Below are 144179 nucleotides of genomic sequence, written 5' to 3' on the forward strand. Positions count from 1 at the left end.
ACAGAAGTTTACTTTCTCAGTTCCGCAAGCCTGAAGTCAAGGTATCTGCAAGGCTGGCTTCTGTAGGCTGTGAGGGAGAAACGGTCCATCTGTCGATGAGCTCTGGAGGACTGGCTCGTTGTCAGTGGCTTTGACTTCACGAAGCATCCCTCAGTGTTGGCCTCTGCTGTCACAGCCTCGTGGTACTTTCCCCTCTGTGAATCCACATCCTTCCAGGTCCCTTTTCCGGGATAGAGTCTTATGTAGCCCATGCAGGTCGAAAACTTGCTATGTATCTGAGAGTAACTTTGCATTCTTGATCCTCCTGCCTCTCTCTCCCAGGTGTTGTGCTGGGGAAACTCCTTCAGCCAATGGCCTTTGAGATGCTGGACCAGAGTTGAGTGAGCCCGCCCCCTCTCTCCTAGCTCCTGGTTTCTGTTCCCCTTTCGTGCAAAGGACTGTGATCTCTGAGTCCCCCTTAATAAAGAACCCTTTACCACACTCAGTTCTGAGCTAATGTGGGACTACTTCATTTGTGTGCTCCTACAGTGTTGGGGTGACACACATGTGCCACCCAGCCTACTACCTCCTTTTTTGCTTTTGCTTTTGCAACAGGATCTGGCTTCATGGCTGAGGTCAGGCTTAAAGCACCAATCTCCTGTCTCCAATGACTGGGTGCTAGGATCACAGGTAGGCACCACTATGCCCGGCTCGTGTTCCTTTTCCAGTTTCGCCAGTAATGGCTGCCACTCAGGGACTGTGAAGGGGGTGAAAGGGTCCTTCTTGACCCTCCTGAACCACCACCTCAGTCGCTACAACCACTGGCCCTCCCCTCTGAAGCCCCTGTGTGCTCTTGGCTCTGCTTCAACTTTGCAAAGTCAGCCTCATTCTTCTGGCACGTTCCCTTTGATTAAATTTTCTCTTGGTGGCCTACTAAGCTCAGTATAATTACAACTTCTAACCCAGCTGACTCTTAAGAACCCTTGACATGTCCGTGTGTTCAGAGTGCATCAAAACTGGGGAGCTGGGACAGCAGCTCTCTTGCTGTAGCCTGTGGGACTCAGAACCTGGGGTCCTGTGTTACTGTGGATTATAGGGATGAGTCCTTTCCTGCCTCCTCTAACTCAAATAACCGGATTCCACAATAGCAGAGACTGTGACGGACAGGCGAGGAGTAAGGCTGTCAATCCAGCATGCTCTGCTTCCCTGGGCCTGGAAACGGAGGAAGCGTCTTCTCTGGTGGTAGCGGTGGTGACATTTGGTTACCTATATTTTGAGCATTCCAATCTTTTCCCCCACAATTGCAATGTTTAAAAAGCCACGCTGGAAATACATTTAGACATGGTCCTGCTTAGCTTGAGTGCAGTGACAGGGGAATCTATGCAGGTGATGATCCAGGCAGCTCCCAAGGTTGATGTTTGGAAAGTTCATTTTCTTCACACTGCAAAAGCTATTTTGTTTTCTAAAATTGCATCCAGGGCGCTCACTTAGGATCCAGTTGCTTCATACACTGGAACACCCCCCTCCAACAAAACTGCTTTGCTATAAGCCCCTCCTTCCACAACCCTACCCATCAGAACAAAGGAGAGAGACCGAGAGACAGAGAGACAGAGAGACAAGAGGCCATTTCTTAACTTCTGCTAGGTCGCTTAACAAACATGATGTCCCCATCTGAACCCCTGGGATCTGTGACTATGTTACTTTGCCCAGTTGGAAAAGGGACTGAAGCAACAGATGGGCAGATGGAGTTAAGTCTGGATTAGCCAAAACTTCACTGGCAGGAATCTACAAGGGTGTGAAACACCGGGGAGAGCTGTATGCTATAAACATGGAGTGATGGCTGCACCGAACAGAAGATTTTAAAGTGGGCAGGACAGATGGAAACAGGGACGTTGTTCCTCATCCCAACCTTGCTTATAGATGCCCCAGTGGGACTTGGAGTAAAAGGGACGAGTCCTAAGCAGGTTCATGGACAATGTTTAAGCCCCAGCCTGGGCTCATGGGGATTCTGTGGGTCCGTTAGTCAAGGGCCCCTCCAGGTAGAGCCTCCATCACAGGCCTGAGTCTGTCTTCTTCTAGAACCATGTGCTGAGTCTCTCCCCCTCCCCCACTCACTGTTCTGAGCTTGTTCCCCCTCCCCAGGATGAGGGGGTTTCTCTGGTGGTCCCTGGGTTTTAAGAGGGGTCACAGCACAGATGTAGGCATGGGCTAGAGAAAGGTTATAGGTGACACTCCAAGGACACATCTCAAATGTCAAGGTGCCACCAACTGGGGATCCCCTGGAGATTTTTGACTATTAAAATGCAGATTGTGGGTGTGCATTGGTGCTTCCGGTGCTGCGGGGAGGGCCCGCGAGGACTGTCAGGTTGCTTCGTCATGTAATCCCGCATCTCCCCATTGCCCGGAGCGGCCATCTCCGCGAGCATGCATGCATCATAATACATATGATGACATTGAAAATAAAGAGGTTGCAGATCTAGGATGTGGTTGTGGAGTTCTTAGCATCGGGGCTGCGGTGTTAGGAGCAGGGCTGGGTTGGATTTGACACAGACGAAGATGCACTGGAAATATTTACTCGGAACGTGGAAGAGTTTGAGTTAACAAACGTGGGTATGATTCAGTGTGATGTGTGCTCGTTATGTAACAGAATCTCCAAATTATTTGATACCGTAATTATGAATCCTCCCTTTGGAACCAAAAATAATAAAGCTACAGATATGGCTTTTCTGAGGACTGCTTTGGGAATGGCAAGAGCAGCAGTATATTCTTTACTCAAATCCTCAACTAGAGAACACGTTCAAAAGAAAAGCTGCAGAATGGAAAGTCAGAAAGTCATTAGTGCAGAGCTTCGGTATGACCTGCCAGCATTATACAACTCTCATAAAAAGAAATCAGTGGACCTAATTTGCTTTTCTTTAAAAGCTTCAGAAGACAAAAAGCAGCTTAAAATCTAAGATGAATAAAAACAATGCTTACTAAAAAAACAAAAACAAAACAAAAACAAACAAAAAAACCACAAACGCAGCTTGTGGTCCAGCTGATCTAGAGCAGTGGTGAGATTTCTTTCTTTTTTCATCTTAGACAGAGTCTCAGGTAGCCCAGGCTGGCTGAGCTCTCCATGTAGCCAAGGCCAGGCCTTGAATTCCTGGTCTTCCTGCTTCTATCTCCCAAGTACTGGGGTTCTAGGCTGCCACAGTTGGGGGCTCTGCATTTCTAACAAGCGAGCTCAGGAAGCTTCTGCTGCTGCTGCAGGCAGAGTCAGCTGGGCACAGAGCCCTATGGCACTGTACTTAAGGACAGGGGGGTTCATGCTTTAGAGCACTGCTTCAGGCCACACATGGCTGTGTATGCATTCTAGTGAGACAGGGGCTGGCAGCTCTCCGGGTTCAAGGCTGGCCTGGTGTACAGAAGTTCTGGAGCAGTCAGGGCTACACAAAGAAACCTTGTCGAGAGAGAGAGAGAGAGAGAGAGAGAGAGAGAGAGAGAGAGAGAGGGAGGGAGGGAGGGAGGGAGGGAGGGAGGGAGGGAGGGAGGGAGGGAGGGAGAGGCTTCTCTTCCAGAAAACCTAGGTTCAATTCCCCACTCACATCGGCAACTCTGCCTCCCCAGGTATGTACATGATGCATAGACACACGCACAGTAATACACACATACACACACACACACACACACACACACACAATTTAAAACCCAGGCACTCAGGCAGAGGCAGGAAAAATGTGAGTTCAAGACCAGTCTTGGCAACTTAGTGGGACTATAGCTCAAAAATAAAAACAAGCCACTTGTCCTTAGAGGCCCATCCTATGCTCAGCTGTGCCCACTTTTCTGCTGAGCACCTGTTTTTCTCCAAACCCCCTCATGTTTAAACGTATACTAAAAAAGAGGTAAATAAAATCTCTACCTCTGTTTCATTAAAACAAACAAACACTGAAGAGTTGGCTCAACAGTTAAGAGCACTGGCTGCTCTTGCAAAAGACCCAGGTCCTATTCCCAGCTCCCATATGGCAGCTTACAACTGTCTGTAACTCCAGTTCCAGGGGATCCAACACCCTCTTCTGCTCTCCAAGGGCACCAGGCACACACATGGTGTACACAAACAGGCAGGAAAAACATTCATACACATAAAAGAATAAGAATAACTACAGTCGGCCTGGAGACGCACATTTGTGATCTCTACACTCGGGTGGAGGGAGGAGGCTCAGGTCAGTCATGGTGCCGCATGGACAGCCTTTTTTTGTTGTTTATTTTGTTTTTGTTTTTTTTTTATTTATTTATTATGGATACAATATTCTGTCAGTGTGTGTGCCTGCAGGCCAGAAGAGGGCACCAGACCCCATTACAGATGGTTGTGAGCCACCATGTGGTTGCCTGGAATTGAACTCAGGACCTTTGGAAGAGCAGGCAATGCTCTTAACCTCTGAGCCATCTCTCCAGCCCCTTGTTTTTGTTTTTTTGAGACACGGTTTCTTTGTGCAACAGTCCTGGTATACACTTTGTAGATCAGGTTGGCCTTGTAATCATGGATCTACCTGTCTCTGCCTCCCAAGTGCGGGGATTAAAGGCTTGCACCACCACTGCCCGGCAGTGCACATACATCTTAATCCCATTTAGGAGACAGAGACAGGTGGATCTCTATGAGTTCCAGGCCAGCCTGGTCTACATAGTGAGTTCTAGGGCAGCCAGAGCTACCTAATGAGACCCTGTCTCAAAAAAGAAAAAGAAGAATTAAGATAACAGATAGCTCAGTGCTTATTGTACAAGCCCAGGGAAACCTGAGTTTGATCCCCGGAACCCACAATGGAAGGAGACAACAGACTTCTGACAGGTGTCCTCTGACCTCCACATGGCAAGTGCATGGTCACATCACACAGTAATAATTTGCCCAGGGCCTAGAACTCAGTATGACTTGGCTGGCTTCAAACTCAAAAGAGATCTGCCTGCATCTGCCTTCAAAGTGTTGGGATTAAGAGTGTAGCCCATACTGATTTACACAGTGAGTACCAGGTCAGCCAGAGCTGCATAGTGAGGCCTTGTCCCCACCACACAAAATAATAGTAATAAATTGATTGATTTTTTTTGATGTAGGAGTGTTTCTATCTATCTGCTGTTTCATTGGTTAATTAATAAAGAAACTGCTTGGTCTGATAGGTTAGAACATAGGTGGGTGGAGTAGACAGAACAGGATGCTGGGAGTGAGGCAGATGCCTCGGGCAATTGCCCTGCCTCTCCTCTCTGGGACAGATGCCATGGAGCCAGCCACCAGGTCAGACATGCTGAATCTTTCCCAGTAAGACACCGCTTCATGGTGCTACACAGATTATTAGAAATGGGTTAATCAAGATATGAGAATTAGACAATAAGAGGCTGGAACTAATGAGCCAGGCAGTGTTTAAATGAATACAGTTTGTGTGTTATTATTTCGGGGCATAAACTAGCCAGGCAGCTGGGAGCTGGGCGGCAGGAACACAGCCCCACCGCTCCGCTGCTCCTGCTACAATTTTTATTTATCATTGTGGGGTGGGTAAATGTGGCACAGACTGCATATGGAGGACAACTTTGTGGAGGTTCCACCTTTACATAGGCAACGCAGCAAATGTTCTTACCCATCGGTAAAAGCTGACACATAAATAAAATAATCTTTAATTTAAAAATATAGAAATAAGTCAGGCAGTGGTAGCTTTAATCCCAGGACTTGGGAAGTAGAGGCAGGCAGATCTCTGAGTTTGGGGCCAGCCTGGTCTCCAGAGCAAGTGCTAGGACAGCCACGGAAGGCTACAAAGAGAAATCCTGTCTCAAAAAAAAATGAATAAATGAATAAAAGGGGTTGAGAAGCACTTGCTTAGCCTATGCAGGCCCCTGAGCTCCCCTGTACTGAAGCAAAACAAACGGCAAACCTAGCAAGACCTGCTGTTCATCGGGAATGAAAGCCGGCTCCTCCGTCACCACCAACCAGTCTGTAATGAAAGCCTTTGGCCTCAGTTGTCACCAGGGCACTGAGGGAATGTGTAACCTAATATTATTGTGTGTGAATGAATGGCTCAGACCTAGGAAGGTAGAAAGACTCGGCCTCTCTCCTTTCTCAGGTGACATGAGTGCCTGGGTCCATCTGGGTGGACCCGGGTCACTCAGCAGAGCCACTTGGCCCTCTGAACTGTCAGGCACATGGCTATGTTTTCATCTACTGGATTATGAGAGCCAGGCCTGCCAGCCGGATCACAACAGCCACAGCTCTTAGGTTTCTGACTTCTTTTTCCTTTTGTACATTTTTAGCTCCAGCATTTAGAAAGCAAGCCAGCTAAACACAATGGGATCCAGACTGAGGTTATATTGAAACCGGACTCTATGCAGACCATGCTATTAACGGCTCTTGATGTGATCTCACCTGCAGAGACCAGATGCAGAAGTGGTTCTGGGGCACGGCAGCTTCTGTTACTGTCTTTGCTCTCTAAGACCAAGGACTCCAGTTCCACTCAAGGCAGAATATTAGTGCCAGCCAACTGGTTCTTGGGATCAATAAACACGGCTATTTAATCTGAGGGATCATTGTACTTGAACCTCTTCTCCCTCTAAAACATGCATCTATAATATTCTATGTACTATCTAGAGCTCCTAGTGGATCCGCGGATAAAACGAGGCCCTGTGTTTGATCCCCAGTATAGGAAAGGGAGAAGGAAGGGAAGAGGAGAGGGGGAAGGAGAAAAGAAAGGGACTGACCCTTGGCCTTGCAGCACTGCTGGTCATGAACTGACTGGAAAAGACGGTTCTCCAGCACCACGGGCGTCCATGGGAATGCTGGTGCTTCTGTTTGCTTCTGGGAGTCTCGAGAAGAACAAGGAATGAGGAATTTCTGAGAAATTCACAACATTTAGCTAAGAAAACCTAAATATTATCCAGGTGTGGTGGCTCATGACTATCACTCATGAGGTTGAGGCAGGAGGATTGCTTTGAGGTGGAGGCTAGTGTGAACCCTTGTCTCAGCGAAAACACTTAGGTTCTTGGTGAAGGACACAGACTCTGAAAACATGGTATTGAACAAAAAGAACTGGTCACAAGAGAAGATGGGGAATGTGAGTCCCTTTACTCGAGGATCAGGCCGGCAGCCAGGTAAACTGGGCTGAGGGAGACTAGAAAATTAGTTCCCTCTGGCCACAGCGGGTTATGTAAGAAGAGAGTGTGAGGGGGTTGGTAACTCAATTCTTTCTCTCTCTCTCTCTCTCTCTCTCTCTCTCTCTCTCTCTCTCTCCCTCCCTACTTCCCTCCCTCCATCTCCACTCACACCTGCTTCTTCTCCTTTGGAAATACAGTCTCATGTAGTCCTTGAGTTCCCAATGTAGGGTGGGGGCGGGGGACTTGAACTTCTGATTCTTCTGTCTTTCTTTCAGTGCTGGGATTAGAAGCCTGTGCCGCCACCACTCCCCTATGTGTTGTTGGGATTAAACCTAGAACTTCACGCAGGCTAGATGAGCATTCTACCAACCGAGCTACATCCCTGTGCCTATTTTATTATTACTATTTCAGTTGTCTGTGTTGAGACAGGGTTTTTCTGTCTAGCCCTAGTTGTCAAATATATCAATATACAGGATTTGGGGGAGAGAATAGAAAGAAGGGGAAAAGAGACCTGAACTTGAGGACCTTTGTCCCCTTGCTACGCCACAATTTCAACTATGTTATGACACAGTTATTCAGTCATTAAATCAGAAGCCCAGTACCATGCCATTGGACTTCCTAGCCTCCACAACTATGAGAAATTGATATAGAGCAATAGATATTTATTCGGTCTGAGGTATTCCTCTTGGGATCAGTAAGTTCCTTATGGGGAATCCTTGAAATTCTGCAGTATGCCGCTTCTCCTCCCATTGGGCCCCTCTCATTGGCAGCCGCCAATTCTTGTTCAGGCCCTGTGAACGGATTAAAGGAAAGCCTCGGGGCTTCTGCGCTCTCTTTTGTGAGTATTAAACACGCTAACTGTTCACTCTACTGACCCAGGCAAGATCCTTTGTCCTCGGCTTCAGCTTCTCAGGGGAGTGAGGAAGAAGAAAAGGAGGAAAGGATGGAGTTGAGGACGCTCAGAGCATCTATCTGCCTCAGGGGCTGAACCTTCCCAAGGTCGGTCACCTCTCCAAGTATTCCCGGGAAACACAGGCTGCCTTCCGTAGTACCCTCTACATCATCGCAACATATGCCTGACTTAACCTGGATTACGGTCGGGTGCCGAGAGAAGCTGCTTTCAGTCAAGCGTGGACTGAAACAGGACAGTGGTCCCCTGAGATCCTGTTGCCTAGTGACATCCTCCGTATCTCGGTTAGTGCGAGTGCAATATGCGATGTCCGTGCAACGATGAAATCGCCCACGGACAGGTTTCTCGGAACTCGGCCCCGTCGCTAAGCAACGCGTGACTACTTCTGCAGAAGTTTATGTCTCCAGTCTTCTGTGCCTGTTATGTTCCCTAACACAGTAAGTGTTGCTTATAGCTCTCCAGATGTTCCCAGGCACTGCGCTCTCTCATCTAGGGACACCTGTTCCCGAGATGTGCCTGTCCACGTGGCACAAGAAGTCCCCTGAGAGCTACTGCGACATGCACTGGGCTGGTGTTTCTGTTACCTCTCGCTTCTACGCTGCCCTGCGGGACACAAGAGCCCTTGGTAGCCAAGCCGGCTTTGGCAGCTGTGGCCAACAGACCAGTGACTGCAGGCCTACCTACCAAGACCCCACTCCGTCTCCAGGACGCTAGGAAGAATCGGGTCTGGAGACCAGGGAGGCACAGTCAGCTCTTCACTTACACTCCAGGTCACATGGGGGGGTCGGTGGGCTCTGTGGTGTGAAATGTTTCCCACAGGCTCATGGGTGTTTCCCACAGGCTCATGGGTGTTTCCCACAGGCTCATGGGCTAGTGCTTGGCCCCCGCTGGTGGTGCTGGGGTATGGAAGCTTTGGGATGTGGAGCCTCAACGGGAGGAGGGGGAGCAGGTCCAAGAAAGGAGGGCTTGGGGGTTAACAAACTAGCTCCACTTTCTGCCTACCCTCTGTATCTAAATGGGGGGGGCCTCAAGCTCTGGATGCCAGGCCTCCCCCACCAGGGGGAAGGTGTCCCCTCAAACTGTAAACCCTCTAAAAGCGCCTCCTCTCTTCTTTCTTGTCAGACATTTGGTGACAGAAATGAGACAGGTAATTAACATAGTGGATTCCTGAAGTCTGATAGAGCTGCCACCGACAGCGGAGCTGGGCTCAGAGCAGCAATGTCTACAGTAGAGGTTCTCACCCGTCCTAATGCCGGGACCCTTAAATACAGTTCATGTTGTAGGGACCGCGAACCATAACATTATTTTCATTGCTACTTCGCAACTGTAATTTTGCTATTCTTATGAATCGCAGTGGGAATATGTTTGGAGATGAGGCTTGTCGAAAAGGTCACAACCCACAGGGCTGAGAAACCCATTGGTCAAGAGGAAGAAGCCTTTGCCTTAGTATTGCTTGGCCTAAGGGAGTCTGGGAATCAGTGATATTCTGGAAATCGTTACTGGGATCTTCCTTCCCCTGGCAGTCAGTCTATGCAGGGATTTTTTTTTTTTTTTTCTTTTTTGAGACAGGGTTTCAAATTTCCCTGGCTGTCCTGGAACTAGCTCTTGTAGACCAGGCTGGCCATGAACTCACAGAGATCCGCCTGCCTCTGCCTCCTGAGTGCTGGGATTAAAGGCGTGCGCCACCACTGCCTGGCTACTCTAGTGAGTTATGTGCTCTTGAGGCAAGAGTGATAAGTATCCCAGGCTGGCCCTGAATTGGATATATAACCAAGGATAGCCTTGAATTTCTGGTCCTTGTGTCTCGACCTCCTGAGCACGGGCTCTGCGGATGTTTGCCACCACATCTGGTTTATTCTCTTCTGGGAACTGAATCCGGGGCTTTGTGCAAATCGGGTAAACACTATGAACTGAGCCACATCCCAGGCCCTATTCAGCATCTTTTAAAAACAATTTGCAAATACCTTCCTGTATTCTATCCTTGGGGAAAATGAGCTACAAAACAAGTCATTAATTTCCCAAAGTGAACACATTTTTAAAAGCCGGGAAAATGAAAACTTGCCGTAGGAGAAGAAGAAGAAAACATCCAAGAGGCTAGAAACAGACAATGGAAGAGATGGGAGCAGCTACTGAACGTGTGTGTTCCCAGGAGCTTACTGGCTGAAACATTACTGAAGGTGGAGGCCTCTCCACCCCCACTGGGAACACAGCCTACTGAGAGAAGACATAAATCAATCCTGGCTGGAGCTAAAAACAACTTGGACATGCTGAGGAGATCAAACTCTGATCCAAAGGAACAAAGGAAACAGAGCGCTCTCCGTAGAGTCTCTTTTTGAATAGATAGCCTTCTAAAACGCAGCCTGGCTTTGCCGAAGGTCAGGAGCGCTTCTGGCTGGAGCTCAGGGGCCTACCGTCCCTCGCAAGCCACTCAGAACAGCTCCAAAGACCTCAAGTCACCCTGTCCAGAAGAACAGTGAGGTCCATTACAGGTTGAATGGCCCACGGCAAGCGGATCTCCTCCCCCCCGCCCAGCAGACTGGGGTCTTTCTGCCCCTCTTGTTCCTGTGCTTTAATGAGAAGGGTTCTCCCACCCGGCACAACACTGCAACTCTCTACAGCGTGTTAACCACACCGCAGGACACTAACTACCTGTAAAGCAATCACGTGAGTCACTTCACTGTAAAACTAAGGCTTGAGGTAAATCTAGGGGCTCGTTTCCTGTGTGTGCTTAGTTGGCGTGATGGTTTGTTTTTGAGTCAGGGTCTCATGTAGCTGAGGCTGCCTCTGAATGCCTGATCCTCTTGCCTCCATTTTCCAAGTACTTGGATGATAGGCACACACTACCATACTCACCCATATGTAAATCTGGATAAGAAAGACTGGACAGCACAAGGCCAAGTGGAAGAATGAGTTGCTGCGCCACCTGGGGCAGTAACGCGGGGCAGCTAGCAGTACTACATACATGCGCATGCGTGCGAAGTTGCTAGCATGCAGGTGGCTCTGTCGGGGGTTCTCCAATTGCCACCATCAGCCTTACGTGGCTGTTGCTTTAGTCTTGGCCTCCACTTATAGACAAGGTGGCCCAGAATCACTCGTTCGTTTAGTGTTCACCAACCTCTTCTTTGTTCACAGTTCACAGGTTCGGATCCAGGTTCCCTGTACCCGCTGCTCCTACCCCGACTTCCTCCTTCCCCTCTAGGGTCACACCAGCCCCTCCCCATCCTCCGAAGCGCCTCCACTGCTGCCTAAATATGTCTTCCCACCCTTCTATGAACCAAGTGCATTGGAAATCACTCTACCGAGCTGGCAGAGACACAGGCTGGAGATAACTACAAGGAGACTTTGGGCTGATATTTTGCTTGTGCTAAACAAATAAATCTTGCCTGAAGATCTGAGTGCAGAGCTAGGCACACTAGTTAGCCATAAAGGTCAGACAATGGTGGCACACACTTTTTAATCCCAGCACTGAGGAGAGACAGAGGCAGCCGGATCTCTGTGAGCTCCAGGCCATCCTGGGCTACCCGAGATTGGACCAGTCTAAAAGAGAAACAGAGTCCAGTGGTTGCGGCTCCTACTTTCAATCCCAGCACTTGGGAGGTGGAGATGGGAAGTGATAGTCTGGACAGAGAGTGGAGTAGAAGGCAGGAGGAGACAGAGAGATTCAGTCTGAGGACTTGTAGAGACAGGATCGCCTCTTCGGCCTGAGGACTTGTAGAGACAGGATCGCCTCTTCAGTCTAAGGATTTTGTAGCAGTAAGAGCTAGCGGCTGGCTGCTCTGCTTCTCTGATCGCTCATTTTTCACCCCCTAATATCTGACCAAGGCCAACTAGAAATGGCACTATAAGGCTTAGGCTTCTCGAGGCCCCTCTGCTCTGTCGGTCTTCCTCTCGGGGCTCCTGCTGTATATACATGTCTCCTCACCTCTTATAAAAGTCTTTCTCCAACTGCTAAAAAGAAAAGAAGGGCCGGGCGGTGGTGGCGCACGCCTTTAATCCCAGTACTCGGGAGGCAGAGGCAGGCGGATCTCTGTGAGTTCGAGACCAGCCTGATCTACAAGAGCTAGCTCCAGGACAGGCTCTAAAGCTACAGAGAAACCCTGTCTCGAAAAACCAAAAAAAAAAAGAAAAGAAGAACTGCCTTCTCTGCCACCATGGTGCCCATGAAAAAAAAATGTAGCGAAGGGGGGGCAAAAAAAAGAAGCAGGTTTTGAAGTTTACCCTTGATTGTACCCACCACGGAGAAGATGCAATCTTGGATGCTGCCAATTTCGAGCAGATCCTCTGGGACAGAGCTATGAGCTGCGTTACTTCCAGATTTAACCAGGATGAAGAGGAAGAAGACCAGGATTAAGACACATTGGTCTGGAATGTTTGTATTAATTCATAAATAAATAAATAAGGAATAAAAAAAGAAAAAAAAAGGAGGAGGAGGAGGAGGAAGAGGAAGAAGACGGTAGCAATGGTAGAGCATCCACAATCAAATGGACCTGAAGTCCTACCTCCAACTTCCGCTACCTCCTGCATCTTCTGAAAAGCAGGCAGTAGCAAATGGGCCACACAGTCACCATGTAAGAAGCCTGCACTTTCTCCAGAAAAGTCTGAGAGCGATTATCTGAAAACATCCTACAATTATCAGACAGTTGACTTAATAGAATGATATGTATATACATAATAGCATTCTGTGTCTGAAGTAGGATATATATAGATATACATATATCTAACATATCTACATATATGTATACCTATATATTATGTATATATACTATACTATATAGATAGATAGACATACATATATACAGAATCATTTAACATAGAAGGTGAATGTTGATAAAAGGCCAGAGTTAAAACTAAAGAGAAGGGGCTGGCAGACAGCTCAGTGCTTAAGACCACATACTTCTCTTGCAGAGAACCTGAGTTCAGTTTCTAACACCCATGCCAGGTGGCTCGCAGCCAGGGAGATGTGACAGTTCTAGTCTCCTCAGGCACCTGTGCATACATGCACAGACCATACACAGACAGACACATATACACACATAATGAAAATGAAAACACATAATGAAAATCGTCTTTAAAATACAACTGAAGAAGAGCCGCACAATGCAAGGCTGAATCAAAGTCCCAGTGGCTAGCAATCGGAGGGGCATTTCAAAGGAGGAATTATTTCTGGGTCAACTCAACTGCCGCCTCTAAAATAACCTCAGCAGTTGGCACGAGCAAGTGCTCAAAGCAGTGTACATGTCTTATCAAAGACACCTTCCCTTGAAGCACTGCAGGAAGCGAATACTCAAGAGAATCGTGCCCAGGAACTTCCTGGTGGCCAGACGGGTCTAGATGAGCTACCCGTCAGTTAAGGCGGCCCACCAGGAAGTGGCTCAGAGTTTTACCTTGAATGGAAAAGATAAAGTCGGCCAGAGAGGTGAGATACAGGTTTAGTCTCGGTGGATTCTCAAACCTGGAGCCCACCTGGGGAACCAGCTAAGGACTCCACTGGCCAGAATCTCACAAGGAACCTGCCTGCAGGGGCGCTTGCTGGGCTTGTGCCCTTGCTGGGTTGAATCATGCCTTCCTTCCTCAGGTACTTACAAATGTGGCCTGATCTGGACAAGGGTCTTTGAAGATGTAATCAAATTAAAATGAAGTCATACTTAATTGGGGTAGGCCCTGACCTAATAAGATGGAAGGTCCTGTTTTTGGACAGGGTCTCAAGCATCCCGGGTTGGCTTATTACATAGCTGAGGGTGACCTTGAACTTCTGCCAGGCAAGCACAGTACCATCTGAGCTATATTCCCACACACTACTATGTTTGGGTCTTTTTGGCTCTCACTCTTTAGCTTTGACTGGCGGGGAACTCACTATATAGCCCCCCAATCCCGGAAATCTTCCCATCTCCAGCTTCTTAGCTAAGTGTTAGAAATGCAAGAGAAAGCCACCACACTGGCTGACTGGGGGCCTCATATGAAGAGAAATGGAATCAGATGGGGGACAGAAAGGGACTCCGAGGTGGGCAGAGGTGATGGTGGAGGCAAAGGCTTGGATTTGCTCTCCTGCATGCAATAAAGGAAGGGAGGGTGGGACGAAAAGAAAAACCGGGTGGTGGTGGCGCACGCCTTTAATCCCAGAACTCGGGAGGCAGGGGCAGGCGGATCTCCAAGTTCTAGGACAGCCTGGTCTACAAAGTGAGTTCCAGGACAGCCTGGTCAACACTGACCTTTTCAAACTCTTCCTTGAAAAACCAAAACAAAAGGTGGGGTGGGGAGGAGCAGAAGCTAACTTTAATGAACAGTAATGAATAAATACTTCAAAAGAGGAAGTGGTTAGCCCGTCCCTCGGTTCCTGTGATCTGTAACTGGTTTTTCCCCTTTGTTTTTCTGCTTCTTACCATGCTCGCTCACAATGCAGTCTTGCGATAGTTAATTCAATCAGCTGTGACTACCAGTTAGCTCTGCCTAACCCTCAGCCACTCTATCCGAAACTTAACAAACCAACATGTATGTGTTAGTCCTGGGTAAATAAGAGAAAGAAAAGGCGGGGACCCAGACCTTAGATAGCTGCAGCCCTAACGAGGAAAGGAATAAAGTGTAGGAAATAATAACAGAATGCAAATACAGGCAAGAGGAAGACCCCCCCGAAGGAAGAGGAGAAGCTGGTACTGGGCCCCAGAAAGGGCAGTGTGTGATGTCACGTGTGTGGAGGGCAGAGGACAGCCAGCAGGAACCGAGTTTCTCCTTCCACTATGCAGGTCCTTAGGCAGAGAACTCAGATTGCTAGGGTGGGTGGCAAGTCCCCCTTTACCTGCTGAGGCATCATCTGGACACCACTGTCTTCTATTGGCTGAGTAGGAGACCAGAGCCATCTCCAGAAAGCAGGCTCTACTGTGCCCACAATCAAATCCCTACAGTGGGACACCAGATTCCTAATTCTTAAAAAAAAAAAAAAAAAGGAAAGTTTCCTAAGGTTTGTGTATATGCTCTGATTATACCAAAGTTAGTTAAATTCTACACTAGTTTCCTAAATAAAGCTAAATATTGCACTGTGACAGAACCAAGCAACTCCATTCCAGATATGTTCCAAAAGAACAGCAAGCAGAGATTCAACAAGATTTATAATTTATAATATTTGTGTCATTGACTACTAGAGCATTATTCATGTAACAAAAAGGTGACAACAGGGCCCGTAACCAGCAACTGAACAGAGAGACAAACGGTGGCAGAACTAGGCCTGGAGAGATGGATCTGTGGCTAAGAGCACTGGCTGCCCAGGAACCGGGGTTGAGAACCTCCATGGCTGCTCAACTGCATGAAAGTCTAGTTCCAGAGGATATGACGCCCTCTTCTGGCCACCATAGGTAATGCAAGCAGATGGTGCACAGACATACACGCAGGCAAAACACCCATACACACACACACAAAATAAAAATAAATAAATATTTTCCAATAATGTGATATATCTATACAACTAAACAGTACCCACCCATTAAATAAATGCAGCCCTGATATGGGCCACAGTGTGAACCCTGAAAACACCGCGTTAGGTGAAATAAGCCAATGCAAGAGTATACGTATTGTAGGACTAGATTAATATTAAATAAGGTGAACGGGCAAACTCATAGAGAAGTTACCAGAGAGGGATCATCAGAGGAAAAGAAGAATTCTCAAGGGACCTGGAAGTAGGGAGGGTAACAGAAAACATGTAAGAGGAAAGCGGAAGGTGGGACGAACTGGGGAAGAAAGGGAACTGTGTGGATGGAGAGGAGAACACAGAAGAAGAGAATGATGATCTGCATGTATGAAGATGCCATGAGGAAGCCCATCACTTTGAATGCTAACCTAAAAAAAACCATAACAATAATAATCCAGTTATCAGGGCAGGGGCTGGGGTCGAGGAACGAGAAATTACTGCTTGCTCATGGCTGCTGTCTGATTTTTTTTTTCCTGGAGAGCCTACAAAGAAATAATTTCACCTAAGTCTACCATGACGGGCAAATACATTTATTAGGGCTACCTGCGGGAGCGTGGTACTCTGGACGACTGTCTCACGGAGGGTCTCAGCCCCAGCCCACGCTCATCAACTGTCTATGGTTGAATACCTCGGGGAGCCGAGGGAGAGGCCTCCTCCTTCCATAGTGTGACGGCAGCTGCTCAGACTCCCACGCATGTCTGTGGTGGACTGAGTTACACAACAACATCCACTAAAAAATTCTGGAAATAATGTTGAGGTGGCAGGTGCTGTTCATGCAACCAAATGGTTAAAATGGTGAATTCTGTGTTATAGATTTGGTTACCAAAACAACAAAACCCTACGGAGTGTCTCTGAAAACTTACGAGGGCTTGCTGTGTGAGCGGTGGGCTCTGTGTATATAGGACCTTCGGTTCAGAGCAATGAACCTCATCTACACAAAGACTTACGTGACAGGACCCACGGTAGCAGCGTTACCCCTGCAGAGTGGAGCCAGACTGGACTGTGGATAAAATAAAAGCATGTTCCAAATCAGACGTGATGGTGCACATCTGTAATTCCAGCACCTGGGAGGAAGAGATAGGAGGAGCAAACTCATAGCCGCACAGCAAGTCCACGGCCAGCCTGGGCTCCAGGAGACTCTGTCTCTAAAACATCAAATATGTTCTACTCCTCATGGCCACCAAAGGCTGGGGTAGAGCTAGCAGCAGAAACAAGAGCAGTGTTTTCCGGAAGACCACTGCTGGCTGTGGGGAGCACTAATGGGATTGTGAGGGGAGGACCTTGAGCTCAATGCTAGCAGAGGGGACATCGAGAACACTCCAGAGATGTGGCTAGTGCAAGCACATGGGGGAAGAGCGGAATAGGCATCTACGTGTGCGGACGGTGGCAGAACCCTGGGAGGGAAGCAGCTGGGAAGGGAAGAGGGGACAGACCCACAGGACTATTGCCCAGCTATATCTGGGCAGAACAATAAGTTCCCAAAGCAGCTTTGAGAATGGTTAGCCAGGTGTCTGAGTGAAGAAGAGAGGAGCCACCTGCCTGGGCTCCTGAAGAGCCACCAGGAAGGCCAGGCTTCGCCTGAAGGGAAGGAGTCCCATTGTTCTTGTGGGTGGCTCCACTGCCCTGCTACTGGATGGATGCCCTGCCACTAAGGCTGGGGCCAGTGACTTGGTTCTTCCTGTGTACTCCCGGAAGCTGATGGCTTCAAGGGCACAGAGGTGGGAATGAGCCATGGCTGTGAAGATGAAAAGAGAAGGCTGTGATGGTTGTCTATTTTCTTAGGTTAGGAGAGGTTGAAGGGGTGGAAAGAATTTGTGGGAACAGGGGAAGACTAAAGTCAGAGGTGAAAGGAAAGGGGACCGATGGAACAGCAGATGGGAGAGGCAGCCAAGGCGATGCAGAGACCAACAAGGGTTCCGAGAGTGCGCGGGACAGGGTGGGAGAAAGTAGAGATGGGAGATGCTCTCCTTCTTGTGGCTAAGAAACAGTGACGTCATGGAACGCGGCAGAGAGACTGTGGCAGTTCGAATGCAATTGGCCCCCTTAAGGGGAAGCACAGAAAAGAGCTTTGATGAAATAGATATGACTTGCTGGAGGGAGTGTGTCACAGGGGTGGGAGGGCGGGGCTGTGAGGTCTCCTGTGCTCAACACACACCCAGTTCATTTCACTCTCTGTTGTCTGCGGATCAAGATGTAGGACTCTCAGCTCCTTCTCCGCTTCATGTCTGCCTGCGTGCCACCACGTCGCACCACGATGATCATGGACTGAATCTCTGGAATGTAAGTCATCTCAATGAAATGTTTTTCCTGTTTAAGAGATGCCATGATCATGGTATCTCTTCACAGCAACTGAAATCCTAAGACAGAGTCTGGGACTCCGAATTTCTAAAATATAGAATGCATTCCTTTTAACCAAAGACCTGTCTTTGGAATGGTCAAACACAGGGTTTGGGGGCTGGTACAGAAATGGTAAGTGGGCCAGGGGGATAGCTCAGGGAGCGACGGCACTTGCCGCCAAGCCAGTTGACCTGAGTTCATTAGCAGGATGGTGGGGCGAAGGGATTTGAGCTTAACACACATGGCGGAAGGAGAGAGCTACTCCCAAAAGTTTTTCTCTGACTGCCACATCACATGGGCACCATGTACACACGCATGCACACACAGCACATAAGTGAGGGGTAGGGACCTCCCCGGAGAGATTCTGCAGGCCATGCATGCTAAATAGAGAAGAAAGGTGGAAGGCCAATAGGAACACTGGAATACTGATACAGTCCTGCGGCCCCACAGGCCAAACACGACCAGGGCCTGTGACTGGTCTGTCAGACTAAGCACCCTGATGATCAATCAGTGATATCTGCCAAAGGCAAAGGAAGAAGAAGGAAGACAAGGTCATGGTCTTTCAACCCCGTGAGACATATTCAGAGAGATTCTAAACTGGAAAGATTAGAGGGAGAGTCCCAGGTGACTGTGACATCCAATGGACCTCTGTGGATGACGCTACTGCCTGCAACCAGATGTCCCATCATTAAGGATGCCTGGAGCCAGTAAGATAGCTCAGTAGATAAAGGCACTTGCTGTCAAGCTCGATGATCTGAGTTCAAATCTCAGGACCACCTGGGGCGGAAGGAGAAAACTGACACCTGCAAGTTGTCCCCTGACCTCCGTCTATGTACAACAGCCTGTATACATCCACACATTCACAGAAATAAATAAGTAAATGCAATGCCTAGGTAGAAAAAAAAGGAGGCCTAGATAGACGGATGGATGGGCTGTTTGGATCGTCAGTAGCAAGGATGCTCAAGACTCTGATAGCAATGGCACAAAGAGGGTGGGAGACTCAGTGCAGTACCAAATGCAGCATATGAGAAGGGTCACCTCAGAATCAGCAGACCACCCAGTTCTGTCGGCAGTGGACACGCGCAAGAGCTGGGTGCTGACCGGCTGGCTTCTCTAAGAGCTTTCCTGGAAAAAGCAAGGCAAACAGAAAGACAGACAGAGAAAAAGAGAAGAAAAGCATGACAGACACCACACATCAAGGGTCCAACCCTAACTTTGCCAGCCATGTCTGATTGGGGGGATCAGCACTGAGGACAAGCCAAGTCTCCATCCCCCCCCATCTTATAAGATGGTTCTGACGAGACAGGCACACCACTTCAAATGCTTTACGCTCCAGTTCCCAGGTTATCCACTGTGGTGAACTCTGGGTATGGAATGCTCAGGCTTCACAAGGTCCTGCAACATGTTTCCAGTAAACAGGTCATCTGTCTATGGGGTGGGTTTGGAATTAGCTACTAACTAGAGACAGCAATGCATTGAGAGTTTGGACTTTGGTACAGCACACAGCATCCCTGCCATCTGGCCAGCCTCCTCTGGATCTCCTCAGACAGGGGGACGGAATCTGCAGGACGCTCAGCTCTCCTGTGTTTCCTTTTCCTTCTTTTCTGAGACAGGGTCTCAACCATGCAGCTCTGGTGGAACCAGAATTGCTCTGCAGGCCAAGGTGCCCTGAACTTACAGATATCCGCCTGTCATTGCCTCCTGTCTCCTGAGTGCTGGCATTAAAAGCTTGTGCCACCACAAAGCTCGGCTTATTATTACTGTTGTTGTTATATTATTATTACTAGGTCTCACATCACCCAAGATGCCCTTAAAGTTTCTATGCAGTTTCCAACAATGACCTTGGATTTCTGATCTTTCTGCCCCACCTGCTGGAGGCTGGGATAAAGGTTTTCTCCCCCAGGCCTGATACAGTGTTGGGATGGAAACCAGAGCTTTGTGCAAGCTAGGCCAGCATCTATCAAGCAGGCGACACCCCCAGCCCTGTGTTCTCTTTCTGGATATAAGTATATTTGGTTTCTTGCCACTAAAACCGATTTCTCTTCAGAGCATGTGTGTCCTGTAGCAACAAGGACGTGGGGACCTTCAGGAGCTACAGATGAACATCCTCCCCCAGACAGTGCTGTGTCATTCCAGACAAGTCCCCAAATCTGCATTTCTATAAAATGTCCCGAAACAGGGCCAGGAGACTGGTAAGGACAGTCACAGGCAGAGGTGGAAAGCAGAGGGCTCCCTCTGTGAGGGAGGAAGGGAGTTGTTCCAGTTTTAGCTCAAGTGGATCCCAGAAAAATCCATGTTGTCAAAGCCGCAAACGAGGGAGATGACTTGCTTCCAAAAGCGAAGTGGGACACGCGCAAGAGCTGGGTGCTGACCAGAGAATGGCACTGGCTTTTCAGACCCTCAGACCTGTGGCCTGTCTTGGGTCACCGTTTGTGAAGTGTGACATGGAGCTGGGTGGTGGCACACTCCTGTAATCCCAGCCCCTGACTGGTAAAAGCAGAGGATCCTCACTGAAAGCCAGTTTGGGCAGCTGGAGATGAAATAACCCTAATCCAGTTTCAAAAGAGTAATAACAAATCTACAGCATGCCTTGGGTGGCCTCTACACTGACGGCTGTGTTGCTGGTCACTGTGGCCTGGATCCACACGGGGCCTCAGGGCTGACATCCCCTGCTCTAGCCATGAACGGCTGAGAAATCGGCCCCAGAAGCAAAACCCAACAGCTGTGGTTTTGTGAATAAATAGAATTCTTGCTACACAAGGGACAAGAAAAAATAGTCTTCTACAGTGGTAGGGGTGGGGCAAAGAAAGCCAATTAACCAAAGGTTTTAGAGGGGCAGAATGCGTTCCTGAAGAACATGTAGAGATCCTCACAAGGGCATCATGCCCTTAGCTCAATGAGGCCAGGCAGGCCAGAGGTAGAGTCCCCTTTTCCAATGCCAAGGGGAGCTGGTATCCTTCCAAAAGGGCCTACCTCTGGCCCAGACCCTCGGCAGGTGCCTTGTTCTGGCCTTTACATTGCAAACCTCCCCTCTGCTGAAGCACCCAGAGCCTGGGAAAAGCAGAAAGCCCCGGGCACAGGAGGAAGTGGCAGGAGTTCTCATTCACACTAGGATTGGGAGCACGGGTGAGCAGGCCTGCAGGCGATGAGTCACTGTGAGCTGTCAGTGCTATTCTGAGACCTGCCAAGGACACGGATGCTCTTGTCAGCACCCTGGCACCCTGTGCTGTTTGTCTCCTTCCCAGGCTGGCTCCAGAAGACAGCATTGTTAAGAACAAGGGACCTGAACAGGTTGAGCCCATAGACAAAAACATTTAATTATTCTGCTTCTGTTTCCTGGAGACCAGGAACCTGCCACTGGGAGCCACCTCCTTCTGGTTCAAACCGAGGCAGCTTGTTAAAGTCAATTCAGGGCAGGGCAGGGCAGACCTGGTAGAATTTACCAGATGAATCACCTGGCTATTTATTTTACTAAGGGCCGAAGAAGTATTTAAGTTCTAGATTCCCTAAGGAAACATCCGAGTGGGCCCCCATGCTCTCCAGACTGCAGCACTTGGGTGCCTGCTCAGCCTCGCCAGCTCCATGCAGCCCAAGGGAACTTTAACCCACAGGAGTCCTAGGGAGCCAAGTGCCACAGAGACCATCTCAACTTGGGTTACTGGAGTTTAAATAAGAACCTACACTCTGAGCCGGCCATGGTGGTGCATGGCTGATCCCAGCACTTGGGAGGTAGAGGCAGGTGGATCTCTGTGAGTTCGAGGCCAGCCTGGTCTACAGAGCGAGTTCCAGGACAGCCAGGGCTACACAGAGAAACCAAAACCAGAAGATCCTCCACTCTGTACTAAATTGCAGGAGACTCCAGAGGAGGAAATCAGCAGGCCTCTGTCCTCACACTTCCTTGTGTTGTGGACTTCTGGGGACAGGTATTGGCAGGCAGTGTGCTCTGTGTCCTGTTAGCAAGCACAACCTAGGAGGAAGCAAGATTACAGAGATCGGGAGACGCCTGCAAGGAGACATGTAACCACCCTAAATATATACTAAGTCGGTGGGACAGGAATCACCCGGCTGGCTGGGAGTGAGGCAGGACTCACTTGGAGAACAAGCATGTCTCCACAAGGAAAGAGGGAGGACCAGCCCCGGCTTTTGGTTTGTTCTGTTCTGTTTTTCCTACAAAGATGCAAGCCTGGGTAGGCAGGCAGGATGTGCACAGCGGGTACCTTAAGTGCTCCAGCAGATGGAGAGAATCACCTGAAAACCCACAGCAGGCCACAGTGACCATCGGATTGGATCAGAGCTTCAGAAGGTCAGAAGACAGGGTCTGGGGTGACTGGCAACAGTGCTCACGCCTAGCACACATAAAAGCCCTGGGTTCAACCCCAGCATCCAACGGGACCAGGATAGAAATACACTTAATAACACTTGCTGCTTTTCTAAAAGACCTGGGTTTGGATGCTCTAACCCCAGCTCCAAGGCCTCTGACACCTTCCTCCAGCCTCTTTATAAACAGACACCTATCCCCGCGCTGAGTCAGGGAAAGGCGGTCTTCCCTAGCAGCCACAAGAACATACTTCCTGTACACTAAGATCTGCAGATGCTCAAATCCCTTAACAGAACAGTCAAGTGGTACCAGGTTGGTGGTACAGGCCAGTCACCCAGCACTTGGGAAACCAACGCAGGAACATCTTACATTGTCTATCACCTTGGTGCCAGAGAGAGGCCTCGCCTCAAAAAAAAATTTTTTTTGATACAGTCTACATATAGTCTCCCATTTATTTAGCTTTTTTGTTTGTTTGTTTGGTTTCGGTTTTTCAAGACAGGGCTTCTCTGTGTAGCCCTGGCTGTCCTGGAACTCACTCTGTAGACGAGGCTGGCCTCAAACTCACAGATATCCTCCTGCCTCTGGCTCCCAAGTGCTGGGATTAAATGCATGCACCACCACTGCCTGGTTCATTTATTATACTTAAATTCTTTTAGAATATTTTATCTTGGGAGTTAGATAGATGGCTCAGGGGTTAGGAGCACAGCTGCTCTTGCAGAAGAATGCGGTTCAATTCCCAGCATCTACATGGAAGCTAACTCCAGGTGCAGGGGATATAACGCCCTCGTCTAGACTCCGCTAAGCACGAGTCGCAGACATGCTGCACAGACATACATGAAGGTAAAGCATCCATACACATAAAATTAAAATAAATCTAAAAGAATTTTAAGATTTTATTTTGAATTATGTGTGTGCGTGTCTGTGCATGTGGCTATGAGCATGTTGGAGCAGGTGCCCTCAGGGACCAGAAGAGAACATCAAATCCCCTGGGACTGGAGCTCCGGGAGTTGTAGCTGCCTGGTGTGTGTGCTAGGAACTGGACTCAGGTCCACAGGAGGAGCAGCAGCCTCAGAATTGCTGAGCCACCTCTGCAGTTCCTCTCTCCTGTGTTCTAAACCATCACTGCATCCTTCGTACCCAGTACAATGTGTCTTGACAGTCGTTAAACTCTATGAATTAAAAACAAAGACAAGACAAAAAGGTACTAGTTCAGCACAGATACACTCTTTAATATTTATTTGTGTGGGTGTGTGCTTACACCAGGAGCAGAGGGAAAGCCACGTTTGAGGCCCCCTTCTACTATTCGGGCCCTTGGGATCAAATTTAGGTTGTCATGGTTGTCAACAAATACTTTTACCACTGAGCCATCTTACCGGTCCCTACAGATGCTAATATTTTAAACCCAGTGTAGACCCACAATTCAGAGGGCCAACTCCAAGTATGCATACACATATACATTTAATATGCATATATAGCTATAGATCATGTAGCATTGGTCCCGAGAATAAGAGTCTCCTTGCTGTATCCCACGCTGATAACATGACCTTGGAGATACGGCTGATGTTTGCCGTCCCAGTTCGAGTGACTGTTAGCTACAAATGTAAGCTCTGGACATGCACAAGGTGTTCTTAGACCAGCCCTCTGCTAAGAAGTGACCAGCTCTGGGAAGGTTGGCTTCTTCCTAGTCAATGAGGCCACAAATAACCAAGCATCAACAATAAAAAAAATATATAGAAAACAAAAAATATTGGTTGAATCTGTGCTAAACAGATACCAAATGCAGAACATAACAGCCCTGAAGTAGTGTAAGGGAAAGAGGCCAGTCACAAAAGACCTACGTGCTGTAGAACTCCATTTATATGACATGTCAGAAGAGGCAAACCCATAGACAGACTGTCAAACAGTACTCATCAGGAGCAGAGAAGAGGGAAGGATGGAGGGTGACCACTGAGGTGATAAGGTTCTCTTTTGAGGGAATAACGTAAAATTAAATAGTAGTCCAAAACTATACAGAGAAACCCTGTCTCAAAAACAACAACAACAACAACAACAAATTAAACAGTAGTGATGGTCCATGCAGCTCTGTGAATAAGCTTAAGAAAAAAGTTGCTACTATAGAGTTCACAGTGTGTGAATTACACAAACACAGCTCAGACGTCCATCCAATGATGGCTGGATAAATGTACAATAAAAATGAAGTAATACATTCCTCATCATAGATGAGTGATTTTTGTTATTGCTGCTGTTTTGAGGCCAGACATAAAATGCGCTACTTGATCTGAGGGTTTAAGGAAACATGAAAATGGGCATGGTGGCTCATGCCTTTAGTGCTCGGGAGGCGGAGGCAGGCTGATCTCTGAATCTGAAGCCAGTCTGTCTGCATAGAAAATCCCAGGCCAGTCAGGGCTACACAGGAGGCCTTGGTGGTGCTGGAGCAATGGCTTAGCAATTCAGAGCACTTACTACTCTAGCAACTCTCTCACACACACAATAAAAACAAGTTACAGAAAAGAAAAAAACTAAACAGTTTGCTAAAGAGCTGCCCCCCATTGCTGGGGCCCTTAATGGGAATTTAAAAATGCTTCCCAGAGCCAATGTAGAGCTGGTGCACAACGGATGCTTGGCAGGTGCGGAGTTCCAGGTTCAGCGCATACGAACACGCACACTGATGAAGATGCGGTCCTGACTTTCTAACGGTGCGCAGTCCCGGGTTCAGTGCATACAAGCATGCACACGGATGAAGATGTGGTCCTGACTTTCTAATGGTGCGCAGTCCCGGGTTCGGTGCATACGAGCACGCACACGGAAGAAGATGCGGTCCTGACTCTCTAACGGTGCCAGTCCCAGGTTCGGTGCATACGAGCACGCACACGGATGAAGATGTGGTCCTGACTCTCTAACGGTGCCAGTCCCGGGTTCAGTGCATACGAGCACGCACACGGAAGAAGATGCGGTCCTGACTTTCTAACGGTGTGCAGTTCCGGGTTCGGTGCATACGAGCACGCACACGGATGAAGATGCGGTCCTGACTCTCTAACGGTGCGCAGTCCCGGGTTCGGCACGAGCACGCACACGGATGAAGATGTGGTCCTGACTCTAACGGTGCGCAGTCCCGGGTTTGGTGCATAGGAGCACGCACACGGATGAAGATGCGGTCCTGACTCTCTAACGGTGTGAATGGGCAAGCACGAGACTGAAAGCAGAGGCCAACACAGAAGGTGAGGAAACTCTGTCTAGGATTTTCCTGGACAAGCGGAAACTGGGTTGGGAAAGAAAAAGCGAAGGGAGCAGGCACTTCAGATCCAAAGAGCTGGTACTGCCCGACCTGGTCACAGGGCAGGAGCGAGGGGAACAGTTTCCAGCCTTCCAATTTAACAAGAGAAAATACAGCCAGTGCTGTCATACATGCTGGTAGCCCCAACGCTTGGGAGGAGAGAGGAGTCAGAGTTCGAGGCTAGCTTGGGCTATATAAGAAATACTGTCCAAAACAAGCAAAATACAACAGCTCACACAGGGGATTTAAGAGCAGGAAGAAGTTGGGCCATTTTCACTCAACAGGACAATGAGTGTTCTTACAGTTAAAGCTATCCAACAACAGGGCCAGGCGGTGGTGGCGCACGCCTTTAATCCCAGGACTTGGAGGCAGAGGCAGGCGGATCTCTGTGAGTTCGAGACCAGCCTGGTTTACACAGCAAGTTCCAGGACAGCTAGAGCTGTTATACAGAGAAACTCTATTTAAAAAATGAAAACAAACAAACAAACAAAACAAGCTATCCAACAACAGAATGGGTTTCCAGGGGAGGAAACAATTTCTAAGCACAGGTACAGTGTCCCACTAGCAAAATGAGAAGGAGACAGGCACAGCAATTCATGTCTGTGATCTCAGCTGTCAGGAAACTGAGGCAGGAGGATTGGGAGCTTGAAGGCAGTCTGGGCTGACCATAAGAACCTGTAGGGAACATCACAAAAAAGGAGACGGAGAAATGGCGTGGTGGGCAAACCTGACAACCCTGCAACCCACCACGTGGGGGCATGTGCTTATCTAAACCCAAACACTCCTAAAGTGATACGGGAGGCAGACACAGGAAAACAGCTAGCCTGGAGGGCCCGGTGCTTCGGAAACAAGGGAACGACAGCTTCAACAGGGTGGAAGGAAAGAAGAGACTCCGGAAAACTGCTCTGACTTCACAGGGACACTACAGCACGTGGACTCCCGTACCTGTACATGCACACAGACACACGCAAATTTGTTAAGTAGAGGCTTTTTGCTTTTTTTTTTTTTTTCTGACGAAGGACCTAGGAGTGGTAGCACATGCTCTGAATGCCAGCACGTGAGAGGCAGAGGCTGTGAGCTCTGTGAGTTCAAAGTCAGTCTGGTCTACACAGTGAGTTCCAGACCAGCCAGGGCTACACAGTGAGAGCCTATCAAGATAAAACACAAAGGTTAAAAATGAAGGACTCACCCCAAGAAACTGTAGACTAAGTTCCCTTTAGCCCTGAAGTCCCTGACTGTAAACTGGAATGCGGGGTGTGGACAGAAGGCACAGTTAGTGAGAAATAATGAAGCCCAAGTAAGCGACCCTCCGTTTAAAATCAGCGCACCATACACAGCAGGATGCTTGAAGCGGCAGAGGAGAGAGGATGGTCCAGGGGTCCTTACCACCACCTCAACCAGATGCGTGCTGACTTAAAGGCTGAAAGGGGAGGAGTGCACCTAGTGTCTGAGCAGGAGGTGGCGATCTCCTAGGAGAACCGGAGAGGAGGGTGGGAGGGGACTGAAGGATGGAGCAGGAGCAGAACTGACCTAAAGTAATGATGACACACGGAACATGTCTGGTGTCGGCCCCACTGCAGCGATCTGTCTCCCCCTGTGGAGTCCAGAGGCACAGCAGGGTCTGCATCAGGGACAGAACTTCAATTGGGCAAGTGGAAAGAGAGATGAAAACATAAACCATAGTACAGAAGCCCCTGTAACAATCAGAACTACAGTCTTCCCCCCCTACAGCCAGCTGTTCCCAGTCTCCACAGAGTCAGTAGGCAGATACGCGGAGTGGGGGGGGGGGGGGAGGGCTGGCATTCCTAGGGCCACTCCTGCCATCCCACCTCAGCCTGAGGCTCTTTCAATGGCCTCTAATTGACCATAGACTGAGCTCTGTCTCAGCTCAAAGGGCTCTTCCGTTGCAGTCATGACACCGGTGCTTCTCAAAGTTCTACCGAATACAAGGCAGCACAGGCGACCCCTCCGAGGGCTGCTCACAGAAACCACCTCTCCTCTGAACCCAAGCAGTATCAGCCATGGTTACTAGGTAAACGGCCGGGAAAGGTCCTGGGCCACGTGCACTTTGCAGGGTAGCTTCCCCTCCCAGCCCTGTGCTCCTGGCTCGGGGGCGCTGGGCTTTCTTTAGACTTCCAGCCATGTCACAGTGGCTGCTCCCTGGCGGAAGAAACTGCAAGACTTAGGTTCTTGAGACTGAATAAAATGAGGTCAGGAAAACAAACAAAACACACACAGACACACACACACACACAGACACACACACAGAGACACACCCACACAGACATACACAGACACACACACACAGACCCCACCTAGGATTATGGGCCTCTGATGCCACTCTCTGGGGCTCGGACAAACAGCTGCCATACAAATCAAAGGCCTTTGAAGTCTTGGGTGAAAGATTTTCCCTAAGTACAATTATCCCATTAAACCCAGCATTCCTGTGGAAGACGGCAGCCCTTATCAGCCTCTCTCTAATGCTGGGAGTCGAGATGAAAACTTTCTTGGGCCACACAGACAAAAGGAATTACTAAACAGTTTCAAACAATCTCGCTACTTTTTGTCTGAAAGGGCACAAAGGGTGGGGGAAGGCCCTTTCACTTAAAAATGTTATTATTAATTTCTTTCTTTGTGAGTGTGTGAGGTCAGCTCTCTTTCCACCAGCAAGTCCTTGGGATGAAACAGCCCATGGGGCTTGGTGGCCAGTGTCCGACTTTACCCACTGAGCCACCTCACTGGCCTCATGGCATCTCCTTTAAACTGGGGCAATGACAAGCAGTTGAGGGCCGGCTAACGATATTTGAGAAGCAAGAACTTCATCCCAAGTTAATGAAACATTCATAGGGAGAAAGGTAACTGAGCAGGAAGCAGGACAGTCAGACCTGGGTAAGCCGCGCACAGGAAGTAATCCCACCTTCACCGACTATCCCGCCCTGCAGCACAGAGGAGGGGGCGATTTCAGTGGGTGCCAACATTCTTCTCAAACAGAAAAATCTGGAAGGACAGTGAAGAAGTACTTCTTAAAGAAGCTAACGGACAGGCGGGTGATGGTGGCGCAGGCCTTTAGTCCCAGCACTCAGGAGGCAGAGGCAGGCAGATCTCTGTGAGTTCGAGGCCAGCCTGGTTCACAGACTGAGTTCCAGGGCAGCCAGGGCGACATAGAGAAAGCCTGTGTTGAAAATGAGAGAGGGTGGGGAGGAGGAGGGAGAAGCAGCAAAAGGGCTAGGGAGATGCCTCAGCGGGTCAAAGGCTTCCTAAGCAAAACTGAGGACCTGGTTCAGGTTCTAGAATTCATATAAAAAAAGGCAGCACCTTTTTTTTTTTTTTTTTTTTTTTTTTTTGGTATGCGGCTGTGACCCCAGCCCTGCGGGTGGGGAAAGAGACTCATAGATCTCAGGGGCTTGCTGGACTGCTGCCAGTCTAGCCAAAATGGTAGGCTCCAGGCTCAGCGAGAGACTTGTGTCAGAACATAAGGTGACGGGGCTGGAGAGACGGCTCTGCAATCGAAAGCACTGCCTGGTCCTGCAGAGGATCAGGTTCCATGCTCAGCACCAACATGGTGGCTCACAACTGCCTACACCTCCAGTTCCGGGGATCTAACACCCTCTTCTGGCCTCCCTGCACACCAGGCACACACATGGTATAAAGACATGCTTGTGGGCAGAATACTCATACACAAACAATTTTAAATAATAAGGTGAAGAACAACAGAGGAAGACACTGGACATCGAACTCTGGGCTCCACATGTATGCACAGGTTAACTGCTCTTGCAAACACATACACACACACACACACAAACACACAACACACACACACCAAACTAATAGCAGAAAACTATTGCAGAGTGGGGCTAGGATCTGGCAAAGCCATACACCCCCAGGGTGGGACCCGGCCAGCTCTGCGAAGTCCTGAGACCCAGAGGCAGGGGCTACAGGAGTCTTCACAAAAAGCCTCCCAATTGCCAGCTCCAGTTGAGACCCTGGCCTGGGGAAAGATGGGTGCACTGTACAACCACACCTTAGAAGGGAGCCTAGGACAAGAGTCAGCTGGAGGGAAGGCCAGATGGAAAACGCTGGGTGTTGGGCTCCCTCCTGTCACTCTGTAACCCTAGACAACAGTCGTCTTCGCTGGGTTCTCAACTGTGGGCCTGTGGTGCAGATCCAACAGTAAATGAGACAGAGATATGGGAGCACTGCAGTGACACGCTGCTTTCATTCGTTAGTGAATAAAGAAGCTGCTTGGGCCGATGACAGGGCAGAACAGAGCTGGATGGAAAAACCAAACTGAATGCTGGGAGTCAGAGAGAAGCCATGGAGCCGCAGCAGGAGACAGACGCCAGACGCAGGACGGAACTTTGCTAATAGACCACAGACACGTGGCGATACACAGATTAACAGAAATGGGTTAATTTAAGATGAAAGAGATAGCCAATAAGAAGCTAGACCCAACAGGCCAAGCAGTGATTTAATTAGTACAGTTTCCGTGTGGTTATTTCAAGTCTGGGTGGCTGGGAACGAACTAGTAACCTCAGTCAATGGGAAAGCAAGTTTTTAAAAACTTCACGTGTATGAGTGTTTTGTCTGTTTCTTAAGGTTTCTACTGCTATGATAAAACACCGTGACTAAAAGCGTTTATTTAGCGTACATGTCCCATGTCTATCATAAAGGGAAGTCAGGGCAGGAACTGAAGCAGAGACCATGGAGGACAGCAACCTCCTGGCTTGCTCAGCCTACTTTCTTATATAATCTAGTACCACCTGCCCATAGATATCTGCCTCCATCATATTGTCTGTATATATGATATGGGCGATAGACAGATAAATAGATAGAAATTATAGACGGGAAATCTGACGGAGGCATTTTCTCAATTAAGATTCCATCTTCCGCCGGGCGGTGGTGGCGCACGCCTTTAATCCCAGCACTCGGGAGGCAGAGGCAGACGGATCTCTGTGAGTTCGAGGCCAGCCTGGTCTACAAGAGCTAGTTCCAGGACAGGCTCTTAAAAAGCTGCAGAGAAACCCTGTCTCGAAAAAACAAAAAAAAACAAAAAAAACAAAAAAAAACAAAAAAAAAAAAAGAAAAAAAAAGAAAAAAAGATTCCATCTTCCCAAATGTCTAGGTTTGTGCAAAGTTGACAAAAACCAATCAACACAATTTACATGTATGCGCACCATTTGTGTGCCTGGTGTCCATGGAGGCCAGAAGGGAATGCTGGATTCCCTGGAACTACTTCTGTATAGGTTCTTGCTTCTAAAATGCCATTAGTAACATGTAACTAAAGATAAATGCTAGGCATTATTAGTCCATATATTCCCAGCTAAGGCTTTGTGCCACCTATGTCTACACCAACACTGGTATTACACATCTGATCTGATTTAAGATACATGTTGAAACAAGCAATTCGCCAGAAATGCTCCAGGCAATAAAGAAGGGCAAGGGGGAGGGTGGTAAATAAGATAGTATCTGAAAGTTCAAAAGCAGCTGTGTGGAAAGGTGAATCGGGAAGTTAGCAAGCCAGCTAGATGGCTGCCTTATCTTTGGACACGTTACCCACACTCACTGTTTAACTGGGGAGATGACAAGAAACAACCAGAAGATACAATCAGGCAGTAAAGCCAGCAGGCCTGGCTAAGGGTGCCTAAGATAAGGGTCTGGAAGGCTCCAGCAGGGAAGACTCATCACCATAGGGTGACCAGGAGGCAGAGAAGACAAAGCCTGAAAGGCTGGAGAAAAGCGGCAACCTAGAAAATAACAGGCAGCAAAGAGGCTGCCTGAGCACCACTGCAGCCAAAACCGTCTCCCTGCTGCCGAGTCAGGCACCAACGCGGCTGCATGACCCCATGCAGCCAAAACCGTCTCCCCGCTGCCGAGTAACCTGAGAGCTGGGGATGGCACCTGCTTTAGCCAGAGAGCCTGATGGCATCGGCGGCTACTGCAGGAGAGCTCTCGTGAGCAGGGCCAGTCTGCAAGGTTCAGAAACCATGGCCTGCTCTGCCCACCCTCCATTCTTATTTTCCTTCCGACTTTTCCAACCAGAGCAACATTATCTAGCACCAACCACACCAGGGTCTCACCTTAGAAGAAAAGGCCACAACAGCCTAAGGGCCTCAGACACCAAGTAGCCGGAGTGAGATGGGTCTGACCGAGGAAGCAGCAGAGGCCGTGGGAGGCTCACATGAGGTTCTTAGACTAAATGGTGCTGGAGGAGCTTCAAGGCAAATGAAGATTGAAAGATACATCAGACGGAGAACAAATTAGGACAAGCAGGAGCGAGTGTGCATGGCCACCCTAACGAGCTGTAAACTAACCAGATCAATTCTACAGCAGGCTCTCTGAGAACAGAGCCAGTAAACTAGATGAGCCCTCTACAACAGGCTCAGTCTTTACCGAGATTTTAAAGTTAGCAAGGTTCTAAGGATGAGCCTGTACGACCGCCCTGCAACAAAACTGTGTGGGTTTTTTTTTTTTTTTTTTTTTACTGTTTTGGGTTTTTGTTGTTGTTTCTCGAGACAGGGTTTCTCTGTAGCATTGGAGCCTGTCCTGGAACTAGCTCTTGTAGACCAGGCTGGCCTCGAACTCACAGAGACCACCTGCCTCTGCCTCCCGAGTGCTGGGATTAAAGGAGTGCACCACCACCGCCAGGCTTGTTTTGTTTTTTACATGTATTTTGATCTAAAGAGAGTAGATGTCTTTCATATTCTCATATGGATTTATGCCCTACACATTGTGAAAACAATGTGCTGGGCGGTGGTGGCACGCTCCTTTAACCCCAGCACTTGGGTGGCAGAGGCAGGTGGATCTCTTATGAGTTCGAGGCCAGCCTGGTCTGAAGGAGTTCCAGGACAGCCAAAGCCACACAGAGAGATCCTATCTTGAAAAACCAAAATCAAACAAACAAACCAATCAATGCAAGCAGCTGCCAGATTGGCCTACGTGGAGACAGGTGAAAGACAGGTGGGGTTGGAGAGACGGCTCAGCAGTTAAACATACTGGCTACTCGGGGTTTGATTCCTAGCACCCACACGGCAACTCACCACTGTCTGTAATGCCAATTCCAAGCTTCTGGGCTCAGCTGGCTTCCGAGGGCACTACTCACAGATGATGCAAATACACTCAGGCAAAACATCCATATACATAAAATAAGAACACATTTAAGTAAGATGGAGTGTGATCAAGGAAAACAATGTCACCTCCAACACCTATACACAATAAACACACACGCACACACATGCTTATACACACAAACGAACAAATACACACATAAACCCAAAAATTAAAATGCTCTAGAAGTCAAAGGAAGGGGTTAAAAAGAAGTCCTGGGGGGCTGGAGAGATGGCTCAGAGGTTAAGAGCATTGCCTGCTCTTCCAAAGGTCCTGAGTTCAATTCCCAGCAACCACATGGTGGCTCACAACAACCATCTGCAATGGGGTCTGGTGCCCTCTTCTGGCCTGCAAGCATACACACAGATAGAATATTGTATACAGAATAAATAAATATTTAAAAAAAAAAAAGAAAAAAAAAAAAAGAAGTCCTGGGAAAAGATAAAGCTATTACCAGTATCAAACGCAAGGGAAAGGTTTTGGAAACAGAAGGACTGAGGCGGGAGAGATCCCAAATTCAATGAGCTCCACATGCTGCCGTGTGGGTGGGAAGAGGATATGGCGTCCTCTTTGGTAAAGGCGGTGCCGCTGATGGCGTCACCGATGACTACAGCATAATGACAGGCAGTGCAGGGCAGTTCTGGCAAGCTTCCCGGCTAGTTACCCCACTCAGTAGTTGAAGAGGAAGTTGGTGGCAGAGCCAGGAAGGCAACAGGAAAGAAAAACAGGAGTTTAGTCAGAAAAACTAGTCGGAACAAGTGGAATCCCTTGTAGCCAGGTGTGGTGCTCAAGTGTGTCATCCCAGGGGGCAGAGGCGGAGGATCACCAGGTTTCAGAGCACCAGGGGTAACCAGGAGGCCTCCAGGGCTAGAGAGGCAGTCGTCCAGTGGACAAGCACCTGCACAGCCGGCACAGAGGCCCTGCGTACTAGCCGCAGTACCGTGGAAACAGATTGCCATGCTCTAGTTCTTCGACCGAGCTGTCAGGAAGGGATTTTCTTTCTTTTCCTAAGCTCTTACTTAAGGAACATGTAACTACTATTCGGAGGACATATTTGAAGGGCAAAATGTTTCCCAACCAGTAATTCTTTATCTTACTGGGTAAGAGCCTCGTACTAATATTTTTTTTTTGCCAAATTATTTTTGAACTGACAGAAGATTCCTTTTCAAACCAACTTTCATTATGGCCTTTTCTCCCATGCTTGATATATGCTACTATGTGCGTATAGGTGTGTGGGTACACTCGCACGTGGAGGTCAAGGGTCGACACTGCATGTCTTCTATCACCCCCCCACTTTTCTAAGCTGTGTTATTTATGTGTACCCTACCCCTAGCCTTGTTTTACCTGCGTGTGTGTAAGCGCAGTGTGTGCAGGCCGTGCCTGGGAAGGCCAGAAGAGGACACAGCCCCGGAGACTGGAGTCACACAGATGATCATGAGTTATCACGTGGGTTCTGGGAACTGGACCTGGATCTTCTGGAATAGAGGTCAGCATCCTCTAAACTGCTGAGCCATCTCTCCAGCCTTCACTCTTTGCTGAGACAGGTCTCTCTCTGAACCCGAGCTCACTAATTCAGCTAGATCCACCTCCACTTCCTGAGTGCTGGGGCTACAGGCCTGTGTTGCTGCACCCAGCTCGTCACGTGGGTGCTGGGGACCCACACTCAGGTACCCGTGCTTTCAAGGCCGGGCACTTCACTCAGGCCAGCTCCCCAGCCCCTGACTTTTTCTTCCAGGGAAGGTGACTCGTAAGCATTTGTTAAAGTTACTTCCTTCGCAGGTAAGCAGAAGTGGATCAAGAGAGCAAGACGCCATTTCACCCGGTTCCGAGTCTTTATGACGCCATTTCAGGCAGAGCTTGGAGAACCACGGAGAAGTCAAGGAGGTTCTCGTGCATAGGAAGCTCAATTGGAAAAGAAAGCGCTGGCTGGTATCTGTACCTGAAGATGAAGGTCTTGCTGAAGAGGATGGAGCCGAGCTACCCGTCAACAAGAGGTCAGTGATAACACCAGGGCTCACCCAGGAGCAATCTGCTGCGGCGAGGGGGGGGGGGGGGCAGGTTTTCCCAGCACCTCCAGCATTGCTGTCTCCCAGTTCCTAAGGCGGGGCAGCAGCTCCACCCGCAAGGCTGTGGGCTAAGTGTCTGCTGGCCAGCGACAAGCAGTGCTGGGCATCCGTTGTAGTTAATGTAGAGCTGCTTTGGAAGAGCAGTGCAGCAAAGAGATGCACACTGGGCATGTGCAAGGCATGCTCCATCCCAGTGCCAGGGCAAAGAAAAATGAGAGGCAGCGCAGAGCTTGAGCAGAGATTAAATAACCAAACGGCTGGGCATTTATTACAAAAGTTGTTCCGTTCCCCTCCCTTCCTATACTTTGTGTTTTCCCTTTATGTCAGTGACTCAACAGTAAAGTGACCAGAAGTCTGCAGATTAAATAACAAGTCCATCAACACATATTTGGAGCATAAAACAAGAGGTGGAAGAATAGTCCCTAACCCAATGTGAATTAGGTGTCCCTCAAAATTGCACATTTTCCTCCTAGTCTGTAACATAATTTAAAATGTATGTACAGAATGACTTTAAAGTATTGATTCATATAGAATTCAGTCTCGCCAGGCAGCGGTGGCGCACGCCTTTAATCCCAGCACTCGGGAGGCAGAGGCAGGCAGATCTCTGTGAGTTAGAGGCCAGCCTGGTCTACAAGAGCTAGCTCCAACAGGCTCTAAAGCTGCAGAGAAACCTGGTCTTGAAAAACAAAAACAAAAAACACAAAAAAAAAAAAAGAAAGAAAAAAAAGAATTCAGTCTCGAAGAGATACACTCTACCATCTTCTAAAAAGGACAGGCCTCAGGCCCTAACAATTGACTACCATGATTCAATACACACACCTCACACCTTGCAACAAAGAGCCTTTGCCTTGTCTCTAACTCTAGTCTTCTGAGGTAACTCCAGGAACCCAGCTGCGACGGAGACCAGTTTTCAAGAATAAGGCTACAAAGCCTGACTTCTCGGAGGGCCCTAACGTTCCCAGACTGTAAATCTGAGGTTGAAAGTCCCACACTGGAATGTCTGAGATAATTTATAGTTCATGAACGGAAGACTCCTCCTAGGAGTCAGTCGGACGTGAGTGAAGTCGGAGAACAAGCTGACAACCATTCTAGAGAGGACGAGGACTTCCAGAGGCCACAGAGTGACCCAGCCACAAACAGTGCAATCATCGGCTCTGTCCACGGCGGGACCGGAGCTTCGTCCGGCCTGAGTTCGGCTCTGACCCCTTCATGGTGTTCCACCCTGCACCTTGCTTTCAGAGGATCACACGGCAATCTTCTCGTCAATACAGACTTGCCTCCTGTTCACTTAGCTCTGAATTAAGACTAAAGAATAAGGGTCCAGGACCAAACATGTCAGGTTAATGGGACAAAATGACAAGCCCAACAGGGATGTTGGCAGCTCCTTCTCCTTTCAGTACGTTCACCAATATAATTTAAAAAAATCACCAATAACTGCTGTAGTGTACAAAAATAATCCGGCCCTTACTCGACAGTGTCTGGGGCGGTTGGCAGTGTTGAGCGACGCCTGACAAGCTGAGCTCCCACCGGCGCCTTGAAGACTCCACACACCTGAACTGAAGACCCACAGGTCCTCATGAGTCCGTTCTCTCTCGGGACACCCATCATTCACTCAGGGTATGAGCTTGTCTTCTTTGCACAAGAGAGAACACTTCCCTCACTATTAATGGTGAGATAAACAGAATTGTACAACTTGTCTGTGAAGAGAAAAAGGTTTTAAAATGAAGACACAACTTACTTCTGTTAGAGCATCATGATTCGAACATTAGCAATGGGTTTTTAGCAAACACGTTCTGACTTCACAGGAAGAAAACGACTGTCTGTCTTCAGTGAATTAGAGAACAACTTTTGAAAATTAGTTGTGTGTGTGTGACCAAATCTGAGTCATTAGAATCTAGAGAAGAGAGCCCTGTTAACATAACGAGTTCATGTTAACCTGTCCTGGTCATCCTTGGAACAGGCTAGAGACAGCTGCCTGGAGCTAGGTGATGGTGGCCAATTAGGATGCCTGGTTTCAAGGATGAGCCGCCCACAGATGAGCTCAAGTTGACCTGTCATGACCTGTCATGAGCACTGTCCCATCAGCAATGTGACAGACTATGTCAAGCCTTTTCAACAGAAAGCATTTTAAAAGCAGGGCTTTTTGGGCCAGCCGTCTTCTCATAAAGCCCAACATCCCAGCAGAACAACTGCCCAGCAGACAGTGTTAATCAGAGCTTCACTAAAAAGTAACACTGTTGCTCTGCCTCCGAGTTCTCCAGGCCTGTTTAGCAGCCCAGCCCGCAGCCCAGAGCATACTGATTAATGCCTGGCGATGTATAAGGAAGCCTCTGCTTCTCGGGAATTGTAAAGGGCGACACTCTTTAGTCTCCGGTTGGGACAGGCAAACTCGGGGCCCTTTGGCTCCTTGAGAAAAGAAATGAGTCTTCTCAGCCCAATCAAATGTTACTTTTCACATTAACGTCTTTACAAGCAATTAGCAATTTTGTTGGTTTCAAGTAGTGATGAAATCTAATGTTCTAAATTAAATAGGGAAAATGGCTAAAGGAAAAAAAGCACACACTTACCATGAGAATGAAAAAGTAGAAAACCCACATCCATCCAAGGTTGTCCTGGATCAAAGACACCAGATACTAAAAAGAAGAAAAGGAAAATATGACCTAACTCTGTATAAATTAACAAAGTAAGTGCTGGGGACAAGGATCTATTGATAAGATGTTTAGTTAACATTGGCAACGCTATAGAAACTGAACACAGAACTGAACCTGCCTGTGATCCAGTCCTGGAAGGCGGCTCAAAAATTCAAGGTCATCCTCTACCACTAACGCTTTGAGACCAGCCTGGGCTACTGAGACTTTTCCTCAAGAGAACGGAGGTCAGGGGCTTGCAGAGACAGACAGTCCCCGCTAGCTGCTCTTAATCATAACCACCTGACGCTCCAGCTCAGGGGAACACACGCCCTCTTCTGACCTGTGAAAGCAGCAGACGTCACAAGGTGCAAAGCCCTCAAACACTGTGGAGGCCCAGAGAGGTCAAAGAGTCTGGGACTTGTTTCTAGTTCATTCAAGGTTATGGTGCTTCTAACAAAGGCCCCACCTAGTTGTAAATCAGAGTTCTGCTCTCCCAGGACTTTCTCCTCAACAGGTGTGGCTAGTCACCAGGCCTTCTGCTCCTGGAATAGGGAAGTAGTTGGCTCCTACCTAAAACAAAAGTCTAAGGATCCGACTAAGTTCCAGTTCCAGGAAATAACTTGCGATTCCACCCAGGGAGTGGTTTGCCTACAGAGTGTTTGGTCTAGGGCTTGAGTCTAGGGAATGAATGATTAAAGTAGCCTTGACTTTCAATTTGTATGTTAATATTGTCTTTGTTTTACTTTTACCTTTTGAGGTCAGGGGTATATTAACAAGTAGGAAATAAAACACTGAGAAATTCCCTCCCTCTACTATCCTATATGTTCCTGCGTTTTATTGTTTTTGTTCTTGTCTTCATATTCTTTACTATATTTCTAAATTCCCACACCTCCACTCTGGCAAGGATATTTTTGCAGAGGCTGACCCCCAATAATACGCAAATAATATAAACAAGACAGCGTAGTTTAAAAGGAGATTAGTCAGAACTACTCTGGAAAATCAGGAGCTGGGGGTTCAGTAACATCTTTTCATTACAAAGATCTTCCACATATATACTCCCATATACAGGGTCTCACCATGCCCACACTGCCAGTCTGAATGCTGTAATGGCTACAGGCTTGGTCCACCACCCTGGCTCCATCTGCATTTTATTACTGGCTCATTCGACGCAAAACTGCAGAAGCTATACTCCTGCTTGCTGCATGTTTGCTCCACTCACTCACTCACTGTCCTGGAGGAAGAACAGTATCTGCTGTGCCTCATGTTCCCTCCTCATCTCCCAGGCCCTAGAGCTGATGCTTTCAGAGCAAGCTGTCGCCCCATGTGGCTCCCTTTTTAAGTGTTTCTGAGGCACAGTGTTACTGTGTAGGCCCAAGCAGCTAGAAGCTGATACCCAGTGAGGGCAGCCTCAAAAGCCCTCTCCCTTCGCACCACATGATCTGATCCACAACAGAACTCTTTTTTTTGTTTGTTTGGGATTTTTGGTTTTTATTTTTTTTTTTTTTTATTTTTGGTTTCTTGAAAAAGGGTTTCTCTGTGTAACCTGACTGTCCTCGAACTCAAACAAATCCACTTGCCTCTCCTCCCAGCTGCTGGGATTAAAGGTATCACGCCACCACACCTGGCTTTTCTCTTTCAACTACTGAAAAGAAGCTAAGAGCACTTAATCCAGCTCCCCCCCACACTCCTTACTACAGGAATAACTAACATAAAATTTGCTATTTTATTTTTTTAAAGAGTGTGTGTATGTGTGTGTGCATATATGTGCAGGCACGTGAGCTTGTGCCCAAGGGTAAAAGCTGAAAAGGGCATTGGGTATCCTCCCCCATCACATTGTCTCTTCCTCTGAGGTTTTCCCGGCCGTGGGGATCATGTCTTCTCAGCTAGGCTGGAAGCCACCAAGTCCCAGCAATCCTCCTGTTGATGGCTCTTTCAGAGTTGGGGTTACAGGTAAGCCTGGGATTCCCAGCTTGTTACCTCAAGGCTGGGATCCCAATGGGCCCTCTTGACTGCACAGCGGGTATCCTTCACCCGGGGGCCATCTCTCCAGTCCCCAGTTGTAACCATTTTTAAACACACAGGTCAGCAGCATCAATCACAGTAACAATGATGTGCAACCACAACAGCATTTACTTCCCAAATCTTCACCAGAACAAAAGCTCTGTAAACCACAGCACCCACACCCGAGCCATTGGCAAGTTCAAGCTTGTTTTCTTCTCCCCAGCCACTCTGTGGCCAGGGCTGGTCTTGATGGCACTACATAGCCTAGGACAGCCTTGAATTTGTGGCAATCCTCTTGTCCGGCTTCCAAGTGCTGAGATTACAAGATGGACCACCACGCCTGCCTTAATAACTTCTATTTGCTTTCTGAAGCTGTGAATTTGCCTACCATAGGCATTTCATGGAAATAATTTGGGTTTTTTTCCATATGATTTATTAGTCACTCACTCAGCAAATTTTCAAGGATATAGTAAGTACACACCACATTTTTTGGTTTTCGTTTTTGGTTTCCGAGACAGTGTTTGTAACTGTCCTGGAACTCGCTCTTGTAGACCAGGCTGGCCCTGGCCCTATTTCCTGCTTTTTTTTTTTTTTTTTTTTTTTTTTTGGTTTTTCGAGACAGAGTTTCTCTGTGGCTTTGGAGCCTGTCCTGGAACTAGCTCTTGTAGACCAGGCTGGCCTCGAACTCACAGAGATCCGTCTGCCTCTGCCTCCCGAGTGCTGGGATTAAAGGCCTGCGCCACCACCGTCCGGCTATTTCCTGCTTTTTAATTACAGCCATCTTCACTAGGAATGAAGCCAGGCCTCAGTGTGGTTCTGGTTTGTATTTCCCTACTAAGGCTATTGAGACTCTGCCTGTGTGTTATAGTAGCCATTTTTATGTATTTTCCATCAAAATTGGCTCCTATGTTTTCTTCTAAGAATTTCAAAATTTTAGCTTTTAGAGTAAGATCTTTGATCCACTTTGAGTTCACTGTCGCAGAGTATGAAACAAGGATTCAATTACACCCCTTTCACGTGGATATCTAGTTTGACCCATACCGCTGCTGAAGAGCCCACCTTCCCTTGCTGAACGTCTTGACACTAGTGTTGAAAATCACCTGACTGCACAGATGATGTAGCCCACACTAACCACAGTATTACTGAACTATGTGCTGGCAAAAGCTAAAGCAGGGTGATTGAGCGACGTAGCCTAGGTCCTGATAAATAGAAAGGGCTCTGGTACAGACAGAGCACAGACACCCAGGCTGGCAGCTGACCATCACATATAATGAGTGTTCTCCTGGAGGCATGAACCAGCTGCTATGGCAACCAGAACGAGAAACAACAAATCCTTGAAGAGTCAGGAGAAGGTGCAGGCAACACCATCACTTGGCACAGCCCAGGGAATAGCTGAGGGCCAGGCGGTGGAGTTTTAGCCTTCAGAGTTGGTGAGGCAATGGCAAATCATTCAAAAATCCCCAAGAGGCCAGGCATGGTGGCCCACACCTTTAACACTGGCACTTGGGAGGCAGAGGCAGGCGATCTCTGGGTTCCAGGACTGCCAGGGACACCAGGAAAGCTAAGAATGATTTATTCCTGACCCCTGTCCTGATTGTGGGGGTCAGTCTGAGAGTCACGCGATCATCATTAGGATCGGCACACTGACATGTGAGACATATAGGAATAAAACTCCATTTTGCTTTGTTTTTTTTTCTTAAATATTTATTTATTTATTGTGTATACAATATTCTGTCTCTGTGTATGCCTGAAGGCCAGAAGAGGGCACCAGACCTCATTACAGATGGTTGTGAGCCACCATGTGGTTGCTGGGAATTGAACTCAGGACCTTTGGAAGAGCAGGCAATGCTCTTAACCTCTGAGCCATCTCTCCAGCCCCCTTGCTTTGTTTTTTTGAGACAAGGTTTCTCTGTAGCTTTAGAGCCTGTCCTGGAACTCGCTCTGTAGATCAGGCTGGCCTCAAACTCATGGAGATCCACCTCCCTCTGCCTCCCGAGTGCTGGGATTAAAGGCGCTCGCCACCACCACCTGACTAAACTGATTATTTTAAATTGTTTCTCACAAATGTTCTCTAAGTGAATTGGGTGGGGAATTGTAATTGACATTACAGACATTTTACTTTGAATTTTCTTTTTTCCTTTTGAGGAGAGTTTCTCCCATAGCCCAGGTGACCTATAAAATACTCAATGTGATGGGACCAGAAGATGCCTCAGGGGGTAAAGACCCTTGTCACCTGAGTTCAAGCTCCAGAACCCACACAGTAGAAAGAGAACAAATTCTGACAGGGTTGTCCTGCCTTCTACACATGTGCCACACAGCATGCATGCCCCTGCTGTGGGATAACTCTTATATACTGTAAAGATTTGTCACTCATATTGGTTTAATAAAAGGCTGGTTGGCCAGGCAGGAAGTATAGGCGGGGCAACCAGACTAGGAGAATTCTGGGAAGAGGGAAGGCAGAGATGCAGTCGTCATCCAGAAGCAGAGGAAGCTGGATGAGAATGTCTTCCTGAGAAAAGGTACCAAGCCATATGGCTAAACATAGACAGAACTGTGGGTTAAGTTGTAAGAGGTAGTCAGTAATAAGCCTGAGCAATAGGCCAAACAGTTTATAATTAATATAGGCCTCTGTGTGCTTATTTGTGACTGAATGGCTATGGAACTGGGCAGGACAGAAACTTCCGTCTACATTCCCCCACATACAGACTCACACACATGTAAATATGTAGGTGTATAAAATAAAATGTTTATTCACTCTTCCTTCAGACAAGAAGCCTTCTGAATGGGTGACAGTGGCCCTGTTTGATTTCTATCACAGAGCATGAAGAAGTATTTCTCCTGCCCTTGTTAATTTTTTCCCCTGATCATACACTCAAATATCCTAAGTGTGTCAACCGTTTACTGTATAGTGCTTTGGAAGCAGCGTGTCTCCTGTGTGCCAGGAGCAGAGTCAGGAAAGGCTACAGGGGAACCAAACCATGATGCTGCTGCCCTCAGGGAGCCTGCATTACCACAGCGAGCAGACGCTGATACACATCCACTCCATGGCTGTGTACCATCAGGATAGTCCACTGTTCCCCACTGCTTGCTCTCTCACTGACCCAGAGCATCAGCTAGCAGCAATTCACCCACTAGCAAGGCAAACCAACAAACTTCAAGTCACTGTGACTACTAGAACAGGACCGTCTAGCCTCTCCGGCATCCACAGGGGAATTCACAGATCAGCAGGTCCACAGACTTCCAGTGTCCACATCCCAGATGATTACGGGATAGGGATACCTAAGTCACCCTCTGGCACCAGTCACAGATGTCTGGGCATGGAGAACACAGACTATACTCAGAGGCAGCTGTGAGGCAATCTATGGTCATATGAGATGCCTCCCATATCAGGTCGCACCTCTCAGAGGCTGAAAACCTAGGGCTTGCTATACAGCGGCTCGCAGCACAAGAGTGCCACCTACCGTGGGAGCCGGCAAGCACACGCTGTTTCTCACCTGGCCCACAGCAGCACCAATACTCCCGGTTCCGTCAACGATTCCCGTGACGGTTGCCAGAGCCTCACTGCTCCCTTGGATCAGTTCCTGGCGACCCAGGTCTGCAGAAATAGCCGAGCTAATCATATTGGATGGTCCACCAATAAAAAACCCTAAAGCCATAACGAGAACAGATTCGTGTTAAAATAGGATCCATAATTCTAGTCAGATAAGACAAAACATCAAAATGATGGAGAGAAACAGAAAATAAAGGAAGTGCTCCCAGACATATTTTCACACTAACTGGGATCTTCTAAAATCCCTCCCCAAAGGATGTGACACACTAGTGTCTGTACAGTACCTACGGGTAAGAACAAAAGAGCGGAACACACGTCCTTCCTATCGCTCGGTCCACCTAAGGCAACACCACACTGGCAAGAGAGGGACAAACAGTGCTGCTCCTGAGGTACAGGGACCCTAACTGCCACTGCGCTCATAAAGCCAACCCACGGCGGGGGCGGCGTGGGGCTTGTAAACTGGGTCATCCTAACCGGAATCAGTCACACATCATGCTGAATTAAAAAATAACTTTAACATACATCATGTTCCTTAATTGTACCCAGAATTTTACCTAGTGCTCAGGGAAATACCAACCCAGCTCGGCACTAGAGAAGAAGCTAGCTGTCCTGGACTTCCAATGAGCTACCTTCCTAAGTCACTTTCTGAAGTCAAATCCAGGCCTGGGGCAGCAATCTAAATGTTCAGGACACCTCCACAGGGAGAGCTTCTACCACAGAGGGTTGAGGGGGTCACAGCAGAGGGGAGAACCTGGCAAAGGAGGCATCGATTGAGTGCTACAGAGCCGAGGTTTTAGTGTCAGTGCATCTGTGGGAGCAGTGAGCGAACAGAATGTCTGCCATACCTGTGATGGTCATCAGAAGTGCATTGATGGACTTATTGTTTGGAGAGCCTGTGAGAGAAGAGACACATGGCACAGTGACTTGTGCAGGCACAGCAGTGGCATGTGCCTCCTTCAGTGCACAGCGGCTGCATCCCTGACACCTCACAATCCCTCTGGAGACAACAAAGACAGCCGACTCTCACCGCCCCTTCCAGCTTTTGTCCTGTCTGCCTCTGGCTGCTGCTCAAGCTAATGAGATGTCTAAAAGCCAGAGAAGACTCTACCATCTTTAGAACACGCGCGTGTGCACGTACACCCCCCCCACCCACACCCACACACACCCACACACACACCCACACCCCCCCCACACACACACACCCGGCCTACTAATTACCATCTTCCCGCTTTTGAAACCTTGTCCCCTTTTATGGTTTTATTGGCTCTAATGCTGTCCCACTGGAGCCGCCCCTCAAACAAAGCAATACACTCCCAAGCAAGCTTTTAAACAGACCCACAAAGCAGGAGAGATGCCAGTTTCCTTCCCACACAAATAAAACCATGTGATGACAGTTCCCAGGCACTGAGAGCTAATCACGGCTCTTCCCATGGCTGACCACTGACTCTGAGCGAGTGCCTACCTTCAAGTAATCAATAATCAAGGCAACTGCAAAGGGATACTCACGACTATACCCAACAAGGGACCCCACTGCCAGGAACAGGCTGAGGGCTAGCACAGGTGCTCTCTTCTGCAGCACATCGGAGATGAAGCCTTGCAGAGTCCCACCTTCAAGCACAAAGAGCACACGTAGGTGGAAAGGCGCCGTGGCTGGGCACAGCTATCTGAGGTACGCTCCTCAGGGGCCAAAGGCACAGCTGGCTCTCTCATGTCTCCCCTCCCCGCAGTGATGGCCCATGGACAGGACACCACAAATCAAGCATCAAAGTAAGAAAAGAGAAAACCTTCAGAACCATTATTATCCGTATATACTATTTTCCCCACCAAATAATGAGTGAGCGATCCCTGGACTTTCTTCACTCTAACTTAAAGCATGATGAACTGACTAAGTGAACCTTACTGCCAGCACCCTGGAGACTGGAGCAGGAAGACCATAAACCACAAAGCAGCTCAGGCTGCCTAGTGTGGGCTTGGCCTCAACAACACCAAGTTTAAGGAAGACGCCTCACACGCTATCAACAGAGCCTCTGGGCTGCAGCTTTCCTTCTGCACCGAGGTACCTTTAATTTCGGAGGACACAGAATATGGCAGGTCTCGGGCTGTCTATATCACCTTAGGCTCTGGACCTGAGGCTACCAATGGCCGAATTCAGATACGAGGCCAGTGTGCCACCTAAGGGCCTACTGTGCCGGTCATGCTCTCAGGGTAGCTTGGTCTTACTGTATCTCTGTATCACGGACACAGAGGTGTTAAGGTGGGGCCCCAGTGTGCAATCCATGGGCCTTATTTAACAGTTTATTATTTCCTTTTTGCATTTCTGCCTACACCACAAAGACCCTTGTAAAATCTGTTGTGGAACTAGGGTTATTTATTTGCTAGCATGCACAAAGTCCAGGGTTCAATCCGCAGCCTGGAAAATAAAACAAATCCTCCATACACAGCAAGGCAATTGCGAACACAGACATACACAAGAAAGGAAAGGAAAATCCCTGCTCTTCCTCCCTCTGATATCTGACAATCTACCCAGAAAGGTGCTGTGTTTGCTTCCTTGGCCAGAGACACGGGGGACAGTGGGAAGAAGCCGGAGCGAACATATTCCCACTCCACCTTGAAGCTCTCACAAAATCAGCTTCAAAGCCAAGCCACCCCTGAAAGCATACAAAGGGGCTGCATTTAAAGGGATTCCCGAGCGGTCCCAAGACAAAAGGACTGATCCATCAACCAAAGACTAAGAAAAGACAGCCTATGAATCGCAGCCGTCTCGGGCTGCCTCTCCTCTCTATGGGCTTTTTGTTCTCACACAAGTCTGCATGTTTACTGGTCGGGTGGGTTGGGAGAGACGGCTGTGGAGCAAGCAGTAAAACTTCAAATGAAGCAAGGTTCCTGCCTATGTGGAAGGAGATGCGCACGTGCGTACCTACAATGCCTCCGACATCGTACCAAATGGACAGCTTGTCGGCTTCGGCTTCCTTCCACCCGAAGTTGTTGCTCAGATAAAAGGGCAGCCAGAAGAAGAAGGAGTAATTCACCAGTTTCAGGCAGGCATAGGCCAGTGAGTACTGCAAGAAAAACACAGCTATCAACGAGCAGCAAACGGCACAGCATGACTTCCCTGACTTTACCTGGGAGCCCTCTTCTCTTGACTCTCACTGGCTTCTAAAACAAACAAACAAAGAACAACAACAAAAAACGCGTGCAGCTTTTTCTTAGCTATCTCCAGTGTCTTCTCCTATCACTCCTCTGGTAAAGCAAGCCAGTGTCTGGAGCCCAGGAGCAGTGCACACTGTACCCACGTTTCTTTATTCAGACAAAAGGTCCATGGTATCCGTGCTGCCAACCCGCATCAGCCACGGACGGATCAGCCCAGCTAACATCTCGGCTCACACTGCAGGCAGCCAGACTTCCTTGGTTCTTTCCCTACACAGTTAATGCTGGACACTACGGAGAGCAAAGCGGCCCAGTCACACACAGAAAGAGAGCCACCTGAGGACCGTTTTCATATTAGAGCTCCCCAAAAGCCCTACATCCCACAAAGGAGTGCATCTCTGGTGGGCCAAAAAGGAAGGGATGTGGTCATGACTGGCCTCCTGGCTCTCTTTTGAAGGAGAGCGGCCTTAAGTGGGTGATGGCAGAGACTCCTGCGTCCAACACATTATTACCAGGAAACCCTGACTATTAGCATCAAAGGGAAGGCGGAGGCAGAGGGCTGACTTCAAAGGGTGTCTGGCTTGTACACACTCCTGCCCCTGAGCGCCAGCTATTCCCCAGGTGCCACTTGTTCTAAAAGAGCTTCTAGCAGGGCAGCAGCCACCCGTAGAGAGCCAAATCCCAACCAGCAGAGCTCACTGCCCACAGGCTGCTACAAAGACAAAGGCACGGGTTAACTAGACTTCCTTTCCACCCCGCCCAAGCTGGAGAACAATGGCTTAGGAAGTACAAAGGAACCAGCAAAAGAGCTTCTTGTTTGGTCACAGCAAACCCAAGTTCTGTCTCAACCCAAGCAACTACCATCAAAATGTTTTAATAACTGAAAGACAGGATCTTCCTGAGTACAGGCCCACAAGAACCAGAGTCGTCCTAATGCTAACCACCGTCCCTGGAGTCGAGCATTTCAGGATGTCACACTTATATCTGACTGACACTTGACTGCCAGCTGGAAGGGTTAGTTTGCTGGGGTTTTTTTTTTTGTTGTTGTTTGTTTGTTTGTTTGTTTTGTAGAGAGGCAGGAGGCAGAAAAAAGCTGAGAGGAAGGCGGAGGCAGAGGATGGCCTACAGAGGGACTCTAGTGGGGGCGGGGACAATGCATAAGCATCCTGAAAGCAAGGTGACAAAAAAAAAGCAAGGGGTCAACTACACCACGAGCAGAGCAGCCGGAGCTCTACACCCAGGCAAGATGGGTGTCCTGGCCACCCCACAGGAAGGGGAACTGAGTGGCAAGGATGGGTTGGGGGACTTAACCAGGTCTCACAGGAAGTTAGCGGGCAAGCTGGAAACACAACCTAGGCCTCTTAACTTGCACTCCAACGGTAGGGCACCCAAAACATCAAGACAGACGGACTGCAGCAGAAGGGGTTTGGCTCACACAGAGGTTTTCCTGACTGCAAAGGTTGTGGAAACACTGGAATGTGTTACCAAGAAATACTGAATAGGGGCTGGAGAGATGGCTCAGAGGTTAAGAGCATTGCCTGCTCTTCCAAAGGTCCTGAGTTCAATTCCCAGTCAACCACATGGTGGCTCACAACCATCTGTAATGGGGTCTGGTGCCCTCTTCAGGCCTGCGGTCATACACACAGACAGAATATTGTATACATAATAAATAAATAAATAATTTAAAGAAAAAAAAAAGAAATACTGAATATTCTGCCCTGGACAGGGCAACAGCCTGCTCCCTCGAATGAACAGAAGTCACAAACAAGGCAGAGAGTGAACCATTCAGAACCCCTCTAGGTCCGTGTAGATGCCACAGACTCAAAACACATTATTTAAAACCTTGTTATTTTGCCTCAGTAGTTACAAGCTAGGTCAGGGCAGCAGTTCATGGGCTACACCTGGCCACGTCCCTCTGCAGCTTCTATGTGCTACAGAGCCGAGTGATCGCACTAAGATTTTTCAGTTCCCCCAAGCTGCAAATATTTAGTCTCTGGGTTTTCTAGGCTATCAGGGAAACTGAGGGATGCGACACAATCATCTCAAAACAAAACATATCAGCACGACCCCTGGCCAGGAAGGAGCTAGGCGAGCCCTCACCGGTATGACTCCAGGAAGGCAGCAAGCCTGGTGAAAGCTTATCGCCGTCACTTGGGTGACAGCCCCATCCTCTTGGATTGAATAATTGGGCTCGTACTCGTCTTCATTTTCAGCACCATTAATGAGGGGCCTGTGTGAATCTTCTTCAGGGTTTTCTTCTGCCTCGATACTTGGAAGACCTAGGACAGCAAAAACAGCGGCCATTTACAGAGCACCACCCGTGTGCCTGTCCACTGTGTGCCTGCCCACCGTGTGCCTGCCCATGTGCAAGGCTTCACACTCATCACCACTTGGGGGCTGAGGCTGTTCTTATTTTCCTCGTGTTGAAGACCTAACTAGGGTCCAGACACCAAGGAAATTAAAGCCAATGAAGGTTCCAGAGTCTGTTGGCTCAAAAATCAGAAGAGCTGCACACCCCTGTTCCTATGGCTTCACTTGTACACAGTCCACATTTAACCATAAAAAAATATCAAACTGGCTGGGCGATGGTGGCACACGCCTTTAATCCCAGCACTTGGGGGGGGGGGGGGGGAGGGTGGCAGAGACAAGTGGAGCTCTGTGAGTTCGAGACCAGTCTGGTCTACAGAGCTAGTTCCAGGACATCTAGGGCAGTTACACAGAGAAACCCTATCTTGAAAAACAAAAAACATCAAACTGAATCCTGAATCATCTTCCTAAAGGAAAAGAATTTAGTCTCAAGATATGACATTCTTAGCCAGTATCTCAATTACACAAACCGTCTACAAATGTTCGGATCTTCCTGCACTCAAATGTGAGCCTCACTCCCCTCAAACACATGCAGTGGTGATAGACTGGCTGTAACTGGACGGGATGCACAGGGCAAAACTGCTCCTAAGTGCCCTGAGAGGAGTGTGCAGCTTTCTTCCGGGAATCCCAGTTCCTGTCCTTGGACCTCCCTTGGCTCACAATAGTAAGATATTTTGAATGGAAGAGATGGCTTCTCCTCACCAATTTCTTCTGGTGACACCAGTAGTCCAAAGAAGATGACAATTCCACCAGCAAACTGCACAGATGCAGTCACCAGAAAGGCGTACTGGAGGAGAGAAGAGACAGCTGAGGTGAGTCTTATTCAGAGGTGGTCATCATAGCTGTGTTCATTACAGACACACGAGGGGAAGTTGGGAGGACTTCAGAACCCAGGGTTTCCAGGCTAGGCACTGCGCCAAGTGTCCTGACATGTGAGTCCCCACTGCATTTTCCCAAGGACATGGCGAGGCTCACAGAGGATCATTAGGGTCCCCTGGATACCAAGTGGCACTATTACAATTGAAAAGTCAGGATTAGCCCCCAAAATCTCATTCTTTTTGTCATTCAAACTCCTACGGAGACACAGTATCTGCCCTTGAAGACATGTCACCCAGTTGAGGGGATTAAGCAATACACTACAGTCTGAATAGGTAGCATGCAGCTAAATAAACAAGACCTAGCCCTAGCAGAAACCTACAGGATTCAAAAGGAAGAAGAGCTGGAAGGAGGCTGACGCAGCTCGATGATGTTGAAGGGCATGGTGGGAAATTATCCTCCTGGGCACAGCAGCAGAGGCGCTGGCAGCCTGGGGATGAGATGGGCGCTCCCTGAATGCCTTAGGGGAGGGCTTCTGCCTGGGACCAGGGGGAAGAAAACCGCCACAGGAGGTGGAGGTGAGCCTGGAAGACTCAGTGGCCAGTCTGTAGGAGCTGCCTTATCAATACAGACAATGAGGCAGAGTTTTTAAACAAGGAACAACAAAATCAAAGCCGCCATTTCCAGAAGCCAGATCCTGGAGCAGCACAGGGGTGAGTGAAATTCACACTTGAACAATTAGTACAAGTCAAGTGTGACAGATGGGAAAACGTCTGGGGGGGGAAGGGGACTGTGATAGATGATGGGCTTCTACCTGGACCAGAACAGCTCTCTCTGAGAGAGCAACTTCCTTTTAATTACTTAGGTTTCTAACCAGGCAACCTATTCAAGAAAATAAGCATTAAGAGATGGAGTAAATCCTTTCTGCCCGATCCCTTCCCAACCCATCCAACTCTCAATTATCCAAACATATAAGCACTGCTGTATAATTTTTGTTCTGCAGGGACCATTGGGAAACATACAAGCTAATACAAGCATCTCCATCCCGCCTTTCTCCAAAGTGGCGTCTCAGGGCACACTGCCTGGCCTGCTTGCTGTCTGAGATCTTCCCAGTGTCTGGATCTCCTGGTCCTGAGTCGCAGCTACACGGCATCCTCCAACAGGTAGGCTGGAGTTTAACTACCTCTCTGTCGGCTGACTTTTAACATCAGCCTTCGCTGTTACAACCTGTGCTGAGATAACTGCAGATTACACTGACTGTTAACGTGTAAGCACATTCGCTGGTGCCGCTACTTCCCAGGGGTGGAACAGCTCGGTCAGAGCAGCTGTAATCTGACAGACAATGCCAACAACTGCCATGACCATTGCTTCACAACCTCAAGAGCACAACAGGTCACTGGCCTGCATTTTACCAAGCGAGTAAGCACACAGTATAGTCTTTCTGTTGTTCCCTTATTCATTTACTTATTTTTCTATAAAAATAACTTACTGGTTTTAAAAAAAAACCCAAAATGTACTTCTATGACTTTCAGACAATCCGCATCCTTCTGATTCCTCATTCACACGTAGATACTTGGCAGGCAGAGCACGCACTGCCCAGCTCTCCACACACCAGCACTGTAACAGACAGCCTCTTGCTCTGTGGCTCTAGGGACCATTTTCCAGGGGTTCACCTCGAGCATCACTCCGGCTCCTAGGCCTATCTGGGATGGATGCCTAGGGTTTCTTGACCATTAGATTCCTCAGGAACTCAAAGCAGTTAAAACAATCCAAACAACTGGCAGCATCTCATGATGATGCTCCCTCTGACTCAGGGTCAGAAAGAACAAGATCTGTTTTTACTCCTCTTTCTATAAGCACAGGCTTACTTCGATTTGAGCCAGCTGGGGATCCACTACTCCACCCCACTCAGACTCTGCCAAATGTTCAGCAGACTGAACATGCCTACCTCAAAGATTACCTCCCATCTGGATGGACTTTGTTGGCTGTGTACCCTGTAGATAGAAGGTTCCCTCAGAGGCCCCTCCATACCCACAATGGACCACTGAGCATTAGTGTTTACCACACACCCCAAGGCCCCTGCAAACCAAGTCAGCTTCCTTCTATCAATAACAGCACACATGGCCCCTTCTTGCCAGGCACGGCGGTGCACGCCTATAATCACAGCACTTGGGCAGAGAAGGGAAGAGGAAAAGAAGTTCAAGGTCACCCTGGGTTAGATAGCAAGAACGAGTGTACACACACAAACGGTGAAAGAAATACCCACCTCATAACCATACTGCAGAACAGATGAAGCCAGGCATGCTCCCAAAATATTGCCCACTGAAGCACAGGCACTCCAGAGGCCAAAGACAACGCCTCGGCTAAGGAGAACAAAGACCAAAGGCAATGTGTCAGAGGGATTCTGTGTGCATGTCAAAATAAAAATGGCTCAAACAGTAAAGATGTACATTACGAAGAATTAACGTTCTATTTAAATCTTTGAAAAATATGCCAGAATGATAAAACCAGATTCTTCTGAGATTTCATGATGCTAGATTTTCATTTAGATGCTAAATGTTGAACTCTTGAGTCGGAGCACTTGCAGAGCAATAGCAAAATCTTGAATTCCTTGTACAGAAAGAACTAAAGAAGCCAGGGATGGTGGCTAACGCCTCTAATCCCCCTGCATTTGGAAGGCTAGGGTAGGACGGCAGCAGGTTCAAGGCTCCCATGTCACATGGCAAGACACTGCCTCAAGAAAAAACAAAAAAAAAAGATGAAAAGCTCCAATACTATAAAAATACTGAAACCCATCAAGGGGTCATGGAAGGGGCAAGTAAGCAAGCCAGGACCTAGGCGCAGGAGAAGAATCTGGCCTGTGACCCCCAGATCAGTGGACTTCGTGGATTACTGCTAAGGTTTCCACGGAGTCAGAGTCTAAAGCAACACTGGTCCGACTCCTCTCATTACAGTGCTTCTTCACTACCAGTCTGCCAGGCACCGGAGAGGCCAGAGCAAGAGGGTTACAAGTTCAAAACCAGCCTGGGTTCTACAGTACGACTCCGCCCCAAAGGCTCCTCCCATCTGCATGGGTGTGAACCCTGGAGATGGCAGGTCCCTTCAGAGGCCCCTCCACGCCCGTGATGGACCATGGGCAGCGGGGCAGCCGAGGCACACACCCACTTTCCGCTCGGTGCTCACACTTTTACCATCTTTCCTCTTCTTGCATTACATTCTTGGGACTTCCACGCTGGACTGCAACTTGAGCGATTAGAATTCGTTACACAGTCCAAGGCCCCTGCAAACCAAGTTAGCTTCCTTCTGTCAGTAACATCACACGCTGTGGTCCAGAAAGCACGAAGCCTTCTTGCCAGGCATGGTGGTGCACGCCTATAATCACAGTGCTCAGGAAGCAGAGAGGTAGATCTCTGCGGGTTTGAGGTCAGCCAGGGTTACACAGAGACCAGAAATTTTAAGCCGAGTGTGGGAGCACACACATGGGAGGCAGAGCAGATGGATCTCTGAGTCTGAAGCCAGTCTGGTCTGTACTAGTCAGGGCAACCAGTGAGACTCTAGCTCAAAAAGAGAAAAAGAAAAAAGGGCTGGGGAATAACACTCTATGGTAGAGCACTTGCCTAGTATTCATGAAGTCCTGTGCATCTCTAATTCCACCAAAAATTCTTTTCATTCATTATTTTTTTCTTTCTTTCATCCTTTCTTTTTTTGTTTTTTTTTTTTTTGTTTTGTTTTTGTTTTTGTTTTGAGACAGGGTTTCTCTATAGCTTTGGGGCCTGTCCTGGAACTTGCTCTGTAGATCAGGTTGGTCTCGAACTCACAGAGATCCACCTGCCTCTGCCTCCTGAGTGCTGGGGTTAAAGGCGTGCACCATCACTGCCCGGCTTCATTGATTTTTGAAAACAAACAAAAAACCCAAAATATAAAAAGTAAACACCTTTCCAATGCAATCCCGGTTTCCTACGTGTAAGAGCAATCATGCAAAGAAAGCAGACAGGAGGTGAGCATGCTCTGGCAACACATACACTGATCCAGGGAAAATGACTAAACTCCCAAGTCATTGATGCTTCTGAAACAGGAGCATCAGCAACAGTGATAAACCACACGGCAAGTCTGGTTCACTTGAGTTATTTCCCATCCTATGCACTCAGCATGTCTTCTTTGGGTAGACATGGAGGATTCATCAGCAGGCACCTCCCTTTCTTCTGCAGTCTGCACCACACATACCAAGTCCAACAAACATACCGTAAGCCCCAAATCATGGCGACATCTGAATGAGAGCACTCCCCCTTTTGGTGGCCTTAGGCCCATCACACAGATAACTCTCTTTCTATACTGGCAGCATCTTCTACACGCTACACAATGCTCTGTAGCTGGGCTATGTCCCTGACTTTCATGGCTACTTCTGGGCTGTTTCCTTATTGTTAATGCAATGATAAGGAAACCACAGTCTCAAATATGGCAAAGGGAGCTAAACTCAAAGGAACACGCATAATGGATGGTATTCGGGTGGAACCATGACAGTTTCTAGGGAGAGAGGCTAAGAAGAACGAACTGGGAAATGCAGCCACAGGAATACGCCTCTCTGGTGTCTACAGACCACCACTCTCATGGACCTTCTCTGTCTAAAACAGAGAGGATGAGGAGTGCTCTACAGCCCTGAGCCGAGGTAACAGTCTGACCAGACTCAGTGATCCACTCAGAGAAGGAAGCAGCATACCCAGCTTTCCCGAACCAGTTGCCCATCACGGCCACCACACAGGGCCAGCCAGTGGACTGCAGCAGGCCGTTCACTATCCACAGGCCACAGTAGAGCCACTTGTTGTAGAAGCGCAGCCATTCCGTAAGAGTGCCGAAGACAAACTCCTTCGAGAAAAGGAAAGAGAAGGGGACATGCAGCATCACACGGGCGCTTCCAATAAACCCAACCACTTTTCAGGATACACAAAAACTACAGCCGTGGGATGGGGAAATGGCTCAGTGGGTAACTATGCTTGCTATGAGGGCATGAAGACCCAAGTTCAAATCCTAGCACCTTTGTCAGAGCTTGAGTGTGGTCTTATGTACCCTGGCAACCCAGTGCTGTGTGGGATGCAGACAGAAGGATTGCTCACTAGACGTCAGCGAAGTTCCCACCAGTTCAGTGAGAGACCCTGCCTCAAGACAGTAAGGGAGAGAGTGAGAGAGCAAAAGCCACAATGTTCTCCACTGGCTTCTGTATGCATGCACCTGCACAAGCACACACACACACACACACACACACACCACTCCCTTCAACTTGCACCCTCCATTCTAGAAGCAGAGGTTTCCTTTACCATCTATTCCCGCATCCCCTCTGGGAACTGAAGCACTCCAGAGGACTGAAGCACTACATGAACCCAGGTGTGCACACTGGGTCAGAACAGAACCAGGTGCTGAGCTTCGGGACTGTCCCAGGTAAGCCCGCTATGGCTACGGGATTGTCCCAGGTGAGCCCGCTGTGGCTGCAGGACTGTCCCAGGTGAGCCAGCTGTGGCTGCAGGACTGTCCCAGGTGAGCCAGCTGTGGCTGCAGGACTGTCCCAGGTGAGCCAGCTGTGGCTGCGGGACTGTCCCAGGTGAGCCAGCTGTGGCTGCGGGACTGTCCCAGGTGAGCCAGCTGTGGCTAGGCAGTTACTAAGTTCAGGCACGTAAGCGAGCCCTGCCTATCATCTGCTGAATTATTCAGCAGTTTCCATCATGCGCAGGCATTCTGCAGTTGAAGTCTATTCTGAGAGGACTTGGCGTGGGTAAGTAGAATACTATAGATCTCAGTTGTACGTCTAGAATAAGCAAAACCACAAGGACAGGAAAATGGTCAATGGTTGCCAGCAGCTGTGGAAGAGGGAGAGGTAGTCATCCGATCACGCTTGTTTGTGGAAACAAGATTACAACCTAGAGGGTTTATATATACATCTGAATGTTTTTAAATATTAAAAAAGTAAGTATATAAGTGCAGCTCATTGGCTTATAAAAGTGTTTTGATATCTAAAACTTTAAGAAAAAAGGTTTTTTTTCAGTATGCAAATGGCAAACATTGAAAAACTAAAATAAATCAGAATCTAACTAAAGTCTAGGAGTTGATTCAAATCAGTAAGAACCCGTACTGACTGGCAGCCAGCAAGATGACTGATTCAGATGCTGCCCTGCACAGCACCTCACCGTTAGGTGCCATTCGTACACACACACACACACACACACACACACACACACACGACCCTCGCTGAACCGTGCGAGAAGGGGATCTGCACAGCACATCCCCTTGGCAAATGAGGAAGGGGAAACACTGGAGAAAGAGGAGGCAAGCTGAGCTATCTCAGGTTAGGGTCTGGGGGCTTACCCTGGAAAGCAAAACTGAAGCCTAAGCACAGGTGAAGAGGGAAAAACGCGAGCAAGAGCCCAGAAGAGGCCATGAGTGATTCCTGCCAGAGCAGGACCTCAGAGAGAGGTGCAGAGACAGGGGTGTCAACTGGCCATGACTGAGGGCCGTCTGAGGCAAGAAGATGGAGAATAAAAGCATTGGGTAGCAAACAGTGGCCAGGTTAGGGAATCAACAGTCAGGGCAGGCAAGCAAGCGTGATTGTCAGGCAACCTGAGACCAGGCTCCAGATAGCCCCAACACAGTGCTGTTTATTCAGACTATGGGAATCAAGGAAGAACGCCAGGGTTCTTGCTGTAAAAAGACCCGCCTACATGAAAGACACACAGGATGACAGACAGCACGAAGACTAGTCTCATTCCTCCACGCTAGATGCAGAGGAAAGGGTTAGCTATGATCTAGACCATCTGATCAAAATAGCAGTAGCTGTGTGTTTTTAAATTTTATTCATTACTCGTGCTTATGTTTATGATATGCAAGTATGAGTTGGGGTACACACATGCCAGAGTGCACTCGTGGAGGTCAGAGGGCAACTTTTCAGCGTGCCTCTCCATCCACTGTGGGATCAGAGGATTGAACTCAGGTCATCAGATTTGCTCAGCAAGCACTTCTAACCTGTAAGCCGTCTGAACAGCCCAGTAATAACCACTATCACCATAAGAATCTTTCAACTTACCACAAATGCAGAAGAGCACATGCCAAAAGACAGCACCCATCGCAAATTCAGCCGGTCCCCAATGACGCCACTGATGAAGAGGCCCTAAAGAGAAAGCAGTTCATCGATGACTCTACATAGTAACAGTCTAAACTGGAAGCACATGTTACAAACGGGGCAAACTAAAGAAAGGTAACTGGGACCTCGTTCACACCTCTACCCTAACTGTCTATGGATGGCAGAACCTCAGCAAACACTACACTGCAAACGTTCTGCAGGAAAAAACAGAACAAGCCCCCAGGTATGTTCCATTTTCTGGGATGAACTAGATTAAACAGTGGTCCTGGGGCTTCCTGCAGGATTCTCTGAACCATTCGCACTTTGGGTTAAGAAGAGTTCCCATGCCGGACGGTCGTGGCGCACGCCTTTAATCCCAGCACTTGGGAGGCAGAGGCAGGCGGATCTCTGTGAGTTCGAGGCCAGCCTGATCTACAGAGCGAGTTCCAGGACAGGCTCCAAAGGTACAGAGAAACCCTGTCTCGAAAAACAAAAACAAACAGACAAAAACAGAAGTGTTCCCACACGTGCACAGTCTGGCTGGGATCCTGTAAGGCACAGGACAGAAGTTATGCTGCACCCAGCTACATGTTCACAAAGCAAGGAGGAGGATGGGAAGGCTAGGAGGGCGATGGCCAACAAAAGGCACAAGTGGCTACTTCCCTCTCCTCCCAGTGCCCAGCAGGAACTAAATACCTTAAGGCAACACACCTTAGGTTTCCGCCACAAAAGTCTAAAATGTGTCACTGTCTTGACTTCAAACATAAATGGACACGGGACCCACTAATTCTGATAAACCGAATGTCTTAATAACACAGAATCCTTAGAGGACAAAACATGGCAAAGAGAGCTCGTCCTTGCACACTGGAGGCACAGCAGTAGACTCCGCTCTACAAAGGCCACAGGAGGCCTCGTGGACCTGTGAGGAAGAGGGCTATGAAAAACTCTCAGCTCTCTTTCAGATGAGGGGACCAACTGGTTCCATACTGCTCCAGAAAGCACCATGCCTGGAGGCCACAGAAGGAAAGGCAGATCAACAGAAAGAACCAATTTGGGGCTAGAAAGATGGCTCGGTGGTTAGGAGCACTGGTTGCTCTTCCAGGGTTTCACTCCCAGAACTCACATGGTGGATCAAAACTGTCTGTACACCTGGTTTCAAGGAATCTGATGCCCTGTTTTGCCTCTACAGACGTCAAGCATATATGTGGTGTACAGACATACATGCAGGCAAAATGTTCATACACATGAATAAAGACACATAAAAAAAAATTTTCAGACAGTCAATGGTGGCACACACGTTTAATCTCAGCACTCAGGAAGCAGAGGCAGGTGGAACTCTTTGAGTTCAAAGCCACTCTGTAGAGAGTGACTTCCAGGACAGCCAGGGCTACACAGTCAGGGCTGTCTTAAAAAACAAAATGAAACAAAAAGTTAAGTAATTATTTAAAAAACAAAAACAAACAGAAAAAAAAAACCTCCAAAATTTTAAAACTTACCACAGCATAGGAGAACAAAAAAACAGTATCTAGTGTTCCAAGGAAAAGAGTGGCTTCCTCTGTGCTGGGGAACAAATGGTTGCTGCTCCAGATCTGCAGAAACACAAGACCAGAACAAGTCACTCTGTGCGAGCCACCCGCGTCCACCTCCACCCCACACAAGCCTGGAGGTGAGAGCGGCGAGTGACCTCTGGCAAGGAAACAGTCACACGTGTGCACACGTGGAAAGGGGCACACACCATCAGAGCCCCCGTGTGAAAAGCTACACACTTCCAAAGTCCAGCTCTGGCAAGGACCCACTGCTACTTCTAGCGCATTGAGGATGCCCCTTAGTAACCCTTTCTCTTCAGTCAAACCGCTGAGACGCTGGTGACCAAGTCATTTCAGGAATAAGACTAGGCTGTGTGTCCAAACGCAAGCATTTAGAAGAAATAAATTCTGACTGAATTAACTATGCAAGACTTAAAAACCGCATAAATTAAAAATAATTCAGGAAAGCCATGTTTTATATACTTTAAAAAAAACTCCTTGGGGCTGGAGAAATGGTTCAGAGGTTAAGAGCAGATTCTATTCCCAGCACCCACATGGTGGCACACAACCACTCAAAAATCCAGTCCCCGAGAACCTGACGCCCTCTTCTGGCCTCAGCTGGAAACAGGCACACACGTGCACACGTGCAAGCATAACACTCAAACACATAAATTTTTTTTATTTAATAAAAAAAATAGAACAAAAACCGCTTCCCAGATCAGCCGCTGCTGGAGCTGGAACTGCAGGAAGACCGGACTCCAAATGAAGGCCGGAGCGTTTCGGGCAGGACACAGCTCTGCTGCTTAAGGTTAGACTGCGCACTTGAAAATACTAGAGAAACTTTATTGTTGGCGGTATTATTTTTTAAGATTATTTTTGGAGGGGCTGGAGAGATGGCTCAGAGGTTAAGAGCACGGACTACTCTTCTAAAGGTCCTGAGTTCAATTCCCAGCAACCACATGGTGGCTCACAACCATCTGTAATGAGATCTGGTGCTCTCTTCTGGCCTGCAAGCATACAGGGAAGGAATGTTGTATACATAATAAATAAATAAATCTTTAAAAAAAAAGATTATTTTTGGAGTCAGCAAGGCACATCACAGGTATAATCCAGACCACCTGAGTTCAACGGTGGAAGGAGAAAGCGGACTCCGGACGCTGTCCTCTATATACGTTCTGTGGCATGCAGATGCCCACGATATACACACAATAAATAAATATAATTTAAAAAAAATAAATATTGGAGGTCGGAGAGATGGCTCAGAGGTTAAGAGCACTGGCTGCTCTTCCAGAGGTCCTGAGTTCAATTCCCAGCAACCACATGGTGGCTCACAACCATCTATGAGATCTGGTGCCCTCTTCTGGTGGGCAGGCATACATGCAGACAGAACATTGTGTACATAATAAATTAATTTAAAATAAATAAATAAATAAATATTTATTTTTAGCTCTGCCTTACTGTGGGGTGTGGCATGCACATGCTTGCACGTAAGTGCAGGTTCCCCGGACACCAGAGGCATCGGAGTCCCTGGAAATGAAATTCCCAGTGAGCTGCTTGGCATGGGTGATGAGACCCCAGCTGGGGTCCTCTGCAGGGACAAGTGCTCCTAACTGCTGAGCATTCATCTTTCCAGACCAAAATTACTGAACTTTTTTTTTTTTTTTTTTTGGTTTTCGAGACAGGGTTTCTCTGTAGCTTTGAAGCCAGTCCTGGAACTAGCTCTTGTAGACCAGGCTGGCCTGGAACTCACAGAGATCCACCTGCCTCTGCCTCCCAAGTGCTAGGATTAAAGGCGTGCGCCACCACCGCCAGGCGAATCTTTTTTTTTATTAATTTTTTTTTTATTTTATTTTATGGGCATTGGTGTTTTGCCATGGGTATCGGATCCCTTGGAAGTGGAGTTACGGACCATTGTGAGCTGCCATGTGGGTGCTGGGAATTAAATCCAGGTCCTCTGGAAGAGCAGTCAGTGCTCTCAACCACCCAAAATATTGTAATTTAACAGAAGGTAAAATCCTGGGGGCTGGTGGTATAACTCAGGAAAAAAGATGGATTTAAATTAGTTTCCCAGTTTCTGCCTTGGGTCAGAGTGTGGGCATCAACAGGAGGGGCCTGTAAAGAAACTCAGAGCTCTACGTGGCACGCCAGAGCCTGACTTCTGTGGAGCCCATCAGTCAATCCAGACTGCAAAATCAGCAGTTCTGCAGAAAAAGAATAGCACCACCTGCTGGGACATCAATTAGAGTCAAATAAATACCTAATGGGCTGGGGGTGAAGCCCAGTAGTGGGGCACTTGCTTAGTGCAGATGAGATCCTGGATTCGATCTGTACCACCAGGACGGATGGATTAAGCAGCAAGCAGGCAAAAGAGTCAACACTGTCCCATAAGAGCTAACAATGTGAGTGGTCACCACCATGAAGAGTCAACCAGGCCCCAGGCGGCTCTTAGTGAAGCCTGCTCACAAGGCTGACCCCTAAACATCAGATTACCCTAACCAGACTAGGGAGGACTTCCACCATTCCCCAGAAAGCACCCACTCTCTGCACCCAGCAATCCTGAACCCTGCTTTCCCAAGACTCTGGAATTTCAGTGTGCTACACAGAGGACGCCTATGTGACCAGCCCCAATAAAAACCCTGGTAGACAGCAACTCACGGCTCTTGTTAAAAACTAGAAAACTAGAAACACTCTGCGTGGTTTCCTGCCAGCTTCACACTGGGCACTTTTCCGTTTGCTAATTTCACTTCCCGTCATTTCCCTGCAGTAAACCCCAGTACTGAGTGCTCTACTCCGCCACCAACCCATCAACCTGGGGTGGTCTAGGGGCCGGCAACCCAGAGTCTCCAAATACAAATCCCAGATTTCTGGATACTGAGCAGAGTGAAGCTGAGCCCCGCACTGAGAGCTCAAGTGTCACCGAACTACAGCTGGAGGAGCCAAAGATGTTTTGCCTAAAAAAAGAAATGAGGGACTCACAAGGACTTCAATCTCTAGGACCCACATGGTGGAAGGAAAGAACAAACACTTGAAAGAACACTCAAAACATACAAATAAATAAAATTCATTCTTTTTCTAAAAAAAGAAAAAGGTATTTATCTCATCCCAAAGTGAATGGCAAAATTCAGGCAGAAAATGGGTGAGGAGGGGCTGGAGAGATGGTTCACCAGTTAAGAGTACTTGCCAGGCGGTGGTGGCACACACCTTTAGTCCCAGCACTTGGGAAGCAGAGGCAAGTGGATCTCTGTGAGTTCGAGGCCAGCCTGGTCTACAAGAGCTAGTTCCAGGACAGGCTCCAAAGCTACAGAGAAACCCTGTCTCGAAAAACCAAAAAAAAAAAAAAAAAAAAAAGAATTAATTTTAAAAAAAAGTGGCCAGCCAGCTGGATCACCTTTAATACTAGCACTTGGGAGGCAGGGGCAGACAGTGTGTTCCTGGCCAGCCTGGTCTTCAGAGTGAGTCCTAAGCCAGCCAGGACTAACTACATAAGGACCTTGTCTCAAAAAATTAAAAAAAAAAAATTTTTAAAAAAAGGAAGAAGAGGAGAGAGAGGAAGGAGAGGAGAGGAAAGAAGAGAGGAGGGAAAGGGGAAAGGTGCAAGACTAGAATAAAGACTAAAAAATGAAAAATAAATAAATAAATCAAAGGGAGAAATGCACACAGCACTTGCAAAACTCAATGACCAGAGCTATGTGGACTCCCAACAGGGAGAAATGCGGTGCTGGGCTAGGTACCTGGGCTGAATCTGAAGGTTCTAAACTTACAACAGTCTGGAGCTCAAACCCTAGGACACAGTAAGTTGTTTCAAAGTCCTGATCAGATGATGTGAAAAGAACTTAGGAATCGCTTAAGAATGGGCATAGGGGGGAGTCCTTCTTAGCTCCACCCCAGCACTCCGCGTACCTCTGCAGGCAGGTCAACAGATGTATTAAAAGCACTTGGGGTCCACTGCTTGGAAATACTGACTTTGACGTTGCTAAATGTTTTTCTTGACGCGTGGAGCAACGAATAGCTGCAAAACACAGAGAGAAAACAGAACTGAATGAGAAGCAAAGAAAACAGCGCTCAACAAAAACCAAAGGTGCACATTTGTTTTATTCAAGTTTGGAAGCTTTACAAAGAAAACTGCAAAAGCTGCCAATGAAGGCAGGCTCTGCTGGGGCTGGAGAGAGGGTTCCATAGGCAAGAGCATTGGTTGTTCTTCCAGAGGACGCAGATTCAATTCCCAGCACCCACATGGCAGCTCAGAACTGTATGTAACTCCAGTTCCAGGGGATCCAATTCCTTGTACAGACACACATGCAGGCAAAATACCAATGTCACAAAATAACGTGTAGTGTTTTCAATAGAGATTAATAGACTGGTGGGATGACTCAGTGGCTAAAGGGCGCTGGCTCCAAGCCTAACAGCCTAAATTCAATCCCTAGGGCACACGTGGTGAAAGGTGAGAACGGGTTCCAAGACCTTGTCCTCTGACCTCCACTCTCACGCCTTGGCAGAGGGCACCCGCGATGATTAAATGTTACTAAAAATGTCACTTAGGACTATAGAACCATAAACACAGACAACTCCTCCAGTCATGCGGACTAGTTCAGAGCTGCTAAGCCTCAGGTATCACAGGAGTTACCCAAATTCCTGACAACATCCCTCTCATCTTTGCTGCTCTCAAGAGGCTCCATACATCTCCTGAACACACACATCTTTGTTTATAAGCTCCAGGTTTCAACAGAGAGCATCTGATGTCAGACTGGGGTTTCTCAACATCTGCAACATTGTATATCAACAAGTTCTCGGTCAAGTTGAACATTTGTAGCACACCTGGTCTCTGACACTAAATGAAAATAGTAAACCTCCATCAGGACAATCAAAATGTCACAAAACTGTCAAATAACCCCTAGAGAGCAAAACGACCTTGAGAACTACTATCCTAAAGTAATCTACAAAGTACAATGAGGATATCAGAATGCACATCTATAATACAAGCACAGAGGTAGTTGGATACACACACACACACAATCAGGCTAGCCTTGAAACCACAAATATGTACCTGGTCTCAATAAAAATAAAGGTGGAAATGAAGCTCAGGAGCTCAGCCTAGAATTACAATTACATGCAAGGACTGAATTCTATACATAAAGTTACAAAAAAATAATAATTAAGAGCCACAAAACAAAATGTGCTGCTCGGGGGTTAAGTACAGGCTAAGCACAAATAAAATGCTATGATTTCATTCCCATCACCACAGAAATTAATTAAAATAAAACTTTAAAATTGAATTATGTGAGCTGGAAGCTGGCTCAATAGATACAAACACTTGATGCTAGCTAGGTGGTGGTGGCACACACCTTCAATTCCAGCCCTCGGGAGGCAGAGGCAAGTGGATCACTGTGAGTTTGGGACCAGCCTGGTCTACACAGCTAGTTCCAGGACAGCCAGGGCTACACACAGAGAAACTCTGTCCCAAAAAAAAGAAAGAAAGAAAGAAAGAGGGAAGAAGAGACGGATGAAGGCAGGGAGGGAGGGAGGGAGGGAGGGAGGGAGGGAGGGAGGGAGGGAGGGAGGGAGGGAGGGAGGAAGGAAGGAAGGAAGGAAGGAAGGAAACTGAAAACTTGCTGCTGTTCTTGCAGAGGAGCCAGGTTTAGTTCTGGGCACCCACGTGATGGTTCACAACCCTTAATTGCTTTACTTCCAAGAGCTCCAACGCCCTCTTCCAGCCTCCACAGGCATTGCATGCATGTGGTACACTTACAGCATGTGGTGTACATGCAGACAAAACATTCATACGCATAAAGTTTTTAAAAATGTCAAATGTGGCCAGGTGAGGTGGCACATGCTTTTAATCCCAGCACTCAGGAGGCAGAGAACTCTGTGAGTTCAAGGTCAGCCTGATCTACATAGCAAGTTCCAGTACAACCAGAGCTACACAATGAGACCCTATCTCAAAAACTTTGAATTATGAGAATGTCATTAAATATTTAGGGAAAAAAAGCACAGCTGAACGCAAGAGGTATAGCTCAGTAACACAGAATGCACTCAGCAAGCTTGCAGCGATGAGTTCCGTGCCAAGCATCAAAACTGAAACAAATGAAGTTCAGACGGAAGCCCGTGTCAACCAGCATACTGGACTCTCTGATGCAGCACCGCTCATCAGAAGACAAGAGTCGGGAAGCCACTACCTGAAAAAAGTGAGCAGGAACACAGCAACATGGTGATGGCTGAAGCCGGTGAGTAGAGACCCCCTCTGCAGAAATCTTGGCCAGGCCATGCTCGTCTGCCTCCCTCTCCACCCCGACTTCAGTCTTCAGAGTGATCAATTACATCACTTCTTTCTGGAAAGACAAAGATACATTGTTGACATTTTTTTCAAGCAAAAAAAAAGACCAATTGGCACACGCCTCTAATGCCAGCACTTGGGAAGTTGAGGCAGAAGAATCAAGTTAGCTCAGGTCATCCTCAGCTACCAAGTGAGTCTGAAGTCAGCCTGGGCTACAGGAGACCTGTCACAAACACACACACACACACACACACACACACACGACAGAAAGACAGAGAATGATAACCCAATCTATCTGAAATAAATTTTGTGAAATCTGAATTAGTAGGTTTATGACCAGTCAATGAATAATCACAACTTCAACTCATAAGCTACCTGGTACCAGAAAACTGTATTGAAAATTATGTTTTGTAGTCACGGGCTAGTCCTGGAGTAGGAAAAGAAACCTCAACAAAAGAATATACCCAGTAGGGGCTGGAGAGATGGCTCAGAGGTTAAGAGCATTGCCTGCTTTTCCAAAGGTCCTGAGTTCAATTCCCAGCAACCACATGGTGGCTCACAACCATCTGTAATGGGGTCTGGTGCCCTCTTCTGGCCTGCAGGCAGACACACAAACAGAATATTGAATACGTAATAAATAAATAAATAAAATATTAAAAAAAAAAAAAAAAAAAGAATATACCCAGTAGAAGGAACAGCTGTGTAAATGGAGAAGAAAGCATTCATTTTTACAGAAAAAGCAAAGGAAGTAAACAGACAACTCAGAAGAACTTAGCTCTTAAAGGTAACAAAAGTTCCAATTAAGTCAAGCGGTGGTAGTGCACACCTTTAAACCCAGCACTCAGGAGGCAGAGGCAGGAGGATCTCTGTGAGTTTGAGGCCAGTCTGGTCTACAGAGCGAGTTCCAGGAAAGGCTTCAAAACTGCATAGAAAAACCCTGTCTAGAAAAACAAACCAACAAACAAAATCAAAAAAGTTCCAAGTAATATTAGATATGCTGATTAAAAAAAGGAGTCTGCACAGGGCTGAGGAGTCAGCTCAGTGTTGGGAGCATGGACTGCTCTTCCAGAGGACCTGAGCATCTATGTATCAGGCAGTTCACAATGTCTGTATCTCCAGCTCTAGGGGATCTGCTGCCTCTGGTCTCCATGGGAACCTGTGCACGTACACACATGCAGATACATATACCTATATATAATTTAAAATAATAAAAATAAACCTTAAAAAATCTAGAGAAGGGCTGAAGAGATGGCTCAGAGGTTAAGAGCGTTGCCTGTTCTTTCAAAGGTCCTGAGTTCAATTCCCAGCAACCACATGGTGGCCCACATCTGTAATGGGGTCTGGTGCCCTCTTCTGGCCTACAGGCATACACACAGACAGAATATTGTATACATAATAAATAAATAAATATTTTTTAAAAAATCTAAAGAAATGGTTTAGTAGTTAAAAGCACTGGCTGCTCTTCCACAGGACACCACAGGTTCAATTCCTAGCACTCCAGTTCCAAGAAATCTGACATCTTCTTTGGCCTCCTCAGGCACCAGGCACACATGTGGTGCACATACATACAAACATGTAAGAAAACAGACATACAAATAAAATAAAATCTGTTTGAATACATTAATACATACTTCCAGTTTAACTGGACATGGTGGCATTCATCTGTAATCTTAGTATTCAGAAGACTGAGGCAGAATCATCAAGACTAGCCCAGGATACACAGCAAGCCACTGATAAACCCATTCCTCCAAAAGAAAATTGTTTTAGCCCCAAATAAATAGAATGTAGCTAATTTCACTTTGAAACCATTCCTTCTGAAAAATGCTAACAAATTTATGAGCCAATAAGAAACTAAAAACTCTGACAAAATAAATAACCTGTCTATAATTCCAGAAGTTACAAAAACAGGAGCTATCGTGTGTTGATACCAAAACTACAGTTCTTAGTCTTGGTAGATTGCTTGCATGGAATTCAGGAAGTCCTGAGTTTGGTCCCTAGCACCATATAGACCAGGCATAATAATGTATGCCTGTAATACCAGCACTGGGGAGGTGGAGGCAGGAGCCTCAAGGTCGGGACTGGAGAGATGGCTCGGAGGTTAAGAGCACTGGATGCTCTCCAGAGGTCCTGAGTTCAGTTCCTGGCAACCTCATGGTGGCCCACAACCATCTGTAATGAGATCTAGTGCCCTCTTCTGGCAGGCAGGGATGCATGCAGACAGAACACTGTATGTGTAATAAATAAATCTTTAAGGAAGAAGAAGAAGCGGAGGAGGAGGAGGAGGAGCGGGGGGGGGGAGGAGGGGGGGAGGAGAAGGAGGAGGAGGAGGAAGAGGAGGAAGAAGAGGAAGAAGAGGAGGAGGAGGGCTGGAGAGATGGCTCAGAGGTTAAGAGCACGGGCTGTTCTTCCTGAGTTCAATTCCCAGCAACCACATGGTGACATACAACTATCTATAATGAGATCTGGTCCCTCTTCTGGTGTGCAGGCAGGCAGAACACTGTACACGTAATAAATAAATATTAAAAAAAAGAAGAAAAATGTAAAGTCATCCTTGGGATACAGTAAGTTCTAGACCTGCCTGGGAGTACCTAAGAGAAAAAAGAAGCAAAGAAAACAGTGCTTCTACCTGAACACATTCCACCTCAAAACACTGTTAAGAACATAAGATATGCCGGGCGGTGGTGGCGCACGCCTTTAAACCCAGCACTCGGGAGGCAGAGGCAGGCGGATCTCTGTGAGTTCGAGACCAGCCTGGTCTACAAGAGCTAGCTCCAGGACAGGCTCTAAAGCTGCAGAGAAACCCTGTCTCGAAAAACCAAAAAAAAAAAAAAAAAAAAAAGAACATAAGATATAAAAACGTAAAATGTAGTAATAGGAAAAGCTAGAGCCAACACGATGGCTCAGCTCAGTCAGTTAGAGCACATGCCGCCAAGCCTGATCATCTGAGTTGGAACTCCAAGACCCACACAGAGAGTAGAGAACCCTCCTTCAAGTCACCCTCTTACCCCGACACGTGTGCACCATCCCCCTCCCACACAGTGTGATGAATGAATCACTACATTAAAGCTCAACAAGTTGAGATTACTATTGCTTTAGCAGTAATAGTTGTATAATTCAGAGCCACATGGATACTTCTCTGTATGTATGTATGTATGTATGTATGTATGTATGTATATATGTATGTATGTATTTACTGAGCTATCTGAGACCATGTGGATTTTAATCACTTTATCCTAAGCCATAAAGATGAAACCGAGAAGTCTTAATAAGCATATGGGGAAAACAGTTTTAAACAGTCACCTGCTGTTGGCAGACTGCCACTTGAAATGAACACTATTATAGCATTTGGTCCTATGTAATTACAGTAATTAAAAAGAACGCCGTGCACATATATCCTCCGTAGTCCAGAGACAGCTTCCACTCAGATGTGAGCTCGGGGCCCTTGAACACAGGGGGTCTCTGCCAAGTCTGGATTTCAGCACATTTTGCTTTCACCACGTCAACACCGTGAACACACACTGGGTATGGCTACTGTCTTTCAAATCTAGCCAGTTCTGCTACAATTAATAAAGCTCAATTTATTTCTTTATTTTATTTAAGTATTTCCTTCCTTTTCCTTTTTTCTATGTGAGGATGCCACAACGTTAAGACATTCTTTTTTGTTTTTTTAATGTGTACTGGGGTTTTGCCTGCGTGTGTGTCTGCGTGAGGATGCCATATACCCTAGAACTGGAGTAAAACAGTTGTGAGCTGCCATGTGGGTGCTGAGAATTGAACCCAGGTCCTTTGGAAGAGCGGCCAGAGCTCTTAACTGCTGAGCCATTTCTCCAGCCCGCCCTTCTCTTTCTAACCAGGCAGGATCTAGGTCTCCTAAGCTGGCTTTGGACTCTCTACAGACTCAAGGATGACTTGTCGTCTTGCTTCCGCCACCCAAGAGTGCTAGGATTACAGGTGTGCACGACCCCAGCCACTTCAGCAGTTCTGGAAATGAAACCCATGGCCTCCTTCACACTCGGCAAACCCTCTACCAAATGAGCAACATTTAAAAAATTGGGATGGGGTCTTGCTGTGTACCTAGGCTGGCCAGGAACTCAATATGTGGACCAGGTTGGCTTTGAACTCATATATACCTGCCTCTGCCTCCCAGATGCTGTTAATTCAAGATATCCACCATCATGACTGGCTTACATTTTTTTCCCCCTAAAGACACATCCTAGGAGCTGGAGGGATGGCTCAGCAGTTAAGAGCATTAACATCTACCAGGACAGACTCCAAAGGTACACAGAGAAACCCTATCTTGGGGGGAAAAAAGCATTAACATCCACATAGTGGTTCACAGCACTTGGGAGACAAAGACAGGCAGATTTCAGTGAGTTCGAGGCCAGCTTGGTCTACGTCTACAAAGCGAGTTCTAGGACAGCCAAGGCTGTTACACAAAGAAACCCTGTCTCAAAAAACACAAAAAACCACATAGTGACTCGATGGCTTACAACCCTCTGTAACTCCAGTTCCAGGGAATCTGATGCCCTCTTCTGACCTCTGCAGGTATTAGGCAGACACACATGCACACAAAACACTAATACACATACAAACAAAATTTTAGGCTGGGTGGTGGTGGCTCACTCCTTTAATCCCAGCACTTGGGAGGCAGAGACAGGTGGATCTCCGTGAGTTGGAGGCCATCTGGAGTGAGTTACAAGACAGGCTCCAAAGCTACAGAAAAACTCTGTCTAGAAAAACAAAAACAAAAACAAAAAAAAAATAAAAAAAATATATAAGGACACATCTCATTATGTAGTACAGGCTAGCCTCAAACTCACTATATAGTCCAGGCTGGCCTCCAAACTGGAGCAATCTTCTTGCCTTAGCCTCCCAAGTACTAACATTACAGGCAGTAATCACATACCACTTACTAAAGCCAAATTTCTACATTTTTTAAATCATAGTAACTAGTCATTTAGTATTTTTTCAATGATTTTGAACACATAATTATCATGTAATAGCTGACAGTGCTAAGGATTAGCTTTCCTTATTACTTATGTGTATATCTACTTATTATTGTATGTGAGAGAGAATTTGTGCATGCATGCTAAGCTGTACCTGCGGAGGTCACGGGACATCCTTAGAGGTAATTCTCTCCTTTCACCATGGGTTATAGAGCTAACACAGGTCAGCAGACTTACAAAGCAAGCACTTTACCTAGTAGCCAGCCCTAGGTTTGCTTATATTTTTTAAGTCACAAAATACAGTATACATTTGTCGTATACAGCATGTTTTAGAATATGTACACTTTGTGGAATAGCTCCATCAAGGGAATTAACAAATGCATTGCCTCACCGAGTATCATCTCCTGCGAAGGAAACACTTAAAATCTACAAGATACATTGTTAGCATGATATGCAACAGAGATCTTGACCTTAATCCTTCTCTCTGAAGGAAATTTTATATCCTTTGATCAATATCCCTCAAACTTCTATATTGTCACCTTAAATATATATATATATATATATATATATATATATACACACACACACAATATATATACATATTAAAATGTTGCCAGCGGTGGTGCCCCACGCCTTTAATCCCAGCATTAGGGAGGCAGAGGCAGATGGATCTCTGAGCTCAAGGCTAGCCTGGTCTACAGTAAGTAACAAGTTCCAAGGCAGCCAGGGATACACAGAGAAATCCTGTCTCAAACAAATAAAAACCAACAGCAAAAAAAAAAAAAAAAAAAAAAAAAAAAAAAAAAAAAAAAAAAAAAAAGGTCTCTTACACACATACATATTAAAAATAAGAAAATAAGGTTTTGGGGCTGGAGAGATGGTTTAGTGGTTATGAGCATGAACTGTCTTTCCAGAAGCCCCAGTTTCAATTCCCAACACTCACATGGCAGCTCATAGCTGTCTGTAACTCCAGTTCCAGGGGACCAGGGGATCCGACACCCTCACCCAGACATACATGAAGGCACAACACCAATGTACATAAAATATAAATAAATAAATAATAACATAATAAGGTCTGGGCAGGGGTTAGTAGCTCAAGCTGGTGGGCCACACCTTTTATCCCAGCACTCAGAAGCGAGGCAGGCAGATCAAGACCAACCTGGTTTACACGGAGAGCTCCAAGTCAGCCAGGGCTACATAACTAATAGAAAAGAAAAGATCGGGCTGGAGAGATGGCTCAGAGGTTAAGAGCCTTGCCTGCTCTTCCAAAGGTCCTGAGTTCAATTCACAGCAACCACATGGTGGCTCACAACCATCTGTAATGGGGTTTGGTGCCCTCTTCTGGCCTGCAGGCATACACACAGACAGAATATTGTATATATAATAAATAAAAATTAAAAAAAAAAAAGAAAAGATCTCAGGAATGGAAACTACAGCAGAGTAGAAGAGGGCTTGCCTGGCATACAAAGGCTCTGGGCTCAATCCCCTGCAGTGCATCAAAATAAAACAAAATAAAACACAGACCTCTATCATCAATCAGATCCAAAACCCACTGCATTTTAAAGCAAGTTTGCAATCACTAAGCAATGTGATTTTATAATGAGGCCTGGAAGGCCATTAAAAACAGTACTTTTCAAAAAAAAGAATACACACACACACACACACACACACACACATATAAATTACATAGTACTTTGGGGGTGAGCAAGATGTCTCAGCAGACAGAGCACTGACTGAACAAGCCTAGTGACCTGAATTCCATTCCTGGAACCCTCATAAAGGTGAAGGGAAGGTGAGCTAACCTGACAAAGCTGTCCTCTGACCTCCACATGCACGCTGTGACACACCGAAGCAGACACATAAACATCATGCATACACACAATAAAGAGTTAATTTATAAAGGTGGGAACAGCAAGATGGCTCAGCAGGTAAGGGCACCTTTGACCAAGATGACCACCTGATTCAATCCTCGAAACACAGTCAAGGCAAAAGGGAAGTTGTTTTCTGGCCTCAATATATGTACTGTGTGTGTGTGTGTGTGTGTGTGTGTGTGTGTGCACGCTCACACACACACACACACACACACACACACACGTATGCTCGGCAAAACAGAACACAAGTGCACTATGAATGCTGACACTAGATGGTTTTACCCTGCCACACATCTGGAGACAATGTCGCCCTACATTATGCTGCTTTGGGATACAACAATTCCCCTAACTTGTTACATTGTTACTCCTAAAATTCCACTGTATTTTTCTTTAAACATAGTCTCATTCTGTAGCCCAGGCTGGTCTGGAACTTGAAGCAATCCTCCTACCTCAGCTGTTCTCCCCTGGTGCTGGGTTTATAAGTATGACCCACAATTTCACTTCTATAGAGATAGCTACAGTCTGTTCCAACCCAAATCCAGTAACCTTTTCAAGGTATCTTGTGCTGGGCATAGTGAGCCACTGAGCCAGCCTGGGCTATTACACAGCAGACACTATCTCAATAAGTAAATAAAACATAAGCGTTTTTAAGTGAAAATGTTCTGTATTAGTAACATTTGATGAAAATCCACAGCATCATAAAAAAGGGAGGGCTGGTAGAAGAGAAACCACACCACAGTAGCCATCCCCCAGCCCTCCACACCCCCAGCCCTCCACACCCCCAGCCCTCCACACACCCCCAGCCCTCCACACACCCAGCCCTCCACACACCCCCAGCCCTCCACACCCCAGCCCTCCACACCCCCAGCCCTCCACCCCTGTCATCCGCTGGCATGGTCTTCCCCCACCACCCAGTCCACACTCCCATCAGGCTTTCTGAAAACACAGAGTTAACTAATCCCACGTCCTGATGGACACCTGGCTGTCTCTAGGGACAGGCGCTCAGGAAGCAAGCATTCCTCTCACAGACCACCTGCTTCAACACCCCAAGGGGTCCATGCCCACCCTGCCCTGGGGCGGCTTTCCCGCCACTCTCCTGTCCAGCACTGGCCCCACACTGGACAGCTCCTGTTCAGGGGTCCTTCCCCAGCACTCCCTTAAATCCCTCTGTAGTCTAGTCTTCCCCACTTATCCTTTGCCCGTGTCCCCAAGAAGTCTCAATCCAAGGGTGCAACTCGGGCCCGTCATCAGCTCCCGCGGGATGAGTTCGAAACACCCCAGCCTCTGCTACTTCAAGCTCCAGCACTCATTTCACCCAAATCAGGTTCCTCCCCTTGCCCGCACTTCCTTACCAGATTAAGTGCCTGCCATCTCCCCAGTGGGTCTTTTCTTCTCCCAGGCCTGGCCCGCTTCCCTGTATCCTCACAGCGGAGCTCTGTCAGAGAAAAATCACACAAGCGGGCTGACTTCAGATTCAAACCACAAACCTCAGAGGGCAAGCAACACTGCTGGGCAATCCTCCCATACTTCCCTAACAACCCCGCTTTCTCAACCTCTGAGACAGCGAGCGCTTTCTCCCTTCCCTTTCTAAACTTCCAGGATCTTTCTCTGCTCTGTCACCCAGTCCTGTGGCTTCAGAGTAATGCTTCTCAGATTCCCGCCACTAACCCTAACACTCCAGGGATCCAACTGACTACACGGTATCTCTCCACAGACCTAAAATAGGATGCATTTCCTCCAACTCTATTCCTCCTCTGGGAGTCCTCCCCTGAGAGTCCTCCCCTCAGAAATAACACCTGCATCCCTCCTGTGGATGAATGAAGTAAACAGGATTAATTCTTCATTTTCCCCTTTCTCTGAGCTTCCACATCCAGGTCCTTACTAAATGCAGTCCTTTTTACTGCCCTCATCTACCCCCTGCCCACTGTAACAGGATTTCGTTCCCTATACATTCACAGCACCCCCAAATGATTCTTCATACACTAGTAAAACTACATCTTTTTTTTTTTTTTTTTTTTTGGTTTTTCGAGACAGGGTTTCTCTGTAGCTTTGGAGTCTGTCTTGAAGCTAGCTCTCATAGACCAGCTGGCCTCGAACTCACAGAGATCCACCTGCCTCTGCCTCCCAAGTGTTGGGATTAAACGCGTGTGCCACCACTGCCCTGGCTGTAAAACTACATCTTACAACATTAATCTGACCATCAGGCAGAGTAGGACATGTGTGAACAGCACTCAGGAGGCTGAGGCAGGACTATGGTTAATTCTGAGGTCAGCCTGAGCTACGAAGAAAGACTCTATCCCCGAAACACATAAATCAAAGGCTAGCTACAATATTGCTACTAATAATGTAGGCTAACATTTGAGTTGCAAGGACAGAATATGCACGGCCTCAGGTTCATTATTATCCCCATCAAAAAAAAGGGGGGAATCAACTTCTGCTTACAACCTTTTGATGACTTTCCAAGAGACAGACAAAAAAAAAGTTCTTTGCAGAGCCTTCCCAGTGTATCTGTCTTAGTTCCCTGTAAGAAATGGGTGTGACTAAGGGATAGGGAACATCAGGGCTGGTAGGGGTCTGCCTGCATAGACAGGGCTGGAATGGCTGAAGGTTGTTTTATTGTACTTTCCAATTGGTAAGCTTGGTCATCACTGAGACAAATACCTGATGCAAACGACTTAAGAGAAGGATTTACACTGGCTCGCAGTTTCAGAGGTGGCACTCCATGCTTGGGTCAACCGACTCTGGACCTATAGCAAGACTGAACATCAAGATGGAGGGGCATGGCGAGGGGGAAATGCTCACCTCACAGCGGCTAATGGAAGCAAGGGAGCCACAAGCAGCAGGCGAAGTCAAAATTCACCCTTCAAAAGCAGACCCCCAGATCTCCTTCCACCAAGACTGACCTCCTAACAGCCTATTCTGTAAGAATTCAGCGGTAGCTTAACTGTTGATGAAGTTAGCATCCTGATGATGCAATCACTCTCAGCAGCACTGGCACCTGGGAATCAGGACCTCACCAAATGAGCTTTGTGGGAAGAGGCCTCGAATACAAACCACAGAGCAGAACATCAAATGATATAAAAGGGTGGATAGTAACAGTAAGGCCGCCCCCGCTTCCCACCCCACCTCCCATCTCCAAACCCCGTCTGATGAGTTCCTTTACTGTTCTGGCATTCACCCCAAGCAGAGTCCTTCAGACAAACACACTTCCAAGCACACAGCACACAGTCCAGCCCCTTTACTTCCTCACCATCAGAGGCGATCTATTTTCTCAGCACCTACACACCTGCTGCTTGAGTCCGAGCAGGTCCCATTATGTGAACAAATAATCCCCTATCTATTGTACCAGTCCCCACTGGGCGGCTGAGCAGCTTCCAGTCCTCTGCCAGGCCACAATCTACTCTTTGTCCGCTTGCCTCCTCCCCCTCCCCCCTCCCTACACCCCCCACCTCCGATTCCTGAACCCACCAAGGCATCTCTTTTGGACCTTGGTGCTTGTCTCTTGGTTCTTCACAACAGCTTGGTCTTCCCTTTCTGGGGGTCATTACTCAGATGTCACCTCCCCAAGAACTACTCAGACCACTCATCAAAAATACTTCCCCTTGGGGCCAGGTGTGGTCACATTTAATGCCAGCATCCAGGATGCAGAGGTGTTTGAGGTCAGCCTGGTCCACAAAGCAAGTTCTAGGCCTGCCTACGAGACACCAGAGCTTCACAGTGAGGTGCCGTGAGCAGGATACTGCAGCACCCAGCTAGGAGGGAGGTGGAGGTGAGACTGCTCTCAAGTACCCAGCGGTTCGAGGTCAGCATCACAAGACTTCATCATCACAAAACACTAAATGCACTGGCCTTGGAGATAACACGAAATATGGTCAGTCCCACCTACTCAAAGCCGACAACAGGCACTGCCATTTCAAGGCCTGTATGGACTACGAAGAGTAATAACAGACAACAGCCTGGGTGACACTGAGATCCTGTCTAGAAACAAAAATAAAATAGAGCTAGGCATGGCTCAGCAGCAGAGACATGCCTAGCATACATATGCAAGGCCCTGGGTTCAAGTCCCTGTACCAATAAATAAATAAAATGTTTCCATTCCCATTTCTGCTTCTTTAATGATACATGTTTATTGTTCATCTGTAAACTCCCATCTTAAAAAAAAAAAAAAAGAAAAAGGTGTCTTTCTCTGTACTAAGTCCACAGCTGTATCCCCAGGACCTCCCAGAGCACTTAGACCACCAAAATAAAGCACAAACTTTGTCAATGGTTTCTTTCTTTTCTTTTCTTTATTTATTTGTGAGATATGGTTTCTCTGCGTAGCCCTGGCTGACCAGAACTCTCTGTAGACCAGGCTGGCCTTGAACTCATTGAGATCCACCTGCCTCTGCCTCCCACATGCTGGGGTTAAAGGTTTATGGCACCATCACCCAGGGTCAGTGATTTCTTTAGCTGAATGCCTGCCTACAAGACACCAGCACCCTGATAGGGTCTTTGCATATATAATCAGAGCCAGCTCTCTAGGTGGCTTCCAGATGAGAAAAAGATCTCGGAAAGTAAACTCTCTCCTGAGAGACAAAGCATGCACTCAAATCCAGCTCTAACCAGACTCCATAGCATATTGTGTAAGCGGGAAAGTTAACAGAGAAAACACGCCAGGCTGCGTAATACATAATTAGAATTACCACATCTTAAACCCACTGGTTTGTAGTTGAGGACAGGGAAAAGTCTAACTTATAAACAAGTGTGGTTCCCTTACACCCTCAAATGGCAGAACTGGCAATCATCAGGCTCTCAAGGATATGGTTTTCACATGTGTACTCAAAGTACTGGTAGACAGAAAGGCATCAGACGGATCGCTGAGTTTGGCGATTTCACAGTACTTTACGTGCTATCGTTTATGTGCCAATACTCCGCACTTAAACAGAATCTTTCTGATCTCTTGTCATCTAACTAGAAGCCACCAATTCCACGCACATCCCTTCTCTTTTCAAAACTCAAGCCTACCCAGGTGTATACTCCTATGATCCCAGCAGGAAGAGCCTAAATTTGAGGCTAGCCTAGATTACAGAACTAAACCCTGTCTCAAAAACAGGCAGAGTGCACATTCATTTGGGAGCCTGCCTTAGAAGCAGGGTTTGGCTCAGTGGTAGTGTTTGACCAGCACACACTACACCCACTACACCTGCTGTGCTGGTAAACAGTAGCAACCCTAGCATTCCAGAGACAGGGATATCAGAAATTCAAGGTTATCTCCAGCTAGAGAGGGAGGTGGAGGTGACCTGGACACACACACACACACTCACACACACACACTAAATCTAGTAATGTTTTTCCTTAAAACTGCCTCATTACCACAGATGTTTAAGGACCTCGCTATCTGTGGCAGGGTTCTAAAACCACACCCTTTTACACCAAGGTTCCTAGGACCACATTCTCCGTCTTTGCTATTTTTGGACACGTTCCAAAGACAACTACTTTCTCCTTCCTCCTCCAGACAAAGCACTAACCATGCCAATGGTCACTGTAATGACATGCCACCCTCGCTGATGAACAGGCATCCACCCAGAACCTTAGACAGTGAACACTGAACCTGCTTGCTCCTGAAAGCCAGACAGCGACCACCCATTGCTCTGACACGAAAGTTCAAGTCCATTCAGTTCACTTCTTTGAGGCTCAATTTCCTCACTTAAGGATTAAATGAAACGATTTACTGCATTTTTAGGGCAGTCTGTCAGACAGGAAACATCTGGCAAATGGCGAAGAAACAATCCAACCATCAGAGAAGCAAAGGCGCTCTTTTCATCGGCGATTATTTCGTAAACTCCGAAACGTGTGTGAAGATACCAAGCAATGGTTAGAGGCTAGCAATTACAAGTCTGGTTTTGCTCGCCCTGGCAACTATGCTTCCTCTAAAACATTTCAGTTAAGTAATCACAGCATCGCCTAACATATTTCAGGAAACATTAAAACTAAGTGGACACATTCCCGTTGTCCCTATCAAAATTAAGAACAGGCCACACTCTGCAAATACGAAGAGTCAAAGAAAGATGAATAAGTAACAGATCCCAATTCCTGGTAGTTACTAGAAAACAAAAGCCTAGTTTCTCCACGAAGTCCGTTCTTCCTCTCTGACCTCGGTGCATCCTATTCAAAAGCCTTCCACCCCACCTGAAAAGAGGCCTCCTCTGGCTAAACCATGAGCTCTCTTCTTGGGTTTCATTTTTCTTCAGTTCAAATGTCCCATGATCCAAGGCCAAGGGACCGGTGGTTCGAGGGGTAGAAGTCTCCCCCGGCCGGGGGATCGCGTGGGCTCGACTGGGGCCACCTTCCCTCTCGGATGTCCTCCTCCCGCTGCGGTGCACACAAGCCTCAGGACCAAGCAGCGGCAGCACCGGGAGCTCCGGTAGGGTCCGGAGGGGTCCAGCGGCCAGCCGTGCCCGCGCCGCCACACCCACCAGCTTCCCGCGCCTCCGGCACCCGAAGCTCCCCGCGCACCCAACCGGGCTAGGGCCCCAAGCACCCGGACGCACGCAGACTCGCACCTGAGACCGGCCGAAGTACCGACTCCGCTATACTCGGGCTGCCAGCAGCCCCCGCCGCCGCCTCACCCAGCGAAGTGGCCAGAGCTTCCGGACCTCACGTGACCGAGCGTACAGGGGCATGCCGGGAGCTGTAGTCCGTCAGTGCCGCTTCACCTGCAAGCCTCGGAGTCTCCAGGTCAGGTTTAACTGAGCTCCTGCGGGAGGGGACGGTGGCCAGAAATGTTAGCTGGAAAGAGGTAATGAGTGAGAGATATAATTTGAGAAGAATTGGAAGGCTAACCATCTTTTCAAAAAGAGGCTTTATTCTGCTTTAGACTTTTGTTTTATTAAATGCAATTCAAGGCTCTACACCCCATCGCCACTCCACCAAAATAAATCATGCATATTAAGATTCCCAGCAGCGTCAGGCGGTGGCACACCTTTAATCCCAGCACTCGGGAGGCAGAGGCAGGCGGATCCCTGGATTGAGTTCGAGGCCAGCCTGGTCTACAAGAGCTAGCTCCACGACAGGCACCAAAGCTACATAGAAACCAAGCAAAAGATTCCCAGCAGCAGGACTGGAGCGATGATTAAATAAATAAGACAGTTCATTTTTTTTTTTTTTTAAATGGGGCTGGAGAGAGGGCTCACTGACTGCTCTTCCAGGAAACAGGTCAGCACCCACATGGTGACTCACAACCACAACAAGTCCAAAGGACTCGACATCCTCTTCTGGTTTTCATGGCACTGCACAGACAACAGACACAGAAATAGAAAGAGGCAGAGGAAGACGCCATTGCCACCATCAAATCGCCTTTTGCAGGGCCAAAGGTCCAAGACCAGGTAATAAGAACTGCTTCCTTATACTTTCAACTCTCAGAGCAGGAATCCAAAAATCATGATAAACACAAAACACACATCTAAGCATGTTCAAGAAACACCACCATATGGTCTGTTGTTTTAGGTGTTGGGTTCACACAGATCTGTGGAAGAAACAGGGTCACTTTGGGATGATTTCTAGCCTTTGAGCAGTATGGAAATCAGCTTCTGGTGAACAGACTGACTGTAGCTTTGCAAATAGCATTTTTATTGTTAGATAATTTACACCTTAGCAAGTCAGTTTTCATATACCAAAACCTCTTATCTGAAGCTCCCCAAAGAGACAAATGCCAAAGCAATTCCCAATCACAGGACACCTTGGTTTTCTGAGTCCTCCCAGCAACCAAGTTTTGCATAGGTTTTGAACCTTTTAGGAAACACACAGACAAGATTTACATACTTCAAACAGAAGGTAGTGGACACAAAAAGCAGATCCAGGCCCAGGTGCTAACCCTTGAATCAAACCGGCTGCAAAGCTCTGCAGGCGCTCCAGCTGCAACGGTCACGTGATAAATGTTGCTTTCTGGGGCACTCCTAGACCCGGTTCATTTCACAGTTACTCTATGGCATTGGTAACGCTGGTCAAGTTTCTCTCGACTTGCACACCACCTTTTAGCCAAGGCTTACCAAAGGCCTGATGGCTTCTGGTTAGGAAAGCTGAAGTCGCAGCAACAGAGCCAAGACTCCCCCAGCAGAAGAGAGGCTGAAGCAATGAGCTAGAGCAGAACACCTTAGAGCCAGCCAAACCCCAACACAAGAGACATCAAAATGTTATTACAGCTCAGGGTGCACAGGAAAGGGACAATGAGGGGGTGGAGAGCAGTTGCTCTTCCAGAGGACCTGGGTTCAATCCCCAGCACCTACATGGTGCCTCATAACTGTCTAGATGGGTATTTGATGTCCTCTTCTGACCTCCTCCAGCACCAAGCATGCACATGGTACACAGACATGTGTGCGAGCAAAACACCTTACATAGTAAAATAAAATAATTTGTTTAAAAAAGGAGGGAGACTGAGGTAAGGGAGGAACATATTCGTCCAGGCTGATAATGGAAGTGCCTCAGTTATAAACAGGTGTGGGCCAAAAGCAACACCTACCGAGTGGATTTCCAAATTGTACGTATTTCAGCTTTTCCATCTGTGGATTTGAAAATGAAGTAAAGGGGGAGATGAGATACTGGAGAGGTGGCCCAGTGGTTAAGAGCAGTTGCTGTTCGTCTAAAGCCCCCAAGTTCAGTGCCCAGCACCCATATCAGGCAGCTCACAACCTGCCATAACTCTAGTTCCAAGAGATCCTTTGCCTTTATTTGGTATTCTCAGGGACCCGAATATGTGACATACACACACAGACACACACACACACACACACAGACTCCCTCATTCACATAAATAAAAATTAAAAATCAATTAACTGAAAACCTAAAAATGGGGCTGGGGAGATGGCTCAGAGGTTAAGAGAACTGACTGCTGTTCCAGAGGTCCTGAGTTCAATTCCCAGCAACCACATGATGGCTCACACCCATCTATAATAAGATCTGGTGCCCAGAACATTATATACATAATAAATAAATTAAAAAAAACAAACCTAAAAATAATGTAGAAAGGCAATCAGCAGGCTATTTTAACCCTTGATTTGAACCTCCAGGTGCCCTCCCAGTATGCAATGTGGGCTGGGTCTGAGCCAACTGACTTTTTGTTTTGGTTTGGTTTTGACAATAATCATCATCCAAAGAAAGAAAAAAAAAGAAAGAAAACATTTGCAGCTCCCGCCAGTGATACTGACATTACAGGGCCTTATTTCCCGCCCCAGCCCACACATTTGTGGTGGATCTTGACCTAGATCCAGTTTCCAGGTTAAGCGTGTGATAGTGGCTCTCAAAACCACAGCCGGCAGCACGTTAGACAGTGTCTTGCTTGTACTCTCTAGAGAGAGAGAGGAACTATAATCAAGCTTTGAGCTGCCTTGCTTAAAAGAGATATTTTCAAAAATCCTTGTGTGGGTGGAATTCGGGGTAAGATGAGTCACAACTTAAAGGTTATCTGAAGGCCTCAGAGACACAGTGTTCTTGAACAAGGGACAGTTGTCTCTTATTTCAGGGCTGCAAGACATGAATGCTGGGAACTGAACTCAAGTCATCTGGAAGGGCAGCAAGCGGCCTTATCCACAGAACCATCTTCCCTGCATGAAAACCCAGTTCCTAGGATAGGCTCTGCGAAGCGCTTAATTAACACAGTCCAGAACTGGTAGACTCTTTGAGTGGAAACAGATCTTTGTTCCTACTGGCAGCTTCAAGGACCAATCAATTCTAAGTTTTCTCACACTTAGAATTTAGCCTCTCCAGAGCCGTCCAGTGGTGGCTTTAGTCCCAGCACTCAGGAGGCAGAGGCAGGCAGATCTCTGTGAGTTGGAGGCCAGCCTGATCTACAGAGCAAATTCTAGGACAGCCAGGACTGTCTCACAGAGAAACCCTGTTTCCGAAAAATTAATAAATGAATAAATAAAAACAAAACCAAAAAAAAATTAGCCTCTGTTGTGTGGTAGAACTTCTAATTGGGACTACACACACACACACACACACACACACACACACGTGCAGTAAAACATCTTTGTTTCATTTATTTTGTTTCTGTGCTGAGAACAGAACCCAGGGCCTTGCATTTACTAGGCAAGTGTTCTACCATTAATTTAAATCCCTCACTGCTCTAAGTTCTTTTGATTCGTGCGCTTTTCATTTATTTGGTTTGGGGATTTTTGTTATATTATTTTTGTTTTTTATTTTACATTCACTTATTTTGCCCGTGAGCACGTGTTCATGCACCTAGGCCACCTAGGCGTGGTCAGAGAACAACTTTGCCCAGGGGGTAGAAATCGGCTCTTCAAGCTTGTCAGCAGGTAGGTACCCTTACCGACTGAGACATGAGACATCTTATGGACCCTTGTTGCGCAAGCACCTGCTTTCTTCCAGTGACTTCTTGAGACCCAGATCAATATCCTCTTTTAACTCCATCTCGGTTATCAGTCTCCCTGCCCAGCCAAACAAGCAAGTGTATCGGGCGGGATGGAGGATGAAGGATGCGGAGCAAAAGAGGAACAGGGTAGCTTAACAGGTGTCAGTTGCGGGAAAGGCAGTTCCTCTCTGGGTTTTCTCCTGATCTGATGAGTTCTGGCAGGAAAGCTAGCTGTGTGTACTAGCCAGCACCTCAGCCAGAGCTTCGGGTTCCTTGCAGGTGGGAGGGATTGCCCTTGTTTCCCTTTCGCTTTCTCCAGCCACCAAACCTGACGCCAGGGGCCGGAACTACAATTTCCACCGCGCGGCAAGGCAGGAGGAAGAAGGGCACCGAGGGCTGCAAAGGTAACGAGGAGAAAAAGCAAACACAACCTGCTCGCCAGCCAGCAAGGTGAGAGAGGGGACAGGTAAGCAACAGGTGGACACAGGTGAAGGTTGCGGGGATGTGGAACGGTGTCTGGGAAGAGCCGCCGGTTTCTCCTTGCAGGGCTTGTAGGGGGCTTTTGTGGAATCCTGGGCACTTTGATGGGGAGGAAGAAAATCGGGACTTGGAAACAATGTTTCAGCTCAAGTTACAGTGGTAAGATGCCGGAAGTAGAATGGTTTTCTTTAGTTGAAAAGACGCAGAAGAGTAAAAAGGTGGTTTGATTGTACCTCTTCTCTAGAGGATCCTTTCTCCTATGTGATCTCAGGGGCACCTAGAGGCCCTAGACCATTCCTTACCTCTATAAAACCTTTGGTTTCTACCAAAGCATAGACTAGGTATTTGTGTGCATTTTTAATTGTCACTGTAGGCATGAGCTTTCCTATGGCATCAGAGAAAACCAAAGAACAACTCAAGGAGAAAATGATAAGAGCAGTTTACTGAACCTCAGATTCAATCATCAAAGTATTTTGAATACTTTGGTCTCGTGAGATATTTAGTGAGCAGACCTCACCAAACGTGTGATAATTTAAATGCCAAAGTACTTGTCCTTTCCGGCATATGCTTGCTGCTCCAAATGTCTGCTGAATTGTCATGTGGACTAGGAACTAAACATGTTACGGAGCAAGGGGAGCCGGAGACTGACAGATAGGAATCCCAGGGAGCTAGGTTTTAGCTCCTGGAGTGAAGAGCTGCCCCGGTTCACACTCGTTTTCAGGAGAAATAGAGTTTCTTGAGATTGAAGATACTTAAGCCCGGGTGACTGTTGAAACAGAGATGTTGAAAGCGGGAACGTAGTTCCAGGTAATTGATGCATTGACCGATGGTTCTCAGAGCTCTTCAGAGTCACCCGGGGAACAGGTACACGCGTATCTGTTGTTTTAATTTTTGTGTGTGTTCATGTGTGTGTACATCATGTGGCAGCCAGAGGTCAACCTCATGTAGCCTCCTCAGTGCCATCCACTTTGGTTTTGGGAACAGGGCCCATCATTTGCCTGGAGTTCACTGAGTGAACTAGATTGGCTGACCAGTGAGCCCCAGGGATCCTTTGGATTCACCTCCCCAGAGACAGGCTTACGAGCACATGTCACCGGGTCTGGCTTTCTTTTTTAAAATGTAAACACATAAAATAAAAATAAATGTTTTTTAAATGTTATTTGTTATTATCTTATGTGTATGAATGATTTGTTTGCACATATGTCTATGTTCTGTGTGCATGCAGTGCCCATAGAGGATAGAAGACAGCATTGGATCCCCTGAAACTGGAGTCTCAGATGGTTGTGAGGTATCATGTGGGTGCTAGAAACCAAACCTGGGTCCTCTGGAAGATCAGCCAATGCTCTTAACTACTGAGTCACCTCTCCAGCCCCATAAATTAAATATGCATGTATATGTATGTGTGTATACATATATATATATATATGTATGTGTATACATATATATATATATATATATAGAGAGAGAGAGAGAGAAAGAGAGAGATAGACAGATAGATAGATATAGTGGATCTGATATAAGTTCTAGGTATATGTATTTTTAATTATCTCCTCTAGCTAATTCTGATAATCATTAAGTTTGGCAAATACCAACATTAGAAACCTTTAAGTTATTTTCTTTTCCATACTAGAATTTCCCATAGAGTTCTCCCACCCCACCCCCACCCCCAAGTATCACTATATAATGTTAGCTATCCTGGAACTTGCTATGTAGACCACGCTGGCCTTGAATACATAGAGATCTACCTACCTCTGCTTCCTGAGCACTGGTATTAAAGTTGTGTGCCCCCACACACCGCCCTGCCATATCATTCTAACTAAAGTTTTAATTTTGAATATCTTCAAAATTCTAATTTCCTGTTTGAGACAAATGGAGTGCTACGTAGAGTAAAAAGGCCACGTGGGTGCTGGCTAAATGGTTCCAAGGTTAAAAGCATTTTAATTCCCAACATCCACTTCGAGCTCCCAACTGCCTGTCACTCCAGTTTCAGGGTACCCAATACCTCTGGCCTCTTTGGGCACTGTACTCATGTGTGCTCACAGACCTGTGAGTCTTCCTTAAACTGGCTTCCCAGGCAAATCTTGTCAGTTGTCATGAGTTAATGGGCAGCCAGGTTTCTAGTGGCTGCGGCATGTCTTTCACCTGACTGACGGCCAGGGTGCTACTCCTGTAGGCATTCCCTCCACTATCCTGCTCTTTGGGTACCGCATCTTCAGAACTGGGGTTTCCTCAGGTCTCTAACTTGGTAAAGCTGACTACACTCTTTTCCCATCAAAGAATGATCTTATCAGTGTGAGGGCCTTCCTGAAGCTGTGACCACATATACCCGGACTGTGGGCTTGTGGGGCAACTCCCTACATCTGAACAGTCATTGACATCCTTCGCCCATGAGAATGTTTGTCCTGTGAAAGCCACAACCACCCCAGGTTGTCTTCTACCGCATCCCCGGTGCAGGAGCCCAGAAGGTGCTCACTAGATAAATACTGAACGCTGTCTTTCCTCCCTGGGTCTGTTCTAGGAAGCCAGAGCCATGCAGTTCTCCAGCTCAGCCAGAGCAACAGATGAGAACGTGGATTATTTGTTCAAGGTCATTCTCATTGGAGATTCCAATGTGGGGAAGACGTGTGTGGTACAGCATTTCAAATCTGGAGTCTACACCGAGTCACAGCAGAATACCATTGGGGTGGACTTCACAGTGCGCTCCCTCGAGATAGACGGCAAGAAAGTGAAGGTCAGAGGGATACTGGGGTAGCTCCATTCTTTCAGCCAGAACCCCCATTTTAAGTAAGGCGTGAACACTTTACATAAGGTTTAAGAAGCCATGAAAGAGGATATTGCTAAATCTACCTAAAGGTCATAATTTCTACAAACCAAAAATATGATAAGCAGTCAAAAGAGGAAATATATATTTGCAATATGAGAAAAGACTAGATTCTTTGACGTAGCAAGAATTTTGATAAATGTCTAAGAAAAGCAACAGCAACTATGTGATGGTGCATACCTATAATCCCAGCATAAGGCAAAGGCAAGATGACTAAGGCCACCTGGGCCACATTTTGAATACCAAGTCAGGCTGAGCTACATAGATAGTAAGGACCCTCAATAATAAACAGAGTTGGGGACTAGAGAGATGACTCGGAGGTTAAGAGCTGTTCTTCCAGAGGTCCTGAGTTCAATCCCCAGAAACCACATGGTCGCTCACAACTATCTATAATGAGATCTGGTGCCCTCTCCTGGTGTGCAGGCAGAACACTGTAATTAATTAAGTAAATCTTTAATAAAATAAAAGGAACTAAATTAGGTAGTGCATGCTTTTAATCCTCGTACATGGAAGGCAGAAGCAATTGGATCTCTGTGAGTTCAAAGCCAGCCAGAGCTATATGGGGAGACCCTGTCTCAAAAAATAAACAGACAAAAGACCAATGACCAAATATAAAAAGTGGCCACAGACCAGACAAAACTTGCATCACAGATTTTGTAAGAATACAGTCAGAGCCAGCATGACAGCTTACCCCCAAGTCTGACGACCTGATTTCCTTCCCTGGGCCCTGCTTGGTAGGAGAGACTCTGCCTTGACCTACACAGGCATAGAGGGCACCAGGTCCTCGTGCACACAGATAAGCCCTGTAGAGTCTGGGAAAAGTTCAGCTTGCAGGCTTATCTCCTCAGGGAAAGAGACGTTTACCGTTTGCAAACTGGCGAGCCTTTGCTCTCTGTAGAGCCAGCTTCCTCCATAACCCCCAGAATTCATATTTTGCTTATCCCAGCCCTTTCCCCCTAAATCTTGAGCATCGCTTCTAAGTTCATGAAAGCCATCCTTTATGAGTGACATCACTTGTACTTTATACAACAGCCTAAGAGACTTACAGGACAGGGTTTCTCTTTATAGCCCTTTTGCTGTCCTGGAACTCACTCTGTAGACCAGGCTGGCCTTAAACCAGGAGATCCGCCTGCCTCTGCTCCCCAAGTGCTGGAATTAAAGGCATGTGCCACCACCACCACCCGGCAAATTCTCTGATATCTTACGCCAGGCCACTCCTAGCTCCCACAGGCATTATGTGTGTCTCAGTCATTCTCCCTAGACCCTAAATCGTGAACAGTGTTCACTGTTTATAAGTCAACAGAGCCCATCTTTACCAAAGAAGCCATTTGTACTTCATAAAGTCTCATGTAAACATATCTTAATCTTTGTTATACACAAAGGGCTCAGCTAATTGCCATCAGAAAACATTTTTCCAAAATTGTGCTGTGCTTAAGCATGGCTAAAATAAACAGCCTAGTGTCAGACTCTAGAAATTTGTCCCTGCTGACTAAGCCAGATGGAGCCAAGTTTCATTCATACCTCACCTGGGTCATTTCCCTGCTGACTGTGATGCTTGCAGGCACCTACGCGTGCGTGTGCACGTACACACACACACACACACACACACACACACACACAATGATTTTAAAAACGTAGACACTAGCCGGGTGGCGGTGGCGCACGCCTTTAATCCCAGCACTCGGGAGGCAGAGGCAGACGGATCTCTGTGAGTTCGAGACCAGCCTGGTCTATAAGAGCTAGTTCCAGGACAGGCTCCAAAGCTACAGAGAAACCCTGTCTCGAAAAACCAAAAAAAAAAAAAAAAAAAAGTAGACACTATTGAAAGGTGTATAAGTGTAGTGAGGAGCTGTGGGCAGGCTGCATTCCGCCACCCAGCTCCCGGCCGCCTGGCTCCTGCAGGGCTAGCTTTACACCCGAAATAACAACACACAAACTGTATTCATTTAAACACTGCCTGGCCCATTACATCTAGCCTCTTCTTGGCTAACATCTTGACTAACCCATTTCTAATAATCTGTGTAACACCACAAAGTGGTGTCTTACTGGGAAGGATTCAGCATGTCTGACCTGGTGGCTTCATGGCGACTGGCTCAGAGAGGAGAGGCATGGCGACTGCGCGAGGCATCCACCTCACTTCCTTCTTCCTGTTCTGTCTACTCCACCCACCTAAGGGCTGGCCTACTAAACGGGCCAAGACAGTTTCTTTATTATCGAATGAAATCAACACAAACAGAAGACTCTCCCACATCACGTACGTTGGTGCTGCTGTGGTCCACACTTGGGACGATACTCTGGAGTACTCTGATAGGGATGCTACTGGATGCGAAAAGTCTGCGTGGTCCTTAGAAACCAGTGTGGTCCTTAGAAACCAGTGTAGTCCCGCCTACACCATCCCCTTTGCCAGGATGCCTCCCAATGCGTGAACTCGAAATAGGAACCCAAAATCTAGACCAAGGGATGTTTGAGATCAAAAGTCAAAAGAAAAGATCCAGGAATAAATAATCTTCCCGTCAGTGGGAGAGCCCCTCAGGGTGATCCCTAAACCAGAGAGCACATTTTGACCCCGCCTGGTCCTACTGAATCTGAATGCATTGAAGACGTGGAAATTTATTCGTTCTTTTAAAATGTATATTATTCATTTATTCTGTGTGCCTGTGTGGGCACGCCTGCCACTGTGTGTATGTGAACGTAGAGGAGAACCTGCCAGAGTTGGCTCTTTCCCTCCACCGTGTGGGTCCCAGAGACTGAACTCAGGTCGTCAGGCTTGGCAGCAGCACCTTTACCCACTGAGCATCTTGCCAGCCCACAGGAAACTATTTGAAAGGTGACTTAAATGAAGGACTGTCCATGTTGCTATTCCTCCTGTTATCTCTTGTGTCCTGCAGATGCAGGTGTGGGACACAGCAGGCCAGGAGCGATTCCGCACTATCACCCAAAGCTACTACCGGAGTGCCCACGCCGCCATCATTGCCTACGACCTCACGCGGCGATCCACATTCGAGTCTGTCCCTCACTGGATTCATGAGATAGAAAAATACGGAGCTGCTAACTTGGTCATCATGCTGATCGGTAGGGCGTTTTCCAAGCAGTCAGCTTTGCTTGCCCCTCCTCTACCCACGCTCAGCTTGCTTTCCTCAGTAGTGCATGATAAAATCCTTAAACTCAGAGAGTGAGGCCACCACAGCCAGCAAAATCATGATCCTCAGGAGGCAAAAAGGCTGGTGAGGGTTCAAACTTCAGGAGTCTGACCCCAGGTAGTTTATTTTAGGCATATTTAAGCATAGTACAATTTGGTGAAAACTTTCCTGGTGATAATTAACTCAATCCCATGTGCACAATAAAGCACAAAGTGAGATAAACATTGGACTGATTACAGGCTGGGTAGTGGTGGCACATGCCTTTAACCCTTGCACTTGGAAGGCAGAGGAAGGCAGATCTCTGTGAGTTCGAGGCCAGCCTGGTCTACAAAGGGTGTTCCAGGACAGGTTCCAAAGCGACAGAGAAACCCTGTCTCAAAAAAAAAAGGGTACTGCTTGCACACCCCCACCCCAGAGCTTCTCACCATGGGGATGAGCAGAGTAAACTCCTTTGTCAGCGATCTGTAAGCACCTGGGTTGTGTCAATCACAGAGAAAATACAGAAGAGCTTGAGGTTTAACAGGCCCCAAATTTGCCAGGCAGTGGGGGCGCACGCCTTTAATCCAACATTCGGGAGGCAGAGGCAGGCGTCTCTGAATGCAAGGCCGGCCTGGTGTCCGAGAACAGCAAGAGTTACACAGGGAAACTCTGTGTAGAAACAAACAAACAAAAAGCCCCAAATCCCCTCAAATGAATGTCAACCGGCCAATGAATGGCTACTTATGGGTGTGGAAATTCCTAAGTGAAACTTTATTAAAACATAACTTTAAAGTTCACTGGAATTACATGTGATCCCAGGTCTCTGGATGATGATGAGTTAGATTGAGAGCTCAGGGCCTGGAGAGACGGTTCAGTCGGTGAGGCGCGTGCTGTAAGATCCTGAGAACTTAACTCAGATCCTTAGCTGCCCTGTCAACATCAGGGGCTACTCCCCACGTCTGTAGTCCCAGTGCTGGGAAAGAGAAACAGGGAGAACCGTGGAATTCATTGGCCAGACTGTCTATCTGAGTCAGTGAGTTCAAAGTCCACCGAGACCTCATCTCAAAAAAGAGAAAAAAAGGATTTCTCTGTAGCTTTGGAGCCTGTCCTGGAACTAGCTCTTGTAGACCAGGCTGGCCTCGAACTCACAGAGATCCACCTGCCTCTGCCTCCCGAGTGCTGGGATTAAAGGTGTGCGCCACCACCGCCCAGCTGGAATTTTTCTTCTTAAGCTGTCAATCAAAGGAAAGGGCTGAGCATGGTGGCTAGGGACAAAAATTTCAGAGTTCGGAATTTGCCAGATTCTGGTACATTTGGTGTTCTATAAGAGCCTCAGCAGGGCCTGGGCCACCATCTCTGGACTGTGACTGTGCCGCCAGGTTCAGGCTAGCCTGGGCTACATGAGGGGACCTGTCACAAAGAACGCAGAGGGGGTGAGCAAGATGGCTACGTGAAAAAGGCACATGCCACCAAGCCTCAAGACCTGAGTTCAGTTCCCCAAGAGAAACAGCTCTTGAAAGTTGTCTTCTGATCTCCACATATGTGCCGGGGCATGTGAGTGTCCCACACTCCCAACACAAGACAGAAATGTACTTTTTTTTGTTTTGGTTTGGTTTTCGAGACAGGGTTTCTCTGTGTAACTTTGGCTGCCCTGGAACTCACTCTGTAGACCAGGCTGGACTTGAACTCACAGAGGTCTGCCTGCCTCCCTAAGTGCTGGGATTAAAGGCATGTGCCATCACCGCCCAGCATATAAATGTAATTCTTTTTTAATTTAAAAAATACAAAGACAGGCCAAGTGGTGGTGTTAACACCAGCCTCGGGAGGCAGAGGCAGGCGGATCTCTGTGAGTTCAAAGTCAGCCTGGTCTACAGTGTGAGTTCTGGGACAGGCTGTAAAGCTACACAGAGAAACCCTGTCTTGAAAAACAAATAAAAAAAAACAAAGACAGAGGGGAGAGAGGGAAGGAGGGAGGGCAGGAGAAAGTTCATTTTCAATAAAGACAGGCTGTGTTTTCAGTTATCTTTACACATATCTGTAGGAAACAAATCGGACCTGTGGGAGCAGCGGCACGTCCTGTTTGAGGATGCCTGCACACTGGCTGAGAAGTATGGCCTCCTGGCTGTCTTGGAGACATCCGCTAAGGAGTCCAGGAACATAGAGGAAGTCTTCGTCCTCATGGCGAAAGAGTTAATCGCCCGCAACAGCCTGCACCTGTATGGGGAGAGCGCCCAGCAAGGTCTCTCCCAGGATTCCAGCCCAATTTTTGTGGCCCAGGGCCCCAGCGAGAACACCCGCTGTACTTGCTGAATGCCCGTGGGAAGCCAGAACAGAAGCCAGGGTACACAGACGCCAGCGTCTCCAGGCAGAACTGCAGGCACAGCCTTACCCCTGGCCTGGACGGGCAGCACAGACTCTGAGGACAAGGGATGCCGATGTCCTTAAGGACTCCTTGAGAAATGAGAACTTCAGGACCTGGGGGAAGAGGTTTAGGATGGACATTCCCCATCCTGGTTCTGTCTCCCCAACACCCCAAATGTTTTATAGTGGAGTTTTCTTCTCTGTTGTACAAAGACAGCAGTGATAGCAAGGAAAGAGCAGGAACATGAAGAGAGAGATATCGGAACATTCTAGATTTGGAAACAGGTGGGGGAAGGCCTGTAATGAAAAACCAGAGTTGCCAGATTGGTGTCACATGCCTTTAATCCCAGCATTTGGGAGGCAGAGGCAGGCGGATCTCTGTGAGTTCAAGGCCAGCCTGGTCTACAAGAGCTAGTTCCGGGACAGGCTCCAAAGCCACAGAGAAACTTTGTCTTGAGAAACAAAAAGAAATGAAGGTAGGAAGGAAGGAAGGAAGGAAGGAAGGAAGGAAGGAAGGAAGGAAGGAAGGAAGGAAGGAGAAAAGTCAGTGCTTATTGACAGTCACAGCCAGGTCTTCCCAGGGAGCCAGGGCTGTTGGCTAAAAGCCAGAAATGCCATCTTCCATCTTGCCAAATGGTCAGGAACCAGGCAGGAGGCAGATGGAACTGGCTCTACCTCTGATGATTTGACCACAGGGATGGAAGAGATGCTTACCATGAGTTCCTAAAACATCAAATTACCTACCACACAGAAGTCAGTTCTGTATTGAAATTAACTTGTCACTGGGCGGTGATGGCACAGGCCTTTAATCATAACACTCAGGAGGCAGAGGCAAATGGATCTTTGTGAGTTTGAGGCCAGCCTGGTTTATAAAGCAAGTTCCAGGACAGCCAGGGCTACATAGAGAAACCCTGTCTCAAAAAGTAAAAAAAAAAAAAAAAAAAAAAAAAAAAAAATTCTAGTTATTCTATCGATTATCTGCAAACCAGTGTTGTGTCACTTCCTATAAGATGTGGCCAAAGAGCAGCTGATGCCTTCTTGTGGTGGAGTAGCCGCCACTTCTGAACTACAAACAAAGGGCTTGAGTGTGGCTCTGTGGTAGAGCATTTGGTGAGCATGTATAATGCCCTAGCTTCAGTCCCCAGCACTGCAAAAATAAATGAATAAATAAACAGTAAGACAACAGAAATAAACTGATACAAATGTGAAGAAGGGCCGGGGTGGCAGTGAAGACTGCAGGTCCAGCTCTTGGGAAGTAGAGACTGGAGAATCAGAAGCAGAAGGTCATTCTGGTTGCATTACTGAATTCGAGGTCAGTCTAGGTCTGCCTGAGACCCTGTCTTTTTTTTTTTAAATATTTATTTATTTATTTATTTATTATGTATACAATATTCTGTCTGTGTGTATGTTTGCAGGCCAGAAGAGGGCACCAGATGTCATTACAGATGGTTGTGAGCCACCATGTGGTTGCCGGGAATTGAACTCAGGACTTTTGGAAGAGCAGGCAATGCTCTTAACCACTGAGCCATCTCTCCAGCCCCCGAGACACTGTCTTATAATATTATATGGTAGGGTTTGGTGGTACAGGCCTGTAATCTCATTTACTCAAGATACTGAGGCAGGAGGATCAAAAATTCAAGAGCAGGGGCTGGAGAGATGGCTCAGAGGTTAAGAGCACTGACTGCTCTCCCAGAGGTCCTGAGTTCAATTCCCAGCAACCACATGGTGGCTCACAACCATCTGTACTGAGATCTGGCGCCCTCCTCTGGTGTGCGGGCATACGTCGAGGCAGAATGTTGTATACATAATAAATAAATAAATCTTTAAAAAAAAAATTCGAGACCAGGGCTTAAGAAATGGCTCAGTAATTAGCAGGTCCATCTCTTGCCAGGATTCGAGCTTGGATCCTGGTGCCTGTGTTGGGCAACTCACAACCGCCTGTAACTCTTGCTCCCATAGACCTGATGCCCTCCTTAAGATCTGCCTTGGCTACAGAACAAGTTCAAGGCCAGCCTGGGCAATTTATCAAGACCCTAACTCAAAGGGCTGAAGATAGACAGTGGCAGAGTTCAAGACCCTGGGTTCAGTCCCAACACCAGAAACCAACCCACACCAAAAGCCTACGGAAACGTAAAGGAGACAAGGAAGGGGTGCTATCGGGGTCACACCCGGCACAGAAGGGGTTCCTTAGCTTTAGGAGTCTGAGCCCCTGAGGGCAGCAGATACTCAACTGCACCTCTGGGACTGACAGAAGTTGGGTGAGACCCCTGGGGAGTCAGAAGGCCCCTGGTTTACCAACTCCGGTGCAGAAGGGAAGCTGCCACTAGCTAAAGCCTATGGGGGCCTCTCCACATCCTCTCGCCCTGCCGTGGCTCTGTCACCCCCTTTCCCTGCACTCTTTCTAGCACCCCGGTTGTACTGAGATGGAGGGAGCACACACATCCTGCGGGAAGCCAGTCCTTCAGGCCATCTCTGTCCTCCCCTCTTAGTCCGACTTCCCTAAGGTCAGCCTTATATTGTCCTCCCGTTTCTCCTGAGGACGTCAGGTAGGAGTGGGAGCTTGACCTTAGCCAACAGAGGGAGACAGGATGGAACTTAGATTCTGACCTTCATAATGGGTCCACACGTGAATCCACCATGGCAGGACAGGAAGAGCAATGGAGAGAGCCTGTCTTGCGCAGCTCCTGCCTGCTTAAGCAGGAGGCCCTTTACACCCGCTCACTCAAGCGTCCTATGGATTGTTTTTACGTGCGCATGCGCACGCACGCACACACAAGTGTTGTGGCATATCCATGGAGTCAGTTCTCTCCTACTCGTGGGTGCCAAAAATTGAACTCAGATTGTCCGGTTTGGTGACAAGTGTCACTACTCCCTGAGCTGTCCTTTTGGCTCACTCATAACATCTTCCTAAAATGTAAGTTACTAGGGGCATTCCCTCAGATTCTGGGTACTCATCAGCCTTCAGCCACCAAGAAAGTGCCCAAGGAGAAGCTAATTTTGACTCAGGTTCAGAGATTTCAGATTTCAATTCACAGAGGGCCTGTGGTGGCAGCAGGAGGGAGGCTGTGTGTTGGAGGCTGGGAAACAGAATGGAAGGGAGGGCTTAGAGTCAGTCCCAAGATCTCTTTCAAGCCAAGCACTGATGACTTAACTTTCTTGTACTAGGCATACCCCCTGAAGGATCCAGTTCCTCAACAACGAAGGCTCAGCTTAGTTCTCTCCAGACAGAGCCATAACAAAAACTGCAAATTTGGTTCCTCTCCCTCACTGTTTCTTTTTTTTTTTTTTTTTTTTTTTTTTTTTTTTTTTTTTGGTTTTTCGAGACAGGGTTTCTCTGCAGCTTTGGAGCCTGTCCTGGAACTAGCTCTTGTAGACCAGGCTGGTCTCGAACTCACAGAGATCCGCCTGCCTCTGCCTCCCGAGTGCTGGGATTAAAGGCGTGCGCCACCACCGCCCGGCTTCCCTCACTGTTTCTGACCCACCATGAGCTCTCTCCCTCTCCAACAAATGTATGTCATTGTAATGTCATGGACCATGATGTTATACAGCAAACAGGCCTCTCACCAGGGCAAGCACTGTGACTTTTAACCCATGAGCTAAATAAACCCCTTTTCATAGTAAGTTATCAAGCCTCGAGTATCTCATTACAGTAATGTAGATGGACAAAGGGAGCAGTCTGCTAAAAGGCGATTAGTGCCAGGTAATTGCTGTGACGTGAGGTCAGGTAGCATGTCACAGGAGACACTTGGCATCCATATGTCAGACTGGAGAATCTCTCCAGCAGAAGTCCCACTGTGTCTGCCACATGAGACAGCTCTCCATGCTGACTGTGAACACCAATACATCACCCGCTGCTTGTAGAGCCTGCTTATGGGTCCTGAGTTGTTTCTTCAAAGCCATAAGATGGCAGTCTTCTAGTTCCGTCATTTCTTCTGTGGTAAGAACCTTCTTGGAATTCTGGGAAAGACTACGGAAGACTACCCATTTTCCTTTTCATTTTCATAACTGTCACTTGAGACCTACTGTTCTCCCAATTTACCAAAAAAAAAGTAATTTTTGGGTTGTTGTTGTTTTTGTATTTATTTGTTCTTTTTTAAAATTCTATTTATTATTACAAATTTTCACCTCCTCCCATCTTTTTTTTTTTGGAGACAGGGTTTCTCTTAGCTTTGGTGCCTGTACTGGAACTTACTCTGTAGATCAGGCTGGCCTTGAACTCACAGAGCTCCTCCTGCCTCTGCCTCCTGAGTGCTAGGATTAAAGGTATATGCCACCAAAAACTAAGGGAGGTGGATGGGAGACTATGTCTTGGTGGTAGGGCACTTGCCTAGCGCGCAGTAGGCCCTGGGCTTAAGCATCAACATTCTAAATTAATGAACAAATAAATGATTAAAGAGGTAAATAAACAACTTTTGAGAGAGTCTCATGCAGTTTAGGCTGGCCTTGAAGTCACTGTGTAGCCAGAAAGGACCTTGAACTACTGATTCTCCTGCTCCCATCTCCCAAGTACTAGAATTACAGATATACGCCATCACATCTAACTCAGTAAATCTGTTTTATGACCTGAAGTGATGACTCAGAAATAAAGAATGCTTGCTGTTTTCCAGAGGACCTGTGTTCATTTCGCAACCCCCACATTAGATCGTTCACAACTACCCTAGCTCCAGGAGATGTGCCACCCCTCTTCTAGTCTCCACAGACACCCACACATGTGTAGCATGCTCTCTCACAAACACATACACAAAAACACATCTAAAATATTTTAAATCTAGGCTGGATGTGATAGCACATGCCCTTAATCCCAACACCCAGGAGGCAGGAGAATTTCAGTGATTTCAAGACCAGCCTTGTCTACAAAGCAAGTTCCAGGACAGCCAAGGCTGTTACAAAGAGAAACCCCATCTTGAAAAAAGTCAAACACACACACACACACACACACACACACACGCACATAAAATAAAAAATTAAAATCTAGCCATAGCATGTCTTTAATCCCAGCACTTGGGAAGCAGAGGCAGAGAGATCTCTGTGAGTTCCATACCAGCCTGGTGTGCATAGTGAGGTCTAGGACAACCAGAGCTACACAGAGAGACCCTGCCTCAAAAAAAAAAAAATTCCTGGGGTCAAGGAATACTCTTGCCTCTGCATTAACATCCTGAGTAGCAGAAACCAGATATATTCTGCTGTGACTAGCTTAGATGTGTATTTATAAATAATTGTAACTTCATAGCCAAATATACAAGAATAGTGTCAATCTTTGGGGGTTAAAAATGAAGAGAGAACAAACGATCAGAAGCCCAGGTCCTACCTTAGGTTGCCTCATAGCTGGGAGGAAATGGTCTGTTCAGTCGGGAAAACCAAAGCTGTAAGACTCAGTGCCCACAGGGAGACAGGAGAGGTTACAGACTCACAAAGAACTTCAGACCACTCAGCAATGTTTAAAATAATCACAGACCAGAGAGATGGCCCAGGGTGTTGGAGGTACTTACGGCCAAGACCAACAACCTGAGTTTGAGCCATAGAACTCACACGGTGGAGAGGGAGAACCAACGCCTGCAAGTTGTCCTCTGGCTTCCACATGCACACAACGGCATGTACACACACAATGGCATGTACACACACAATGGCATGTACATATAAACACACACACACACTTGCACACAATGGCATGTACATACACTCACAAGGCATCCCCAAGAGCTGGAGACATAGCTTCGTTGATAACGTGCTTGCTTAATATGCACCAATCCTGGGCTTCAAGCTTCAGGACCAAGTGCGGTAGTACACACCTATCATCCTAGCACTTGGAAAACAGAAGCAGGACAATTAAAAGTTCAGGGTCATCATCATCTACATAGCAAGTCAGAGGGACAATCAGGGATACAAGAAACACTGTGTCAATAAATCAAACTATTAAGACGAAAGCTTGACAACTAGTGTTGACATTTCTTTCTTTCTCTTTTTCTCCGACAGGGTTTCTCTGTGCAGCCTGGTTGTCCTGGATCTCTGTAGATCAGGCTGGCCTCGAACTCACAGAGATCCACCTGCCTCTGTCTCTCAAGTGCTGGGATAAGGGCATGCGTCACCACCATCCACATTTCTAATCCCAGCGGTGATGTGGGATCCCCCTCTGTATGCTGTGAATGTGCTTTGTTACCACTGGTTAATAAAGAAGCTGCTTTGGGCCTATGGCAGGGCAGAATAGAGTAAGGCAGAAATTCCAAGCAGATAGAGGCGGAAAGAAGGTGGAGTCAGAGAGATGCCATGTAGCCACCAAAGGAGACAGATGCCCCAAACCTTGTCAGCTTGTCAGTAAACCTCAAGCCTTATGGTAATACCCAGCATAATAATAATAATAATAATAATAATAATAATAATAATAATGGGTTAACTTAATATGTAAGAGCTAAGTAAAAATATACTTAAGTTCCCATTCTCAAAACAAAAAGACGGGCACTGCAGGCCCTTGCTTTGTTTATTTTGTTTGAGAAGGGTCCCACTGTGTATCCATCCTTCTCTGTCCTGAAACTCACCAGACAAAGCCAGACTGGATTTAAATGCAGAGATCCACCCCGGCATGATGGGTTTAAAGGCATGTGACACCGTGTCCAGCAGCACTCAGTCCCAGCACTCTGAAGGCAGAGGCAGGTGGATCTCTGCGGGTTCCAGACCAAATGATCTACACAGTGAGTTTTACTGTGAAGCCAGCCAGTCAGCACTAGATAGTGAGTGAGCCCTTGTTTCACAGAAGACAGACAGAAAGACAGAAGCAAAAAACAACCAAATAATTTGCACCTTGGAAGGAAGTACTCACCATCGGGAGACTGCAATGCCACCCTGTGGACACGCACCAATTCTTGCTGTACGGTACCCACGGGGACAATGCAATTCTCAAATTTAGTACACTTTGGGGGGTGATCTGGATTCAGACAGTCCTCCCTACAGGTTACATGTGGAGAAGAATCTACGTGAATACCGGCAACTTATTGAACTTTGGGCTACTGATGAAATTCTCAACACTCGAACTGTACAGACTGGAGGGGTTTGTGGACTGTATGCACAAAAGTCTTGCTTACCACTAAGAGTGAGGAGGCAGGCTTTCACAAAGCTTGTTAGGCTTCTGACTGCCCTGTAAACCATTTCCAGTGGACTTGACCCTGACTCAGCACTGGACAGGCTGTGTAGAATAGAATTATGGCCGTTTTCACACACCCACAATATTGTATAGCTAGCAACCAGAGAATTATATGAAATCAAGATCCCAAAGGGATATTTTGAAAAAGTAAAGATATAAAATGCTTCTTTCAGCATTTATTTGTCCAGGAGCATGAAATACATGAGGAAATACATAATATTTCATAGCTCATAAATTGTCTCTGAGGAGGCTGTGGCGTAGCAAGTGGGGTTTCCAGTTTCCTAATGACGGTGGCCAGCAGAGCATGTGAGAGGGAGGGGCACCAGCGCCTAGCTTGAGAAATCTTGGCTTTGACAATGGTGAGTGGCCTGTCAAAATACCATCTATACGGTTCGTTGGGCCGGTGAAGCTATGTTGTATGAACTGTGAATAAAGATCATTCTGCAAGGGTAATAGTGAAGAAGATGCAGCTCCACACACCTGAGAACTTGATCCTGTCCTCCATCAGGGGACTGGACACTACACAGTCTCAAGAGCCAACATTTGGGCTGGTGAGATGGCTCACCTACCATGACTGACGACCTGAGTTCAGTCCCCAGGAGAGAACAGACTCCCCTGTACAAGCACGCATGCACACGCACACAAATTTAATAAAAAAAAAAAATGAAGTAGTCTTTAAAAAGTCAACATTTGTATGGAGGAATGGGTAGAGCAGATCTCTCTCCCATGGCTGTGACTTTCCCCTTTATCTACAAATTGAAGAGTTTATTTTTCTTTTCTTTTTTTTTTTAAATATTTATTTATTTAGTATGTATACAATATTCTCTCTGCGTGTATGCCTGAAGGCCAGAAGAGGGCGCCAGATCTCATTACAGATGGCTGTGAGCCACCATGTGGTTGCTGGGAATTGAACTCAGGACCTTTGGAAGAGCAGGCAATGCTCTTAACCTCTGAGCCATCTCTCCAGCCCCCTTTATTTTTCATAAATGATTTTTTTCTGTGCTTTGCTGTTTTGCCTGAATGTATGTCTGTGTGAAGGTGTCAGATGCCCTGGAATTAGCTGCCATGTGGGTGTTGGGAATTGAACCTGGGTCCTCTGGAAAAAGAGCTAGTGCTCCCAACCACTGAGTCATCTCTCCAGCCCTTGTAGAGACTAATAAAAGAAGAAATTACCTTTGATCCAGAAATTCTCATTACCTGTGGTTTGTAACAGAGGATGTACTGAGTGAGCATCTGTAGTCTAGGCAACCCAAGCATAAAGCTGAAGACAGATGCACACTTCAGCTGAGCTGGCCCGATTGTTAGGTGTGGTGATGCACACCTTCAATCCCAGCACTTGGGAGGCAGAGGCAAGCAAGTTTGCTAGTTCCAGGCCAGCCAGAGCTGAGCTACACAGTGAAACCGTGTGTGTGTATGTGTGTGTGTGTGTGTGTGTGTGAGAGAGAGAGAGAGAGAGAGAGAGAGAGAGAGAGAGAGAGAGAGAGAATTAACAGTAACAAAACCCTAGCACTCAAGAGGCAGAGGCAGGCAGATAAATCTGAGTTCGAGGCCAGCCAGGTCTACAAGAGCTCGTTCCGGGGCAGGTTCCAAAGCTAGAGAGACCGTCTTGATAAACCACAACCAAACCAAACCAAAAACCCCCACAAAAACAAAAAGCAAACAAAAAAACCCTGGATAGTCTCCAGAAATTTGAAGGTCAACAGACATTCTGATTTATCAAAGCAGGTTGGATACCACTCTGACTTTGACCCGTTTGTTTATCATCTGCCCAGAACATAGAACTGTCATGTCAAAGTGTTTTGCCTACATGTATGTACGTCTGTGTGCCTTGTGTGTGCCTGGGGCTTGACAAGATCAGAAGAGGATTTCCAAAAACTAGTTAGGGATGGTGAAGAGCCATCATGGAGGTTATTAGAACTGAACCCAGGTTATCTGGAAGAACAAGTTCTCTTAATGGTGGACTCGTTTCTCCAATCTGGTTTCCTTTTTGCTACAGGTTGTTTTCACTTTGAGACAAGACTTCCTTCTGTAACCTTGGCAACCATCCAACCCAGCTTTATTTCCCATAGTTCCATGTCCTAACTGAGCATTCTCTTCATGAGTGAGGGTGGGGCATAACCACTTTCCACAAAACTTACTGCCATGGAAAGGGGGATTTAGTCAGATAAGGACCTTGGTTTCTGACTGAAGCTACGATTTGTGTGTGAATGTTGTCTTCATTTACATAGGTGTACTACACACAAGTGTTGTTTGACGTCAATACAGTGGCTGCACCCTAATCTACTGCTATTTCAGCCAACAATTCCGACTCCGCAATTACTAGCCTGCTTCTCTGGCAGCGGCACAGGTATGCAGGCCACACCCTGGTGGGAATTCTGTTTCCGCAGGGCAGGCGCTCTGCCTGCTAAAGGTAGTTATAATTTAGATCTCTATTTATAAAGACGTAGGATTCAAAGGCTGGGGTGAAAACCTGTTAGCTCAGAGGTTGAGTAGCAACTAGTTAAGCTTCTCTCCTTGCTGGTGTCTCCCAGAGAGCGCCCTTTGGCTCACCAAAACAAAAAAAGTCACCCCAAATGGCTCCCATTCCTTCCAGTGCCCAGGTGCCCTCTGAGGCTGATTACTTTCTGGAACTAGTAGCTAACTCAGCTGATATGGGATTCCCCTCTGTATGCTGTGAATACGATTGGTTAATTAGTAAAGAAAACTTGCTAGGCCTGATAGTACAGAGCAGAACTTAGCTAGGTGGGGAAAACCAGGCAGAATGCTGGGAGAAAGGAGGCGGAGTTGAGGAGAAGCCATGGAGCCCCACGAGAGACAGATGTTGGAACCTTGTCAGTAGGCCATGAACCTCGTGGTAAAATATAAAATACTGGAAGTGGGTTAATACTAGATGGAAGAGCTAACCAGCAGTACACTTAAGTGACTGGCCAAGCAGTGATTTAAATATGGCTCTGTGTCATTACTTTGGGTCTGAGTTGCCGGGCAGCCGGGAAACAACACTCAGCCTCCTGACCCAAGGTTAATTTTATTTAATCAACACAAATGCAAACTCATGGTTTAGTGTGACCAAATGCCCCCCAACATTCATGCTCTGAACGTAGTTCCTTAGTCTAAGGCCACAGGAAGAATGCGCAGCTGAAGAGCAGCAATGGTTAAAATGTCCCATACCTCCGCCTACCTCCACCATTATGCCTCCTCCCTGCCTCCAGACCTGCTATAGTCTTCTTGCCTTTTCACCAAGCATTTTCTCTTATGGTACTGGAGATTGAATTTTTTAAAAAGTTTACTTATGTATAGTGTTCTGCTTGCCTATAGTTCAGAAGACGGCACCAGATTAGACGGTTGAGAGCCACCACCATGTGGGTGGGGGCTGGGAATTGAACTCAGGACCTCCAGCCCCTCTGATTTTACTTATGCATTTGTATCTGTATGTGGGTTAGTGTACACTGAGTACAGCTGTCCATAGCCCTGGATCCCCTGGAGCTGTAGGTACAGGCAGTTATAACCTGCCTGGGAGCTGGGAACCAAAGGCAATAACGTGCTAACCACTGAGGCATCTCTCCATCCCTGCACTTTAGACTTTAAAAAATGGGGTATGTGAAGGTGGGCTAGAGACATTGGCTGTGTGCTGGAAAATAATGTTGAGGTACAATGGAGCGGGAGAGATGGTTCAGTGGGTAAAAGCACAGAGATGGTTCAGTGGGTAAAAGCACTGGGCTGCTCTTCCATGTACCCAGGTTGATTCCTAGCACCTCCATTTTAAATAACAATTAGCCATGGTGGCACACACCTTTACTTGCGAGACAGAGATAGGCAGTACTCTGCCAAGGGTAGTCCAGCCTACATGAGCTCCAGTGAGATCCTTTCTCAAACAAAATGAGGTGTTCCATGGCTGTTATTTTCTTGCAGAGTACTGGGTTCAAGTCCCAGCAACCACCTTAAACTCCACTTCTGCAGGTACCAGGCATATATATATGGATATTCAGGGCAAACCTTCATACACATACAATAAATACATCTAAAAATTAAAAAGAAAATTTGGTTGGGACACTTAAGAGTTGAAGGTTTATCACCATGCATTTGGTTTGAAGCTAGCCTCAGCTCCAGAGACAAGGAGGCCTTACCTCAAAAAAAAAAAAAAAAGTTAATTGGATGTCAGTTGTGCCTAGCATCACAGGCGTGGGTTCAGTCAAAGTCCTGCATAACTGTGTAGAGTGGTACTTGGGTGCACGGGGAAGAGGACCAGAATTTAGTTCAAAGCCACCCTTGACAACACTGGGATCCACGAGACACTGTTATGACAAACTGGGAATGGTGGCACGTGCCTTGAATCTCAGCACTCTGGAGGCAGAAACATCAGAGTTCTAAGCAAGTCAAGGTGACATAGTGAGGCTGGAGCCATGACTTGACAGTTACTAGAACTGCCTTTTCTTCCAGAGAACCTGGGTGCGATTCCTAGCACCCACACTGGCTCACAGATATAAACGCAGGCAAAACACCCATGCGGGTGGGCAGTGGTGGTGCACACTTTTGATTCCAGCACCCGGGAGGCAGAGGCAGGCAGATGTCTGATGTTCGAAGTCAGTCAGGTCTACAGAGCGAGTTCCAGGACAACCAGAGCTGTTACACAGAGAAATCCTGCCTTGAAGAAACAAACAAACAAACAAAAAAACCCCAAACAAACAACGAACCACTTCAAATTCCCAACCCTCTGGAAGATCTTATGTACAGCCATCTTACTTATGAGCCTGACCCAGGCTCCACTACAACAAGCACACGGTACCAGGAGGGAGATGGTGACTTTGCGGATGAAGGCAGCCTGGAGTCTTGTGGATCCTACAAGAGTAGACAGCTGGGTGATGGCAGCCAGCACACAGGTGCCTTCAGGTTCTCCGGACACGAGGCAGCTTGAAAAAAGGAGACCCATTTTCCCCGCCAATCTAGGCGTCTGAGACTGGGAAAGCTGAGTTATCTGTGGTTTGAAAACAGGTCATTAGACAAACAAGAAGGCAATTTTTTTTAAATTGTTTTATTTGGGAAAAGTGCTTCTTACAAAAGGGCAGCTGCAAAATACAGAGACCTCTGCAACGATGACTTGCTTTTCTGAAGTGAAAGAACGGTGGGTCCCGGGAACCAAGGCAGAGGGACAAATCCGAGCATCTCAAGTTATTTCCGGAAACAGCAACAAAAGGCAAAGGTGAAATCCCAGCAAGGGATTCTAGCAATTTAGCTTCTGCTTGTCTTGCGGGTGGCCATGCCCTCCCCTTCCTTTAGTGAGAGGGGTTATTACTATAGCAAAGAATTCTTCTAGTACCATCAACACCTCGGTTTGGAATTCACCTGTCTACTTTCAATGATGGAAACGAGGCAGATACCCACAAAACAAACACAGATCCAAACAACAGAGCCCCCAAATGAGGACAAAGGTTTTTCCAAAAAGCATCTCAACTGAAAAGGCTAGACCATAAAACATTCAATACAATGGGGTGTCCAAGACCCAGCTTGTGCTGCCAACGGGACAAGCAGGCCACTTACCCTCTACAGATGATCGACTTCTCTAGCATACAGACAGACAGAGCTACTAGCACTGCTATGTTACCAACTACTGACACTCTTGGTCCTTTACGAGCTACCTGCCACACACGGCTGAAACCACTAATCCATCTCTGCCCACTAAGGCTAAGAATACTGCACCTATGCACAGATGGGAAGCTGCTCACATGCTCGATCACGCTCAACACCAAGTCCATTGATCCTTGGAGTTACCTGCCAACTCTGCATTGATGGAAATGCCACTGCATCCTCCTTGTGTTTTTACATTTTCTCACATTAACCTTAACACGTTTGCACCTGGTTCTGGTACCTCAGTAGTAGTATTTCTTGCGTGCAATTTAAACAAGAGCCCCAAACCACAGGACAAGCACATGTGATGGGGATTACAGGGCAGGGAACAGACAGAGAACCACCAAGGTGCAGATCTCACAGAAACCTCAAGGAGCCCTCCTACACCGAGCATAGAGAGCAACTTGCCGACTTAGGTCCCTTTTTTCCCAATTGCCCCTATCCTTGGACCCCCAAAGCATACTCAGTGCTTTTTCCTTTGAACTTGGGGTCTCAAATCGAGTGTGCAAAATCCATGAACACAACCTGGCTGAAAACAGATGGCGCGACAAACCTACACTAACTGTCTGACAGTTAAATTCATGTTACAAAAAAACTAACTTGAAGATTTATTTTTGTAACTTTTTGAAACAGAAAACAACACACTCTTGGGGGAAGGTGAGGGGGAGGAGCAGGCCCTGGGGAGTGATGAGGACAGCACCTGGAGTTCCAGAGGCCTGCCTAGGAGAGCCACACGCACGGCCACACAGCACAGGGGACAGCTACTGTCTGAGGCTCTGCAGACCAGTTCCCACGCCACGCAAAGCTGCTATAGATCCAAGTCATAAAAGTCCTCCAGCTCATCGTGAAACAAGTCCCACTCGTCCTCAGAGTCTGTCAGCTCGTCGTCCCCGCCTGCAGCCAAGAGCATGAGCAGCATCTCGCCCAGCTCAAAGGTGACCACCTCCTCCTCGTCGTTGTCAAAGGGGTTGTTCTCTCTCTCCTCAATCAGCTCCCAGAAGTGGCTCCTCCGTTGGGCCTGTAAGAAACAAGGCCATGATAGGGTGGCACTGTCGAGCAGTGTCTTCTGTCCTGTTGCTTATGAGGCAACCATGTGGCCAGAGGGCACGGCGAATCAGACTCCTGTTAGTCCACCTTACCAATGCTCTCCCCTCTGGCTAGCTAGATTTAGGGCTTTGAGCGCTTCCTCTCCTACCCCTCCCGGTTTCTGAGGTATGACTCCTTCACTCTGGCCTCCCTCCCGGACCTGAGTGTCATCTTCCCCTACCCCAGTATGTGCAGGCTCAACTGACAGTGTGGTATTTCCCCTCGTTTAGAAAAACAGTTGAGAGTTACCCGGTATCTGCTTGATGTTCCCACTTTCTGTCTCTGTGGCTCCTCTCTACGGCCATCAGGGTACGCATGCTTGTAAAAACAGTTCCCTCCAAATGGGCAGCTCCCACGTCCTTCATCAAAATACCTGCACGCCTTGTTGCTGGAAAGGAAAATATCGCAACCCTTATTCACAGTGGACTTCAGGCCTGGACTGACTTATCACTGAGGCAGAACCAGGATGTGCAGAGCCCCCCAAGACGTGTCCTTAGAAACGTATGCGCTAACACTGACCAGAAACATCCCAGTACACAGGAACTCATCGGGCAACTCTTAGACCCAGAATGAGCTAGGCTTCAGCTAGGAGACTTCCCTGGAAGAGTCCCTCGGCAGACACCCGAGGAATGTGTTAAAAGCAAGAGACAAACTGGGTAAGCAGTGATGGGTACAAAAGAAAGCAGCCTGGGAAGTCAAGAAAAGGAAGGGGGAGCTAGGAGTACATAGCACAGCACTGCTCTAGCCAAGGGAGCCAGGCTGCTCATACCTCATGGCCTCCTTGTATTTCTGAATGAGTTTCTGCTTCTCTTCTTTCTCCTCCACCCAGTACTCACTTGGAATGACAAAGTTAGATGTGATCCGGCATTCGGGGCAGGACCTGGGAAACAATGAACAGGCTGCAATGCACGGTCCCCTCTCTAAGCCCGCACTTCAAGACACACCCTGGTGTGTCACCGAGACTTAGAGAAACTGACAAGAACGTGAGCATTTTCAGAAAGGGGTTCCACAAAGTCACAACTGACCCTTTCTTTGGAGGGAAGACAAACTCCTTCATAAATCAACTCAATGGCTAGCCAGTTAAAAAAACAAAAACAAAACTTAAGTTAAAAAAAAACCAAAGGGGGGAAAAAACAAAAAGAAGACATTTCACACAGACTCCTTCTTTCGTTTAAATAAATTTATTTCTTGTAACTTTGCTCTGTTTGGATTGTGTGGCTTTTGTTCAGTTATGAGAACAGTTTTTTAAAGGATGGTGGATTTATTGGCTAGCTTAATGAATGGAATAGGAAAGTGGAAAATGTAAAAGGCCAAGAAACATACATTCAGAGCTAGATACGTTGTTCACGAACTCTAAACTGTTGAAATCCATTAAACACAATCTCCTCAAAAACATGAAGAGTCTACTAACTGATACACAGGGTTTCCTCATTTAATAAGAGAGACAGACGACTATACTAGCAGCTAGCTGAAGTACAAAGAAGAAATTCCAATTAGAACGCCCAGGTTCATGATAGAATACATGCATTTAAATGTGGTCCTTCTGGTTGGAAGTTGGCACAAGATACTAAATTCTTCCCGAAAATAGAAAGCACAAACGAAGATTGGGGAGGAGTCTCACTTTATGATCTTGCTCTCAAATTGCTTAGCACTTCTCCATTTGCGGATACACTTGAGGACAGTAGGTGTGGTTTGCAGTTGGACAGGATCCAAAGCGGCGCTCGCTGGGGTTGGCTTTCTCATAGACACCTCCATGCAGATCCCACATACCATGTCCTTGCTGCGCTGCACAGCGAAAGAGAGCTCCATGTCCTTCTCATGGGCCCTCAATGCAAGACTGCAAGAAGGAGAGACGGAGACACAGTCAGGCAGCCGCCAGTTCTGAGACTCCACATCAAGTCCCCACAGGTCCAGCAACCACTGTGGGGTCAACCTTCTGAGATCCAAAAGATTATCCAATTCCCCGTACCCAGACCTGTAAATCTGTGTACCCACAGTTCTCCCCAAAGACCCTACCAATTTCATAGATGTTTCAGTTTCTGGATGGAAAATAGAAAAACTAGGACAAAAACCTTCATTTCAAATCTGTCACTTGGGAGGTGAAGGCAGAAAAGACAAGAGTTCTATAGGTTAAGACCATGCTACATGAGACCTTGTCTCCAAAAAAATAAAGGATACACGGTGTGGTGGCATACAACTGTAATCCCTTCACCCATGGAGCAGAGACAGGCAGATCTGAGTCGGATAACAGCCTGGTCTACATTCCGAGTTCCAGGACAGTCAGGGCTATGTAGAGGGACCCTGAATCAAAAACAAAAGCAAACAAGAACAAAATGATGAACAGTACTCGGGCAGTAGTGGTGCACGCCTTTAATCCCAGCACTTGGGAGGCAGAGGCAGGTGGGTGTCTATGAGTTGAGGCCAGCCTGGTCTACAGGACAGCTAAGGCTATTCCACAAAGAAATCCTGTCCCGAAAAACCAAAAAACAAAACAGAAACAAAAAAGATGTACACAGTACTAGGCCACAGTTATGCAGGAACATTATTTCCTTATCGCTGTAAAGAGGGGTCTCAGTGGCACGCACTTGCAATCCCCAATATTCAGGATGTAGAAGCAGGAAGAATCCCACAAACGCGAGGTTCAGCCAACCTCGTCTATGCAATGAGTTGTTCCAAGTCATTAAGGGCAATACCAAAAGACATTGTCCCTAAAAAATTAAAACACTAAAAACTTTACTGAGAATATTCACACCATACAATTCACCCATTTACGTGCAATTAGATAATCACTGGTACTTTCAGAGAAATATAATACTGATTGTTTAATATTAAGTTTTTTTTAAATTATGCACGTGCACAAGTAACTACAGGTGCCAGAGGCCAGGAGTTGGATCTCCCTGGCCTGCAGTTACACATGGCTGAGTCACCAGATGTGGGTGCCAGGAATTAACTCAAGTACCCTCAACAAGGCTAAGCTACATATCTACCCCTTATCAGAATGTGCTCATTATTCTTCATAAGCCCATCTTCCTAACAGTTACTCATATGTGGGCAACCATTATTCTGTGGTCTGCCAATTCTGTGGCTGAGACCAGCTTGATGGACTCTTTCCAAGGTTACCTGTTATTGTACTGCTGAGTAACAGTTCTCAGCACCCATCCCCACTGAGACTCTATGAATGATGCTGTTATCAAATTAGGGCACTAGCCACACAAGCCTAGCAACCCACACATAAAGGTGGGAGGAAAGGAACTGTCCTCTGACTTCTACAAAGGTGTGGCATGTGTGAGTACACATGAAGTAAGAAAGCTGAGTGCGGGGCTCGAGAGACGCCTTGGCATTTAAGAGTACCGAGTGCTCCTGCAAAGGACCTCATTCAGTTCTCAAAACAAGGCAGCTCCATAGGGGATCTGACACCTTCTTCTGGGTTAACACTGTGCATGTGGTGAACAGACAGACAAACACACACACTCAACACCCATACACATAAAATGACAAATCAAAGCCAGCCAGGTACACAAACTGCTAAGCAGAATTATCAGCTGACCCAGTGACTACTTCCAAAGGATAACCAAAGCAGGGTTGTAATTAATGTAAAAGTCTAATATAAAAACACATGCTCACAAAACAGAAATGTTCATAATATCATAGCAGTCACACCGAATAAAAAGTTTAAGAAAAAAAGAGAAATCTGTATAAAGATGAAACCATCTAAATAGAAAAACACTGGATTGGGGTTGGGAGGACTATTCAGTCAGCAGAGTGCTCGTTGTACATACAAGCGGCGTAGGCTCCTAGGTTTGGACTCTCGGTATGCATGTGAAAGCCAGAGACAGCAACATGCATTTGTAATCCCAGCACAGAAGCATAGAGATGGATAGACAGGTCATCTAATTGGTGAGCTCCAGATTAAGGCAGAGACCTTGCCTCAAAATTATGTAAAGAACAAGAGAAGAAGACACCCAATGTTAACCTCTAGCCTCCACGGACACACCTGGAAACATAACATGTAAACAAATGTGTAATAATCACACACCCAGTACGCAACCACAAAATTAAGTACCGATACACACTCCAACTGGAAAACCTTAGAAACATCCTGCTAAATGAGGAGCAGTCACTGAAGGCATATATACTAAATGATTCAGCTACATAATCATCTAGAATTGGCAAAGCATCCAGAGAAACAAGGCAGATCCACTGTTGCCAGGAGCTCCAGGAAAAGAGCAGAGGCTGATGGCTCAGTGGGTTTACGCTTTCTTTGGGGATGAAAATGACTTTAGGATTATGGTAATGACTGAAGAATTATCATGAATATATTAAAAAGCAATGAAATATGCATTGCAAAAGAACTATAAGAATTATAAATCCCAGGAAAATTATTAGTAGTAAAAAAGGATGAGTAGAACAAAGCAAACCAGGGGGTGGTGGCCACGCCTTTAATCCAGCACTCAAGAGGCAGAGGCAGGAGGATCTCTGTGAGTTCAAAGCCAGCTACAGGAGCGAATTCTAGGACAAGCTCCAAAGCTAGAGAAACCCTGTCCCGAAAAAAAAAAAAAAAACAAATACCAAACAAACAAAAAACCCCACACCTCCACACCTTCTAAAAACCCATAGTCAGAGGTTCTGGAAACAATTCTCTTTAGGAAGGAGAGCACTGCTTGAGCCCCACTCTTCAGACCCTCTTGCCCTTGGCCTCCGCAATGCCGAGATCACACGGGTACATCAACACTTCTTTGATCACTTACTTTTATGTGCTGTGACCTCTGGGCAGCATCCGTGGGGTGCAGGACCTGTAGGCCACACATGTCACAGGAGTCTCCGTGGAGATACACACAGTTTTCCCCATAGCGACATTCTCCCACTGCAGCATAGGGGCAAAGCTGCTTCTTTGTCTCCACCGCAGCTGGCTCCTTCTCTGACTCTTCCTTGGTCACTGAGCCCTGCAGGGGTACTTCAGTGCAGGAAGGGGCAGCTGAAAATGTTTAAGATGGTGGTAAAGGTCCAAATACATAAGGCACAAATATGAACTAAGGTAACAGAACTACAACTGTAAGCTAACAACAGAACCACTTCAGTGAAACCTAAAGTCAGACTACTCAATTTCTACTTTCTCCCCAAGCCCTAATTTTGGTTTTTCAAGACAGGGTTTCTCTGTCCCCTTAGTTTTTTGAGACAGGGTTATACAGTCCAGGCTGGCTTAGAACTTGCTGTCTGCCTATCTCAAAATATCAACTGATGGAATTACAGGTATACACCCCCACTCTCCAGCTCCATAACACTTGGCTGGCCTTGAACTTAATCCTCCCACCCCAACCTCTCCAAAGCTGGTATTACAGGTGTGTGGCACTAAGCCCGGTTCTGCATGTGAATTTCTTAATACTAGTAGGTATTGGTTAGTGGGGTAGAATGGACCAGGAGAATCAGGAGTTCAAGGTCATCCTTCACTATTTGAGGATCTGAACTACCAGAGACACTGCGTCAAAAAAAACACACCAAATAAAGGACTGGTGGTGGGCTGAGTGTTAGCTTAATAGTAAAGCATTTGTCTAGCATGTGTAAAGTCCAGGGTTTGATCTCAGTACCACCAGGTGCAGGCGGGGGACAGCATTCGGAGACATTTCAGTTTTTAAACATAAGTTAATTTTTATTAGAGTTCAAAAAATTCTTTTACTTCATCTCTCTTAGATAACCCAATCTAAAGTGTTGACAGTAGGTTAAACTCAAACACTGGAAACAGGAAAGCTGAACTGAGTTCACTGTGGCCTGTCACTTAGCCCTCTGATTGCATTGTACAGGATCCTCACAATACTTACTACGGCCACAGTAAGGCTGCCCGGGTACAAACTCAATGGCATTCACCCAGTCCTCTGAACCTGCTCCTACAGCTGCAAAGTTTGGGTTTCTTGACTCAGCTTCGCCTGAATTCATTTCAGCAAGTGATCCAACTCCCGAAGAGAGACTTGAGGAAGCAGCAAGGGATGGTTTTGCACTCAGGTGTGTTGCAGTCACTTCCTCTTGTTTCAGTGGCTTGCTGTGTTCGTATCTGACACACAAAAGGAAGCAGTTACTGACCACCTACAGAGAGTACCCGGGCTCTTCAAATGTCAGCGTGAACATAAACATGACTGGAAGAAGCTAGAGCTTGTCAAGATGGATTCTTATGTGTGTGCATGTGAACCAATGTGTGTGGGTGTCCACAGAGGCTCAAAGGCACGTGTAGATCCCTAGGGTCAGGGTTAACAGGCAGTTGTGCACTGCCCAATGAGGGAGCTGGGATCCAAACTCAGGTTCTCTCCAAGAGTCAGTGTTCTTAACTGGTGAGCATCTTTCCAGTCCCAGGTAACTTTCAGAGATGGTTTGGCTATGTAATTCAGGCTAGTCTTATGACCATTATTTAGCTCATGTTGGCTTCGAATGCACAGATCCTTCTGCCATAGCCTCTCGAATGCTGGGACTATAGGCATATCAACATTCCTGGCTTGATTTTCAACCCTGTAGTGTTGTGGATTGAACCCATCTTGTGCACCTGAGCAAGCACTGGGCTATGCCTTCAGTTGGACATGGAGCACATGACGGTGTGTTTCAAAGGCCTCATTGTGATGTTATACTGTTCATCAAGGCTTGAGAGCAAGACTTAGCAAACTTTACAGGGTCAAGTACAACCAGAAGGTCAGATATCTGGAAGACTGAGGCAGGAGGATTCCATGTTTGAGACCAGCCTAGTAAACTTGCTGAGACTCTACCTCAACAAAATTTTTAAATGACTTATTTTCTATTTTATGTGTGTGGTGTTTTGCTGCATCTGTCTGTATGAAGGTGTCAGATCCTCTAGGATCTAGAATTACAGATGGTTGTGAGCTGCCATGTGGGTGCTGGGAATTGAATCTGGGACCTCTGAAAGAGCAGCCAATGCTTAACCACTGAGCCATCTCTTCAGCCCCTCAAAACAAAATTTAATAAGGGGTGCCTCTGCATAATCCTAGAACTTGATCAGCTAAGGAAGGAAGATTCTTACAAATTTGAAGCCAATTTAGACTACTAATTGAGTTCTACCTCCTACCCGCCCCTAAAAAAAAAAAAAAAAAAAAAAAAAAAACAGACTAAAAGAAAGTTAAGCATGTTCAAGCATGTTTTTTTTTTTCTCACTGCCTGGTAGTAAACATCTACTAAGTAATAAGAACTTGTGTAATCTACTGTAAAATCAGTACAAATGATGTAAGGTCTCTTTACAAAAGGAGAATGTTGACATGGGATACCAGTTAAGCAGGGGGGTATCAAGCAAGTGCCTCTGCCACCACTTTGGAGGTCTCAAAAAAATGGAGAAATCTGGGCAGTGGTAGCACATACCTTTAATTCCAGCACTCAGGAGGCAGAGGCAGGCAGATCTCAGTGAGTTTGAGTCCAGCCTGGTCTACAGAGCGAGTTCCAGGACAGCTAGGGCTATTACAGAAAAACCCTGCCTCGAAAAAACAAAAACAAAAACAAAAAACCAAAAGAGAAAAATCCAAATAAGCAAACCCAAAAACCTTTTTATGAGATTATATTCAAGAATAAATAGAATGACCATGAATGCATGTAGGACAGGCCCAGTGTGTCCATGTGCACCTGTTATCCCAGAGCTAGGGAAGCTAAGGAAGACAGATCTCTGAACCTGGTCTACAGAACAAACTGCCAGACAGTCAAGACTGTCTCCAAAATAATAAATAAGACCTACATTACCAAATCTACCTAACGAGACACTGATTCCCTTATAGATCTGCATAGAATATGCTCTGAAGTAAAAACTGAGTAGATACCAAGAAGAATAAACAAAGAGCAAAGAAAGAAAAGCCAAGGCCAGCAGGATAGCTCCATGGAACCAGGCGGACAAATGGCGCAAAGACATTCAGACAGGCATACTTGTCCACAGAATAAACTAAGCTATATTTTTAAAAAAATGGGGGCTGGAGAGATGGCTCAGTGGTTAAGAGCACTGCCTGCTCTTTCAAAGGTCCTGAGTTCAGTTCCCAGCAACCACATGGTGGCTCACAACCATCTGTACTGAGATCTGGTGCCCTCGTCTGGCCTGCAAGCATATATGCAGGCAGAACACTGTATACATAAATAAATAAAAAATTTTTTTTTTAAAAAGGTAAAAAGTACAGTGCATGTGGGGAATGTTTGAAGAACACGGACTGACACACTACATATGATCAAAACCAGGAAGAATGGCTTTGACGGTTTTGGGCTTTTGGTTTTGGTTTTTTGAGACAGGCTTTCTCTGTAGCTTTCTCTGTCCTGGAGCTAGCTCTTGTAGATCAGGCTGGCCTCAAACTCAGAGATCCGCCTGCCTCTGCCTCCCAAGTGCTGGGATTAAAGGTGTGCACCACCACCACCAGGCCTGTTTCAGTTTTTCTTTTTCTTTTTTTTATTTATTTGCTTTATTTATTTGCTTTCTTTCTTTCTTCTTCTTTCGTTTCTTTTCTTTCTTTTTTTTCTTTCTTTTTATTTCTTAGTTTCTTATCTTTCTTTCTTCTATTTCTTTCTTTCTTCTTTCTTTATTATGTATAAAATATTCTGTCTGTGTGTATGCCTGCATGCCAGAAGAGGGTACCAGACCCCATTACAGATGGTTGTGAGCCACATGTGGTTGCTAGGAACTCAGGACCTTGGAAGAGCAGGCTGTGCTCTTAACCTCTGAGCCATCTCTCCAGCCCCCTGTTTCCGGTTTTTCAAGATAGGGTTTCTCTTTATATACCTCTGACTGTCCTGGAATTCAGAGATTGGCTTGTCTCTGCCTCCTAAGTGCTGGTGGTTTTGTATTTTATTTTGGTTTGGTTTCACTTCTTTGGCATCTCATTATATAGCCCTGGCTATCCTGGAACTCACTGTGTAGACCAGACTGGTCTCATACCTGAAGAGATCTATTCACCTGCCTCTGAATCCAGAGTGCTATGATTAAAGGTGTACACCACCAGTATACCCAGCTCAAGACACTTAATACAATCACTTAATACAATGTACGTTGTATAAAACCCATGCCTAGTGACTTTGACATTTTTAAATGGCTCTAAAAGACATTTTTTCTTTTCTATCCTTTTTATTTTTCCTTTTTTCATTTGTTCTGGTTTTTCAAGACAGTGTTTCTGTGTAGCTCCAGCTGTCCTGGTACTTCCTTTGTATGCCAGGCTCGCCTAGAATTCAAGTGATCTATTCACCTGCCTCGCCCTCCAGAATGCTGGGATTAAAGGTGTGCACCTCTCTGCCCAGCTCAAGACATATTACTTAACACAATGTAAATTGCATAAAATTAAAACTAGTCACTCAAAATAAAGTTGCAAATTGAAACACTGCTGTATCCATTAGTTTATGTTATCTATGGCTAGTTTTTGCCTGAGAAACCATAGGCCTTGAGTCAAACACTGTACACTCTCTCCCTCATGTGGATAAAGTCTGCCAATCCAGCCAATAAAGATCCTTACATCTGCTAGAATCATGAGCCCCTGGAGAGTCTTTTATTACAGCTACTAAACTATAAGAGGATGTGACAAAATTGCCGGTTCTTTCAGAGTGTTAAGTGATTTTAAAAAAATGCTGAGAAAACAGTGGATTCTTCCATATCCTATACCAATATAATATAACTTCTTATATAAAGAACTTCAATGAGACTGGCAAGATGACTCAGTGGATAAAGGCACCTACCTACCACTAAGCCTGATGACCTGAGTTCAATTTCTGGAACCAATGAGATGGAAGGAGGATTTTCTAAGTTGTCCTCTGATCTACTTCAGCTTAGCCACACCATTCCCTCATTCTGTCCCATGGTCTACTCCCTACAGCTCTCTGCTATCCTCCCCACAGTGAGCCTTGTCTATAAGATCCAAAGAAACTTTTCCGCAAAGAACTGCTCCTTCATCCCAGGGTGTGACATCCTGACATCTCCTTTTAGCATGGCAATAGGAGACTAAACACTAGACTCGGATGTCAAGGAATCCATTTCTGACCCTTAGTTGGGGGGAGGGGCTTGCTTTTTAACCAATCCTTACAAATTCAGCTAAGTCTGACTTCCAAGCATTTGAACCTAATAGCTGACTATCGGTGTCTGCGCGTGTCTTTCTGTCCATCCATCCATGTGGCTGTGATACTGGTATTACTACACAGACTGACAGATTTCACCACACTATCTTTCTATGCATCCCTTTATCCACCCATCCATCTGTATGTGCCAGTGGCTACAAGTCTGACCTCGTACGCTGTTTTCAGGCATACTCAAGACTCTGCTCCAACAGTAAAGTCCAATGCCGCTTCCCTTCATGAGGCTGGACTCACAGACTTTGTCCAGACTTGTGTGAACGTGACAGCGCGCGTGTGTGTGACTCCTGAGACTAGGTCATTTGCAGAGCCCTCTTTGACTGCTAGCACTGGAGAAAGCAATACAAGGACATGACAGCAGCCACTGGGAAAGGTCCACTAGCAAGGAGCCAATCAATCAACGTCTCTGCCAGCAGCCACATCACAAGTGATCCCCCCATCTTTCAAGCCAGTAGATGACTGTCAGTCACCCTGGCCAAAACCCTGCCATCCCTTAAAGTCTCTAAACTAGAACAATTCTGATCGCAGGCCTCCAGAGATGACACTAAATGCTGACTGTATTAACCTGCTACCATTGAGTTATTAACAGCAGGAGACAAATAATACATGCAATACCTTCTAACCTGGAAAGATCTACTTTATTCAGTTTCTGCATAGAACCCACTATGGTAACAGATCAGGTGCCAGGCTTATGACAGCAATACCATGCCTAATGGCAGAGATTGCTTAGTACCGAATCCCTGTTGGTGTACAAATACTTTAGAGGTATTCCGGGAAAGCACTGCCTGGAGCGCTCCTCCCTAAACTTATGTTGTTTCCTGAGCTTAGGCTCTTCAATAGTTTTAGACCAATGGTTGGCCTATGAGGCCCCGGGTTTCATCCCCAGAACTTCAAAGGGTGTGTAAAGGACTAGTGTAGTACTCCAAATGCCCAGACTCAACTCACTCACAATCCACACTAGGAGAGGACAACTAAATAAACTAGCCCCGGTAGTACAAACCTCACACCAACCTTTGTCTGTTTTCCTCCTAGTTTTTGTGACAGGGTCTCACCGTGCAGTCCTGGTTGGCCTAGAAACTTACTATGTAAACCAGGCTGGCCTCAAACTCACAAGACATCCAATGCCTGTGCTTTATTTTTGATTTGTTTGGTTCTGAGAGCCACCACAGCAACCCAATAAGGACTTTTCAAAGCATAAGCATTTTAAAAAGTGCTCCGTATAATGCTACTAGAATTATATATACAAAGCTACTAGGATTATATATTTTAGTTTCATTTCTTCCTCAACCCACCCTTGAACAGAAGGCTTACCTGCAGCGGTCTCCGTACACACAGCACCCTCTTTGAAAATACTTGCACACTGCACCGTATGGGCTGTCGGAAAGGTCATGCGAGTATCGACAGTTATCTCCTTCCTTACAAACCCCATGCATAAAATATCTGTAAGACAAAGAACCAGAAAACTAGATTAGAAGACTAAAGCCAACTCTCAAAAAAAATCCATTACCACCACATTCTCCTGGCATGCTCACAACTACCCAGCTAACACATGAAGTCAGTCTAGGCCGGGCAGCTTGGAATACCCATTTGGGTCCACAGATGCAGCATAGGGATCAAGATACCTGCCCCCAAAAGGTGGATGTTTATACAGGGTTCCTTTGGGGGAGCCTGGTCTACAGAGAGTTCCAGGACAGCCAGGGACAGAGAAACCCTGTCTCAAAAAACAAAACAAACAAGAACTCAGCGGGAAGTAGAATTACACACAGAACTAGCCTCATCTCAACTGTATCAGGTCTAACCTACTCTAACTCAGGTGTAAACTCTGGCAACTACTGTGAGATCTTCTGAAAGCTGAAGGCCTGAACTCTGTAGAACATTTTAAAAATCTTTTGTTAAAAGTATCTAAAATGATGTTAGAAACACAGCTGGATGTGGTGGCTGACGAAAACATGGCTATGAGTCACAGCTCACTTAAGTGTTTAGTTTTATGTGATTACATGCCTTTTCTGACACTAACATTATGTGAAATCCATTCTTTATAAATCTGAGACATGAGATGGTGCAACATGTAACAGACAATAGGTAATGAGAAGGCAATGTACTTCCAAGAATTTCTCCCCAAGACAAAAGATGGAAGTGCATGTCAGTGTGGTGGTATAATCCTACAATCCCAGCACTGGGGAGATAGATGGACGCAGGCATTCAGATACTGTCTCAAAAACCAGAACAGGGTGGAAAAGATAACTTGGTGCTAAGACTGATAGCCATGGACATAGGAGAACCTGACTCTTGTGACTTGCCCTGACATTCACACACACACACACACACACACACACAAAAATGAAGCAGCTAAAAAAAAAAAAAAAAAAAAAAAAAAGCCGGGCAGTGGTGGCGCACGCCTTTAATCCCAGCACTCGGGAGGCAGAGGCAGGTGGATCTCTGTGAGTTTGAGGTCAGCCTGGTCTACAAGAGCTAGTTCCAGGACAGGCTCTAAAAAAGCTGCAGAGAAACCCTGTCTCGAAAAAAAAAAAAAAAAAAGCCTGTGGATATACCCAGCCAGCAGAATGTTTACCTAGCATGCACAAAGTTCTGGGTTCAAGGCCTAGTATGAGTCCACAGCCTACAACTGGGCTGTTTTACACTGCTACAGTGCATACTGTGCAATTCCACCAACAATAAGGTAGGTGGAGGCAGAAGTTCAAAGTCATCCTTGGGAACCTAGAGTGTAGGGCAGGGCTGAACTACATGAGACTATGTTTAAAAACAAAAACAAAACCTCAAGTCTACAACTCTTTATTTTAGAAGAGAAAATAAGGAGTTGGAGACGGCTGAGTTGTTAAGAGCACATACTACACTTGCAGAAAACCTCAGTTCAGTTCCTAGCACAACTGCCAGATCCAACTCCAGAGACCTGAGGCCTCTACTCCCTACAGGTACCCACATACATGTGCACATACCCACAAACTGACAATTGAAATAAATCCTAAAACTAAAACCGAATGGCTAGGAATATAGCTGGGTTGTAAGGTGTTGCGCATGATGTCCCGAGTTTAATCCCCAGCACAAAAAAAAAAGGAAAGGAAAAAAAAGAAGAAACAAATGCAGTCCCTCTGCAAGAGCAAGAAGTATCCTAAGCCCCTAAGTCATCTCCAGCACCACCCCCACTTATTTTGAGACAAGATCTCACTACGTATCCAGGGATCTGCCTGCCTGCTTTGGCCTCCTCAAAGTTGGGATTAAAGGTATATATCACCACACATGGCTGATGTGTATAACGTGTCTCAGACGATACTTTAAATTCCTAGTGGGGAAGCATCATGATCTAGTCTTTACACTCCCTATGGTACCTATCTCTCTATAAGACACCCAAGTAGGGCTGGAGAGGTGGCTCAGTGGTTAAGAGCATTGCCTGTTCTTCCAAAGGTCCTGAGTTCAATTCCCGGCAACCACATGGTGGCTCACAACCACCTGTAATGAAGTCTGGTGCCCTCTTCTGGCCTGCAGACATACACGCAGACAGAATATTGCATACATAATAAATAAATATTTAAAAAAAAAAAAAACAAAGACACCCAAGTACCATAGTAAATCATATCAGTAAGCAAATTAAATGTACCTAGGCAGGATTATCTTTACAAAACCATCCAAATGTATATAGCACACATTACCTGAGAAAAAATTTTAAAGGAGAAAGGAGAAAAAAAACCTAAATATTTGACACAGAGTAGGGTTAAATCTGCAACCCCAGATGAGAGCTGAGTTAAGAATTACTACTTAAAGAACATCGCAATAGGGCTGGAGAGATGGCTCAGAGGTTAAGAGCATTGCCTGCTCTTCCAAAGGTCCTGAGTTCAATTCCCAGCAACCACATGGTGGCTCACAACCATCTGTAATGGGGTCTGGTGCCCTCTTCTGGCCTGCAGGCATACACACAGACAGAATGTTGTATACATAATAAATAAATAAACATTTAAAAAAAAAAAAAGAACATCGCAATAAATATTCTATCTCAAAAAGGAGAAAAATGGGCCTTGTTGGTGCAAACCTTTCATCTCAGCACTAGGGAGGGGGGAAGCAGGTGGGCTCGAGTTTGAGGCCAGCCTGGATCATAAAGGAATAATGTAACGAGAGAGTAAAAAGAGCCTCTCTTAATTTTGGTTTTTCGAGACAGGGTTTCTCTGTAGCTTTGGAGCCTGTCCTGGAACTAGCTCTGGTAGACCAGGCTGAACTCAAGAGATCTGCCTACCTCTGCCTCCTAAGTGCTGGGATTAAAAGCACTTAGAAACAAACACAAAAGCTGGGTCTGACTCCTACACAATCTTAAACAACCTGGTGGCTAAAGCAAGGGGATTATTGGATTCAAGACTGGCCTAGGGTACATAGCAGGACTGTTTCCCCACTTTCACCCACCCAAAAGAAAAACCCCGCTGTGATTGGCAAACAATAGGTTTCAGATGACAGGTGACATACACCTTTGATCCCAGACAGCTCGGGAGGCAGAAGTGGGCAGATCTGTTGAGTTTGAGGTCAACCAGAGCTATATAGTGAAACCCATTCTCAAAAATGAATAAATTTCACTAGGAGCATTATGGTAGTTGGGCATGGGACTTCTAAGAACCTGTTTGAAAGGTACACTGGGATTCCAAAGTCACATTAGCCATTTCTTGCTAAAAAAAATAAAATAAAATAAAAAATAAAAAAAAAATAAAACTTAGGCCTGGCATGAAGCTCACTTGGTAGAATACAAGTAGTTCTGAGTCCAATTCCCAGCACTTCAGAAACTGGCATGATGATCCATGCCTGTGATCCCACCTCTACTGTGGCAGAGGCAGAAAGATCAGAAGTTCTGTCTCAAAACAGAACAAAAAAAAGCAAATTCTCGCAACCAGCAGTTCAAGATATGGATTTGGGAGATTGAGACACGAGGATGAGGCCAGCTAGACTTTGTTTCAATAATAAAGATAGATAATTTGAAGGAAAGAAACCTTAGAATTTTTGTGTTATTTCAACTGCCAGAATATTCGCTTATTATTATAGAAGCATTCTAATACAGAAGCATCTAGGTTAAAAAAACTACAGTTTGGGAGCCAGCGTGATGGCTCAGTAGTTGAACGGTGGCTCCTCCTCCCAGAACACAGGTTTGATTTCAAGCTCCTACATGGGAACTTACAACTGTTCTGACCTCTTCCAGTTTCCCCAGGCAACTAGGCATACGTAAGGATTGTCTTCACAGCACCTCTCTAATAAGGTGAAAGCCAGCCTGTTGGTGGCAGTATAACACTGTTTCTCAGCAGAGGTGCTTGTTTCTTAGGCAGCACAAACAAAACACAAGTCTTAAGCATTAACAGTAGCTAATGAGAAGTGAGACTGAACAATTAAAAATTAGGACTGTGCTGGCTGAGGAGGTCTACCTCTTTGACCCCAACACTGACTTTGAGTAGGAGGCAGGCACATCTGTGAAGTAGGGGCTAGTTCCAGGTCAGTCCAAGCTACACAGTAAGATCCCTGGTCTGAGAACAAGGAGAGCATCCCAGCTGGAAGAGCTGGCTCAGTAGTTAGGAGCACCACTTGATGCTTTCACAGAGGACCCAGGTTTGACTGCCGGCACCCATGGTGGCTCACAACCAACTGTAACTCCATCCAGTTCCAGTGGACCTGAAGACTTCTTCTGGCCTCAGTGGCTACCAGGCATGCACGCAATACATTCGGGGAAACACTCATACACATTAAAAAGTAAATTATCTTTTCAAAAGTAAAAATTAGGGGCTAGAGAGGTTAAAAGCACTGGCTGCTCTTCCAGTGGTCCCTAGTTCAATCCTTAGTACTCACACGGTAGATCAGTCTATAACTGCAGTCCAATGGGATCCCTTCTGGCATGCAGACGGACATGCAGATAAACAACCATATACATAGATAAATAATAAATAATGTAGCACAAACCCAGAGACAGATATTGGGGTTCAACCCAAAAACCAGAAAAGCAAAGCAGCCAAGCCACTAAAGAAGTCTTATCTCTACCAAGGCTGGGTAACAGCAGACTAAGCAGAGTCTGCCTCTCTCCCATTCATTTTATATTCCCTCTAGTGCTGAGATGAAAGGCTTGTTGACTTCCTAGTACAGGGGGGGGGGGGGGGGGGGGGGGGGGGAATTAAAGTACGCCGCCACCACCTGGATTGGTTTCTGCATTGTTCTTGGGTAGCCTAGGGTGGCCCTGAACTCAGAGATCTGCTTTGTCTCCCAAATCCTGGGATTAAGGGTGTAGGCCACCACTGCCTGACCTCTAATGGCTTAGTTCTGCCCTTCTGATCTTTAGGCAAGCTTTATTTACTAAAATAAAATACCACTATAAAATAAATCTTAGAAAACAACATTCTTATCTAAGCAAGTAACTTTAAAGAGGAATATGCCGAGGCTAAAAACCACCCTTGAGGGGAGGTGCAGAGCCAGCTCAGCAGTTAGGAGCACAAAGGCAGTTGGGTTGCTAGCACCCACCCAAGGCAACTAACTCTTAAGGGCAGGTAATCCAGTACAAGGGGAACCTGACACCTCAGGGCACTAGTACCTCGGGGCTGCGCCTTCTCTCAGGAGCAGGTGTAGCGATCAAGCACACTGAAAAATATTATAAGGAACACATCTGCAGTGAACTCACAGTGCACACCCCATTTGCTGAAAGTCGGAATACCGTAGTCCCAGAAAGAAAAACATGTTCTATTTAATAGGTCCTCTCTCCCTTTAGTAACTTAAAAGTATACTTTAAAAAATTCAGAATGGATGCATGAATGTGTGTATGTAAACAATTTCTACAATTTTAAGATTTTATTTTTATTTTGTGTGTGGGTATTTTGCCTACATGTATATCTATCTGCATTGTATGCTAGCAGTACCAACAGAGGCCAAAAGAAGGCGTTGAATTCTCTGAAACTGGAGCTACAGTCAGTGTTAGCCACCCTGTGGGTGCTGGAAATCAGACCTGGATCCTCTGGACAGGCAGCAAGGAAGTGCTTTTAACCACTGGGCCATCTCTCCAGCCCCAGTGCACAAAAAAAAAAAAAAAAACCGAAGGCAGAAAATTTCTAAAGTCCTATAAAAGAGTTGCATCAACATCAACCGGAGCATTTATTAGTAATGCAGGGCACTGAGGAGGAGCCCTGCAGGTATAACAGAACTCTGCTTCTCTCAAAGCTCAAAGTCTACAACAAAGATTTCATAGTTGTTATTCCTCTGTTCAAAGAAGACTTTAAGAGATAATGTTGTTGGCAACTACAACAGAAAACAATGTTAAGCATTTACACCTAAAACATCAAATAACCTGTGGTTTCTAATTAGGCTGGTGTGGTCAAGACATCATCCTGCCTCGAACTAGCTGGAGGACAGGTGCGTGCAACTATCAAGGGCTCTACGTGCCACCGTAAGGGGCTCTACAATTTCATAGATGACTAGGCCAAGCAAATGCTATGGAGAAGGGCACTTCTTTGACACCAGTCCTAAGACAGAAGCAGGAGGATCTCAGAGTTCAAGGCCAAGTGCTGTGTAGTGAGACCCTGACTTCCTGGTTTTACCTGCACTTTCCAAACACTATTTATTACTATAGGTGTGGTCACCATGTGAAACTCTAAGTTTGTGTCTTGTTTGTTTCATTTTCTAATTTACCTAAACTAAGCCATCTTGCTGATCCTAAGCCTGCATCCTTTTCAAGTGTTCATACTGTTTTCTTAAAATTTATCTCAGTTGGGAGGCCAGTCTGGTCTACAGAATGAGTTCCAGGACAGCCAGACCTACAGAGAAACCATCTTGGAAAAACAAAAACAGCTATAATTTTTTGAGACTGAACCTTCCTATGTACCCTAGGGCAGGCACATGAATTGCCATATTTCCTAGGCTAGTCTAGAATTCAAGATTCCTTTGCCTTAGCCTCCCCAAGCCAGGATATTCAAAGTTTTGTGCATCTGTATGCAAGACTAGGGAAAGAAGCTGAGTCATCTCTCCAACATCCAAAGAATTTCTTTTTAGACATAAAAGAAGCGTTCACAAACAACTGTTCCAAAACACCTAGAAAACTCCATTAATTCAATGAGCCTTATGGAGCTGGGCTTGGCCCAAGTTTATAATTCAGCACTTAAAATCAAGGTCACTGCCTGGTGCTGGTGGCACAAGTCCTTAATCCCAGTACTCCAGAGGCAATGGTGGGCAGGGATCTGAGTCTGAAGCCAGCCTGGTTCCAAGTCAGCCAGGGATAGACAGAGAAGCCCTATTTCAAAATAAATGTCAAGGTCATTTCTGGCAGCATAGGGCGTTCAAGGTCACCCTGTGCTAAATAAAACCCACTTTGTTTTTAAAGACCCTAAACTGGGCAAGATGGTACAGGCCTTTAATCTCAGCACCAGGGAGGCAGAGGCAGTTAGAATCTGATATCGGGCGGCAGTGGCACACACCTTCAATCCCAGCACTCGGGAGGCGGGGGGGGGGGGGGGGGGGGGGGGGGGGGGGGGGGGGGGGGGGGGGGGGGGGTGGGGGGGGTGGGGTGGGTGGGTGTGTCTTTGTGAGTTCAAGGAGGCCAGCCTGGTCTACAAGAGCTAGTTCCAGGAAAGGCTCCAAAGCTACAGAGAAACCCTGTCTTGAAAAACCGAAAAAACAAAAAAACTATGTCTCTGTGTTAAAATCAGCCTGGTCTACAGAGTATGTTCCCAGGATGGCCAGGTTATGCAAAGAAACCCTGTCTCAAAAAACAGAAGATCCTAAATGTAGGCTCTACAAGACGTCTGATGAGGAACTAGAAAAGAAATAAGGAAAACTAAAAGCAAAACAGGGGAGAAGACAAGCTTATAATCAATCTCAGCCCTGGAGATAGATGTGGAAGGATCAGGAAGTCCCAAGTCATTCTGGGCCACATAAGCTTCCTCATCACACACCCCACACATTCCTCAAAAGAATAAAAAAGGGACCGTGGCAAGATGTCCTTGCTGATAAAAGCGATGGCTGAGTTTGATTCCTGGAACCGACAGAAAGTGAAAGAGATTAAAATTGTCCCCTCTGACCTCCACAGGTGCTCTGTGGCCCGGGGACAGTATCCCAGACACAGCATACACACACTATTACTTAAGAAAGGAAAATGTTGAAACAGAACTTTTCATAGAAGCAGGCATCTGACAGAAAGATAAATCGATAATGAAATGTTATTTGGCAATGGGTATTCAAAACTAGACTAGATAAAGATAGTAGATGGAAAAAAAAGTCAAGGTACTTAAAATTTCATTGAAGCCCGGGTGTTAATTAACACTTGTTATTTCAGCACTGGGAGGGTAGAGGCTGGAAGATGAAGTTCGAGGCCAGCCTGATCTACATTGCAGTTCTAGTGCAACCGGGGCTGCAAAGCTGGAACTTTTCAAAAAAGAAAAAAGACCTTAGGATAGAAATTCTTCAGTTTCGTTGTTAATGCCAACAACGAGTTCTTCGGTAGGATCAAACAGCCTTTTGCATTTGCCTATAAAATGTCCTTGTCGTACGAAAAGTGGCTTTTCCTTTGGATTTTTTTTTAACCGATAGAAAAGCTTAACAGTCTCTCTTGATGGTTAAATCAATACAGTCGGGTGTGGTATCATACGCCTGCAATCCCCGCACTAGAGAAAAAAGCTTGCCGAAAATTCTAGGGCAGTCAGGACTATATATAGGTCAACCGGGGCAACACAGCAAGGGTGCCTGTCTCAATAAAACACCCTCCCCCAAATCGTTAATACAACAAATACCCTTCAAAATTTATAGCTGGGAAAAAAAATTTCATGGGAGCTGTATAGCCGCCACCTGATCACTCATTTTTCGAATAATTTCGTTTCGCTTACCAAACCAGAACCAACCCTCTCTCCTAGGATCTCTTTTCTCGCAAAGAGGATCGCCGCTCAAAGGGACAGTAACAATAATGGCAGTTCATAAAATCAAGGGTGGAGGAGGCTAACGCCGGCTCCGAACGCTCGGTTCGGAGACAAAGCTCGGAACCGCCAGCCACCGACTACATACAAAGGAATACAAAAGCGGCTGCTCCCGGCGGGGCGGGGGTGCGCGGCGCCGAGAGCAGAAAAGACGTTACAAACGGATGGACGGGCGCGGAGGCCCCGGGGCCGGCCGAGCTCGCCGGGACCCTCGGAGCAGCTCAGGGCGCCTGGAGGATCGTTGGAGCCAGACTCGCAGCAGCGAGCTCGCGCCGCATCCCGGGGAGGGGGACGCCGGTCCTCACCGCACGCACCGGAGCGCCGCTGGATGAGGGGAGGCGGCGGGACCGCCCCGCAGTCCGAGCCCGCAGTCCGAGCCCCGCAGCGATCCCGCTGACGACCTCCGCGGGGGCTGACGCAGCGATGCTCTGCGGCCCGGGCGGCCGCTGCAGGGGACCCCGCGACGCCCGCCTCCGCCTCCTGCTCGGCCCCGCAGCCCCCGCCCTCCGCCGCGCCACGCAACGTCCTACCTGCAGGTGACCTGTTTCGTCCAGCCGCCGCCGCTGCCGTCGCTGCCGCCGCCCCCTCCGCCAGCCCCCGGGGACAGGGCAGCGACTGTGGGGATAGGGGTGAGGGAAGCCGCTGCCACCGCCGCCGCTGCCGCTCCTGCTCCTGATGTTGTGGCTGTTGTTCCGGGAGCCGCAGCCTCCGCCATTACTGTTTATCCCACACAGCAATGGCCCCGGAACTTCCGGGATCACATAGTTCCGGTCCGGCTGAGAGGGTGAAGACAGCGGAGGGAGGGGAGGGGAGGGAGTCTGTGGAGCCTGAGCGCTCCGCTCCGTCCCCGCGCCGCGTCGCCGTGTCTCCGAGCGCTCGGGCCTGGGGAACTGCGGGCTCCGCTGGCCACCCGCGGCCCTCTCCCGGCGATGCTGATTGGTTGAGATCTCAGGCTCCGCCCGTAAGGGGCGGGACCGCGAGCGCTAGCCAGGTGTGCTCGGATGCTCCAGATTCGAGCCACCAGAGGACCACAAACAAGAGCCGACCTTAAAGCAATGTCTGATGAGGTAGACGGCGCGGGGAAGGCCTGGCTGTGTGTCTGCTCTTTCCCCAGTATGAACTGGATACCTAGTGTGCTTCTCTCTCGGGAGGACAGTGACCCCTATCTCACAGGGACTGTCAGAATCCATGTTGTTGGGAGTGTACCAGGCAGGTGTGGTGGCAGACATCTGTAATCCCAGCACTCTGAAGGGTTGGACATCAAAATCGCTGCAAATTCGAGGCTAACCCAGGCTACATAGTCCCTGTCAAAATAATAATAGTAATTAAGTAAATAATAAAATGGTAATGTGAGGTATCCCATGTTTGTAATACGAGTGTTTCGGAAGCTAAGGGAAGGGGATCACAGGTTTGAGGCCAACCTGGATTACCCTGCAAGATTCTGTCAATAAACATACAGTCTTCAAGGGCATGTTCCCAAAGGCTGGTTTCCTGCCACTAAGCCCTTTCTACCAAAGTTCCCACCGCTCTCCAAAAGTTATGAATTCACCAATAGATTAATCCACCAATGAAGTCAGTACTGTCATGATACAATCTTCTCCAAAACTGTCCTGACAGCACTGACCAGGGAAACCAAGGCTACATCACATGAACTTTTTTGAGGAGCATTTTAGATCTGAAGCGCTCTCTCTCTCTTTCTCTCTCTCCCTCCCTCCCTCTCTCCCTTCCTCCCTCCTTCCCTCCCTACTCAATATGTAGACCATGCTGGACTTGAATGAACAGAGATCCGCCTCCCAGATATTGTATATTGATATTAGCAGCCTTCCGCCACTTCCCCCTTTATCTCTTTCATCTATAAGGTCTGTTGTACAGTTGTTTGGGAGGCAGCAGAAAAGTGAGCATCACAGTTTGGCAGGGGCAGATGACATTCCAAACACGAGGCTTTCGGCATCCTCTCCCTGTAGTACCCATGACCAGAGCACGGGAAGCCCACAATCACTTTAGAATACAGGAACCCCCTTTATTTTATTTTTAGTCAATTCAAAATTTATTAGATATAGGAAAAAACTATATCTCTAAGTCAATTCTTGTTAGATTCCTAGTAAAATAATACAGTTGAACAGAAAATCACTATACTTTTAGTCTAAGATATATTGTTGAAGGGGCTAGAGAGATGACTCAGCAGTTAAGAGCACTGGCTGCTCTTCCTGAGGACCCTGATTCAATTTCTAGCACCCACATGGCAGCTCACAACCGTCTGTAACTCCTGTTCCAGGGGTTCTGACACCAGCACACAGTCATATATGCAGGCAAAACACCTGCTATATTAAAATACAAATAAGTTTTTTTTTTTTAAAAAAAAGATACGTTGTATTTTTTTCCTTCTTCAGATGATAGATGGCTATAGCTGAATACAGGAATGAGTGTACTCGTCCCAAGTGTACAACATAAATCCAGAAGTGATAAACTGTAATGGGCCAACTTTGGGCCCTGGAGAATCTTTTGTGTAGAATCATGGCATTCCCCCAGTCCCAGCAGAGGGGGTGCAGCCTGTGCTCCTGGTTCCCCAGCTGACAGCTTTATCTCTGCCTGACTGAAGATCTCTCCTACCAAGCCCATGCTGCTTTGCTGGCAGAGGGCTCTAGGGAACCCACACTGATGCCAATGCAGAGAGGATGCTGCATGCCAATACTGGAGAGCAGTGGGCTCCGGAGACGTGAAAGAGGACAGACAAGAAGTTACCTCCTTTATTTTGTTTTAAATTTTGTATGTGTGTGTTCTTTAAAAAAGAAAAAAGTATCCATTTAAAGTGTATACCATGATTCAAATATATAATAAAGGAATCATTATTAGCAATAAATCCATTATCTCACACGTAGTTTGTGTATAGTAAGAAACTAAACTCTAGTCTTTAGAAAATTTCTAATAAATACTATGCTATTTATTATACACCTCATTTAGTAGGTTGATCTCTAAACTTACTTGTCCCACCTAACTACGGCAACTTTGTACCCTTTGCTGGATTTCCCCATTTCCTGTCTTCCGTCCATGGTAACACTGTTGCAGTGTGTTTCATTTTTTTTTTCAATCCCACAATCCTTTGCCTTCCCTAGAAGTCTGATGGCAAGGTAAGGGTCTCGGAGCACTTCTGAAGCCATTTTTTAGCTAGGGTTCTGACTCTTGCCCGATGTCTGCTCAAACTGTCCCAGTCTGGTTGGAAGTAGGGGCTTGAATGTGTGCCAGAAGTATTTCTGTTGTTATTCAAAAACCATAGGTTCCTCAGCCTCCCAAGGCTGGGGTGATAGGCATGTCCCACAACGCCCCCCTTTCTTTTCTCTTTTCTTTTTTTTTCTTTTCTTTTCTTTTCTTTTCTGTTTGTTTGTTTTATTTTGTTTTTTCAAGACAGGGTTTCTCTGTAGCTTTGGAGCCTGTCCTGGAACTAGCTCTTTTAGACCAGGCTGGCCTCAAAATCACAAAATCTCTGCCTGCCTCTGCCTCCCTAGTGCTGGGATTAAAGACACATGCCACCATGGCCTGGTTCACCCTCCCCCCCTTTTTTTTTCATAAACTATTTTTCCTGTTTGACTGTTTAAGGTTTTGGTATGGTGGTGGTTTACATTTGTTGAAGTTAGAAGAGGGCATTAGAACCTGGGAGTGAAGGTAAGCCACCATGTGGGTGCTGGGAACCCAACCCAGGTCCTCTCCAAGAGGAGCAAGTGCTCTTAACCCTTGAGCCGTCTCACCACTGCCCCCAATCTATTTCTGCTTAATGACACAACTCTAATATCTGCACTTTGTACATGTGTAGGAAGATAGAATGTGTGAAGGGACATGAGGGTGATACCAGCCAAGGTATGCACTGAATGCAGACGAGGATATGGGGTTCAGAGATGACAGAATCATCTTCGTGTATTGATTCCTTTTGAAGAATACACCAACATGCTGACTGAGAAGCCGAAATCCTGATAGAGGAGCCATATCTCCAAGCAAAGCATTTGATCCAGGAACTTGCAGTGTGAGCGATAGCGGGTGCCGCTGGAGTTCACAAAGCAGCATGAATCTGGACTGGTTGGGAGTGAGGGTGTCAGCACAGGTACAATTACAAACTGACTTTTAAATAAACCGGAGGTGGCGGCGGCGTGAGTCCATGCCACCAACAGCAGGTGAACAGACAATGTAGGGCCCTGGAGAGTGTGGGAGGGAACTGGAGACAGCTCCCCGTGGAATTTCCTCAGAACAGAGAGTCCTCTGCTAGAACGAGCAGGCTGCAGGCTGCAGCTGGTTGCACTTGGTCCTGCAGACCCTGGGGACAACAGCAGCTTCTCATCCTCTGTTCTAACTGGGCTGTTCCCAGGTCTCATCCAAGGTTTCTACACCCAAACTCTCCTGAAAAGAAATCAGCCCTGAGTGAAATCAACACATTCTGACCATCTACTTATCAGACAAATTGGCACCTGCCGCCCAGTCTCTAGCCAATTGGTATGTATCTAAGGTTCGGTATCTTTAAAGGCCACATGTAGGTCACATGACCTCCAGGTTCTCACGCTGTCATTTTTGTTTTGCTTCTTTCTGTTCTCTTTCTGCTGTTTTAGATTTGTTTAATTTCATGTGTGTCAGTATTTTGCCTGTATGTATGTCCGGACAACATATGCCTGTCTGGTGCCCATGGAAGTCAGAAGAGGATATCAAATTCCCTAAAACTGGAGCTCCAGATTGTTATGGGTCACCATGTGGGTGCTGGGAACCAAACCTAGGTCCTCTACAAGTCCCCTCCCTTGTTTTCTGCTAATTTTCTCTCCGGTATTCATAAGCACAGGCCTCCTAAGTGCTGAGATTAAAAGTGTGCATCACCAGCACCCAGCAGAGCCATATATATATATATATTTCTCAGGCTGAGGCATTCACCCATGCTTTCTCAGCTAGTTTGCAGAGAGGTGGGGTAGAGCTGGCTTGGTACAGTATAAATTTTGTATATTTTATTACAATTTGCTTGTTGCAAGCCAGCTAAGCCTCTAACTTGTGATTCACACCCTCCTCCCAATCTTAGTTTCTTCAGTGCTGGGATTACAGACAGATACTACCACAAATATTTCATTTTACAATTTTTTTTCAGTATTGGGATTTGAACCCAGGACCTCACACATTCTTTTTTTTTTTTTTTTTTTTTGGTTTTTCAAGACAGGGTTTCTCTTTAGCTTTGGAACATGTCCTGGAAAGACCCGGATAAATCCAGACCTCTCTAGCAGGAAAAATAGAGCCAAAAATCTAGCAGGAAAAGAAGAGTCAAAAACCTAGTTAGCCCATTCAGTGACTCTGTTTCAGGAACTAGCTGAAGATAAAGTTAGATTATAATCTTGAAAATAATCTTGAGAAACAGGGAGTTACCCCCTTGTGATTATCACTGGTATTTTCGGAATTTTTCAGTAATCACTGGTATTTTCGGAATTTTCCAGTGACTCCCTCCCTGCCCCCTTTGGATTAATGGGTTGTGGTTTCATCCCTTAAATACCCCTTCTCCCAGCTACTCGGGATTGAACTCTCTACCCCTACATGGGAAATGACTTTCGGCCCCAGTGCTCCACTCTTGTCCTGTCAATAAACCTCATGTGATTGCAGCAAGGACGGTCTCTCGTGAATTCTTGGGGGGTCATGTTATCCTTCAGTGAGAGTCCCCACCCGACCCCACCCCCACCCCGCTCCGGAGTTCTTTCACTACCTTTTGTGGTGGTGGTGGCCTTTAATTCCAGCACTCAGGAGGCAGAGGCAGGTACATATCTGTGAGTTCGAGGCCAGCCTGGTCTACAAAAGCCCGGCCAACCTCACACATTCTAAGCAAGTCCTTTGCCACTGATTTACATCTCCACCCTTTTATTAGCACGTTAAGATTCTGAACGTCACGACTAACAGTTTGAGAGTTGGAGCTGCAACCTGGCTAGGGTGGGTGTGGGACCGAGGCGGTGAGTACTGGACCATTCCACCAGGATATCCAGTCTGCGTGTTAGGCAGGTTGCTGCCCGCCCCCAGCCCATGCTTGAGGAATCCTCCTGACTGACTCCTGACCCAAGATGGGACTTTGAAGTAGTTTAAAGGGAGAATAGAGTTGGAGTCAAAGACAGACGGTGAGCTCAGGTGGAGGCAGGAGGATCAGGAGATCAGGGCCACCCTCGGCTACATAGCAAGTTCGAAGCTAGCCTGTGTCATCGTAGACTCTGTCTCAAAAAACAAAACATCCACAGCATTAAATAAGTAAACAGCATTCATAACAGACAAAACATGGCCAGTCAAGCGGATTTTTGGCATAAAGCCAGTGTGAGACAGCTACATAGGGAGCCCGGCTGACTTCCAGGAAGGGTGCCATCACAGGTATAGCAGCCTGCTAGGTAGTCAGCTCCAGATAAACAGGCTCAGAAGTTAGTTACAAACAACTTGGGGCTGGAGAGATGGCTCAGAGGTTAAGAACACTGGTTGTTCTTCCAAGAAGACCTGGGTTCAATTCCCAGCACCCAGAAAACAAAAAAGTCATAGGGGGTGCGTGCCTTTAATTCCAGCACTTGGGGCAGAGGCAGGCAGCTCTCTGTGTGTTCGAGGCCAGAGGGAGTTCCAGGACAGTCAGGGCTACACAGAGAAACCCTGTCTCAAAAGATAATAAATCAAAACAAACAAAACACCAAGCTGAACTTCTGTGAACTGCCAGGGAGGCAGGAGCTCCCTAGTCTATTCTCTTCTCTTTCACCCCCATCTACTTTTTAAAAGACTCCTAGCCGGGCGGTGGTGGCGCACGCCTTTAATCCCAGCACTCGGGAGGCAGAGGCAGGCGGATCTCTGAGTTCGAGGCCAGCCTGGTCTACAAGAGCTAGTTCCAGGACAGGCTCTAGAAACTACAGGGAAACCCTGTCTCGAAAAACCAAAAAAAAAAAAAAGACTCCTAATCATCCATGTCTCTCAAATGTGCCTGATGTCATCATCGTGGATGCCATCATCAGCTGGATGGTCTTGGGAGCTGAGCCTGGACCACTGTACTGTCTCTGGATGGCAGAACTCAGAAGCTTTGGTGAGAAAGAACCACTTTTCCCGTTGTCTTGCTGGAGAAACAGAAGGTTGGGAAGAAGGTTGGGAAGAGAGGGTTCGTGTCAAGCACCATAGCAACCAGTTGACAGAGATGGACTGGGATGTGCCAGGTCTTCCTGTCTCCCATACTCACTGCCCCTTGCTGCCTTGGTCTCTATGGGGATAGGTAGAGTTAAAGACAGAAAAGATCCTGCCCTGACTGAGCCAAAACAGACCTCCAATCTTCTGGGCTAGGCTGGCATATAACACAGAAGGGATAAATGTCAAACTCGTGTGTGTGTGTGTGTGTGTGTGTGTGTGTGTGTGTGTAAGATTGTGTAAAACCAATGCCCAGGCTAAGCTGATGGCTCCATTGGTAAAGTGCTTACTGCACAAGCAAGCAAACCTAAATTTGATTTTCAGAACCAGCATAAAAAAAGTCAGAGGTAGGTTGCCTGCTTGTAATCCCAGCATTGGGGAAGTGGGCACAATAGCCCTAGGGGCTTGCTAGACAGCCAGCCTAGCCTAATTAATCAGCAAGATCCAGCCAAAGCAAGGTGATCTAGATGGTTCAGTCAGTGCAAACCACTTGCCATGCAAATCTGAAGTGAGTTTGGATCTCCAGAATCTATATAATAGCCTCTGTGAGTGCAGTGATTAGGAGTCAGAGACAGGTGAGTCCCTGAAACTCCCAGGCCAAGCAGCAGGGTATATGCAGCAGTGAAGAGCCTCTGTCTAAACCAAGATGGAAAAGTGGGGACCGACTTCAGGATGCCCTCTGGCTCCACGTGTGCTCTGTGCATGCACCTGTCTGTACACACACAGAGAACATGTGCACAACACACTTACATGTCACATGTCAAACTCGTGCATGCACACACACACACAAACACAGAGTCCAAGGTGGAAGGCACCTGAAATACAGCAGTAGAGGTTGACCCCTGCTTCCACATATAGCACACATGTGTATGTGCATCTGAACACACATATGTACCCACCCACATGAACACTCTCTTACACATACACCGTGAACAAATATCAATGTCCACAATTCACTTGTGTGTGTGTGTGTGTGTGTGTGTGTGTGTGCTTATGCAAGGGCTTAGCATCAAGTGCTTTTGCCCACTGAGTCATCCTCCTGGCCCTAATGCCACAACATAAACAGAGGTGATCGGGATACGCTACTCCTAAGTGTGCCAACTTAGCCCAGCGAAAGTTTTAAACAGAAGGCAGTCGAGAGTCAACGGCCACAGCATCCTTTATCCAATTAGAAGCAGTACTGAGAGTCACTGTGACTGTGGCTTCCTTCCAAGAAGGCAGAGGGGAGCTCTTATCACCAGCGACAGGGAAGCCGAAAGGATGAGTCGGCACGAGCGTGGTCTCCCTCATTTTTATCACCTCTGGCTGTTTACATGAGTTTGAGGAATCCAGCTTACCTACTGGGCTACCTCCCTATCTGTCTGTACTCTTTTTTTTTTTTTTTTTTTAATTGTTTTGTTTTGCTTTTTTAAATACCGTTTTATGGAGCTGGAGAGATGGCTCAGTGGTTAAGAGAACTGGCTGCTCTTGCAGAGGATCCAAGTTCTTTTCCCAGCAACCGTGCGGTGGCTCACAGTGGTCTGTAACTCTATTTCTAGGAGATCTGATGTGCTCCTACGGTCTCTGTGGGCCCTAGGCACACATGTGGTATACAGCCATACAGGCAAAGCACCTGTATACAAAATAGCTTCCATTTTTATTTACTCATTTATTTGTTAGTTTTTTTTTTTTTTTTAGACTGGGTTTCTATGTGTAGCCCTGGCTCCACTGGAAATAGCTCTGTAAACCAAGCTGGCCTTGAATTCACAGAGATCCACCTGCCTCTGCCTCCCAAGTGCTGGGATTAAAGGCATGCATCACCATCACCTGCTTAACTTAATTTTTTTTTTTAAATTTTGTTTTGTTTGGCTCTGAACTTAGAGTCTTACACATGTTAGGCAAACCACTCTATCACTGATCTATAGTCTCAGAGCCCTACATATATTTTTTAAAGCACACACATATGCCTTTTTATTTTATTTTTATGATAGGGTCTCACCACATAATCCTGCCTGGTCTAGGACTTGCTTGGAGCTCACAGAGATCTGCTTTCCTCAATGACCTGAGTGCTGGGATTAAACGTGTTTGTCGTGTAAACCTGGCTACATGGATGCCTTCTGCTGGGGGTACAGTTAGAAATGAAATTGCTGTGTCAAAAGTTGTTCCTCTCGTCTGATCTCAGAAGCTAAGCAGGGTCGGGACTGGTTAGTACTTGGATGGGAGACCGCCTGGGAATACCGGGTGCTGTTGGCAAAAAAAAAAAAAAAAAAAAAAAAAAAAAAGTTGTTCATGCTCAGCTTTGCTTGGAATGTTATTTTCCCAGGTGCTTGGCTGTTTACTCCTATTGTCTGCTGCTGTATATTTCCCTTCATCTGTGTTCTATAGGAACTGAGGGCTCTCAAGGGCCCCTACTCCAGACCATCAGCAAAGCTAAGGCTCCATTCAGAAGGGATGAGGGCTTGGGGACATGGCTCAGTTGGTAGAGTACTTTTTTGTCATCCATGAAGGTGGGCTCAATCCCCTGCACACCATAGAAAAGCGGCATGGTGACACACATCTGTAAATATAGCACTCTCGGATTTGGAGGTAGGGTGATCACAAGTTCAAGGTTGAGCCAGAAAGCCTGGCAGTGGTGGCACAATTAGTAGGCAGAGGTGGGCAGATCTGAGTGAGTTCAAGGCCAGCCTGGTCTACAGAGTGTGTTCCAAGACAGGACTGTTACACAGAGAAACCCTGTCTCGAAAAGCAAAACAAAACAAAACAACAACAACAACAAAACCATGGTTGAGCCAGTGCGATAGTTGGCCCACATGGGTGCTAGGAATTGAACTCAGGACCTCTGTAAGGGCAGCGAGTGTTTTTTAGTGCAGCACCACCTCTTCAGCATCCTCATTGACATTCTTTGAATGAGATAGATGTCATTCTTTTTCTTTTTTTATATTTATTTATTTAATATATATATATATATAATATTCTGTCTGTGTGTATACCTGCAGGCCAGAAGAGGGCACCAGACCCCATTACAGATGGTTGTGAGCCACCATGTGGTTGCTGGGAATTGAACTCAGGACCTTTGGAAGAGCAGGCAATGCTCTTAACCTCTGAGCCATCTCTCCAGGCCCAGTTGTCATTCTTTTTCTATAAGGAAAACCACTTTCCCCAGGAATAGTTTGATTCAGTGTATTCTGAAACAGCTTTAGAATACATCACAGCTAGTGGGCAGTTCAGATAGATGGTAAAGTTCCTTCCTGCCATGCTTGAAGTCCCAGGTTCGATTCCTAGTGCCTAAACTGAGCATGGTAGCACATGCCTATAACCCTAGGACTTGGGAAAAGGAGGCAGGAGGATTGAAACTTGATGGGGTAGCTGACAAATCCCTTGTCTGAGGGGCGTGGCCACTCCAGAGCACAAAATACCTTTAAAAGATCCGTGTTTGGGTAAGCTCTGCCCTCTTGGTTCCCTGCTCTTTGCTGGAACCCTGGTTCTGTAAATTTCTCCCATTTCCTTCCTTTATTAAAGCTGATTATTTCGGACAAGGCTAGTTTGGTTATTTCCCATTGCCGGCAGACCACGCAGGCTACATTTTGGCACCCAACTTGGGGCTTTTTTTTTTTTTTTTTCAGCTACCCGGGTCACCGGGAACCAGCGACCAGGGATTACCCCTCCCCCCCAGCTCGCGGCAGGCCTGACCACCAGACAATAGCAGAGCATTCACAGCTCGCAGCTTACAGGCACGATCATCCAGCACCCCACAAATACTCCGTGCACAGCCACAACTTGGCGGCTCTAGCCCCACCTGACCGGACTGTGCACCATACCCACCCGGCCCGCTAGCTCACGATAACTCGGCGCAGCTTTCACAGCTCACTCAAGCGAACAGAGCCTGTGCACTGTGCGTTCTTACACAAGCGGCTGGCTTTGAGGCTACCCGTGATTCTGACCCCAGCAGCGTAAGAGCAGCCCCTCTGCACATTTTACAGTCCACCCAGTGCACGGTCTGTGAGCTTCTATTTTTTAGAATTTCCTTTCCAGATCTGACTTTCTCGGCCACATGGGTCCAGGTGCACCTCGCCATCTACTGGCAGGCAGCAGTCATTACAGGTAAAATTTCTTTCGATTAAAAATAAATAAATAAATACATAAAAATAAATACAGATCTGATTGAAAATGTCTGATAATATCACCGCTGAAAAATTTTATAGCTTGTTTGATTGCACAATGACTGAATTTTGGTTATATGGACGCCAGGGGCTGGCATGATGCTTCCTTGCACCCAATCAGGCACGTCTCTGTAGAAACCATCATCTTTAAACCCAGTACTCTACTTGATCTTAGTTAAGAAGAACATTTAGGTTGTAGAAGGATGTGATGCTCCCAACCCCCAAAATAAAACATATGTTTTAGCCGGGTGGTAGCCTTTAATCCCAGCAATCTGGAGGCAGAGAAAGGCAGGTCTCTGTGAGTTCAAGGCCAGCCTGGGTCTACAAAGGGAATTCTAGGACAGGCTCCAAAGTTACAGAGAAAACCTGTCTCTAAAACTAAACTAAATAAATAAAAGATGAAATGCTCTGGGTTACACAACCAAAATTATCTTGAGCTCTCTCTCTCTGTAAAAACCCAATTGCTATTAACCTTTAAATCTGGCCTACCATCTTTTGACCTTTAGATGAAACTCAGGAACTTGACACATCCTATCTTCACCAACAGTGAAGCTAAACAGGTGCTAACAACACAGATTTCCTTATACTGAAGTTTGGACATGAAGGATTTCTCTCCCTCACCCTTCAATAGGCTCACGTGTTTGGTGACTTGGTCCCCTATTGTAGCACACTTTCAAGAGGATGTAGAATCCATAGGAAGTGAGGCCTGGCTGGCATTAGGGATCTACTGTTGAAGGTTATAAGCCAGCCCTGGTTGCAAGCTGGCCATTTCTGTTGAAATGAGAGGTCTGGCTGCATGGTCCTGCTGCCATCAAATCTGTCATGCTTCCATGGACCACGGTAGACAATCCCTCTGAAACTGCACCTCTGTGCCTTACTAGAGTAAATTATTCTCTCAGGTCCTTAAAGTAGAGCTGATACTTTATGTAGATACCACACAGGAGTGAGGATGGGTATGAACAAAAGCATTCTTGCTGCTGAATCTTCTTGGAAAAGTTGAGGTGGGGGTGGGGGCTGTGGTGTGATCCTGGTCTGTTGTGTGGTGGCACCATCTGCCCTCCCAAGGGTGGCAATAAATTCCACTGTGTGTCTGAGAGGTGCTGCTGGCATTCATGTGAGCGAAACACATCGAAACCACTCTGTCGTTGAGTGCAGGGACACAGCTGCTGCCGTGAAAAGACGCTTTGCAAAGGAGGGGCTCTAGCAACCTTTAAAGAACTTGAGGTGTCTACGGGAAAGCTACATGCTGAGGGGGCAGGCCTAGCCCCACCGACTCGAGAGCCAACCAGTATAGCGACATGGTGACTTTTCTTTGGAATCTCAGCCTTCAATTTGTGTTTATCCCTAAGACGGGATAGAAAGATGGAAAATTATAAGGACATGAATAGTGAAGAGAGCCTCTCACTCACAAACCTGGTTAAAGCCTTTCTGTGGCGAGCCCACAAGTATTATACAGTAACCAGCACTCGGGAGGCAGAGGCAGGCGGATCTCTGAGTTCGAGGCCAGCCTGGTCTACAAGAGCTAGCTCCAGGACAGGCTCCAAAGCCACAGATAAACCCTGTCTCGAAAAACCAAAAAAAAAAAAAACCAAAACAAACAAACAAGAAAGTATACAATAAGTGGACAGCCGGCAGATCTATTGGACTATCCGCAGTAAGTGTATACATACGCTCCACCTAGAGAACCCGTTTTTTTGCAGAACTGCAGGAACAGCTGTCCTTTGGATAAATCATTGTCAGTTCTTAAAATCTTGTGAAATCATGGCATTTCTCCTTCTATGGTAACCAAGCAGTGTAGCAGTGTATTAACCTAACTTTTCCTGAACCTCAACTAGATACCTCTCCCCACACCACGAAGCCAATGGTGTGAAAAGGATTCAGTCAAGCCCTTGTTCTCATAGCCAAAATCTACATAAAAATAGTCCCCCACAAACCTTCTTTATTGAAGGTTGTCACTGATAAGAAAGGAGCCTCATACAGGAGGTAACATGTCTGCCCTAACAGCAGACTCAGAAAGTGTAATCTACTGGTCTTCTGCTCTGATTTAATAGGCTATTAATATTCTGTGTTTACCCTTCACCTTGGTTACAACTAACACAGAATCATAGCTCAGGAAATTAACTGTTTAGACAGGAAAAAGGCCTGAGTTGCTAAAACTAGCTTCAGATAGAAAAATTTTCACCTGGGCACCCTGCTCGAGTCAAAAGCAGGGTCCCCAGAAGAGACTCCTTTTTAACACAACCAGCTAGATGTTAATGCAAATCAAACCCACAGGTTAGTATAGCTACCAAAGCTGTTTTCCCAGCCTCAGGGAAACTTCACAGCCATGCCCTCTCTGAGACATAAGGAGTCTCCTTGTCAAATCCACCAGTTTCTTGTGACTCTGTTTTAAAAAAAAAAAAAATGCACGCTTGATACAATTGTTACCACCTATGGGACTGTTAACTTTTCTATATGCCTATATAAACTAAAAGCTTTGTGGAGATCACACCTGACCTTTAGCCTTATCCTTTACCCTTAGACTTAGCTGTATCCCGTACCGTTATGTCTTACTCTTATGTCTGATGCTTTGCCCTTAGGCCTTCTACTCTTATGCTCATCTTCCCCTAAGGAATAAAGAAACTTGCAGGAAAAACGTGCCTAAGTCAGTCAGTTTGTTTTACCCCTCAGATCCCATTCCCAAATCAGTCTTCACTTGTCCTAGAAGTCCTATTCTGAACCCGAGAAAGTGCTGGGGCCAGTACTCAGTAACCCTAGGTACTCAGTCACCCTGGCTACCTTTCCCTAGCAGAAAAGCAAGAATTCCAGCACAATTAACAACTGCTTAAAGCATTTAACCCTTCCCAGCTATAAACCTGCAACTCTCTAGGAATTTCACCAGAAACTCTTTATCTAAGCCTAGGGGCTCCTGGTTTTCACCTTATAAAACAACAATCACACGCAAGGCTCTTATTCTATAATCTCATTTATCAAAAAGTCGAGTAGAAAGGAAGAAGGGGGAGGCTTCTTATCTTTTGAGATACAACTTGAAAGTCATCAAAATGATACATATATATTGTAATGTTTAGCTTTGTCCACTTGACACAACCTAGAATCAGCTAGAAAGAGTCTCAGTGAAGAATTGTTGGGTTGGCTTGGGCATATTTGTAAGAGATTGTCTTTAAGCTAATTGATGTGAGCAGACACATTCCCCTGTGGGCAGCACCATTCCCTAGGCTGAGGGTCCTGAACTGTTTAAGGGTGGAAAAATTGAACTGAGCACAAGTAAGTGTGCATGAATATGTTCATACATTTTTCTCTGCTCTTTTGTCTAAATAAGAGAGTTCTGAGCCTAATACAAAACTATATACAATAAGAATAAACATCAAGTATTGTCCAGGGAAAATAAGAGGCAAAAGCATACATAAAAATTAGAATGACAACAAGCAAAACAACATCAAACAAGAAACATATGTTAAATGTTTCAATAGTTATCCTATCCTAAGGAGTCTAAGTCTTATATTAAAAATCGCTTGGCTAAGTCATGAGAGGAAAGTAACTATGACTATCTAATATTCAATTTCATCGAAGACCTGAGAATGGAAATAATATTACTTGAGTAAACAGAAAAAGCAATCAAACAACTTCCAAAAAGTATAAGAAATGACAGAGACAGCTGGCAACCTGAGCAATCATCTCATGTGCAACATTGGGGTAACCAACTTTGGCTAAGCCTAGAGTATCTGACAGACCATTTTCAGAGGCAGGAAGAATTTCAAAACTGTCTTACCCTGTCTTAACAAGGTTTGGCAGTCTTTTTGTTTGTATCCTGATTGTCCAGTCTGGACACTTTGCATTGTGTCAGTGGTGGAGGCAGGGCAGTTCTTTGCCCAAAAGCCAATTTTGCCAAGAAGAAAACAAGCTCCAAGTGGAGTGTCTTTGGTGCCCAATATTCTCTCAGGAATAGAACAATGTTGCCAAGAGCAATTATGTCTCATGTCAACAGAATCCTAAATTATTTAAATGCTATATTCTTTTTCTTTTTTCTTTTTTTTTCCTTTTCTTATTTTTCTTTTTTATTTTTGAGACAGGGTTTCTCTGTACTTTTAGAACCTGTCCTGGAAGTAGCTAGCTCTTGTAAACCAGGCTGGCCTCAAACTCATAGAGATCCACCTGCCTCTGCCTCCCAAATGCTGGGATTAAAGGCATCCACCACCACCGCCTGGCTAAATGCCATATTCTATAGTTCACTGAAGTGTTTGAAGATTAACTATCTATATGGAATACAATCTCTATACATCTAAAGACCCTGACTAGTCTATAGTATGACAAACATGGATGACTATTGATCTATGTCAGGGACTGTAGGCCCATATTTTCTACATGGTGTGACAGCCAAGTTGTTGGGCCATTGTTGGTATCCAAAACAATCCCTCTAGACAGGCTCAGGATATACTGCTCCTTCTCTTTTGTTATTTTGTAGATCGCCTGGGAAGAGGTGTGGATTCCAAGCTAGTGACCAAGTTGCAGATGCAGTCCTGCTACCCACCCCAAAGAGAATATTAATGAGCTTCCACCTTGATTTACCTGGGGGAATAAAAAATGTTTGAATAAAAACGTGGGTGATCTTCAGGAATGAATGAAGCCTGAAACTCCCTTCCAATATTGCTGTGTGAACTGTATCTCAATCCCACCCCCACGCCTCCACAGCGGTCCAGAGAGGTAAAAGTAATTTATGTTGGAACATCAGACTCCAACAAGGAACCAGCCCAGATATAAATCATTTCTCCTACCAGAGTGGAGGTGTGGGAATAAATGAAGACACAATACACATGACAGAATTGGGAGGGAGTTTTAGAGATCATTCAAATTCTGAAATCACCTGCTTTTATTTTCCAAATAGCTTTCTTTTTTTTTAAAAAAAAAAAAAGATTTATTTATTTATTACGTATACAGTATTCTCAGTATTCTGCTTGCATGTAGGCCTGCAAGACAGAAGAGGGCACCAGATCTCATTACAGATGGTTGTGAGCCACCATGTGGTTTCTGGAATTGAACTCAGGACCTTTGGAAGAGCAGGCAATGCTCTTAACCGCTGAGCCATCTCTCCAGCCCTCCAAATAGCTTTCATACCTTGGTATGACTAGTTTACCTTGATAAACTGAGGGGGGCAGGTAACATAAACTTCCTAGCATTGTTCTCTAGGTAGCAGGGGATGACTTAGGCCACGTCCTGTCCATGCCTATTGTGTCCAGCAGACTGAAAACACCTCTTCCCCAAGTGACCTCCTAATTTACAATAGAAGGAGCAGAACGACATTAGCACATCCCGACCACTTGTTAGGAAGGCAACAGGTTGTTTACTATCAGAGAGCTAGGCGACCACCTCCTGTGCGGAAGGGGCAAATTGCACCTTGGAAGTTGCTCAGCATTCTCTGAGCGCCAGACAATGTGGAATATGGGACTGCATAATTCCATCCCTACTGTTGTAGGAGGGCTGCTTGTTCATTCCCGGCAGCTCAGCCCTGAAATAACTACATAGAACCTGTAATTAATTAAATCACTGCTTGGCCATTTGCTCTAGCTTATTATCGGCTAACTCTTACATCTTAATTTAACTCATTTCTTTTTTTTTAAATATTTATTTATTATGTATACAGTATTCTGTCTGTGTATACCTGCAAGCCAGAAGAGGCCAACAGACCCCTTTATAGATGGTTAAGTTTCAAGATTACTGTCTGATATAATTGCAGATAGCTTCTGAGTAGCCGGTAGGGTTTTTCTAAAGTTCTTTACTCTGTACGTTTAGTGTTTTGATTATTATGTGGCGAGAGGACTTTTTTCTTGGATCCAGTCTATTTGGTGTTCTATAAGTTTCTTATATCTTCATATGCATATCTTTCTTTAGGTAGGGAAAGTTTTCTTCTAGGATTTTGTTAAATAAATTTTCTGTGCATTTGAGTTGAACTTCTCCTTCTTCTATACCTATTATTCTAAGATTTGGCCTTTTTATGGTGTCCTATATTTCATGGATATTTTGAGTTAAGCTTTTGTTAGATTTAATTTTTTTTAACTGATGAGTCTGTTTCCTCTATTGTATCTTCAACGCTTGAGATTCTCTCTTCCATTTTTTGTATTCTGCTGTTCATGCTTGCATTTGTGGTTCCTGATCTTTTTCTCATGATTTCTGTTTCTATAATTCCTTCGGCTTGCATTTTCTTTATTGTTTCTATCTCAGTTTTCAAGTCCTGAATAGTTTCTTTTATATGTTTGCTTTCTTGTTCTTGGTTTTCTTTAAGTGATTTGCTGATATCTTCCAATTTTTTAAAAATATTCATTTACTTATTATGTATATAATATTCTGTCTACATGTATGCCTGCAGGCCAGAAGAGGATACCAGACCTCATGACAGATGGTTGTGAGCCACCATGTGGTTGCTGGGAATTGAACTCAGGACCTTTGGAAGAGCAGGCAATGCTCTTAACCACTGAGCCATCTTTCCAGCCCCTTTCAATTTTTTGTTTGTTTTTTCCTCCATTTCTTTAAGGCAATTTCTCATTTCATCTTTAAGAATTTCAAACATTCTCTTGAGGTTATTTTTTAGATCATTTTCTTCTGGTTCATCCACATTTGGTTGTTCAGGTCTTGCTTTTGTAGGGTCGTTAGGTTTTACTGGTGTTGTGTTGCTTTTTGTGGTGTAGCATGTGATCTTACCTTTTCTACTCATCTTTTCCTCTAATAGGTGTGGTTGGGGCTGTCTGAGACTCAGTTGAATAGTCTTCTAGGTGCCAGTGAATCCAAAGCTAAGATGGTTGTTCCTCGTGGTACAGTCAGTGTCACCGTTCTAGTTACCCTGTTGGTTACTCCTGTTCCTGGAGGTAGCTCAGTGCTCCTGTGCTTTGGTCTGCTCCCTTGAGGAGTTTACTGTCTCAGGCCTACTTTGGCCCAGGCTGCTGGCTTTGATCTATTTCTGTAAATTCTGGTCTGGATCTCCTCCTGCAGAAGTCCCTGGCTTGGAGTTGGACCTGTTGTGGTAGAGATCGCTGACTCTGGATCTGGTCGCTGGCTCAGTCCTGATCCACCAGTCCTAAAGTTCTTATTTGAAGTTCTGGCCAGAATGTTGTAAGAAGATGCACCATCCCAGCTGTCCAAGTTAGAATCATCTTGAACAACTGGTAACCCAAAACCAATCTTAAAGTGGTGTGGTCAGCATAATGACATCATATCCACCAGGTAGAAATGTTGTTGTGGGGCCCCATCTTCTTCATGGAGACCTCAAAGAAAATTTATTGTTCATTGTGGAAAACTTAAACATTATTCATATAGATATATATTCAATAAAAGGTCCCATAGAAACAAAAATAGGTATGAGGAGAAGTAAACTTTTTTGAAAGCAGAGTTTTAATAACAGTAGTCCCTAGATTTTATTTTCCTTCTGGCCCATGACAGGTGGCTCCTGATATGAGACAGAAACTCTGAATTTTTTCTTAACAACATGCTTGGATTTAGAGAAGGGTGGCCACTGTCCATCCGTCTGCCAAATTTCATTCCTCTGAGTACCCTTTGGGTTACTTCCTACAGGTAGTAGTGTTTTGGTTATATAAAGCAAATGTAGGACATCACCTTATAATCTCCTTAGCGTGTTTCCATGTAACAGAAAAGTCCTTTTCTAAACCTCTGCTATTGACATGATGTTTTTTATAAAATTCTGAGGCCTTCAGCACATTTTAATCAATAATCGATAAATTTCTGCATTATCTTGTGCTAGAGGACCTGGCAGACCTATTTGGGATCGGATATGTGATATATATATATATATATATATATATATATATATATATATATACACACACACACACACACACACATATATATATATATATATATATATATATATATATATATATATATATCTGTTTGGGTGGAAGCATCGCCCCAGCCCCTAGCACCTCTATACTCAAAGGGTCTGGGATGTTTGGGTGAAAGTTCAATCCCAAGCCCCCTCCCCTGGTAGTTGCCTAAGTACAGACTCCACCTCCAAGAAAGCCCGCCAAAGAATGACCCCTCCTCAGTGATGTTCAAGATCACTCCCATGAGGTATTTAAATTATACTCCAGAGAACAAACACATGGTTTTCTGGTCCTCATTCCCTGTCTCCTCTCTAGGGAGCTGGAAGACCACCCAGGAGCTTTGGTATCCATTAAACATGTTTTGTTTTTTTTTTTCTAATTCAGTTTGATTTTGTCTAATTTGGATTATTGTGCAGGCAGAGAGGTTTATTGGGGCACAAAAACGTTTCAGTTTCAGTATGCAAAACAACTCTTTCTGCATATTGTGAATCAGTAATTATATCAAGAGGTTATTTTAAACCCCTTAGTATCATGAGAATAGCATTTAATTCTGAGTTTTGAACAGAATCATAGAGCCTTTGCTCCACTTTACTTATATCTGCTGATTTGTAACCTGCCTTCCTGATTTATTTGCATCAGGATAGAATGAGGGGCTCCAGTCATTTGTGTGTCATGTGCAACAAGAGGAAGGATTCAATTAGCTCTCCTTGTAAGGTTAATTCTATCAATTTTGGGACAGTTGTTATTAATCTGCCAAAAAATTTGTACAAGTACTTTGCCAGGGTTCATTATCTTGCCATATTTTTTTAATTTTATCATTAGTAAAAGGTACTATAGTTCTGCCAGGGTCTATTCCTGCTAATTGATGAAGTCTCAGTTTTCCTTTTACAATTAATTCAGAGACTTTTTCCACATAAGATTTTAATTTTTTACTTGGTTTATGTGGTAAAAAGATCCATTCTAAGAAAATATATTCCTTCTGAATTAAAATTAAATTAGGGGAATATTTGGAAGGTAATAGACCAGGATGCAGGTAAGATTCAGATCCGCATGATCCACATATGCCTCCACATATTTCTCTTCAATTAAAGTCAATTATTTCTCAGTTTCAGCTGTTATTTCCCTAGCATTATTTAAGTCTTTGTCACCATCTAAGGTTTTGTTTAAGTGAATTATTTGATCAGGTGTTATCCCAGAAGTGGGCCACAGATTGATAATGTCTCCTAGCAGTCTTTGGAAGTCATTAAAAGTCTGCAATAGATCTCTCCTTTTTGTTTTCTAATTTTCTGTAAACCTATTTTATAACCTAGAT

General features: G+C 46.5%; 3 protein-coding genes and 1 non-coding gene across 4 annotated transcripts; 1 reads left to right on the forward strand and 3 right to left on the reverse strand.

Moving 5' to 3' along the window:
* Positions 1 to 34784: 34784 nt before the first annotated feature.
* Positions 34785 to 77424, reverse strand: Slc37a3 (solute carrier family 37 member 3). The gene is made up of 16 exons (XM_038320653.1): positions 77327 to 77424; positions 72137 to 72219; positions 63870 to 64022; positions 61597 to 61705; positions 57667 to 57759; positions 56135 to 56218; positions 53783 to 53928; positions 51332 to 51428; positions 48952 to 49036; positions 47983 to 48161; positions 45653 to 45794; positions 44242 to 44343; positions 43581 to 43628; positions 42680 to 42831; positions 37122 to 37187; positions 34785 to 36251 (listed from the first exon to the last, which is right to left on the reverse strand). The coding sequence occupies exons 3-16, from the start codon at positions 63956 to 63958 to the stop codon at positions 36159 to 36161; spliced, it is 1485 nt and encodes a 494-aa protein (XP_038176581.1). The 5' UTR covers positions 63959 to 64022; positions 72137 to 72219; positions 77327 to 77424; the 3' UTR covers positions 34785 to 36158.
* Positions 77425 to 81503: 4079 nt separating this feature from the next.
* Rab19 (RAB19, member RAS oncogene family) lies at positions 81504 to 89862 on the forward strand. Its single transcript, XM_038320661.1, has 4 exons — positions 81504 to 81582; positions 84131 to 84343; positions 87322 to 87505; positions 89594 to 89862. The coding sequence occupies exons 2-4, from the start codon at positions 84143 to 84145 to the stop codon at positions 89860 to 89862; spliced, it is 654 nt and encodes a 217-aa protein (XP_038176589.1). The 5' UTR covers positions 81504 to 81582; positions 84131 to 84142.
* Positions 89863 to 103266: 13404 nt separating this feature from the next.
* Mkrn1 (makorin ring finger protein 1) lies at positions 103267 to 124647 on the reverse strand. The gene is given in 11 exon segments (XM_038320272.2): positions 103267 to 103688; positions 104006 to 104144; positions 104526 to 104636; positions 105378 to 105433; positions 105435 to 105505; positions 105508 to 105580; positions 105582 to 105593; positions 108505 to 108731; positions 109573 to 109802; positions 115142 to 115270; positions 124284 to 124647. Coding segments are annotated over 11 exon segments (1443 nt in total). The 5' UTR covers positions 124469 to 124647; the 3' UTR covers positions 103267 to 103478.
* A 999-nt stretch (positions 124648 to 125646) lies between these two features.
* Positions 125647 to 125766, reverse strand: LOC119808554. The gene has a single exon (XR_005284480.1). It is a non-coding gene; the product is annotated as a small nucleolar RNA SNORA71 (small nucleolar RNA).
* Between the last annotated feature and the right edge of the window lie 18413 nt (positions 125767 to 144179).

This window comes from Arvicola amphibius, chromosome 2 (assembly GCF_903992535.2).
Source record: "Arvicola amphibius chromosome 2, mArvAmp1.2, whole genome shotgun sequence".
Taxonomy (NCBI): Eukaryota; Metazoa; Chordata; class Mammalia; order Rodentia; family Cricetidae; genus Arvicola; species Arvicola amphibius.

What these genes read in the sequence shown, in the direction of transcription:
- Slc37a3 (XM_038320653.1), bottom strand. Translation starts at nt 63,958, where the DNA reads ATGGCCTGGCCAAGATTTCTGCAGAGGGGGTCTCTACTCACCGGCTTC. An exon ending in TTTTGTTCTCCTATGCTGTG is followed by an intron (nt 56,219 to 57,666) that starts GTAAGTTTTAAA and finishes CTTTCTCTTTAG; the next exon opens with GGCCTCTTCATCAGTGGCGT. An exon ending in TCTACTTTTTCATTCTCATG is followed by an intron (nt 36,252 to 37,121) that starts GTAAGTGTGTGC and finishes TTCTCTTCACAG; the next exon opens with ACAAGTTGTACAATTCTGTT.
- Rab19 (XM_038320661.1), top strand. Translation starts at nt 84,143, where the DNA reads ATGCAGTTCTCCAGCTCAGCCAGAGCAACAGATGAGAACGTGGATTAT. An exon ending in TAGACGGCAAGAAAGTGAAG is followed by an intron (nt 84,344 to 87,321) that starts GTCAGAGGGATA and finishes TGTGTCCTGCAG; the next exon opens with ATGCAGGTGTGGGACACAGC. An exon ending in CTTGGTCATCATGCTGATCG is followed by an intron (nt 87,506 to 89,593) that starts GTAGGGCGTTTT and finishes ACATATCTGTAG; the next exon opens with GAAACAAATCGGACCTGTGG.